The 144,179-nt window shown below is 39.8% G+C and overlaps 2 protein-coding genes and 2 long non-coding RNA genes across 8 annotated transcripts; 1 reads left to right on the top strand and 3 right to left on the bottom strand.

Moving 5' to 3' along the window:
- Window positions 1–34,855: 34,855 nt before the first annotated feature.
- LOC134808157 (uncharacterized) lies at window positions 34,856–44,598 on the bottom strand. The gene is made up of 3 exons (XR_010150556.1): window positions 43,771–44,598; window positions 36,672–36,848; window positions 34,856–35,234 (listed from the first exon to the last, which is right to left on the bottom strand). It is a non-coding gene; the product is annotated as an uncharacterized LOC134808157 (long non-coding RNA).
- Window positions 44,599–91,374: 46,776 nt separating this feature from the next.
- Window positions 91,375–107,083, bottom strand: LOC134808156 (putative methyltransferase-like protein 21E). 3 transcript variants are annotated; one of them, XM_063792308.1, is made up of 5 exons: window positions 107,005–107,083; window positions 106,050–106,129; window positions 95,711–95,877; window positions 94,504–94,621; window positions 91,375–91,875 (listed from the first exon to the last, which is right to left on the bottom strand). In XM_063792308.1, the coding sequence occupies exons 2-5, from the start codon at window positions 106,114–106,116 to the stop codon at window positions 91,472–91,474; spliced, it is 756 nt and encodes a 251-aa protein (XP_063648378.1). In that variant the 5' UTR covers window positions 106,117–106,129; window positions 107,005–107,083; the 3' UTR covers window positions 91,375–91,471. The 3 variants fall into 3 exon arrangements, with proteins under 3 accessions (XP_063648378.1, XP_063648377.1, XP_063648379.1); XM_063792307.1 differs by lacking the exon at window positions 107,005–107,083 and adding an exon at window positions 106,729–106,875; XM_063792309.1 differs by lacking the exon at window positions 107,005–107,083 and adding an exon at window positions 106,729–106,875 and having other exon boundaries at window positions 95,831–95,877.
- Window positions 107,084–111,221: 4,138 nt separating this feature from the next.
- ERCC5 (ERCC excision repair 5, endonuclease) lies at window positions 111,222–141,429 on the bottom strand. Of its 3 annotated transcripts, NM_001427908.1 has the most exon segments (15): window positions 111,222–111,910; window positions 113,869–113,953; window positions 114,812–115,012; window positions 118,954–119,098; window positions 120,382–120,595; window positions 120,846–120,965; window positions 121,316–121,560; window positions 124,128–125,201; window positions 125,517–125,724; window positions 128,817–128,960; window positions 131,151–131,211; window positions 132,888–132,974; window positions 133,391–133,506; window positions 134,969–135,144; window positions 140,919–141,429. In NM_001427908.1, coding segments are annotated over 15 exon segments (3,561 nt in total). In that variant the 5' UTR covers window positions 141,007–141,429; the 3' UTR covers window positions 111,222–111,313.
- LOC129136865 (uncharacterized) lies at window positions 140,715–143,977 on the top strand. The gene is made up of 2 exons (XR_008538885.2): window positions 140,715–141,963; window positions 142,945–143,977. It is a non-coding gene; the product is annotated as an uncharacterized LOC129136865 (long non-coding RNA).
- Window positions 143,978–144,179: the final 202 nt, after the last annotated feature.

Raw genomic sequence — 144,179 nt, 5'->3', positions numbered from 1 at the left:
GCCCACCAAATCCTCTGTGGCTTTCTATCCTCTCAGAATAAAATTCACACTTTTGACCATGACCTACTACAAAGACATATGTGATCCACAGCTGCCTAGAAATCTCCGTCCCTCATATCCAACTACTTGCTTACATTAACTGCAATATTCTTCTCCCAAATATTCACCCAGCTCACCCTCAATTCATCTCAGTCTCCTCTCAAATCCTCCTTCAGAAGGACTTAGCTGGTAACTCTCTTTTAAGTATCCACCTACAACCTCTGTTTCATCACGCTCTCTGACTTACCTAGCTTTAGATATTCTCTAAGCCATTATCACTATTTTACATATAATTGTTACTGTGGTCTGTCTTCCCTGCTAGGATGTTAGTTCCATGAGTGCAGAGTCTTGGCTGTATTCATAGCTGTGGCCCAGCCTCTTGAAATGTACCCAAAACACAGTCTCTACCTAATCAAATGTAGTTGAATGAATTAATGAGAAAGATAATTACAAACAGTTGATGAAATAACTTCAAGCCTTACTGAATTTTATCAACTAAAACCCATTCCACTTAAAAGAATGTGCTTTGGTTTAGAAAGCAATGTAAAAGTAAATATTAAGACACTAAAATGTATATTACATCAATTTCATTACATCATGACCATATATTAGATTTTGTATATCATGCAATTAATATGTACAACATCAATTGCCTTACACTTTTCAATATCCCATAGCTATTCCTTTACTTTTTAAAATATAATGTGTATTTTGGCTCACTTGAGTTAGAAAAATGAATGTTTATTTTTAACACTTTGACATAATGAAATGTTTATCCTTCTTGAATTTGGCATTTCAAATTCTGGGAATTTGCCTTAAGGGAAGGGAAGGGAAGGGAAGCATTCAAAACTTGAGGGAAAATGTAAGTACAATGAAAAAAAAAAGTATGAACAATTTAAAAAGAAAATCTAACTATACCAGAGATTTTAATCTCAATCTTCAATTACCTAAGACCTCCCAGAATATCAAATGTTTAAACTGGTTAGGGCACCCCAACTGCTGAATCAATCCCTTGTAGAACCTGAATCAAAATGTTTTCCAATGGTAAATGTCCATATCTCTTTTCCGTTAAAATGCACATATGCATGTGTTGAATGTGAAATTAAGAAAATGTCAGAGAGAGTGAATATATGAGGAAGGAAAGCTTACAGAGATTTCTTTTTGCTGTTAAGAAGAAAAACAAAAATACAAATCTCTTTAGTGCATATTCCAGATGGACAGTGTCACAAATCTTAGAAACAGTTACTAATTGGTAATGCCTATCTTGGCTAAAGACTAACATACCAAATATCTAAAGTTATCTGATATTAGCCTATCAGTATATGCTGATGGATCAGTGGAACAGAAGTGAGAGTCCAGAAATAGATCCTTATATTTATGGTCAATTGATTTTTGACAAAGGTGCCAAACCAATTCAATGGAAAATGGATAGTCTTTTCAACAAATAGTGCTGGGACAATTAAATATCCATATGCAACATGGTAAATTTAGATCACTACCTCACATCATACACAATAATTCACTCTAAATGGATCATAGACCTACATTTAAAGGCTACAATTAGAAAACTTAAAAAAAAGAATAAAGTCTTTATGACTTGAAAGTGATGGTGAGGTCAAGAATCGAGACCATCCTGGCCAACATGGTGAAACCCTGTCTGCACTAAAAATACAAAAATTAGCCGGGTGTGGTGGCATGTGCCTACAGTCCCAGCTACTCAGGAGGCTGAGGCAGGAGACTCGCTTGAACCTGGGAGGCGGAGTGAGGCGAGATCCCGCCGCTGCACTCCAGCCTGGCGACAGAGCAAGGCTCTGTCTCAAAAAAAAAAAAAAAAAATGTGGGCCGCGCGGTGTCGTGGCTCACGCCTGTAATCCCAGCACTTTGGGAGGCCGAGGCAGGTGGATCACGAGGTCAGGAGATGGTAGCCATCCTGGCTAACATGGTGAAACCCCACGCCACTGCACTCCAGCCTGGTCGACAGAGCAAGACTCCATCTCAAAAAAAAAAAAAAAAAAAAAAAAAAAAAACTTGAAGTGATGGAATAGATACATTAAAGCACTGCCAACTTTCCTATATATGTATGATGGCAATAAAACACACTAATTATGATGATTATCATTTTGTATTCATCAGATATAGTTCAGGTTTTATTTACAAATGAAAACTCATCAGTGATCTGAAATTCTTCATTAGTGGAATTTAACAAGCATAGATGTTTTGAGTGGAGAGATCTCACTGCTCACTACAGTGGCTCCATCAACATTAAATTAGATAGTATTTGCAAGAGCGCTATGATCATGTAAACATGTCATACCGTGCTATTAACCATACTCGCATGATAGACCAATCCCAGTAAGACACTGGGGGACATGGTTTATTGCTAATGCAGCATGGTTTTCTCTATGTAGCTAGGTCATCGATCAGTTCAAAACTTTCTGCAATAGAGAATGTGATACCTGTGGGTATTCCAGACTGCTTATGACAGGGAAACCAACCTAGCTCAAGACTGAATAAACAGCATATAACCATCCTGGTGATCAAATGAGCTGTAACAAGAATATGAGTTCCTGGATCAAAGAAACCCGTAGAATCTCCATAAAATATAGCAAAAATTACAGACTGGTCCCAGAACCTTTCATATCCTAAGCTTCTTCTCTAAGAAGCTCTTTTTCAATGTCTCTCTCTTTTTCCAGAGATGAAGCAGAACACGCTGACATAGACAATTTGACAAAAGCATTTTAATGCTTCTGTGTTAATGCAGTTGCATAAAAATGAACATGACAAAATGTTAAAAGCACAATTTTTTTACTCAATAACGTGAATAACAGAAATCAAGCTCTACTCCATTCCTGAGCCCCTCCTCTACCCTACCCCCGGGGACATATCTAGTAATAGGCTAAGAATCAAGGATAGAGTGGTGATATCTGTTTTTCACATTACTTAGAACATTTTTTTTAAAGCAGAGTATTTTATGAGGTTTTTTAAGGAGGCTAAAAATATCTCCAAAAAGCCACATTCTAATGCTATATAGCTAGCCATAGAACATGACCCACTTCCACTCTATCAGAGACTGAATCTCAGAATTTCAGGATGAGATAGTAAATCAATATTCACCTTGCGACTTTTCTCTAACTTCCTTCCTGGGCAAGGGACAGGACATGAGAATTTGGTGAAAGATCCTGAATCAGCACTGAAGACAACATCATCCGAGTTGAACGCCTTGTGATTGGATGAAACAATATCACCTGCCATAGGCTAAAAAGGCTTATCTGATAAAACACAGGATTCTGATATTGAAAGGTGATTAAGGAAGTCAGAGCATGTTAAATATTAAGCACTTCTTGGAATGTGAACACTGTGCTAGAGGTTGCCGCATCATAGGAAATGAATCTTCAGATGACCTCAAGGTCTTTGGCTCTAACATTGCTGAAGCACAAAAATGTCAAAGTATCTAAATGAGTTCCAGAACCAACACTAAAAGGAAACACGACTGCTTGAGGGCAATCCTCACAAACCCAGATGTTTTCTATTCAGGCTCCAATCCCATTGCCCTCCAACATCATCAGCTCCTGGGGAAACACGGTTAAATCTATCATCTTGACAACCTTCAAATGAAGACCCTCCTTTGACTTTGTATTTGTTCTTATTGGAAAAATTTACACTCCCTCCTCCATAATAGTATCAGATTTCTCTGATTCTTCCTGATGCTGCCACAAATACCTAGTCTATGTATTCTATAAATATTTATTGAGCACCTACTATGTGCCAGCCCTCTTTTGGGCACTAGAGAGGTATATGCAGTGACTAGCAGGCCTTGGCATTCCTTGTCAAACAACTGAAACCATGATTTCAGCAATATTCGACTTTGCTGACTTTAAAGTCCATGGTGTCTCTTCACAATACTGGGATAGTCTTTTTTGCCTGCCACTGGTACTGTGTAACTCATATTCCTCTAGCCTGCAAGAATTTCCACTCCTAGAGCATCTGATTGCCTCTTCTTAAAGAAGAATGGCCAAACTTATTAGTTTCTATTTCAGGAATTTCCACCCTCAACTGTCAGGCAGTATAGCCATCTCCAGTCCTCTGTGTACTACATCCAACTTACTGCCCACCTTTTCAGATACACCCATCCCAATCTTACATCACCATGGTCTCTATTAAAGCATAATAATATATATTGTTATGTTATTATTTACAAATAACCCAAATAACACTACATGCCTGTCCACTTGTGGCTCTGAACATCGAGAAATACTTGTCTTCCACCTTTGCCTCATTCAAATACCCTCCTCATCTTCCTCCTCCTTTTTCTTCTCCTCCTCCTCCTCCTTTTTCTGCTCCTTCCAGGATGTTCTCAAAGCCCAAATCCCTATAAAGATTTTTCAACTACCTCTAGAATTAACGTTTTAAAAACACAATGTTGTTATGACATCAACATACTCCAAAATATAATACTTACATTTTGAAAACCGATTGTGTGTGTTTATACCTGAAAGGTATTCCCATGTTTCTGATAATTGAAGTGCTTATGTTCATTACTCCACTCTATATTAGTGTAGGTAATCTAGGTAATCTCTTCTTCTTTTTTTTTTTTTTTTTTTTTTTGAGACAGGGTCCAAGGCTGGAGTACAGTGGCACAATCTTGGCTCACTGCAACAACATCTGCCTCCTGGGCTCAAGTGATTCTTGTGCCTCAGCCTCCTGAGTAGCTGGGATTACAGGTGCTCTCCACCATGCCCAGTTAATTTCCGTATTTTTAGTAGAGACGGGGTTTCACCATGTTGGCCAGGCAGGTCTCAAACTACTGACCTCAACTGATCCACCTGCCTCAGCCTCCCAAAGTGCTGGGATTGCAGGCGTGAGCCACTGTGCCCAGCCAGTAATTTCTTTTGTGTAAGATTACTTAGCAAATGGTCATTGATATTTGCTATTTGAATTACAATAAGACAATACTGTTCCACCACTTCTACAGAAGCTGATGACTTGGAAGATAAAAGAAAAAGAAATTAACAAGTACAGATTTCTTATCTTGGTTTCATTTGGTATTAGATTGTTAGATTTAGGGAGAGGAGGGCTGGAGGGATTTTTTTGAGAAGCAATGGGTTCTTCTGTGTGTTTTTATTGGACAGAGCACTGGATCCAAAAACAGTATATAAGTCACGGATGTTCTCCTAGGAATTGGCCCTGCACCCTTGAGAAACCACTCCACATCTCTGCAAGACAACTCTTCTCACAGGAAAAATGAAAGAGTTGGGCTAGAAGGTTACTTGATCCCCTCGGAGTACAACTATTATTCATAGTTTCCCAAAAACTGTACAAATTACCTGTAAAATTACCTAGGCAGAAAGGTATGCCTAGATCATAATCCCTTCACCTCCAATTTATATTTACTGATATTCCAGGAGTTGGAAGATATTCCGAGGGCTTCAGGATATTTCACTGATAGTAAGCAGCAACAAAAACGCAATATTAAAAAAAAAGGTACCATTCCATTACTAAACCTTGGTGCACACCCTAAGAACCATCTCAGACATTACCAGAGGCACTACTAAATGGGCAACGAATCACACCGCATTAACTCCTGGGCAACATTAACAATGTAGAGAAACAACCCAATACATTCAGGATCGTAAATATTCACAAAACATCACATTATTATCACTTAAATTTATCCACAGGTAAATTGGATTAATTGGATGCAAATGAACATTGGGGAAATTAAAGGCCACTTAAAGTTTTCATCTAGCCCTTACATAGGGTCAAAAAGGCAGCCCACATAAAGAGGGGAGTGGGCAGGTGCTATACATCCTAATCCTGGCTTTCAACCACAGCTGGGATTTAGAGGTACGAAGAGAAAGAATAAAACACCTGTGTGGAGGATGGGCTAATATAATAAAGGGGACCAGTCTCATCTAAATGGTGCTGTTCGACTGGGAATTTAGTAAGTTCCCTTAATGCACTGGGCATTAAGGGAACCATCCCCCTACCTGCAGTTAAAAGAATGCACGAGATCCTGGCCTACACATTCTGCGAGCTTGCAGTCAAGTTGATGAGAAAATGAACCCATGCTCAACCCACGATTAGGAAAATGGTTACATGCTAAACTCTTACAGACTCATGAATTCATATAAATTCAGAGAGAGAGAGAGAGAGAGAGAGAAAATAAATCCTACAGCCTGGAGTTATCAGATTTCCTACAGAAACAATGGGGAGGTCAAGAAGTCCGTGTTGGAATTCCGACTCTGGCCATGCCCCTGGCTTTTTAGTGGCCTGTGTTGCCAGTATGCCAGGAATGGACAGCTTCACGAAGCCCAGGAAGCTTCTACATTGCAAATGCAAAGACATGAATATACACTGCGAGTAAATGAACACTTTAAGTGCTTGTAGAAGAATAATGTCATTCTCAGTAATGGAGACGTTGAGAACTAAGAAAGGAAAGGGTGGCAATTTTGCCATGAACAATTCCAATTTAGGATGGTTTTATTTGAGCAATAACACCGGGGTCTTCCTACAGTTAAGAGACAGACTCAATTAGGAATGTACCCTGTGGGCATTCTGTGCAATTGCCATCCAAGGGACAAACTGCACTCAATCAGCACAGAAAGGACGGCTGCCGTGCATCAAGCTTACAGCTCAGCTCACCAGCCTAGTAAAAGCTCCATGAGGTGCAGCATCTAAAACACAGGCAGATTCCATTAACAGTTGGGTCAGACACATAAAACTGTATTCATCTTTATAGCTATTTGTATTATGTAGAGTTGGAAAGAAGAAGAGCAGTGTTTGTTTTGAAGCCATTCTCCAACTATCTCTTTCCAGGTCCGTTCCCTGCTGACCACGGTAGCCTCCTCACAGGCCCCCTCTTTTGCTCCTTCCAAATTCCCAAAGCTAGATTCTTCCTGCTGCTTGATTAAGCCCTAAAATACAACTGTGACTATGCCTCCCTCCACCCTGCTTAAAAGCCTTGCACGGTTCTCAGCCCTTCCTCATGGAGTCTAAATCCCTTCTCTCTGTGTTTCCTGTCTTATTTTCCACTATTATCTCAGCCTGAAGCTCTGAAAACTGAATTATCCAGCACATCCTGCACTTATCTCCAAGTGTCGATCTTTGCCATGGCCAGCCCCTCCCCGAAGTTGAATGCTCTTCTCCCATCTTCCCCAGCCCCACTGCAAAGTTCTAGAAACATGTCCATGAATTCTCTGGTATCTTTCTTTTGAGAGATGGGACCTAATTGCCCTCCTCTTGAATGTGGGATGGACTTAGTGGCTCATTTCTAATGAATAGAATGAAGCAGAAGTGAGTAAAATGCCCTCAAACCTAGATGCTGCCTCCTCCGTATTATTTCTGTGCTTGCTGTCATTCTCTTTCTCTTTCTCTCTCTCATTGCTGGCTCTGAGAGAAGCCAGCTGCCAAGTCATGAGGAGGCTCAGGCAAGCCTATGGAGAGGCCCACATGGTTGCCCACAGAGCCCTCTTGGCAAGAGCCAGCAAAGAATTGGGGCCTCCTGCCAGGAGCCATAAGAGCAAGCCATTTGGAAGCAGATCCTCCATCCCCCTTCGGGCCTTCAGATGACCACCGGCCAACAACTTGACTCAGGGCTCTCAGCAACCTCATGAGAGCCCTGAGCAGAACCCCTGGCTGAGCTGTTCCCAAGTTCCTGCCCTATGGAAACTGCAAAATAGTAACTGTTTGTTGTTTTGAGCCAGTGTGTTTGGGAGGTAATTTGTTATGTAGCAATAGATAACTAACAGTAATAATAACTAGATAATAAGTAAATATTACATAAACTGACTCATTTTCAAATGTCTAAATCCTAAGTACAATTTAACTGTTAGATTAAATGTCTCCTCCTCCATGGATCACTCCTAGCTCACCTGAGTAGAAATAGTGTCTAAAATCACATAAAGTTAAACTGTATCTCTCTTGTAGAATTTCATATCTCTATTATAGTGGCATGTATGACTTGCAAAATTTTCTGTCTTATTGAAAGTTAAGCTCCTTGAGGAAGTGGTCCCAAATTTTTTCTCTTGCTATCTCATCAGAGGAGCTAGGTGCATTTTTTTTTAATGTGATAAATATTTATCAAGAGAATGAGCACCCAGATTTCAAATTAAAGTTTATTTCATTGATTGAAATCCTATTTGTGTTTATTGTTATGATATTAGTTAAAAGTTCTATGTGACTGGCCTGGTGCAGTGGCTCACGCCTGTAATCCCAGCACTTTGGGAGGCCAAAGCGAGTGGATCACAAGGTCAGGAGTTCAAGACCATCCTGGCCAGCAGGTGAAACCCCGTCTCTACTAAAAATACAAAAAATTAGCCGGGCATGGTGGCGCACGCCTGTAATCCCAGCTACTTGGGAGGCTGAGGCAGGAGAATTGCTTGAATCTGGGAGGTGGAGATTGCAGTGAGCCAAGATCACACCACTACACTCCAGCCTGGGAGACAGAGCAAGACTCCATCTGAAAAAAAAAAAAAAAAAAAAAAAAAAAAAAGTTCTATGTGATCGCAGAAGCAAAAGACCATATAAAAAGTGTCTTATCCCTTCATAACTTTCACAAAAGGAGAAAACTGCCCAGGGTATAATAACTAATGTATCCAATTTACAAGCTCATTAGGTAAGAGCAATTTAAATATAACCATTCTGGTGTTGGTCCTTGTACAAAGCTGATACAGAATTGAAAGTAGGGGTGTGGAAATCAAGAGATGCCTAGGTCCTAACCAGATAATAAAGTCCTTGCCAAGTTTTCCTCCAGTTGAAAACAGAAACTTTTCTTTTTCACATTGTTTGTGAGCTGACATCATCTCCTAGACCATTTCCACTCTCCTTAGTGAAGCCTTCTCGAATTTGCTTTGTACGATATTAACGAAGCATCAACAGCAACATATGAAAAGTGAATAAGTATTTTTGATTACTTGTATCTAAAGCCCAGGCCTCCCGTTTCCTCTGAGTAATGGAAAATGTGAAAATGGATTATGAAGCGAGCATGAAATGTTCAGAGCATTTTGGCTTTTAAAAATGAAAGCACAAAAATCACTATGTTTTGCTGGAGCTCCCGAGACATAATTGCGTAAAGGGAAGGATCCTTCCTGCCAGCCATTGTCTTTGCCACTGGTAAAAGGAAAGGCTGTCAAAGCCCTTCTCTCTGCTGCCTTTGACATATTTCTAGAATGTCTATTATTACCCAATGTTCAGTGACTGGTGGAGCTCAGATTCAGGCAGGAACAGCCGGAGAAGACAAATCGTACTCAACTCTTACGCTATCACATCTGATCCTTGATCTGAAGCAACCATAATAAATGTATTGAGACATTTTGTACAGGGATAATTGTTTTCATTGTAAATCAGTATTCATTTACAGATTATTAGATACTGTAAAACTTTTATTTATGTGTGGATGGTTATGCATTCTTGATACATAAGACATCAGATCAGCTGGCTCCCTTCCCTTTCCCAAGCAACCAAGACAACAAAAAAACAGTGAGTGCCTGAGTTCCAGTCACTCCCATCTGGCTGTCCAATGTTAAGATAACATCGTTCCGTTCACAATTTTTAAGTACATCCTTAGAATTTTGACTACTATTGTTCCAACTCTCTGCTCCCAAAATGGGGATAACATTTTAAAAGACTGGAAACCCTTTAAGGAATGTTATTCAGACTGTCAGGCATTCGATTATAGAGCACCTCTGCATTATTTTCTACACTAGATAAATGAAATAAAGGTTTAGGCAATAATTCAAAGAATTTAATCAAAGTTAGCCATCAATATAGGTCATTCAAGACAGTATAATTTTAGTCTTTGGTAGTAAATGCTTTCAGCCTGAATTTTCTAGATAAACAACTCTATATTTCTCTTTGTCAGTGTGAAAGAAGCTTTAGGGGGAATAGGGGGAACTTTACCTTCTTTTAAATTAGACATACCTGCCATTCACATTGCCACTCTTAATAGCACACTGTATCCAAACCAAACTAATGGATCGTAATGCAATGTTGCTATGAATTTTTTTATGAGTAGTGAAACTAGGCTCTCCCCACATCTGACATCTTGGTTCGTTTAATCAACATCACCCCAAGCCCTGCTGAATTTTAAATGGCAGAAAGTCATCAACAGCACAGCCATAGATTAAAGCAATGCCTATCCTAATACAACTTCACCCAAATGGAAATGTGGCAAACTAGGACAACAGAAGTCCTAGCTAAGTCAAGAGGGAAGTCAAGAGGGAGAAAAAGACGCAGAGGAAATCCATAGCACTCCATGAGGGAATTCGACCATCCTGTGGTTGTCTAGAAAACACTATAGGAAAGCGCATCTAATATATGGAGGAAGATGCTGACCAGCTGTGATTCTGTAAGGCTGTGTTAAAAAAAAAAAAAGACTTTTCAGTGAACAATTAAAGATAAACCTAAACTATTTTCAGTATAAAAAAAATCCATTCGTCACATTCGTCTTTTGATCACGTCTACAGAAATGACAATCACTACCAAGAAGGTGACTGGACATCCTGGCTGCCAAGGAAAGGGCTGGCTTGTGCCTGCCGTCCTGAATCAATAACAGTGTCACCTTCCACTATCAGAAATATTCCAGTTTGGACAACCAATTGTATGGTCACCGTAATTTTTAGTGTATTATTATTTAGAGGGAAATAACAATGACATAATAAATACATGTATAGCCTTAAAGAAAACCTTCCATCTACTTCCTTCATTCTGATATTCCTCAGTCTTGGTGAGAGTATCCAGTAAGTGTACTGTTATCAGCAACATTCAACTTGACCCTTCTACTCCAGCTGACAGAGAGTTTCTCTCCCTCTCTCTCTCTCTCTATCTATCTCTATCTCTATTTCTATCTCTATCATCACTATCTCTATCTCCACATATACCACAATTTCTTTCTGGTACTGCCTTTACATATTTGCCCAACCATCCCCCAACCAAGAATCTGCTCTTGCTTGCCAGTGTACTTTATCCAATACCAAGACTAAGACTCACTTTCTCACTTTCTCTTATGGATGCGACTTCATTTTACCTCACTGGGCACAGATCCTAGAGATAAAAGTGTATTTTTTAATGTATATTATATTTATTTGCTCAGACGTAACTATTAATATAAATTGGGTGGAATATGGATACAAAGTAACAAAACCTACTGTCCAAGCTTGGGTGCACTTGACGAAACTCTAGCTGCTGACCAGGAGCTCCATTGCCCGCTGACTAGAGAAGCTTGGAGACCACCTCCACCTGGGGGACTCGCAGTACCCCACCCTTCTTCTTAAAGGGCACTGTTCCAGATACTGTCCAGCTGCAAGGAAAAATTGTTGGCCTCATTTTTCTCATTTATTTTTAATTTCCTTTATTTTCTGTAAACTTTTGTAAACCTTCTTCAATCCTTCTGCCTCTAGGTGTGAAACACATGAATATCAAGCATAGCTCTTGCCTACATAGATCATAACATTTTGGAGAATTGGGAAAATAAGAACCATATAGATATAGTACAAAATATGATGTAGTAGTACCATGAGATAGCTACGAAGTGTATTAAGGTTTTAAAAAAGAAAGAAATCACTTCCATTAAGGCAGGTATAAGACAAAGAACTAACAGTGGATAGGATTAAAATTGTGTCCTCTTGAGGTTACAGAATAAGGTTACATACGTGGTAGCAATGTTGAGGGGGAGGGACAGGCAGTCCAGGTGGGAACAGCATAAATAAAATTATGGGGGTTAGAAAATGGAGAGCACAATTGAAATAAAATGGTCATTCTAACTAGCAGAATGACTATTTAGCAGTAAGACATGGCCTGTCTAAAAGGGTAGATTTCTTATTTGCTTAATGTATCTAGGGAGATCAAGTTACGAAAGAAAAATGTATATATTCACAGCATGTGTGCGTATGTGAGTGTACCTATGATTTTATTGAAAAGGTACATGATTATTAAATACTCATTTACAAAATGCACAGATTAAATAGCCTCCTACCACACACATTTCTACAATGTTTTCTTTCTGCTCAGATAAAGGGAAAATCAGCCAGGAGCTCCAAAGAGACCTACTCTATCAAAGATTCAGATTCCACGTATGAGAACCAGGAAACGAAAGAGTCTCAGATCCACACTCCTGTAAAATTTTATAAGGGCATGTTTGGCAGCTCTGATCTGAGGCTCACGCAGCCTGACTCAGATCAAGCTGCATTTGCGAATCCAGTGCTGGAGGAAAGGGGAGTTTGGGAGAAGCAATTACTGGGTTGCATCAGAGACACCACTGTATCTCCTGCATTCAGTGACAGAGTCTCACTTTTCCCCACTGTAAGTCTCAGTCAGTTTGATTGATGCACAGAACTGTTCCTCTCCCTCCTCCCTGGGGAGGGAAGGGAAGATGAAGTGCAATATTGCAGAGAGAAAAGTGGTTTTATACACAGCATCTTAATTCTCAATGATGGAGAAAGAAGAAAAAGAACAGGAATTCTAAGTAGCAGAGAAAGGTTCAAGGTTAATTTGATTGGCAATATATGAAATGCCACTTACCTCAGGCCATTTCAAATTGCCCCTCCTTCTCTCCACAATGAAAGAAATGATTCTTTCCAAAGACAGGGTGATCAACTGATAATGGCTGCTATTACATATTCATATACCACTTTGCATTCTGCAGCTTACTTGGCAGGAATTCTTACAAGTCTCTGTTCGCGGATGCCCTGTCAGGGAGGTGAGGCTGGAATTCAGTGAGCTCTCACAGGCACTTTTCAGTGGACAGAAGGACAGAGACGGGATAGTAGGTGGGGGGTGCCTGGAAGAGACCACACCTGAGGTGCATAGGTGATGTGTGCCTCCACCTTGCCTTCGTTGCTCACCCCATTCAGTCCATACTGGGGGGCTTGCTTTCCAAAGACAGAGTACTTTATTTAAGAACATGCTTTGTAACCGATCGTCTTAACAACAGGTACGTCTCAGTACTAGCATGAGGCTGAAAAAAATTATTTTGTGCTTTAAGAAAAAAATGTGGTACCACCACAAAGAAGATGAGGAAAAGAATATAAAAATAATAATAATGTGGAATAATTATCTTTCTATGTTAAGGATGATTTCCTCATCCTAGAGAAAGTAAGGAGAGGTTTTTATTTTAAGGAATTTTTACAAAGAAAAAGAGGAAAAATTATGAGTTTTTAAGAGTTTTGAGTTTCTGAGTTGTGATGCAACTAACTCACACTTCTTGGAGCATAATCCTAACGCGATGAGGGTAAAATCCATTCAACCAATACTCATTCTCTAACATGCACAAGGAAGAAGGCTGGCAAGTTTTATTCCCATACAAGCCAGTTTAGGTCACAAAACAAAAGACACAGCCAGACACAGGGTTCCTAAATACAGCTGGAGGGAAGTTGGAAAGAAAATATGGATGGATGGCTGAGTGCATGTTCACTGTATCTTGGAAAAAGAACACAAAGCCCAAGGAATCATTAGCTTCATGTTTTTAACTCTCTCTCTCTCTCTGTCTCTCTGTCTCTCTGTCTCTCTGTCTCTCTGTCTCTCTGTCTCTCTGTCTCTCCGTCTCACTCTCTCTCTCTCTTTCTCCTCCCTCTCTCTCCCAGTTATCTTGTGACATGGCCAATTGCTGAGTTGCTATTCATTATTAACTGTCTTCCTTCAAGGTCAGTGATTGCCCTGAGTGTGATGACAGTGCTCAAGGTAACGCACGATTCAGATCAACCTTGAAATGTTGACCCATCATAAGTTCAGTGTAATTAAAAGGTGTGCCTATGCCCAAGCCCGCTGTTTGAAACCTAATGTCTCTGCACTTACCCAGAATATCTGTCTGTGGATTTTCTTCATGGGCAATTTTTACAAAGCACTAAAAATCTGCATGAAATTAATGACTGCAAATTAGCTTGAGCAAATTTCTTAAATTAACTCAGTAACAGTTCTGATTTAAATTTAGGAAGAAAGGGGCTTTTTATTTATTTACAGCCAAAGAATATAAGGTAAATTCAAATAATTTAAGATCAAACTACCGCCCTGTTTGTGAAGTCTGGGGTTTGACATGCAGCGGTGGGTTTTGAAGAATGGTTCCTTCGAGTTATTCTGACCACAGCTGTTTTCAGTGCAATTGATTTTTATTACTAATGGGATTGGTGCTCCTCAACATACAATGCAGAGAGAGAGAAAACACGATAGCGAGAGGGTGGAGGAGAGAGAAAGACATTTCCACTGAAACTACTCTAGGACAGTCTTACCACTCCCCTCTAAACCTCACTCCAGGACGCCAGGATGCATGTTGGCAATTTATGTCTCACAGGGCACTCAAGTCCATCATTTCAGAGACAAGAAGCAAAATCCCTACTCTAAGAGAATAGTTGATTCCTCCAAGTTTAGCAGGAAACCAAACTGAAATGGTTGAACTTGAACAAGGAAACATGCTTAAGAACCAGGAATATGTCTGGATAAACTAACTGCATTTCAATAAACACCTTTCTTGGGGTTTATTCTTTAACATAATCAGAGCATCTAAAATATCTCTGTCACCCTGAATGGCAAAACTAAAAGTAAATGACCAAACAGATCTATGTTATGAAAGAAAAGCTTACCCAAAAATGTGGAACCAACCTAAATGCCCATCGACTAATGAGTGTATAAAGAAAATGTGGTATATACACACCACAGAATACTACTCAGCCTTTAAAAGGAATGAAATAATGTCTTTTGCAGCAACTCAGATGGAGCTGGAGGCCATTATTCTAAGTGAAGTAACGCAGGAATGGAAAACCAAAACCATATGTTCTCACTTAGCTCTCACAAGTGGGAGCTAAGCTATGAGTATGCAGAGACAAACAGAGTGATATTATGGACTTTAGAGACTCAGAAAGGAGAGGGTGGGAGGAGGGCTAGGGATAAAAACTACACATTAGGTACAATGTACACTACTCAAGTGATGAGTGCACTAAAATCTCAGATTTCACCATTATATAATTCATCCATATAATACAAAAAAACACACGGACCCCAAAAGCTATTGAAATAAAACAACAAAAAGAAAAAAAAGAAAAGCTTGCCCAGGTAGTGACTAAGATGGTCTGCAACTTTTTCCATCAGAGCTTGGAGACAACGAAGGAAGCAGAGTAACACTGATCAAATCATTCCATAATCTCCAATGCATGAGCTCAGTTCCAACAATACTGTGACCTTCCAGGCTATTCTCCAAACTTTAAAATACTGCTACTCATCTACAAATGGAGATTCTAATACATACCTTCCAGGATTGTTGTGAGGATTAAATGAACGTGAAGCTTAGCACCAGGGCTGGCAGGCAAGAAAGGCTCAATGGATAAATGTTGCTGTTATTACTGTCGCATCTGTAATTTTTTTACTCTTTAGTACTTAGCAATAAATTGATTTTATGGTAAACATGTATATTTGGCCACAGTCATTTTCTTCCATGCATCCAAAGCATACAAAAATTTATTATTTGGCAAAAAGTAATTAAATAAAGCTTTTATTTATTTATTTATTTTGAGATGGAGTCTCGCTCTGTCTCCCAGGCTGGAGGGTAGTGGCGTAATCTTCACTCACTGCAACCTCCCACTCCAGGGTTCAAGCGATTCTCCTGCTTCAGCCTCCTGAGAAGCTGGGATTACAGGCGCCCACCACCATGCCCAGCTAATTTTTGTGTTTTTAGTGGAGACGATTTCACCATGTTGGCCAGGCTGGTCTCAAACTCCTGACCTTGGGTGATCCGCCCGCCTCAGCCTCCCAAAGTGCTGGGATTACAGGTGTGAGCCACCACACCCAGCCCAAATAAATCTTTTAATTCAGTGACTCTAAATAAGACCTCTCTCAAAGAGTATATGTTGAATGCCTCCAGCAATCCAGGCACTGTGCTAGGCTGAAAGATTAAAATCCCAGGTGATCCGGCCAGGCGCAGTGGCTCACGCCTGTAATCCTAGCACTTTGGGAGGCCGAGGCGGGTGGATCACCTGAGGTCAGGAGATCGAGACCAGCCTGGCCAACATGATGAAACCCTTTCTCTACTAAAAATACAAAAACTAGCTGGGGGTGGTGGGCGCCTGTAATCCCAGCTACTCGGGAGGCTGAGGTAGCAGAATCACTTGAAGCTGGGAGGCGGAAGTTGCAATGACCCGAGATTGCGCCATTGCACTCCAGCCTGGGCGACAGAGCAAGACTCAGTCCCAAAAAAAAAAAAAAAAAAAAAATCCCAGGTTATCCAAGTCAGCATCAGTTGATGCAAGTTTTTCTGTGGCAATAGAAGGATGAATACTGAGTGATTCCACTTATGTGGGGGATCTGAAATAGTCAAACTCATAGAAACAGAAAGTAAAATGGCAGTTGCCAGAAACTACAGGAAAGGGAAACAGAGAGTTACTGTTCCACAAGTGTAAAGTTCCCACAGTTACAAAGGTGAACACCTGCTGCTCAGCAAGTATAAGCTCTAGAGATCTGCTACGCAATATTTCACCTATGTGTCAAGCGGGTCCATCTCATGTTAAGTGCTCTTTCTCACCAAGATGAAATAAGTAAATTGCTCTTAAAGATGACCTGTGGCTAAGGATGTTCTGAGACTGAAGACCAAGCAGCCTAGGCGAAGTCAACTCACAACTTCAGAGGCCTTGCCAGTCCAACTCTAGACAAAAATAAAAAAGTAAATAAATGAAGCTTTCAATTTAGCAAGACTAAGAAGGTCTCTCTCAAAATGATACAGGTGTACTCCAAGTAAATGTAGGCCAAACAGGAATGTAATAAGTCAATCAGGGAGAACCTATCAGCAACTGAAAGTCAAGAAGATAAAAATATAAATTCACATAATGGAAAGAGAGCGTCAGGCAACACTAAGCGATTAGGACTGATGGTTATTCTATTGCCAAAGATCTCAAAAGATAAAAGCATGGTCTAGTCCTCGGTTTCCTCATAGAGGCCCAGATCTACTCACTTTTTTCACCCATGCTGCTCCCAGTGTCTTGCAAAGCACGTTTGGCTCAAACATATACACATTTGCAAGCTTGCCAAGGCCTTTGAGTACACATGGATGTTCTAAATGATAAACCAGTGCCAGTATTAGCTTTAACTAACACTGAACCCTTTGGGAAAAGTAATGCATGACTAGCTTATGTGGTCTTTAATACTGTTTATTGTCTGCCCCTTTTTGACATCATTCCCTAAAAGAGCCCAATTTCATTCACAACAAAAAGTTGCTATGTGCCATACCAGGTTCTCCTTATAATTATTCATAACATTTTAGGATAATTTTTATGGCTTTTATGACTGCACTAGCCTTCTCAACCTCTCACTTTTACATTTTGAACATTGGCACAAATTTTAAATCTATTGAACCACCCATGGCTTCCCACAGCATTGCATTATAAGCATTATATTTTCGCTCTCTATCTTCTTTGTTTGAATCATCATTTGAGTACATAGTATACATTTTTAAATTTCATCCTTTATCTACATTATCACTAACTTTTCATTTAGATCCTGCTTTTGTAAGTACTCAAAAAAATCCACAGTGCTATCACAGCAGGTGCTATTTATGAAATGTAAACATTACCAACAATGCAAAAATGAAATTTAATTGTGAGTTGTATGATTTTGTAAGTACCAGGCCAAAAGCTAGACACTTTACATGTATTATCTCATTTAATCTTTAGTAAAATCTTAAGAGACTCCAGTATCATCATCACACCCACTTTACAGAAGATAAACTGAGCTGGAAGACAGTAAGCAATCTGAGAAGGTCACATAGTGAAGAGGAGACAAAACTCAGAATCCATCTGTCTAGCTCCAAAACCTAGACTCTTAAGCATTGCACCATGTGCAGAAAACATTATGTGCTCTTTTGTGCTTGTGCTTTTGTTCAAAATACTTTTCAATGTTGAAGTAGCCAAATAAAATCCACATACAATGGAATAAAGGCTTTGGCATTTTTAAGAACCTTTAAACTTTCATTTTTTTTTCTTCTAATGTACCCCCTTGCTATTACCTGGTTTATTCAGTCACAGTTAGAATGCAATAAATGGAGTAACAACACAAACAATACTGAAATAGCACACGTAGCCTAGCAAAAATCCATAGGAAAACAGAGCAACGTGAAAGCAAAGTCCGAAGGCCCTCCCCTTGTATGGCCCTGCCTGCCCAGCACTCTGGCTTCCCGGCAATCAGCCACACACCGCAGAACTTTGTGTTTCCACCCACAGTGGAAATTTCCATATCTAAAATGTTATTATGGGCTTCATAGAACAATCTGTGTAAGGTCATATTTGCATAAGTCAAGTGTTCCACAGTCTGTACAGCGTCTTTACCTAATGCAGGATTAAATTGCCATGGTGGGCTCTAATTAACCCTCCAGATTGCCCTAAATGCCAGCCAGCATTCACTTAAAGAAGAGTGGCTGGAATATGGAAGCAGCAAGGCGGGGACCTGCAGTTGAGCTCTCCAGTACTCAAAGCCACCAAAGCTCAGAAACCGAGGGAGAAAGACTCTTTTATTCACCCGTGTCCTTTTACGTAGTAAGTTAGTAGAAGCAGGGGAAAAGTCAGTGGGTGCATTGGTGACAAATGAGGGGACTTCAAAGGACTAAGCATGGAGATATTACCAGATTGTCATCAATGCAGACGCTCTTTAGCCCAAGGGCTTCCAAACTGGATTTCCAGAAGTCCTGATTTCCTGCCTCAAGACTGCTTTAGGAGTGAGAGGGAAAGGCCCAGTTAGCATGGCCAAAGGTCTTCAAGCTTTCCTTCAATCAGTGTGGCTCCCCTTTTTTCTGTCAGGCATGCTGGAATTTCATGCCTGGTTTGTTTGGAAGGAGTATCTAACGCTAAAGATGAAGTCAGAATGCCACTAATTCAGGACAACTTCTACCACTTACCTATATGACGATGGTAAGAACGCCAGGCTCAGTATCTTGCCCAGTGAGTCAAGGCTGGAAAGTGGCAAGCCTAGACTGGAACCTAAGAATTTGGATTTTGGGTCCACAGCCCAATCAGCACACCTGGAGCCTTTGTCCACCATTTCCTTTGCTTCTTTCTACTCCTGCTCTGGAAGTCTATTGTTACTTTTCTCCGATTAGGTAAATGCATAAGTGAAATAAGGTGCACAGGTGACTCTTCCATCAAATCTTTAAAAGCGGGCAGACCTAGAAACTGTGTAAGGCACATGGTCTTTGGAGCAGGGATGCCTTTGATGAACTACCTCTGCTTCCAAATCCCATACGGATGAGTCCTGAGCATGTGCACATGAATCTGTCCGGCCTAATTCCTTCAGTGATTGTATTGTATAGTGCGCTAAGACTTGCCAAGCATATGTACATATTTTGTCTCAGTGTAAAACTTAGCCCCCTGTAAAAGGCTGAGGATGCATCTATCCTACTGGGAATGCAGAATTATAGGGCTTTACAGATCACCCAGCCCAATTTGTAGATGAACTTGTAGTTGATCTACAAGTGAGAAAACTGACACCCAGAAGTGTTCAGTGATATCTTAAGGTCATTAATATCCAAGCCAAGACTGAAGACCAAATCTACTGATTCCTGCACCAGCTCCTGTCCCACTACCCAGCCCAGTTATGTGCAGTCAAGGTTTTAATGCGTCCTGATATTCTTTCAGATGGTGGCCCCACTCAGAGCTGCACACATGACCTCACATACGAATACTTAGAAGCTAAAAGCAAAGTTATTTAGTTAGTTGCTTATTTCCAAGTATCTCTAAGGACATTTGCTCTACATTCTCATGCATCTTCCTGCTTTCCTTCACGGTACTTGTAACAATTTCATGTTATTTACTTTTCTAAAATGCATTTATTTATATAATGCATTTACTTATTTGTTTGTTCAGTTTCCTTCTACATGAAAATATAAGTTCCACGAGAACAGTGGCTGGTTTTCTGTCTTGTCTAACACTGCTATTTCCAGACCCCAACACATTGTCTAGAACATAAGCCAAAGTCGAATGAATGAGCAAATGAGTAATTGAATGAATGAATGAGTGAATCTCACTACCCTAAAAATACTTCTGTGACTATACTTGTTACATAGTATTTAAACCCTGCATTCACACTTCTGTCTCCCTTAATAAACTATAAGTTTCTTGAAAGTATCTGCACTTTGTAGTGTTGGAAATACCTAGTTATGCCTTATTTATACAAAGAAGGAAATTAAAAAATATTTGCCAAGTAAGTAAATTTCATTCATTCATTAATAAAATCCTGGACATATAATAGGCACTCAAAAATATGTATATACTGATTAACTGATTGGTTTGTTGGTTGATTGATGAGTGCTTGATAAAACTTCATGAAAATCAAACATTTCCAGGGTGATATTTTTAGGAAACTATCAACCATCACAAAAACCTAATTTTTTTTTTTTTTTTTTGAGACAGAGTTTCACTAGTTGCCCAGGCTGGAGTCCAACGGCATGATCTTGGCTCACCGCAACCTCCGCCTCCTGGGTTCAAGAGATTCTCCTGCCTCAGCCTCCTGAGTAGCTGGGATTACAGGCATGTGCCACCATGCCTGGCTAATTTTGTATTTTTAGTAGAGATGGGGTTTCTCCATGTTGGTCAGGCTGGTCTTGAATTCCCGACCAAAGGTGATCCGCCCGCCTCGGCCTCCCAAACTGCTGAGATTACAGGCATGAGCCACCGCACCCAGCCATAACCTAATGTTTCTGTACGAATTTTTTAAATGTCTATTTGAGGACACAAAGAAGGGAACAAAAAATACCAGTGCCTACTTGAGGGTAGAAGGTGGGAGGAGGGTGAGAATTGAGAAATTACCTATCGGCTATTATACTGATTACTTGAGTGACAAAATTATCTGTACACCAAACCCCAGCCACATGCAATTTTCCCATGTAAAAAACCTGTACATGTATCCCTTTAACCTACAATAAAAGTTGGAAAGAAAAAGGTTTATATCTATAAAAATATGATTCCTCTGAATTTTATTTTTTTAGCCTCTTTTCTTCTCCACTAGTTAGATCAAAAATATAACTACTTTGTAGAATATGTTTTCAGTTTTGTTCAGGACACTGTGCAAAGGGAAGCCATTTAGGAGCAGGTTAAGGCAGGTTTCCTCTATACATGTCACTTCAAGTTCACTGTTTCATAACTTCAAAAACCAAAAAGGGGTGAAAGTTCAGGGTAACTACTTATGACTGTGAGCATCGCAGCATGTAATAAAATAGTCACAGAGCTTCTGTTTACTGGATTTGAGAAGGTCATTCTGAGTACGGTTCAAGGCTAAGTGCCTAAGTGCATCATGGGCAATGCCTTGGATTTCTCTGTACCTTTTAAGAACATCTTTGCAAAGCAGGTGACAGCTGTGGAAAATAGAATGCACACACAGACACACACACCCATCTTTTCCACTAACATTTTGGCTTACTTTTAAAATTCTACAAGATCTATTCTACAAACTGGAAACATAACAGAGGCACTTTCTCAACAGATATTGAGAAATAAAAAAGCAACAGGTGATCTCCCAGACATATTACAGGTAGAATGAAAAGAACATGTTTTATTTGGGAACTGGTGTGTATGTGGAGATACATGCACATACACTCAATCTGCTGTTAACCTTGTGCTCAGAAGAAAGAAGTCTATGTGTAATTGAAATCTATCACTGATTTCAAACATTTCATTTGATTTAATCCTTTTACTTGCTTCCTTCACCATACACCTTACTAAAATGGTATTTAAGCTGCTTACTAAAATGATATTTAAGCTGCTTTCTGTATCTGCCTCTGCCCTTCTATTGGTAAAGGAGTTCAGCCATGAGGTGGACACCATGGCATGAAATAACAAAGGTAAAATAAGGCCCGAATGATATCTAAACTCTTCCTCAAACCTGGAATTGCCAAAGGTTGTCCATATTGAGCATAGGTAACCTGCTGGACATACATGAAGTGTATGCTCCTACATGAAGTATACAATATCCAGCAAGTTGGAGATGCTGTATATTTGGGGTCCCAGCAGGAGCCTAGGCTGGTAGTCACAAACACCTAGACATGTCCAGTGAATTTGCAGATTGAGCCCATCAGAAGCACATCTGGAAGAGGTGCGAAGGAACTGCTTCTTAGAGACCCCACCAAAAGAAAGAGAATACAGGCAGAATGAGCATGAGCTGGGAGGAAAGCCTCGGTGTCTCAATGTCAGGAGGTTCCCAGCACAAAGGGTTCTATTATTCGGCTTTATCTCCCAATTTAGCCCAAGTAAACACCTGAGTAAGGCCCGTAGAAAGAGAGGGAGAGTATGTGTGAGGGAGCGGGGAGGGGAACCAGAAAAGCTGTTTCACTAAAAACACACAGCTTAGGGAAATACCCCTTTCCCCCCTATCAATATTAAATAATAATAATAACAATAAAGATGGGGGAAGAGGGAGACAGAAGACAGAGAGCAGTTCCTCCCTCTGCTCCACAATAAAATGTCATGCACATCCCATCGCCCCTGGGCTCCAGGGCTTCACCTGCTACCAGAGATGGGAGCGATCTGCAAACACAGCAAAACCCAGAGGCTGCCTTCTTAAAGCTGGGGGACTGTGTTCACATCTGGCAGTGATAGACACACTTCTAAGCACACCTGGGGAATTTCTAAGTATTTAAAGTCCCCTGTGAGCATCGCGGGACAGGTGAAATTTGGATTGTTCCTGTTAAAGCGCCCCATTTGTGTACCCACAATCCAAGGAGGCCTGAGGAGTCTCAAGAGATTATATACATGCCTTTATAATACAAAAAATTTTAAATGACTATCAAATACTTGTGAATTCGGATTTACAACCCTCATGATCAAGTTCAGATTGCATTTTAACAAAATTTATTAGTTGTCTGCTTACATATAGTACACTGTGCTAAGTACTGTATGGAATGATAAAAATGTTTTAAACGTAGTTCTTTTATACACCAAACATGATATATCACTGAATATGTATTTGCATACATTCACATATAACAACTCCTCCCCAGCTTCAACTTAGATCACATGAATTCGATTTCTGGCAACTCTAGACATTCAAGTTATTGCTATCAACCATGTAAATCAGTTAAAAAGGCCTGAAAGCTGCAAAGAAAATTGTCAAGAAGTTAACGCACTTTGCTCTGAAGAAAAAGAAATAGAGTCACCCTTGAGTCAGAGGCCATGAGCTTAGTATGATGTACAAATTTCAGGTTACTGACTTGAAGTTTAGTTAGCTGTATTCTTCTGGTAACCAACAGCATAAGAAGTGACAACTGACAGCAAAGGACAAGATGAAAGAAACAAAACACCACAACAATCCTGTGTCCTTGATTGAGGTGAATGGGCTGAGACACCTCCACGACCCCAAGGGTGCACAAACATCAAAACCTGTCAGTTTAATGTCTGATGTTCAGCCAATGTCTGAGTCATCAAAAGGAGGTAAGCTATGTTCTGTCTCTTACAGTAACCAAGAGACACGTAGATACAACACATTTAAGATTCCCATAATATTTTTTAATATGGCCAATTAACCACTTGAAGGCTAAAACGCTGGAATATTCCTCACAGAATTATAGTTTGGAGACCTAGAATATCTAGCCAGAGTTAAACAGCAAGTTAGAAATAAAACCAAAATGGAGCTCAGCATGGTGGCATGTGCCTGTAATCCCAGCTACTCAGGAGGCTGAGGTGGGAGGATTGCTTGAGCCCAGGAGGTAGAGGCTAGCCTGGGCAATGTCGTGACACCTCATCTTAATAAAAATATTTTTTTAAAAACATGACACTTCAGGTTCTGATATCTGCCTGTAATATTAAAAGGAATGAGAGTTTGAAAACTCGATGGAACCTATACAATATTTTCATCTCCAGCCTCGCGTTTTGCAGGTAAACTCATTGAGATCTAGAGACATAAGTGATTTACTCAAGGTCACAATTCAATGATGAGTAGAATCAAGACAAGAATACAGGTTTCTGACCAGCACTCCTCAAAACCATCAAGGTAATCAAGGACAAGGAAAGTCTAAGAAGCCGTCAGAGATCACAGAAGGCTAAGGAGTCATGATAACTAAATGTAAGTGGTGTTCTGGATGGGGTCCAGGAATGGAGAAAGGACATTTGGGAGAAACTGATGGAATCAGAATATTGTATTGAGCTTCATTAAGAATAATGTACCTACGCTTGTTTCTTACTTGTGACAAATGTATCATGGTGATATAGGATGATTACAACGGGGGACATTGGATGAGAGATATAAGGGAATTCTCCGTACCATTGTTACAACTTTTCTGTATGTCCAAAGCTATTTTAAAATAAAAAGCTGATTTAAAACAAAAAGTTCTACTTCTAAATTTCAAAAAAAAAATACCGTTTTCAAGAATTCTTTCCATCAAAGCAGGTTGTCCCTCTTCTAAGATAGTTGAATGAGACTTCCATTCCACAAACTAAAAACTGCCATTCAGTCTCTGTTCATAATAGCCATGCTATTAATATCTGGAACAGCTCCTCCTCCTGCCTGCCTTCATCAAGTAAAAGTAAAGAAATTAGTCAGATTAACCCTCAATAAGCAAATGTACAGCTTTCAATATCGGCAGCAGATATTTTAAGCAACTGTTGCCACATATGTTTCCATTTGAGAGATACAACGGAGGGAAAGTATATCCCACCCTTAGACGGTGGGAACAAGAGTATCAAAGGGAAATGGAGACAAGCTTGTGCACATCTACCTTTTCAACTTTTCAAACATGTATTAAGAACCTGCTAGCTGTCAGAACTCTGCCCTCACTTCAAGTATACTAAATCCTTAAATGTAAATGGCTCAGACTCTCAAAAGGGTGACCTCGAGTCTTCTAACAGTGCCCATGAAATTTAATAATTGGGAGGCTAACACCAAATCTCATTTATTGCTGCTTTAAATGAAATAGATCACAGTTAGTAAAAAGCCTGCAAATTAAAGTAACCCAGCAGTCTTAACTAGCAATTAAAATGACTCTTTTTTTTTCAATAAAAGGTGAAACCATATGCTACAGCAGATTTTTTGTCACGTACAAGATAAATGAGCAGTTTGGCTCAGCGGGGAATAATTCCAGTTCATATTGAAGGATCAGATTCAGTATCAAAATTTCATTCTCTCAATGTCAGGATCCTTGATACCAATTACCTGAAAACACTTGGGCTCAAGAGCCATCCCTGTGAAAACACAAGCACAAGGTACATGCCCTCCTCATTCCTCCCCACACATCCCAATAGAGAGGGGGGAACTGAGAGTCCAGCATTATCAGGGTTGTATTCAAAGCTTAAATTCCGACAAAACCTAACAGAGTCTCACCCTCCTCACCAGGATTTGTGGGAGTATCCAACCCTGTAACAAACGTATGCAGGGACCAGGAAGCCGACTGGAGAGAAATGTGCATGGCCTCATCTGATCCAGATCGGTGTCATAAGAACATGTTGGAAGAAATAAGATTGGTCCTGGGAAGTGCCAGTCATCTTTTAGGTGGAAAAGGATAGAAGCTCATGAAGCTGGACATAATGTACACATGATATTAACCCGAGAGCATTCAATACCTTGCAAGCTCAGCTGTTTGGAACACTTCTTCCCAAGTTCTTTGACGTCCCTCAATGTCTTCACCTAAGTAGGTGGAAAGGGGAGTGAGTGGAGATACTGGTAGTGGCATACTTGATGGGAAGACAGAAAATCATTACTGATATCAAAAGACAGAAAAACAAGGTAGAAAGAAAGATAAATGCACTAGGTAGGTAGGTAGGTAGGAAGGTAGGTAGGTAGGTAGGTAGGTAGGTAGATGGATGGATTGACTGACTGATATGATTTGGCTCTGTGTCCCCTCCCAAATCTCATGTCGAATTGTAATCCCCAGCGTTGGAGGTGGGGCCTGGTGGGAGGTGATTTGATCATGGGGGTGGATTTCCCCTGAGTGCTGTTCTTGTGATAGTGAGTTATCATGAGATCTAGTTGTTTAAAAGTGTGTGGAATCTCCCTGCCCCACTTCCTCCTGCCCCTGCCATGTAAGAACTGCCTACTTCCCCTTTCCCTTCCACCATGAGTGTAAGTTTCCTGAGGCCTCCCTAGAAGTAGATGCTGCCATGCTTCCTGCACAACCTGCAGAACCGTGAGCCAATTAAATTTCTTTTCCTTATAAATTACCCAATCTCAGGTATTTCTTCACAGCAGTGTGAGAATGGATAGATAGATAGACAGACAGATAGATAGATAGATTTATGCACTATATTTATATCTAAATGGCAGTAGGTGTGGGGTACACAGACGGATGGACCAGTGAATGATCAGAAGGAAAAAAAGTGGCAAAGACACACTTTGTAGATAACTACTTTGCTCTGGTCACTGAAGTTTGAGCTTCCTAGGCATTATCTCATGTAACCCATGTGTAATGGGCATGGCTATTTTGCCAATTTTGTATATAAACTGTTGACACATTATCAGAGTTAGAGTTAAAACCCTTGGGTTTTCCACTACCCTACACTGCTTCTCATTTAAGGTCACAGTTAAAATCTGAAGATGCTCTATTAGAGAATGCAAGCCATACAGACCGTCAGTGTGTAATTATAAACTGTGCCCTCAAATCTACTCAGCCTTTTAACACATGCATTCTACCGAACTCCAGGATAAAAAGGCAAGGGAGAGCAATGGATGCCCCCCCAACCCTTCTCCACTCGATGGTGAGCAGGCAAGAAGCACATTTCTATTCAATATTGTCTCTCACTACCTCTATTCTTCACATCCCCCATAGTTCCCACATTCCCCCTCCCAGCCAGTTTTTTACTCCAGTGATTCTCCCACTTTAATGAACATATAAATTGCCTAGGATTTTGTTAAAAGCAGATTCTGGCTAGAAGTGATGGAATCTGAGAGATTCAGCAGTTCTAACAAGCTCCCAGGTGATGCCAATGATGCTGGTCCCAGGACCACACTCTAGGTAACTAACCTCTATTCTAGACCCCATTGTTGGAGAAAAGCAAATCTTGTTAGACATAAAAAAAAAATAGTATTGTTCTCTGGACACTAAGAACATTTAGTACACATTCTAAGAAGAAATATGATCTGGACATGGGAGATTTGCACTATACATATATTTGAAGAAAGAGCATCTGCAAGTCGTAGAAAAGCCCCCCTGCACACCCCACCACAATTCCTTTCTGAATTACCTAGAGTTTTATGCTAGTAAAAGCAAGGCCGGCACAGTAAAGAATAGATGCCATCCTGATGTTGTTCAAATATATATTTACTTCTTCTTCATGATCTTTCACCCATTTAATTTTCTCTGAGAGATTATTCAGGTCACTTTTTAAATGAGTTTCAATGTTTCTAGGGCTGCAGCTCATTATAAAAATGTTCACAGCAGATAGAATCTTGCTTCAGCACTGCACTATTTTAGAGCTGGCAGACACAGAAATCGGTATGCAGATATTGTACCATAAACATTAATTTATTATGTGGAAGGTTGATTGATTAATAAATACATAAGCCAGGAAGCCTAATTTAACTCTTAATTTTTTTTATTTCACAGAGGGAAAAATTAATCTGCAAGTGTTGATTGATTGAGAGTCTTAGTATGGTCTAGACAGCAATGGAAAATGACTATGAACCTGGGACTTTGCAAACTGCATCATTTGCAAAATAAACCTGATCAACCAGCTTCATCCCACAGTGATTGATGGTCAGAAAGGAAAGGCTGTAGAGATCATGGAGGAGAAGAATACATAATCATCTGAGGAAGGAGTGCACCCTGCGGAGTGGTTAAAGAAGAGAGAATGAGTGAATATTTTTACCTCAGAAATGGACACAAGTGAAAAAAATGCACTTGAAATTTTAAAAATTAATGTTTATTAGAGCACTCCAGTAAACAAGCAAATTAGAACTAGCACATTGCACTCCTAAGAATGTGCAGAATATTAATACATCTTAGCTTTTGTGGTCCCACCGCAAAGATAGTGGGATGTGAAGAACCAGCTTATAGTCTTGCTATGATTAAAAGGTCACATTTAGAACCAAATATTCTGTATCCAGATTTGAATAATGTTGAATGTTTTCCTAAAAGCAAAGGACACATACTCATTGTTCCCTCTTTGAAGAGTAGCAATTAAGCTGAGCAGGGCAATTACTTATAAATTAGACCTGTTTTCCTTTCCAGTTCATATTTACACAATGAGCATTAAGGTCAAGTTTCAAGCCCTAATCCTCAGAAAACTGACATCAGAATCATCAATACTGTTAGTATTTAGTGTGTCCATGGAGGTAAATTGTAGAAGGAAGGTAACATTGGAGGGCCTGCTGTAGTAATAAGAACTGTTAAATATTCCACCAGAGATTCTGACCAAAGGTTTGCTACTAACCCTTTGTTTTATTAATCCCATTTTATACATGAAAAAAAACTCAAGATTAAGGATGTTTGGAAGATTGGCCAGTGCTACAAAAACAACAGCTATTAAGCAGCGGCACCTCATTGATGTTGGACTGCAAAGCAGGATCTTTCTACAGAATGCATGGGAATGACCTGCAGAGCTGGTTAAAACAGATTGCTGAGCCCTGCACTCCAAGTTTCTCATCAGGCAGAATATTAGCTTCCTATTGCTGCTGCAGATAATTACCACAAAGTTAGTGGCTTAAAAACACATAAATTTGTTATCTCCCAGATCTGTAGGCCAGAAGTTCAGGTACAGCACAATTCTGCATGGAGTCTCACAAGGCAGAAATTAAGGTGTCAGAAGTTCTGGGTTCCATTCTTTTTTACTTTTCTTTTTTTTTTTTTGAGACAGGGTCTCACTCTGTTGCCCCAGCTAAAGTGCAGTGGCACAATCACAGCTCACTGCAGCCTTAACCTCCCAGGCTCCAACGATCCTCCCACTTGAGCCTCCCGAGTAGCTGAGACTACAGGTGCATGTCACCACGTCCCACTAATTTTTGTATTTTTTTGTAGAAGCAAAGTTTTGCCATGTTGCCCACGCTGGTCTTGAACTCCTGGATTCAACAATCCTCACACCTCAGCCTCCCAAAGTGCTGGGATTACAAGTGTGAACCACCACACCAAACCTTGTGTTCCATTCTTTATTATTACTTTTTAATAGATACAGGATCTCACTCTGTTGCCCAGGCTGGAGTGCAGCAGCACAATCATAGCTCACCTTAACCTTGAACTCCTGGGCTCCAGCAATCCTCCCACTTCAGCCTCCTGAGTAGCTAGGACTACAGGTGCACACCACGAAGACTGGCTAATTTTTGTATTTTTTGTAGAGATGGGGTTTTGCCATGTGCCCAGGCTGGTCTCAAACTCCTGGCTTCAAGCAATCCTCCCAACTCGACCTCACAAAGTGCTTGGATTACAGGCTTGAGCCACCACATCTGGCCAGGCTGTGTTCCATTCTGAAGACTGTGAGGAGGAACCTGCTTTCAAGGTCATTCAGGTCGTTGCCTGAATTCGGTTCCTTGCAGTTATAGGACTGAGGTCCCCATTCCTTGCTGGCTGCTGGTGAATGGCTGGAGGCTGGAGGCTGTCTCCATTCCTTCTCATGCTCTCCCTGTGGCCTATCCAGCAAGCACGGTTCCACTCACACTTTGAATTTTCTTGACACCTCTGCTGTACCTCTCTGACACCAGTCAGGGAAAGTTCTCCACTTTTAAGGACTTACTGTGATTAGATTGGGCCAACTGAATAACCAGGAATAAACTTTCTATCTTAAAAGTTTAGAAACTTTAATTTTCTGCCAAGTTCGTGTTGCATGTAATATAGTTGCAGAATCCAGGGATTCGGGGGTGGACATCTTTGAGGGGCCATTCCACCTGCTACAGTGATCCTGGGCTGGGACCCACCCGGAAATATGCCTTTCTGACAAGTGTTTTTATGTTAGAAACTTATCTACGATGCTGATGTGATGCTGCTGATCCATCCTTTGAGGATGCCTACAGAAGCTGCTCCTACTGCAAGTGCGGTTCATGGCATCAACCTCACCCGGGAGCTTGTTAGAAATGCAGGACCTTGGGCCTCCTCCCAGACTTACTGGGGTAAGAAGCTGCAGTTTAACAAGATCCCCAGGTAACTTGGTGCACATTAAAGTCTGAGAAATATTGCTCTACAACAGTTAAAAACAGGGAAAAGTAATGGAGTAATTTATGTTTTATTTATTCTAAAAACCTTTTAGATAGACACAGCTCTTTTTTTTGTTCAGTTATTGCCCTTTTGTGTTAAGAGGGTGGAGGGAGGTATCTTACCTGCAAAGTTGGTAAAGAATTTCTGCACTATCTCTTAAGCTGACTTTAATTTACCCACCCCTACATCCAATTTTAATACAAAAGGGGGCAATCTCCCCGTGAACTCAGCCTTGAAAATGTTTGGCATCCTTGAACAATTGCAAGCTGGATTGTGTTATTCACTGGGCTTCCTTGACCAGGACGTCCTGCCTTTGGTCACATCCTAGTTTGATAGATAGGAATAGATTAAAACTGACTCTCAGATGGGTTCTGGAAGGAGCCACAGCCCTGGCCATCCTCCCTGAGAAGAGACAGAGTGAGTCCATCAGCGGCAGGATACTCTGCCTTGACTTCACCGCTAATCATATTTCCCCACATCTGAGAAGAGACTCAGCAGAATCTAAGGGCCCCAGAGGAGAATCAGATATCATTAACCCTTTTATTGGGGATGTTATTGGTTTTCTGTGAGTTACCATTAGAGGAAAGTGACTGCAGTTAGAAGATATTGAAGAAGACTGAAGACTGTGTATTTATCTTGTGACTAAACACACAGCAAATTTCTACCTTTGCCTCAAAAATTCCTAAATGGAATTACTGAAACATAACTGTTACATATACAAAGAAGAGTGGGCTATGTTTCAAGATGTAGACATTAACTGTAAATTAACTATCTCAAACTCTCTCACTTTTCTTAATTTAAGCTGAGAGAAGAAAAAATGAAAATGGAAAGAAGTTTGGAGTGATCATAAGAACATAACGAGTACAGGAAAGTGCCATCAAGTAAATGCTAGGAAAACACAAACCAACAAATAAACCTCTCTGTCTCTGTCTCTCTCTCTGTCTCTCTCTCTCACACACACACACACTCACACTCAGTCTACTCTTTCTTTTTTAGTGCACAGAGCTCCCTCCAGGTGATAAGGTCCATAGTGTCTGCTGAAACCAGCTGATAATTTCTGAAGGAGCACAAAGATTCATGTAAACCATCTTATTCCCAGCACATTCTTGCTATCCTTGCACTTGTTCCTTGATCAGATAAGGAGACAGTGGGACCATTTTCAATCCTTAATCTGATCCTCTAAAACATTACTAAATATTCAATAATAAAAGTGTTGTATATTGACAGGGGATGTCAGCAGCCCAAAAATGTTTAATGAAGTACCTGAAAATACAGATAGATTATACCGGCAGAGTCAATAAGACAACAGCCATTCAGGCAAGACATGGCACAAAAGCCAGAGGTGATAACTGCCCCCAAAACTTAAAGGGAAAAACACTTCCCTGATCAATGCCATTCTCCCACCTCCCTTTCTGAAAACTATTTACTTCAAGAAGTATTTACCAAAAAAAAAATATATTCACTATTTCCTGAAATCTGAATATTGTTTGTCTTCTAAAACCACCTGGTAAAATAGCTTAGCTTTCCACCCATCACTGACGCCCCAGTGTTCTTTTCCCTCTGGGTGTACCGAGGGTGGAGAAATGGGAAAGATCCCAGATCGAGGGTGGGATCTCCCTGGGGTCATTGGGGAAATGCAAGATGACCTCTCACTAAATTGTATGACTGTTGGAAAGTAGACAGGGGTGGCATGGAGAAAATAAAGCTAAAATCATTTTTCCCTATAACTGGGCTCTGGGCAATATTTGAATTCCTTTTGATAACAATTAGACTGTGGTGTAGCTCTTCTTTAGAGCCTAGGAAATATTACTGGCATTTGTTTTGGATATTACTATTCAAAATGCTGCTACCGATTAGTAAGTCTCTCCGAGGTTATAAACGCTGGAAAGAAAACGCTGGAAAATGATCCCAGAATGAAGGAGAACATAGAGATAAGACAACTGAAAGCAAGGTATAATTTGGAATTGGATTGTTTTTTCTCTGGCAGGTGTTATTGAGCCAACAGGAGAGCTGGAGTGGGACCTGAATATTAGATGTTAGTAAGGCATCAATGTTAATTTCTTGACTTTAATGGTTGCATTTGGAAATGATGGGCATTAAATGATACAGAAAGAAGAAAGAGGAAGAGGAGGGAAAGGAGGAAAGGAAGAAGAAAGAGAAGAGGTTCTTTGCACTGTCCTCACAACTTTGCTGAGCTGGGGATTGTTTTAAAAATAAATAAAATTATATAAAAGAAACTCAATAAAATAAATCATTCAAATCTCAATACTTCTCTTCTTTGTGATTTCATGCACTCTCAAATCTGCAAAGTCTGCAACTACTCCATTAACGCAATGGCTTTCTGCATCAATGACTTACTGCTTCATGACAAATCACCCCAAAACATGGTGGCTTAAAATAACAACCATCTATTTAGCTCAGAATTCTATGGGTCAGAAACATTGAATGGGATCAGCTATGCAATTCTGCTAGGCTGGGCTGGGCTTACTCATACATTTGCAGTGAGTTGCCAGTCCCACTGGGAGCCCCTGCTTCTGGGGATTGCCTGGCTGTCAGCTGAGACCACGAAGGAAACTAGGCCATATGTCTGTTATCATCTACCCAGCTAGGCTGAGTTTTTTCCCCTGGCTGCTCAAGGTTCTAAAAGCACATAGATAGTAAACCCCACGCACATCTTCTACATTTTCAACTTTCCGCTCGCCTCACAGGTGCTGCTGTCCCATTAGCAAAGCAAGCCACACAGACAAGCCCAAGGTCAATGTAGGAAGGCCCCATCAAACTGCATCAATATTGGGTGTCATTACAGCAATCTAGCCAGCACACTCCCAAATCTCCATTTCTAACTCTGCTTTCTCATCCTACTTAAACTGCCTGCTAGACATCTCTTCATGGTGTCCTCCCTGAATTTCAAATTTCACTTGTATAAAATTCATCATATTATAGCCAACACAGGACAATGAATAGAACGAGGCTTCTAGTCAGCTCTGGGTTTGAATTCTACTTATTGTGAGATTTTGGTTTAAGCTACTTAAATCTCTGAGAATGGCTTCCATTTTCAACAAAAATAATAATAAATATTTGATAGTTATTATGGGGATTAAACAAGATAGTGTACTGTCAACCCTTAACACACAGTAGGCAATCAATAATTTTTTTTGTATTCTCCACCCATTATCTAGAGAAACCTACTCCCCTTTTCGAATTTCTTTATTGACATGTTCTCACTCATCCAGGCTGATGGAAACACTGTGGCCATTTTCACATTTTCCTTTTCCTTTGCCCATTTGTATTCAACCTGCCCACCTAATGGGTTATCGTGAAGAATTGCACTGAAGCACGTAACAAAGTGCCTATCAAATCATAGTTCTTCTCTGTATATTTTTTTCATTTTTAAAAGGCTTGTTAATAATCAAAATCAGTTCATTGCATTTCTGCAATTTTACTCAACAAACATTGAGTATCAGGGATGAACTCATCACTTTTTGGGTCTCTTACCAAAGCTACACTTCTTCCTCTGTCTTCCGTGTCTGTCCCCTGTCAGCACCAACAACCAGGGCCCTCAGGACATGACCCTGAGAGTCCTCCTTGACGTGGCTCTCATCCACTTCACTCAAATAATTCACCATGAAGTCCTACTGATAGAACTACCTGGCTTCAGTTTCATCACCATCACTGACTCGCTGATTGACATTGGACCAGTCACTTAATCTCTCTGTTTTGGTTTCCTCATCTGTAAAATGGGAGTGATAATAACAGTACAGGATGCACTTAGACTGTGCCCGCTACCTACCCAGTGCTTTGATAGGGTTAGCTATTACTGTTGGCCCCTAAGTCCTTCCTTCTCTCTCCATCTCTGCTTGCTGCTACCTCACTTCAGGCTCTCACCATCCCTCTTGGGTGTGAGTGCCATTCATCACCCTCTAACTTAAATCCAGCGCCTGGTGTCACCTCTTCCAATCCATCCTCCCCGCAGGCACCAGGGAAATCAGTGCAAAAGGACAAGCCCAGGATGCCACTTTCCTTCTGAAAGCCCTTCACCTACTGCTATCTTCTCAGACTATTTGGACTGAAGATCAGTTTGTTTCCTAACCAAGTTTCAGTAACAGAACATACATGTGTAAAACAGTAAAAAGTATTTATTGGAAAAATTTAATACAAAAAAACCTAAACACATACAAAATAAAAGTCTCAAATTTTAATTGTCTCATGTCATGGGCATAAAGAGTCTGTCAAATTGCTGATGGGGTACGGTGGCTCACGCCTGTAATCCCAGCACTTTGGGAGCCTGAGACAGGCAGATCACTTGAGGTCAGGAGTTCGAGACCAACCTGGTCAACATGGTGAAACCCTGTCCTACTAAAAACATAAAAGTTAGCCAGGCATTATGGCACATGCCTGTAATCCCAGCTACTCAGGAGGCTGAGTTAGGAGAATTGCTTGAACCCGGGAGGTGGAGGTTACAGTGAGCCGAGATCATACCACTGCACTCCAGCCTGGGTGATAGAGCAAGACACTGTCTCAAAAAAAAAAAAGAAAAGAGTCTGTCAAATTGCTGCAAAAGTTTCTAAACACACAGTCCCGATTTCTCCACTCATCTCTTCATGGACCCCTGACAAACAGCTACTGGACTGAGAGCTCCCCTTTGAGAAGCACCTAAGTTAGGAGCCCTTCACTACCGATGGTCCAGCTAGTTTTTTGCCTAATCTTATCCTCCAATCCACCCCTTCCCCCACACCCCAACTCTTCCTGCAAAATGTGTATTTATGCATTTGTGCATTCATTCACTTACATATTATTTATTGATTTATTTATTTATTGACTTGGGTTCCCCCAGTGTATAATCCCTCTCTGTTCCTTCCCACAGGCTGCTTCCTCTTCCTCTTCGCATTTTTGTGACCAGAAAACTCCTAAGCAGATGCTGCATGATCTATAGTCTTCCTATCCGCTACTCGGTGTTGCAGCTGCCTGCCAGGCCCTGTTTCATCCCTGATACGATGGTTGGTTGTCATCGCCTTCCTTGACACTGCTGTGTGGCTGCCAGCTCTCTGGTTAGTGTGGTCTCTCCTCGCCTTTAAGAGTTGCAGGCCACTGAGTCCTGCTGCCCCGCAACGCTGCTGCGGCACTGCTGCTTCTATAAGAAAGGAAGATTTCCTCCTTGAATTACTAAAGCCATCTGAGCCTTTTAGTGAAAGCCTGCTTATTCCATTCCTCTCTCCTTTCTCCTTAGGTAACTGGGGAAATGCACTTGAAGACAGCTTCAGACAACAGTTAAAGACACCACCTTGTATCTCATCAACTTTGCTGAACACCTACTCTGTCTTTTATTCAGCTGGCTGCAATAAAAGCAGAAAGAAAAGCGCGTCCCCACCAGAAAAGCAGCACTTAGAGCCACTCAAGAAAGATCAGAATCATGGGATTGTACTGGTGGTTGGGGTAATTGAAGGAAGAGCACTAAGTCGGTGACTAGGATTTTAGTCTTGAGAGACAGTTCTCTGTGGGTCTTTCTCATTTTCACGCGTCTTCTTAGCAGAGGCATGACAGCCTTTTTTCTCTTTTCAAAAATGTACATGAACAGTTGAAAGGTAGGAACAGTGTCTTCTTCTGGAGCAGAGGGAAGAATGTTGTACAGTACAATAAAGATAATGTCTCCAGGCAGGGCGTGGTGGCTCACACTTGTAATCCCAGCACTTTGGGAGGCCGAGGTGGTTGGATTGCCTGAGGTCAGGAGTTCTAGATCAGCCTGGCCAACATGGTGACACCCCAACTCTACTAAAAAAAAATACAAAAATTAGCCACGTATGGTGGAGGGTGCCTGTAATCCCAGCTACTTAAGAAGCTGAGGCAGGAAAATCGCTTGAACTCAGGAGGCAGTGGTTGCAGTGAGCTAAGATCATGCCATTGCACTGCAGCCTGGGTGACAACAGCAAAACTCTGTCTCAAAAAAAAAAAGATGTCTCCCTCCTGGGCAAAACTTAGGTAGGTTTGCTTGCATTTCATTTATTACCAAATATTGGTGTTCCCTAAGCTGAGGGTTTCTCAAATACACGTGCAACATCCAGGGCCCCGAATGAGTTCACATCCTTTACAGGGACATAGATGAAGCTGGAAACCATCATCCTCAGTAAACTAACACAGAAACAGAAAATCAAACACCGCATGTTCTCACTCATAAGTAGGAGTTGAACAAGGAGAACACATGGACACAGGGAGGGAAACATCACACACTGGGGCCTGTCGGTGGGTGAGGGACTAGGGAAGGGAGAGTATTAGGACAAACACCTAATGCATGTGGGGCTTAGAACCTAGATGACGGGTTGATAGATCCAGCAAACCACCATGGCACATGTATACCTAGGTAACAAACCTGTACATTCTGCACATGTATCCCAGAACTTAAAGTAAAATTTAAAAAAAATAAAATAAAATAAAAATACATAAATAAATATAACTAATTAAACATCCAGGACCACTCTGTGTGGCCCCAGTGGGACTTGGGTGAGGAAGGGAACTGACACAAGCATTCATGCCACTTGCTATGCAGGGAGGAACAAAGTCCTTTGTCTCTTACCCAGGAGTGTTGTGTCTTCTATCAGCATCCGTGAATCAGTGGCAGGCTTAAGTGTTAGCTCAAAAGTGGGGTAAAATAACACAGTTCTCGACATTTAGAGGAGGTCAGGGAACTATTTCACAGGTCCCACTTGAGCTGAGACATACAGGCTTTGCGTAAGTTAGCCGTAAGGACATTCTAGAAGACAAAAAGAAAAGCACATAGCAGGGAATGGTGGCATCACCTCATGACACATTTAGGAAAATGCAAGTAGAACAGGACAGCCAGATCATTGCCAAAGATTTCACAGACAGCTGTGAAACTAAACCGATGTGTTCGATTTAGACTTAGCGTTCATTTTGAGTTACATTTTTTAACAGCATTAAGCATAGTCTAAATTAGCTAATGCAGTGCTTCCCAAACTGGTGTCAAAGAAAAACTTTGTAGTTTTCCTTGTAATGTAGCATTAATCCTGTGCCAAGAAAAATAGACTTTCCTTGCACTATTAAGTGAGTTTGTTAACGGCAAGCAAAGTTCGATACTTTTTTTACTGAAGCCCTTCTGGATACTTTAAAATGTCAATCAATATTTTGAATCACCAAATGGGACCTGTAGCATACAGTCTAGCTAGTCCCAGCTAATCTGATCAGATAGCCTTTGTTTGGGGAACCCTGATTAACATTTCCCAGAAGCATTGTTCTGCTCCTCCTAATATGAGTAATGTTCTGTCTAATCCATTTAAAAATCACTATAGCATTATTATAAACAAACAAATAAAATTACAAATGAGTAAAATTAATCTTTAGCTGGATTTGCTTTGAAAATATATCTATGTGGTTAGGATTCTGTGATCCTAGCCTTGATCACCTAAAGAAAGTGAAATTCTATAGAGGCTTGTATGCATCTGTTCTCCGCTCCAATGACCTGCAAAATAATAACTCAATTCATTAATTGCACAGGAACATGTTAACTCATACACCTAACCTCTAGTTGACTAAATTGTTGTAAGAACAATTTACATAATACTGAAATATATATATATATGCATATATATGTGTGTGTGTGTGTGTGTTTGTGTATAGTGCAATAGAACACAGAAGTTTGGAGGTTTACCCTTTATAATTCAGACATTATTTACTTTGCTGAAGAATGCCTTCAGAGTCTTATTACACTCTAGGTCATTGAAAATATAGTATTGCACACATATCATTTTAGTATGGAAATATATATATTATATGTAATAATATGTGTATTATATCTGCATTCATATATATTATATATACACTGAAAATACCTAGACAAGTTTCTCTTAACCCTAAAACAAAAAGAATTAGGAAGCCAAGCAGGGAAAATTTGATAGCCCTTTGATTGTTGGCCATTTTATAGCTGAAAAATGGCTTAATTATTGTTACAAGTACACACTAAAATAAAAAGCAAATATTGTTTCCTTAAAGTTGAAGGGAGGATTGATTGAAAAGCTCCACTGGCCAAAAATATTTGGAAGAGTTTGTCATCATCTGCTTCAGCCTGTTGAATGGCAGAAATTCAATGCGCTGGCTCTCCAATGTTTTGAAAAAAAAGGATTCTAATCTATCATTACCTCACCATTGAATCCCCCCACCACCACCATGTTATCATATAGAAGATATTCGGTCAATGTCTATTAAATCAATAAATGAATGTTTCACCTTATAATTGATTTGATAACTATATTGTACAATTTTGAGGATGTTTGCTGATTTTTATGAAATTCTTTACCACCAATCCTGCTGATTCAGATGACTAAAAAAGTTCATTAGAGAAACAGAGAAAATACAAAAGAAATGTTTAAATGATTTATCAGAAGCAATAACTAAATTACTAAAATCCCAAGGATTATATAGAGTGAAACACTACAGTACAGCAAACATAGATAACATTCTGTTTACACAGATATTACATTAAAGTTGAAAAGCAAACAAAATTATCTTTATAGTTTCTCTTTTGTAAAATCATGGATAGGGTTTTAAAATTTTCATTTATTTCAACTCTGAGTTTCTCATATGAAGTAGTGTTTATTTCATATAATCCTCTGGATTTTAACAAAGGAATACTTTGTTATTTAAAATGTCATGCTGATGAGTGAGAAACATGCTGAAATCAATAAAAGATTTAAACTGCATAGGCCAGTTTTCTTTTCCTATCTCACAATGATTCGGTCTCCCCATGTCCATGGGCTTTGTCCCTCCATTGTTTGTTAGTCTTGGCGCCGCCAGGGTAATCCCCAGCTGCAAATTTCTCTTCCCCGATTTGCATGCATGAGGACTCACTGCCACCCAGAGCCATAAATTATTTGTGCATATTAGCCTCATATCATGACCTTTCATAATGAAAAAAAAATGATTCCCAACCTCGAAGGATTTATTATCTATATGGAGAGAAAGTCAAATGCAAAATTAACTGTTCTGCAAAATGGAATTCATTTCCTCATCCATTCATTAAGTCATTATTGATTCATTCAGCAACATTTATTTACCGCATGTGAAGGTACTGCTTCTGTGGAAGATACTGTGGATATAAAGACAAATAAAATATCTCAGTCTGCTGCCATCCTCCTACTTCCCTGCCTGCCTTTCCAGAATCCTGGCTTTGGCTTATGTCTAGGCTCTATAGTCCCTCAACAACCACGAAAGACCGTTGTCTACAGTTTTCCCCAGGACCCTCCAGCCCTATAAGTAGTTGTCCAATCTTCCTCAAGCATAATTTTTTTCAAGTAACTCCCCTCTTCAAAAGCTTTTAACCCCACAACCTAGGAAATAAATTATAAATTCTCAAATTGACAACAATTGAAGACCCTTGATATGCTGGCCCGTATCTATTTCCAGTCTTAAGAAACTAACATGACAGGAGTGACTTGCATCACCCTAGTCCTTTCACACATATTATTTCAGACACAGTGCCCTATGAATTATTTTCACAGTAACATTGGAGATTCACAGAGCACTGTCATGTGTATCCCAACACAGTTCATTTTCTTCCTGGGCACATCGAAGACTATTTCTAAGCCCCTGACACCTGGGTGGAACCATGGGACTGGTTCTGGTCTATGGAATGTGGACAGACTTAATGTACTTCTACACCTGCTCCCTAAAAGATTGCCCACACTCTTTCCCTCTTTCTTCCCCTCTGGTGGTGAATGTGGAGACCTGTGTGGGAGACAAAAGCATCTCAAGATGAAGCACTTAAAACTCATTCTGCAGCAGAGCTCCCACCCCTAGAAACCAAATTAAACCCTGATGTTAGAAAACATTCTATTTTTATTGTTTTAAGTCCCTGAGATTTCAGTTTGTTTGTTATTGCAGTGTAAGCTAGCTTATTCTAACCATCCAGGCAGAAATTAACTACATCTTTTTAGACACGAGAAAACTAAGGTTCCAAAAGGTAAATGACACCCAAATGCATGTGGTTAATAAGTAGAAGGATTATGTATTAGTCCATTCTCACACTGCTATAAAAATATTACAAGACTGGATAATTTATAAAGGAAAGAGGTTTAATTCACTCGCAGTTCCACATGGCTGTGGGATGCCTCAGGAAACTTATAGTCACGGTGGAAGGCGAAGGACCTTCTTCACATGGCAGCAGGAGAGAGAAGAGTGAGGAGCAAAGGGGAAAGAGCCCCTTATAAAACGATCAGATCTCCTGAGAACTCACTCACTGTCACGAAAACGGAGATTTGGGTGGGGACACAGCCAAACCATATCAGACTATAAACTCAGATCATCACTTTCAGATCACTGAAACTTTCCACTTCATCCTCTTCCTTTTCTGCCATTCATGCAATGATCCCCCTCATGGGACATTTAGCACAGCTACATGGAAATGCTTCCTTAAATGCACAGTGCACTTCCTCATCTCCATCCTTTGTCCAGAGTAGTACTCATGGAGAAGGCTCTTCCCTCATTACATGCTTTGAAACCTGTGCTTCAGGGTCTGACTCAGTCTCCACACGAAGCCTTTCCTGCTGCCCCTGAACAGAGCAATTCCTCTCACCTCTGTGATCACGCAGCATCTCGTCTCTCACTTTCTCATAACTCCTATAATATCATAGATCTGCATATACTGTCTCCCCGTTAAACCAAAGGCTTCTCAAGGACAAAGACCATGATTTATTCCTTTTTGCACAACCCACTTTGTCTAGCCCTGTACCTTGTGCATGAGGTGCTCAATAAATGTTTGAATTTAGTTAAATTCACATTTTAAAGCCTTTAGAAATTTTAATACATTTTCCACTTCTATTAATTATTTTAAATGATCCTGGCCCCAGGACAACATTCAAGGGGTCATGACTTCTCTTTTGAAAGTGCCACTTCAGTAGCAGCATTTCAAAGACAAAAGACAGGCACTATATGTGGTATTCGGTTTCACACCGCTTTGCACATAAGTCACCCAATAATCATGTCAAATGAATAAATGTGGTGGTTTAACTGTTTAATCTATCATTAGTACGTGCATGGACTTACAGTGAATGTCAATGAAAGTCACTTCTGATAATAATACGGAAGGATAATATATGCAAAGGATCTCTGGATATGGTGTCCACTTTGATCTTGTTTTTAAATACAATACGTTAGTTCTGATTTTTAAAGTGTACTTTGAAATCCTCTGATCTTCTCTAATGAGCCACTCGATTATATAAAGGCCTTGCCTTGTGTTTTAGAAATGAATTTGCAGCGTCTCTGTTAGCCAGAGCTGGACTTTGGAAATATGAATAGTGAAACAGATTATTAACAAGCCCTTGCTCTTACTTTACTTTTGTTACCACAAACCAATTTATGTCCGCAATATTTACCTACTAAAAACAAAGTACACAAACTGGAACACGTCTTTAAAAATGAATTGCTTCTAAATAAACTTTACATGCAATTAGAATTATGATACCTTTTATGAAGGGCTGTGTCCCCTTCCATTTGGCACTAGTGACAAAGGTTAAAAATGCCCTTCTATAAAATACCACATCATTAAACAAAGCAACTCTGTAATTACCCACTACACAACTGGATAAATTCCAAGTTTTGTAATTATTTTAACCTACGTATAATCTACTTGTACAAAAAAATAAGTCCAAAGGATAGAAGAATAGATTTTCTCTTCAGCACGATTTAGTTTTGTTCTCACTTGTGGAAATTCGCTCTGCTCCTCTTGTTTGAAAAATTAAAATAACAAATATCAAGAGTTTTCCGCTCTATCTTTCTCTTTAAGTAACGATGCAAGCATATGGCTGTAGAACGTCAGGCTTTCTGCTTTCTGTGTTGCTAAAACCCAGCACTAGGAATGAGACATAAAGTGGCATCTAGCATATTAAAAACTCAAGCCCCACAAGCAACAGGTGCAAGAATAATGCCTAAGGAGAAGCTGAAGAATCTCATTATTATCATCTGATAGAGGCAAAACTCTGTAAAAGGCAAATCCTTGTTTCCCAATAGGATCAAGTTACACCCCACGGAAGCAAAGTCCCACCACTTCTCCAGTGTTGACTTCCAAAGGTTTCCATCCAAACTGCACATCTTTTCAAAGTACCAAGGGGCCAGGCTCTCTCACCAAGGTCCAGATAAATGTCCAGCTACCTCACGGGTTCCCACCACGTCCCCTCTGCCACACTGAGAAGAAGGCTATCACCTGTGGGTAACTCTACAGAAGGAATGCATTCTGCACCATCCACCACACACTGAGATGAAAAAGAGTAAAAACTTTTTTAAAATCATCCTTCAGAATTTCCAGGTCACTGGAATTTAAAATCATGGTGATGACCAAGTACTTTCATCAAATATCCATGAAATACCTTAGGCATTTTTCTTAGTACAAATCCTAATACCTTGGCCAGATTTCCCCTTTGAGTGGGTGCCCTTGTTGACTATTTAGTTATTAACTATGAAAGTGGTGTTCTTGCTGTAGGCTCAGACCACTTCCCCACAGTACATTGAGCAAATACCCCCAAATTCCAGGAAGCTGCATGGACTTTCTATAAACGAAAAATCTAAAAAATAATGACAACTGTTGAAGTTGCATTCAGAGCTTACTATTGGTGCTTGATAACTTTTCCAGAAGATCAGTGCTACCTTCTGGAAAATTGTAAAACAGAACATGTTGACCAGTGAGTTACAGGGTCTAACTCCAATACCCCTCAGGGACTCACCTCCCAGTTTCAATATTCAGACCCGGGAAGAAAGAGGGCTGTGTAATGACTGCTGCAGTTCAGGCAATTCAGCCTGTATTTGTCTCTCAGTCTTCCCCCTTCTGAGTTTTGGAATATAAATATACAATTGAATTATCTTATTTCTACACATATTGAACACTAAATGTAAGTTACTTGGAGCAATTAAGCATATATCTACTTGGCACTTACCATGCCAGACAGCCTGCTACTGTTTTACAGAAATTATCATTTTTAATCCACAGGACAAGCCCACTAATTTTTTTTCACATGAGAAAACTGAGGTTCTAGTAATTTAAGTGACTTCCTCAAGGTCACCCAATAAGGAAGTAATATAACTGGACACCTGTCTTCACAGCCCATGCTTTCTACTACGACATATTACTTCTGTGAATTTTAAGTTCAAAATGCTGACTTTATGTTTCTTAATCTCAAAACCTTGTTTTCTTTGTTGGTAAAGCTGTAACATCCCCAATGTCATGGCTAATAATCGACAGTGGTGGGTACTGAATGCTGGATTTGGGGCTCTTTTTCTATATAACATCTTCAAAAGACATTGGACACGTGGTCTTAATCTGCCAATTTTTTCTACCCTCTAGTCTCCTCCCTCTCAAAACTTGGGGATCACCCTGAAAGCACCTTGCTTCTCCCTGACACATATCCCATCCATTAAAAAGACCTGTTAGTTCTACTTTCAAAATATCATTCAAATTCGTCACTTCTTTCCAGCTCCAACAACAGCTTTAGGGCTAGTTGCCATCATCCCCCCGTGAGGCTGAGTGATATCCCCTCATCCATTCCTTTTCCTTCCAATCCCCCCAGTAGAGAGGAAGCTTTTGGAAATGCAAATCAGTTTATGGTACCCCATTACTTAAAACCCATCAGAGACTTCCTGTTTCATTTGGGATTACCCCGGTCTTTTCTCACCTGCTTTCCCTCATACTTCTTTGAAAATATCAAGTTCCTTCCCCCTTCAAGGGTTTTATACACACTATTCCTTCTATCTGGAGCACGCTTCTTCATTCAGCTTCAAAGATACTTCCTCATGGGAGATTCCTGTCCCTTTACTCCCATTTAAACTGGATCCTCCCCTTGCCCTCTACTATGAACTGAGTTGTGTCCCCCAAACATTCATATATTGAAGGCTTAGCCCCCAGTGTGATGATGTTTGGAGATGGGGGCTTTGGGAGATGATTAGGGTTAGATGAGGTCATGAGGGTGGGGCCCTTATGATGGAATCAGTGCCCTTATAAGAAGAGGCCAGAGTGCTGTCTTGTTCTTGCGCTCTCTCTCTCTCTCTCTCTCTGTATCCCAGTCATGATGTAAGGACACAGCAAGACAGTGGCTGTCTATAAGCCAAAAAGAGAGCCCATACCAGAATCCAACCATGTTGGCATCCTGATCCCAGACTTGCAGCCTCCAGCATTGCAAGACAATAAATTTCTCTGTTTAAACCATCCAATCTATGGTATTTTGTTACAGCAACCTGAGCAAACTAATACACCCTCTTTGGTAGTTTTCCTAGTTAAGATATAGGCTAAACAGCAATAATAAATAGATCAAAAGATACAATGATTTAAATAAGATGAAAATTCATTCTTCTGCCTCATTATAATCCATAGTCCAAGACTATATGGGAAGTTCTGCAGTCTACAACTCATGGTTTCTATCTTGCAGTAGAAGGCTGCAGTTTCAGTTATTATCTTCCAGCCAGCAGGAAGCAGGGAAGGACCAAGAGAATATACATGATTCCTTTTTGAGGCACACTCAGGAAGTGATAATAAAATTAATAATAATAATTCTGTTTATTTACCATTGGCCAGAACTTAGTCACTTGGGCAAGTTGCAAAAGATGCTAGATGCTTGGTCATGTTCCTGGCTGAAACTCAGGCGTTCTCTGACTAAAGATGGACAGAATGGAATTGATGAAAAGCGAACAGTCTCTATATTTTCTCTTCACAAGTTGTAACTCAATTAATAGTTACCTATTTATTTGGTTGATAATTTGTTCAATGACTCTCTTCTCTTTTGAACATATGCTTGATAAGGGGGAAACATTATACATACTTGGATCAGCACAATGTTCCCATGCTGGGCACAGTTGCTAGAATACATTGGATGATTCATAAATATTTGATGATTACATGAATAGGAAATGTGTTCTTTAAGTATCATGCAATCTAATATGTCCACCTTCTGCTAAATAAACTCCTCAGGGGAGAAAGCATATACTCTATATGTGTGGATACAGGCATCTCCAGCCAACCCTGAGGACTCCAATGCTGCTTCCATTCCTTCAGCACCCATTTCTTCCTTAACACCTTCATCTGGGGCTTCTGAACACTCCATTGAAACTTTTTTCTTGGCCAGATCTGTTTCTCAGCCTAGTATTACATCTATTACTACCAATCACTTTCTACTGTTCTTAGAATTCTTTCCACCTTGGTTTTCCCCCTTTTAACAAATGCTACCTTCAAACCCCAAACCAAATAGGCTAGTTACCTTCAAGTTATTTTTTTATCCTTCTTTCATTCCACAATTCATCTTTACTCACTGATTCATCAATTTCTTCTTTCATTCAGCAGCTATTTATATCTGTTCTGTATACTGCGCTAATCAGCAAGAATACAAAATATGTAATATAAGCTTTCCTAAGGAAGCTCAGAGTCTACTTGACTTGAGTATTTTGGAGACAAACTGGAAAATAAACAATTCAAATGCAATGCAATGGGTGCTATAATAGAGATATGTTTAGAAAACTGTGGGAACACAATTATTGAGTAATTACTACTTTTGCCTCATTGGATCTGTTGTTATCCTCAGATCATCCCAACTGTAAAGACAAGGAAACTGAGAATCAGAGTTAAAGAAGATATCCAAGGTTAGACTACCAGGAAGTGAGAAAGCAACTGTTAATTTAATACTATCTAATAACAAACTCACTATCTTTTCCCTCTACAATGCACTAATGTAAATGCTATCCTGCCCTAATGCAAGTTCTCTTAAGATGGCACCTAGTTCTGCCTCTTCTCATCCACAAGCACCTAGCTCAAGCCAGACCCAAATAGCATCCTCAATAGATAAATGTAATGGCTTCCCATGTTCTTTGCTTCAATCTAGAATCCTTGTCAGAACAGCAGACACTACCAGAGGGAAGATAGTGCAGAGGAAAAAAACACCACCTGTGTTTGCTACTTATCCATTTTATATTGCTGCAAACTACTCCAAAACTCTGTGGAATAAAACAATTTATTATCATTCATAGTTCTGAGTGTTGACTGGGCTCAGCTGGGTGGTTCTTGCTCAGGGTCTCTTGTGCAATTGCAGTTGTTTGCTGGCAGGGACTGGAATCATCAGAAGGTTTCTTTATTTACATTTCTGGTGCTGGGGTAAGACACTGGGGATTGGTCAGATGTCTCATATGGTTGGCTTTTGCTACCTCACAGGACAGCAGTTGCAGGGTAGTTAGATTTTGTACATGTCAGCTGGCTATTCTTAGAATAAGCTCAGTTTTCTTAGCCATAAAATGTTGAAAGCAATGTCTAACTCACTGGGTTGCTATGAGAATTACCTGGAATTGAGTGTATAAAATGCCATGTAGCAGGTAGGCTCTCAGTAAGTGTTAGTTCTCTTTCCCCATCATGTTCCACCCTCATTCCCCAGCAGGTGATAGAACAGGATTTTTATAAGTTTGTTAAATGAATGAATGAGTGAAACTACGCAATGCATGGAGCTTCCAAAGTAATCATCCAAGACACTATTCATAATGTCATCCTCCTGCTTAAGAATGCGCAGAACCTTTGAGTTGCTAAACACAGAACTCTGGGTCCACCAAACTCTGCTATCCATTCCCCATGCCTCCTGCAGGCAAACCTCAAGGGCTCTTCTGATGGCTCCCAGCCCTCCCTCTGACACAGACCGTGGTGCCACAACCTAGTGTATGTTTACAACTGCCCCCTGCTGGCACAGGAGCCAACTGAAAGAGCTCCCAATGGCCAGGGCAGAAGCAATTTAGCAACAGGATAAAGTAGTACTGTATCATAACCCAAAGTACAAATTAAATGTCCATGGGTCCATACTGATATAAATAAGTGATTGAGTAAATTAATGAACGAGGGAAAAGAAACAAATCTCGCGTGAAAAATTCCAAGTGATTTATGTAAATATGTTACCCTCAAGGAAGTGGAGTGTCAATCCCTACTCCTTAACTCTGAGCCACCCATAGTGACTTCTTTCCAAAGAGTGCATTATGAAAAAGGGATTTTTTTAAAGTAGCTTTTCAGTGGAGAAACCTGACAAACGCTACCTCAGCCAGGTAATCAAGGTCAACATCACTTATAAATCATTGCCAGGCATGGCAGCCTGCACCTATATTCCCAGCTACTTAAGAGGCTGGGACAGGAGGATTGCTTGATGCCATGAGTTTGAGGCTGCAAGGCACTATGATCATGCCTGTGAATAGCCACTGCACTCCAGTCTAGGCTGCATAGCAAGATAAAATCTCAAAAAAAAACCAAAAAAAACAACTAGTTATGTCACATTTGCAGTGTGCTCCCTTGATATAATGTGATGAGACTTGTACTTTACCTATGTGATCTTTGTCCCAAAAACCTATAAGCCCAGTCTAATCATAAGAAAAGCCTAAGTGAGGGATGGTATTTGACCTGGCATTCTCAAAACTATCAAGGTTGTCAAGAACAGAGAAACTTGGGCCAGGACAATGGCTCACACCTGTAATCTCAGCACTTTGAGAGGCCAAGGCAGGAGGATCACTTGAGCCCTGAAATTCAAGAACAGCCTGGGCAACAAAGTGAGACCCTATCTCCACCAAAAATACAAAAATTATCTGGGCATGGTGGCGTGCACCTGAAATCCCAGCTACTTGAGAGGCTGAGGTGGTGGGAGGATCGCTTGAGCCCAGAAGGTTAAGTCTGCAGTGAGCCAACATCATGCCACTGCACTCCAGCATGGACAACAGAGAGACCCTGTCTCTAAAAGGAAAAAAAAAAAGGAAACTTAGAGAAAGCGTCACAACCAGGAGGATCCTAAGAAAACATGATAACTAAATGTACCGTGGTATCCTAGATGAGATCCTGGCACAGAAAAAAAGGACATTAGGTACAAACTAAGGACATCTTAATAAACTGCAGACTTTAGTTAAAATAATAAATCAAGATTGTTTCATTAATTGTAACAAATTTACCATACTGATCTAAGATGTTAATAATAGAAATTAGATGCATAGTATATAGAAAATTGCTATACTATCTTCACAAGTTTCTGTAAATCTAAAATTGTTCCAAAAAATATGCTTCTATTGTGGAAAAAAAGCCTTCTGAGGCTCTGTCAGTAACGGTGATCATGCTGGGAGAGGCTCAGATGCTGGAAATAGAGGTGTTTCTGTATTTGCGTTGAGTTGGAGTATGGGCTCCACCATTTAGAATCATCTCTCCCTACTAATCCAAACTGCCCCCTGCCTGCATTCCCTTTGTTCATGGAAAAACCATCTCCTAGATCCCTAAGTTCAAGATCTCAGGGTCAGCCCCTTTTTTTGCTGCGTTTTCTAAGCCCAGTTGCTTCTGTCTCTGAATTTTATTTCAAATCCAGCATCTCGATTGCATATTACTGTCTTAGCTCAGGTCCTCTGCATCAGCCATACACATGCCTATGTCATTCCCCTCCCCCAGTCTCTCCCCAGTTTCAATCCATACTCTGAAGCCAACAGAGCTAGCTTCTCCAAGCAGGTATGTGATCATGTCATCCCACTGAGTAAAAGTTCCCGCTCCGTCTACATAGAATGTGTACTTACTTGCACTGATAGAAGATTCTTGCACTGATAGAAGATTCTTCCCACTCTCACCCCAATCCACATTTCCACTTTCCTTCCCTACCCCTCCCTTATGCTGCAGCCACAGCAGGTCACCACTGCACCCCACAAAACCTACCTTGGAGTCTCACGATTCATGCCGTGGGGTGAACCTCCAACAGGAATGCTCTTGTCACCCCCTCCCATCCCTGTGTTTCCTCTCTTGGTGAGCCCCTCGCCCCACGAACCTCATCTCAGAAGTTACCTACACTGGACGCCTTCTCTGACTCCCTCAGGCAGAAATCGCCCCTCTGTAGGACCGCCAACATGTGGATATGCAGATGTCCGCGGGAAGCGTCTCTAATGTGTGAAGACCACATGCCATTCACAAACATCCGCCATGCCTACAGCAATGTGTCTCTCATGGTGGGTACTGAATTAACCTATGCTGAGTGCTTCTGTTCTATAACTCACCATGACCCTTCTAGACCACAACTCCTGGGGACCCCCTACCCCTGCCATGCACCACTGCTTCCCACCCCCATCAGAATCTCCTTTCTCAGATGAACGTCCCTGTCGGCTCAGCTGAGGATCAGCCAGGACGGCCTGCAGCAGGAGTCAGCAGAATTTAAAAAGAATTGGCGCTTTGAGCCTTAGTCACACAGAAGGCCTGACTGGTAGTTGTCTCTCTCCTTTTATGTAAAATACATTTCCTTGTGCCACAGTGATAGCCTCCTAACTCAGGATGAAGCAGCTGCGGCTATCAAGGGGGCAAGAAAGACGGTCTGCTTGTCCTAATAACTACAGTCTCCCATTGCTGCCTTTCTGACTAATGAAAGAGTCCAAGATTCCAACAAGGACGCCAGAGTGCCCCCTGCCTAGCCCTCAAGCCCACAGGCTGCTGTCCCACTAGGCAGACCGGCATGTTAAAGAAACTCACAGCTCTCAGAGTCTGCAAAATGCTGCCCCAAAGCAGATGGATGTACCATCAGGAACACAGATCCAAAAAATAAAAAATGAATCACTTATGAATTAAATTAATAAAATCAGTGAATTATAACATAAGTAGGCCAGGTGTGGTCACTCACACCTGTAATCCCAGCACTTCGGGAGGCCGAGGCAAGAGGATCACTTAAGCCCAGGAATTCAAGTCCAGCCCCAGGCAACATAGCAAGACCTTGTCTCTACAAAAAAAAAAAACTTTAAAAGTTAGCTGGGCATGGTGGTGTGTGCCTGTGGTCCCAGCTACTCGGGAGGCTGAGGCAGAAGGATCACTTGAGCCCAAGAGGTCAAGGCTACACTGAACCCTGATTATGCCACTGCACTCTAGCCTGGGCAACAGAGTGAGGCCCCATCTCTAAACACACACAACCACACATACACACACACACGCACATAAAAGTAAGCTTACTCAAATAAATCAAATAGAATTTCAAACATGTTTATACAAATTAATGTTAAAAAATAAGTTTAAAATTAGATCCCGGACCCCTAAATACCAAATGAATGTCAAAGACTACAGTCACAGATTGTTTTCCAACGTTCTTTGTGAAGCACTATATATTTTATAACAAGAAAGTCATTTCTTTGTTTTTGTAAAATTTGTCTACTAATATGAATTATAAAGCCCTTGAATTTTTCCTCCAGTTTTTATTTGTTCTTTTCTCTTCTCCTAAATGGTCGTTCTTCTAACTTCTAATTCTTCAAAAACACACAAGGCTAATGATTAGGGTGGGGAGGGTGATTGGCCCAAAACTAGTAGAGACTAGTTAGGCCCAACTATACTGCAGTCTTTCAGCACAGTACCACCCTCACTGAGGGGCACTAATTTGTTCCTACTAGGACCCAAACCTGTTCTCCGTGATCCTGATAATATCTGATGTGGTTCTATTCCCAAAGCAGAAATGTAATGAATCTTAAAGATTAGTATTAGTATGTACTGTGATTTTCTTAATAAATCTCTATTAAATTTTGTAAATGAGTATCCCAATGTCAGGAGTAACAAACATATTAATAGGAATCAAAATCAGAAAGACCACAGTTTTTAGTAGGTTCTGTATCTTATCAATAGATGGCAATAATGTAAAAAGTTTCTTTTTGTTGTTCTTGTTCTCCAAACTGATATTTGCATCAGACTTAGCAGCTGATAACAGATTATGAAAATTCTGGCTAAAATTAAAATGCCAAAACTGGATCTTCTGGATAATGAGAAACTGATTGCCTCTATTACTAAAGAGGAAATGAAAGCAGCAATAGAGAAATTTGCAAGTAGCAAGCCTCCTGTGGTGATGAGTGTCGATTGGAATAGGATAAAGCTTTTGAGGGAGAATCAAAAGATCTGTGAAGCAGGATTTAGGAGAACTGTCTACTTATAAGACCCGTGAAAGCCTCAATGTAAGGGCCTTTGTTTTATAAAAAGTACCAACTTTCTTCCTGTTTGCTTAATTAATTGCATTGGAAATCAAAGCCTCCCAAGTAAAAACTGGATAGAATAAATTCAAGTTGAGATCAGTGGTGGTTTCCTGCACGGCTGCACTTACAATGTGTGCAAAATTTCTAATTTACAAGTGCCAGCAAATAGATTTAAACCTCCCTCCTATAGTAATTTATGAATTTGCACAGAAAACCTTTATCGTGTAGAAGAGGAATATTTACAAAGGCTCTTAAAGAAACTGCATTTTCAAGAACTTCAGTAAATGAAACATAAGACACAAATGCCTTTTTGACTGCACCAGTTAGCAATACAGTGCTTCTTTTTTTCTGGAAGAAACATGTAGAATATAGATGTCATTTTGTTTCATTTTGTCTGTTGACAAAAGAAGTTTATGTTCAATTCAATAGAGAAGTGAGTCAAGGTAAAAATTAAAAGCCAACCATCCCTGGAAACAGTGTACTTCACTTTACAGTAATGTGTTCATCCTTTCTCTCAAGGTACTTTTAAAACATCTCCACATCAAAATGCACCAGAATCCCCAAGTAAACACTTAACCTCAGAAAAAGACAAAAACATGTATTAACTTTAACAGCACCTAGCAAGTGGTAAAGAATAAAACCCAAATCTCTTTAGCCAAGGTAACTTCTTGACAGACACTGTTGAAATATTCCTAATATCTTTGCAGTTGATCATTTAATTTTTCTCTTCGGTTTTTCTCAAACTATTGCCCCACACTGCCTGCGCATTAAAGGAAAGAGAATATTTTGGTATTATTTCAACTGCTCCTGAAATCATCCTATGAGACAACACAAATACACATCACCCAAGCACACACCTGAGGACTTCTTTATGTTGATGTCCTAGTTTCTCCCCATTTCTGAGCACTTTTGTTTCTGTTTGACCTGAAACGTACTTGATGTAGACAATGATTTCAAGTGCTGGTTCTACTTAAAGCAAGATTTTCCAGACAGGTAGCTTATTTACCCAAAATATTTATTTCCTTTTCTTTTCTTACAATTATTAAGAAATTTCACTTCCCAGATAAATAAAAGGTAGCTATAGTATATTAAAGAGTCAGGAATTAGTCACATGAGGTGCACCTAAGGGTACCGACTGTAATAAATTTTTTTTCTTTCTTTCTTTCTTTTTTTTTTTTCTGAGATGGAGTCTCATTCTGTCGCCCAGCCTGGAGTGCAATGGTGCCATCTCAGCTCACTGCAATCTCCACCTCCCGAGTACAAGCGGTTCTCCTGCCTCAGCCTCCCGAGTAGCTGGGATTACAGGCATGTGCCATGACGCCAGGCTAATCTTGTTGCATTTTTAGTAGAGACAGTGTTTCACCATGTTGGCCAGGCTGGTTTCAAACTCCTGACCTCAAGTTATCCAACCGCCTCGGCCCCCCAAAGTGCTGGGATTACAGGCGTGAGCCACCGCACCCGGCCAAGATTTTTCTAAAACATTAAAAACCTTGTTGTAATGCACACTTGGCTTATGAACTGATTTTTTCTCACATTTTTTTATCCTCAGTTTGCATGTGAAAATAATATATCTACTTTTCAAATATCAAAACCAGGCTGACTAAAGAACTATTGGAGATTTATGTGATTACAGCAATATATTGTTATTTCAGTTTGCCAAAACTATTACAGATTATAGGAGAAATCCTAACAAGAAATAAATTGCTGAGGAAATTCTTAACTATTCAGCATTTTCAGTTCCTATGGAAATTTAATAACTGTGTATTCATGAGGCTATGATAGGCATATTTAATATGAAATTAATATTCTTTCAATGTAATGTTTTGGTGGAGTGTTGTTTCGCATCTGTTTTTAGCATTTTGGTCAGAGTCTTGTAAATACATATGTCTATAAAAGTTAAACCCATCAGTGCTGCTGCTTGGTTAAAAAAATAGTAAAAAATAAAAGTTAAACTCAATTAGATCTTTCTAGTGTTATATCTGTATTCTGAAGCTCACGTCACAGACAATTTATTATAGTTATGAGAGTCATTTCAACAGATTGGCTGATCCAGTTAAGAAGGAGCATGTCATGCATATAACGATAATAAGCATTGCTCAAAAGGTGGTCAGCTCTTAAAAATTCTATAGGGTTTCATTAAGGAAGAGGGTGGGACTTTGGCCCCACACTCACCACCCAGAATTATCAGGCCCCAGGGCCTATTGAGCCAGGCCCCAAATCCCAGATGCAGTCCAAAAGGATTCAAATCAGGCTGAAAGATGGCATAAGAGGGCCATGATCAAACAGGAAGCACTGGAGTGGTATGGACCAAGCACGTGCTTCAGTCTGCCAGAAGGAGGCAATGGTCAAAAGAGCTATATCTTGAAAAGTCGCTGGAAGAATATCCTATGAATAAAAAGGGAAAAAGTCTCCCATAAGAGTGGAGTAAGGAGAAGTGTAAAGGCACCAAGTTATGAGAAATCTCATCCAGGCATCCACTGTGTCTGGATTGCAAGAAGGGAAGGTGGTGGTGGGATGGAAATGTGTGGGGTTTCTTTGGGGGATGCTGAACCGTGAGGATGCTGATGCATCCTCCAGGACAGGCTTAGAGACACCAGCCAGGGCACGTGAGAGTTTAGGTTCCAGAAGGTAACCTGTATGGATGGTTTAATGGCCGCAGAGACTGTGGCCAAGGACATGGACTCCAGAGCCAATGCCTATGCTCATCCTCTGCTCCTGGTCTACCTTTGTGACCTTGGGCATGTGACTTACTCATTCGTGAAATAGGAAAAGTCAGAGTCTATCTTAGAGTCATTGTGAGGATTAAAGGAGTTAATTATTTCTAAGACATTTTCACGCATCTGGCAAAGAGTCAGCATTATTTAAGCACCTGGTAAATAAAATAGTGGTTAAAGCAATAAAGCGTCATCTCTTTACCAGGAAAGTCTGCTCTGGATTCCAAGCTTGAAGGAAGCCTTAAGAAAAAAAAAAAAAAAGATACACCAAAGATTACTGAGGTCCCTGACTATAGAATCATAATCCAATAACTTGCTTTAAGGAAGAATTCCAGAATTCCAGTCTTGACCCCAGTATTACTGCACTGAGCATTATGTAAGAAGTTAGAGCTTCATCCTAAAGGTGGCAGGTAATGAGCTCTTCCACAGAAACAGAATATGAGTCTGCTCGTTTGCTTTAATAGACAGTTGAGAACAGAGACAGCAGATGGATGAGTCCCAAGCAAAGGCCAAGAGAAGAGATTTCCCCCACTCTGGGCTCTCTGATTATCCTTTGCTGCTCTGAAAAGCAATCATTCCTTTTTATAGGTTCTTCCGAAAGAAATACAAGGTTATTAAGAACATTTTTTAATTCACATAGCCCAGATATTTTGGGGGTAACTGTGTCATAATTACTGAGTTATGCATCAAGATTGTACATAAAATAAGTTGCTGTGTATATATAAACAAATGAAAAATGAACTATAATATTCTTTATAATTGTAGCTACGGTCATGAGGCTGGATCATTTGAAAGTTTACGGGAGTGTGCTGGGTCACACTTTGTCTCCAAGTGAAGTCTTTGTGGTCCGAGGCTCATCAAACCTCACTCATACAAATAGAAAGGCAGAATCATGCTGAACAGTTTGCTTGCTAAATTATGTTGCAAACTACTACTGACTTCTACTCAAAATAAGAAAAATGAGAGTTTTACCAATTGCATCCTAGTAAAATAAATATGTAGATACAGGTGTGTGACCACAAAATGCTGACTTTTAAATTTAGTCATACCAACCAATAGTATCTCAGAAGCAGAGTTTATTAAAAGTTAATTATTGCAGTTAATAATTTTAGAATAAAGATCTCTTTCTGATTGTTACAGCTTACACACTAAGGCTAGTGTCTAGCTTGCCTTTCTTTAAAATGCAAGTTAATTATAATGTCTCAGCATCCGTTTCCCCTGACACACCATTACCCCTCCCTAAATATAACTTTACCTATAAAAATAATGGGCCAGAAAACCTCAATGAAATATTACTTGTATGTAGCTTGTGCTGGATAGAAATCACCATAACAGTCTATTACCTTGTATGTGATTCCTGAAAAACATAAATGCATCCTAAAATGTTTCATCTAATGAAATAATTGATTTTCTTTTGAAAAAAAAGAAAATGTAGTCAGGAAAATGAAAAGAACACTTTCTAAAGAGACTAACAAGAGTCTTCTGATGTCACAAATTATATTGCCTTTCAACGCAACTGTGCTCCCTAGTGGGAAGTTCTAAAAGGTTTAGTTTAAATTTTTTAGAAGTTTGTTTCATGTAAGCATCACCACATATGCCAAATGATCCATTAAGGGTGTTCCATTATAGCTTAAAGAGTTTTGAGTTAAACGCACAGGGCACTGTGGCCTAAGATGCTAAGAAAATACACAGCTCGATTTCCATTTGATGTAACTCGGCAGGAAGATATTATCCACAGAACATTTGCTGCATTAAGGCAAGCAGTTATACAACGACTTCAGAACTCTTTCAACTACTTGGATGCTCCTGACCTCCCTTGACCAAAGTCTACCCGTCTTAGCATATTGGAAAGGTAGTCAATTCCCATCATTCAAACATGAGATCTGCAAGTGTCCAGTGTGCATTGCAAACATGCTAGGAATCTAAGTCATATCCTCGTGGCCAGGCGCAGTGGCTCACGCCTGTAATCCCAGCACTTCGGGAGGCCAAGGCAGGTGGATTACTTGAGGTCAAGAGTTCAAGACCAGCCTGGCCAACATGGTGAAACCTTGTCTCTACAAAAAATACAAAAATTAGCCAGGTGTGGTGGTGGGTGTCTGCAATCCCAGCTACTCAGCAGGCTGAGGCAGGAGAATCCTTTGAACCTGGGAGGCAGAGGTTGCAGTGAGCCAAGATTGTACCACTGCACTCCAGCCTGGTGACAGAGAGAGACTCCATCTCAAAAACAAAAAATAAAAGAAAGCATAAAATAAATCATATCCAGTGTTTTCATGGGGACTTTCTAACACCATGCCAACCCACATTTCCTGGCCCACACCCCGTAGAGCCTTTGTCTTGAGTCCTTCTCAACCTAGCAGTTTCAGTTTAAAATCTGGACCATCCCAACTTTTATCCTAATTGTCCCCCTCTTGTATGGGCCATCGTGTATGTGCTAATTATCCTGCTCCTGTCTGCAGACAAGTGTCCTGGAAATACCCTTGAGGCCAGAATTACATAAGTAGTGTCTGCATGCTTGGAAAGAAAACTGATAGCTGCAAGTCACTGAGAATGTCCCGGACTCAAGACACGGAGTGTGCCCTGAGAATATTCTGCTACGTGAGCCCTCTAAGTGTGTTCAGTCAATGATGCAAAAATATCCCCAGTGGATTTTAAACAAGTGCCACGTTGAGAGAGGAAGATATCTGATACTCAAGAGGGCAAAGTAAGAGATGCATATCTTAAAGGCATTTATCTCTTGGAGGAAGTTTAGACAGCTTACTTCTGGAAAGCATAGTCCTTCCACACAGTCTTTGGTATTAATATTTTGTTTTCTTTTCACTCATTTACTCTTACCAGAGATCACCAAACTCAGTTAGACATTACGGAAAGAAAAGCAAGAACCCAGCTGGTTTCAGAAGGGTCAAGAGTGGAAAAGGGGCTGGGCGCAGTGGCTCATGCCTGTAATCCCAGCACTTTGGGAGGCAGAGGCAGGCGGATCACAAGGTCAGGAGATCGAGACCATCCTGGCTAACACGGTGAAACCCCATCTCTACCAAAAATACAAATATTAGCCAGGCATGGTGGCAGGCGCCTGTAGTCCCAGCTGCTCGGGAGGCTGAGGCAGGAGAATGGCATGAACCCAGGAGGCGGAGCTTGCAGCGAACCAAGATCGCGCCACTGCACTCCGGCCTGAGCAACGGAGAGAGACTTTGTCTCAAAATAAAAAAAAAAAAAAAGAGTGGAAAAGGTAGAATTTGAGCAGTTGTGTTTAAAAATTCACATCAATGGAGAAGAGTGAAGAGGTGTTCTGGATGGGTGATAGTAGTATGGACAAATCCTGAAGACATGAACTGCATGTGTCTTCAAGAAACAGCCAGTACACTTGCTTCACTGAGTCGAGGATTTGCTTTGGGAAGAATGAGGTAGGTTGGGGCCAGATAGTCAAGATCCTTGAATGTCAGCCTAAGGGGTTTGCAATTTATTAACAATAAGAAGTCATTAAAGGCTTTTGATACAATGAAAATTACATTTCAGGAAGCTTTATTTGAAAGTGCAGAAGAGATCTATATGGGCAGGATGAGCTGTGCAAACTGGAAAATGAGAAGTCTATGTTCCTGGGCCAAACCTCTCCCTTTGGTGCCATATGGTGACTTGGTCTCAGAGGGGGAAATCCAAGGAAAGGGAAAAGGAAGAAAACTGCCCTCCACCGATCTCCTCCTCTCCCCACCTCCCAGGGCTAATCCAACCACATCCCCAAGAACAAGCATTCCCCGGAGAAGCCCAAGTCCACAAGGAGGTCGGGCTTTGTGCCCGTCTCCTTCACTTGCATTCCCCCTCTTGTTCACCTACTGAAGAAGCACAGCTAGATGAAGAAACGCCTTTCCTTTTAAGGGAACTGAATTGTCCTTAACTGATGAGAGCCCTTTAAGACCAGTAAGTCTCTACCTGGAGTAGGGCCAATTTAATATATCTGAATTGCCCTAGATAAAATGTCTCATCTGCAGAGATCCTTATCAAAGCCAGTAATTTCTCTGTGTATTCTTCATAGTATGTCCAGCCCTATTGAAATTTTCTCCCACCTGTTGTCAACTTTTAAATCCAGAATTCTGCCTAACACCAGATCAGACATGCCAGTCTCATTCCAAGCACAGCTCACCCAGTCCTTTTTCCAGCTGAACCTGTCTACCTGTGCTGACCTCAGCTTGCTTGATCTTTGCTTGTCTCTAGCAGTGCTGTATCCAGTGGCCACTGTGTTTCTGACTCACATTCTCATAGGGATGTTGCCCCCTAAGGAAGCTGGAGAGGGGGTTACAGCCAGTCACCAGGTGGTGAGGGTCTGAAACACATGAGAACAATGGAAGAAAAAAGGAGGCACTAAATAAAACAGGCCTGATTGCTGCTGCTGTGTCATAGCAAAAGGGCTGCATGGCTAAGTCACTCCAGAAAACAACACAGTACACAGATCATTCCCATGGTGTCCTGAGATAGTCAGAAATGAGTCTGTGAAATTGAACCTTAAAATGTCTTTATGGCACTGGTCCTAAAGCCTAGAAACTGATAGTAATTATTTACACAGGCAAAGAGATGGAATGAAAAACAGACTTCTTTGCCTCTCTTCTTTCAAAGTGATTGACATTGGGTCACTGAAGAAAAACTCAGAATACTGGCTCTCAAGAATTCTTCATGACCAACTCCAGGTTCCATCTTGTTTATTTCCTGGGATATATATTTGAAAGTTCTGTATCATCATCTATTTTATAAAATGTTGACATGCTAAATGAAGATGAGAGAAGGCAAAAAACAGAAACATGGGAATGTTAGTGGAATGCAATAAAAGATAACATAGGTACTGAGGTCATTTGTCCTTTCAGCCCCATATTTAAAATACTACCACATAAAAATAAGATCTCTACAAGCACACTCAACCAAAAGTCTGGAGGCCAAGGTGGGCAGGTAACGAGGTCAGGAGTTCCAGACCAGTCTAGCCAACATAGTGAAACCCCATCTCCACTAAAAATACAAAAAATTAGCCAGGTGTGGTGGTATGCACTTGTAATCCTAGCTACTCAGGAGGCTGAGGAAGGAGAATCGCGTGAACCCAGGAGGCAGAGGTTGCAGTGAGCTGAGATCACGCCATTGGACTCCAGCCCAGGCAACAGTGCAAGACTCTGTCTCAAAAAAACAAACAAACAAAAAGTCCTGAAAACAGAGACATGTTTAATAGTCATATACAAGGATATGTAATGGAAGGTCTGAGTTCTTTTAGCAAACATTAACTAAGCATGTTTCACATATCTGAGACTTACTAAAGCTTAAGGAGACTAAGATTTTTTAAATTTTTTCGACAATAGTAACAATTCAAGAAATAAGTGCAATAGACACAAAATGCTATGGGAACACACAGGAATGATACCTGATGTAGAAACAGAGACAGAGAAGAAAGATTTCCTAGGGCAGTGACCTCAAGTTGGGATGTTAAGGAGGAGGAGGAATGAATCCTGCAGGAAGCCCAGTGCTGCAGGAGGAAATTAAACACATGCAAAGCTCCTCACTGAGATGAGCAGGACACACAGGGAGCTGTACACAGTTCCCATGAGGGTTCCAGGGTTCAAGGAAGGGAGTGATAAGAGGAGAATTGAGAATACAAAGGCAAGGGCCAGATAACAGAAGACTTTGTGTGCCACGTTAAGGATTTCGGATTTCATCTGGAAGGCAAGGGGAAGCTGTTCAGGGGTTTTCCGAGGGAACTGACATTATCAGATTTGTGGGTGAGAACCCTCACCTTGGTGTCCCATCTGGGGAAAAGCTGGAGTAGGGCTGGAATGGAGGCCACGAAGCCAGCCAGGTGGCCAGGGGAATACTCCAGAAGGGAAATGGCAGAGCCCCAAGCAGGATGCTGGGGGTGGAAATACCAAGGAGGGAGTGGAACAGATGAGGAATAGAAGACTCAGCCGAGCTGTGCACCTGATAGGGGAACAGGCAAGCAGAAGTATTCATGGCTTCTGGATCGAGCAAGAGACCAAGAGGATGAGGCAATTGTCCAAGATAAAGAGCCTGGAGTGAGGGAAAGGGGAATCTGAATTTGAGGTTTATCTGTGAGTTATCCACGTAGAAACTTCTTGGTCTTCTCTAGGGTTCGATCTCAAAGGCTTACATACAAACATCTTTATATCTCTTGTGTCAAACTAGGAAGGTATCCACAAAAATATTTTATTTCAGACTTTTAAGATCTACCACTATTTTCAGTAGATTCCAGCTTTCTGGTTAATGTGTTCTGTTAGCATATTCCCCATGTGAAAAGTATTTCCTGTTTCTCTGGAAACGGTCTCTTATCATAGACTTGTGGAATTCACTGAGAATCTTGCGGTTTAGAATTTTCTTAATGAGCCCCCCAACAAAAATTTTACTTATACTACTGGTTTTTTTATTTTCTAAACAATTTCTTACTCAAACACTTACACTTCAATAGCTCATAGTATAAAATATTGTGCAGAACTTTTTGAAAAGTCTAAACATTATCCCCTAGCACCTACACTTCTTCACAATCCTCTAATAAATTACTCAGATGCCATGTTTCTTGATCAAATCCAGGAATCATTCCTTCCACACAGCTCACACAATACAACCAAGATGACTTTCAATTTATGGTACGGATGTTGTATCAATAGCAACTCTTTTATAGGAAGAAAACCCACATTTATAAAAAGCAAGATATGAGTCTTGTGGAGCATAGGCACTGTCATCCGAAAACCTTACAAATTATTACCCATATCAACACTTTTATGGAAGCCTTTCAAAAGATACCTGAGTCTTCAGTTTAAGTTCACAGTTGATCAGGATTAGTCAAAAGCACCATTCACCAGATGCCTCTGACCTGAGCCTGTCCACCTGCTACTGGTCCCCTGCTGCCTGTCCCCTGTCTCTAGCTAACTGCAGTACCTCCTCTGTCTTCCACCATTGCTCACCCCCCATCCACTCCCAGCACAGCAGCCAGAGGAAGTCTTTGAAATCGCTGAGCCAAGTTATATTCCTCCTCTGCACAGAGCCCTCCAGTGGCTTCCTTCTTCCCTCAGAGAAAGAAGCCAAAGTCCTTAAAATGGCCTACAAGACTGGATTGGTCTATTTTCATGCTGCCGATAAAGACATACCGGAGACTGGGTAATTTGTAAAGAAAAAGAGGTTTAATGAACTCAAAGTTCCACGTGGCAAGGGAGGCCTCACAATCATGGCAGAAGGCAAAAGGCCTGTCTTACATGGTGGCAGACAAGAGAGAAAATGAGAATCAAGCAAAAGGGGTTTCCCCATATAAAACCATCAGATCTCATGAGACTTATTCACTACCATGAGAACAGTAGAGAGGAAACTGCCGCCATGATTCAATTATCTTCCCACCTGGTTCCTCCCACAACACGTGGGAATTATGGGAGCTACAATTCAAGATGAGATTTGGGTGGAGACACAGCCAAACCATCAAAGGCCCTCACTACCTCCTTCTAATCCCTCCCTCTTACCCCCTCCTTCTCACCCTTGCCCACCTTGCTCCAGCCCCAGCAGCTGCTGTAGGGCCTCTGCCTTGACTATTCCTGTGCAGGGAATGCTCTTCTCCCAGATGTCTTCACGGCCAACTCACCCCACATCTTCCCTCAAGAGTCGCTTCCTCAGAGGGGCATCTCCTGCCCACTCTATTTAAAATGAAAGCACCCCACTATCACCCAGACCCCCCAAAGCCTCTGACCCAGCTCAATATTTTTCTATAACACATAAATGTTAACATATTTCCCTTCTTGTAGTTATGGATAATTTTTGATCTCCTTACACTAGAATGTAAACTCAATGAGAAGACAGATGTTTCTTCTCGGTTTTGTTCTTGAGTTTTAGTGCCTAAAATAGTGTCTAGAACCTAACAGGCACTCAATAAACTCTTTGGAATGAATGTGAGTGAATGGTAAGCAGGAATTCTTTATTGCTAACAAGAGTTTTCTGTGCTCAGGTCTTACCCAGAAAGAACAATGTCCAGCCAGAGGCAGAGCAGTGAGGTAGACTAGTGGGAACTGTATTTCTGAACTCTTAAGAGAGAGAGCACGTTGGGATTCCCAATCAATGTCAACACAATCAGATCTCCAGCATGCCAAATCTTTAGTTCATTCCTTCTTTCCCTCATTCATGCATATTTATGTGTGCATTTTCAAAAATCTTTGAGAGAAAATTTTTTTTGGTCCAACTTTTCTTTTAGGTTCAGAAGGTACATGCACAGATTTGTTAAATGGGTGAATTGTGTGTTGCTGGTATTTGGTGTACAAATGATTTCATCACTCAGGCAGTGAACATAGTACCCAATACACAGTTTTTCAATCTCCACCTTCCTCCCACCCTCCACCCTCAAGTAAGCCCTGGTGTCTATTGTTCCCTTCTTCATGTCCATGTGTACTCAATGTTGAGCATCCAGTTATAAGTGAGAACATGTTGGATTCGGTTTCCTTTTTCTCTTTGCATGGCATCAGGAGGGGAGGGAAGGGAAGTGCAAGCCTGTATTTGGTTTTCTGTCCCTGCATTAATTCACTTAGGATAATGGCCTCCAGTTGCATTCATGTTGCTGCAAAGGACATGATTTCATTCTTTTTTGTGGCTACATAGTATTCCATGGTGTATACTTACACATTTTCTTTATTCAGTTCACTGTTGATGGACATATAGATTGATTTTTGTCTTTGCTACTATGAAAGTGTTGTGATGACCGTATACCTGCATGTGTCTTTATTGCAGAATGATTTCTATTCCTTTGGGTATACACCCAATGATGGGATTGCTGGGTCAAATGGTAGTTGTAAGTTCTCCAAACTGCTTTCCACAGTGGCTGAACTATTTGCCTTCCCAACAGCAGTGTATAAGTGTTCCCTTTCTTCTGTAACCGCACCAACATCTGTTATTTTTGACTTTTTAATAATAGCCATTCTGACTGGTGTGAGGTGGTATCTCATTGTGGTTTTGATTTGATTTTTCTAATGATTAGTGATGTTGAATATTTTCTTCATAGGCTTGTTTGCTATGTGTATGGCCTCAAAAAGACTTTTAAGAATTACGAACTTTACTGCTAATATTTACTCACACCAAACACGAAAAAATAAAACATATAGAAATTTCCTTTTATGTGAGACACTATGCTCGGTGCTAGAGAGGGTTTTTTTTTTTTTTGAAGACGAAAAGACCCAGTTCTTTTGTGCTCAAGGAGCACACAGTCTAGAGAGGAAGACTAGAAAGTGATTACATCAGACTGGGGTGAGTTAAGAGCTACCTTCCCAAAGGAGGGACGTTAGCTCGTTCTTGAGAATGAGAATGAGTTTGGCAAGCGGAAGATGAGGAGAGAAAATTTCAAATGAAAGAAGAGGAAGAATTAAGACCTGGAGGCATAAAGAGGCTGAAAGCCACATCCAAGCCTTCTCAGCCATCCGTCTGTGTTAATTCCAATGAAGGCAAATGACTTTTCCGAAGTATAGAGAAATGAACAAACGTAAGGACTAGTGTAATTACTTCTGTCCTTTGGAAGCTGCATTTGTATAATATAGATTTCATTCCAGAGATATCAAAAATAGTATAGGGTATTAGGGGCATTTTCCTTTAGCTTAACCATAGAGAAACTTAGTACCTAGGTATTGTTTGTTCCCAAATAAAAAGGATAGAGTTTTGGAAACCTCCCCCCGCTTCTGCTACGTCATCAAGTCATATATAACTCTAACTGGACTTACAGTCCCTAGAGAGAAAAATGGAGAAATGCAAAGGAGAGTGAAATGCAAAAGAGAAATCTAATGATTGCTTAAAGCATGTCTTCCTGTTACTATTCCCTTCTCTCTCCGCAGTGGTTCTGGAGACTTCTGAGAATCAATGAAAGTTGTCGAGTTTCTCTTTAGAAAATATCACATAGGCACTCTTGGTCAAGGTTCAGTGCAGAGAATAGAATCCTCCAGAAACTGTAGCTTTTATCTTTCCACCCATTACGGTATGAGAAGGAGCACTGGAAGGAGGAAAGGAGGTTTGAGTTTAAAAAAAAAAAAAAGGCATAAAAAAGGAGTGAATAAAAACATGTGCAAAAATATCTGCACACATGTAAACCTATCCACAAGCTCCAGGATCAAAACATCTCAGGAGAGGCCAGGCACGATGGCTCATGCCTGTAATCCCAGCACTCTGGGAGGCTAAAGGTGGGCAGATCACTTGAGGTCAGGAGTTCGAGACCAGCCTGGCCAACATGGCAAAACCTCGTCTCTACTAAAAATACAAAAATCAGCCAGACATGGTGGCACATACCTGTGATCCCAGCTACTTGGGAAGCTAAGGCAGGAGAATCGCTTGAACCCAGGAGGCAGAAGTTGCAGTAAACAGAGATCATGCCACTGCACCCGAGCCTGGGTGACAGACAGAGCATGATTCTTTCTCAAAAAAAAAAAAAAAAAAAAAAGCCTCCTGAGAAATAAAGACCTCATAACAGCAAGCCCAGGGCAAGAGATAAGATGGGGAGCAAAGCATCCTGAATTAAGCACCAAAGAAAAACAAAAGTGGCTATTTTTTTCATTTCAACCTTTTCAGCCTGCAACCATCTTGGAAAGTCTAAATTATAAAACCAACAGGATTTGAAGGTCAGAGAATACACTTGTGTGATGTTTTCTTCAATTTTCTCATCTGCAAAATGGGTATAATAATATGTATCCTATTCTATCTACCTCCTGGCATCGCTGTGAAAATAATAATAGCATATGTGGAAGAGCTTGTACGTACTTACAAATGATAGCTTATCATTATTATTATTATTATCTGATTCATGTTATAGATCAGCTTTAAGGAATCAATAGTTACTTCTATAACCCACTTGAAAGGAAAAGCTCTTACCTACTTAAGAGCCCTAATCAATTAATAATAAATAGTGCGTAATAAAATTAGCTGTTCCAACATAAGCCCCCTAAGTATTACCTGATTGATCAAGTAGCATTTCCACTAAGAGTTATCTATTAAATACGGATGAATCAGCAATATTATTTTTGAACACGTGTATATGGAAAGCCAGAGAAGACTATTCAAATGGAACAGCCCGGGGAGCTGATATTCAGCTTTCTCCATAAAATGCACTTTAAACTCAAAAGGTCACCCCCGGACTCATCATCCTCCCCTCTGCCCAAACTTCCTCCTCAATCCTTTTTGTCTCACCGTTTACAGCATCACGATCCAGCCGGCTGGCCTTAATAATTTTCCATTCCACCTTTTCCCTCCTTAACTCCCATATTTAGTAAATAGCAAATCCTGTTACTTTTCCATTTCTTTGCTTTTAACTCATTGCAGTTGTTTTGGTCGAGGCTTACTTCATCTCTTGAAAAAATTACGGCAGAACCCTCCTAAATGTGTATTCTTTCTGTTGGGAGCAGGTTCTGTACAGGTAGAGTAATTGTGTTGCTCAGATCTGCTACAGCCCGACCAATTTTGATTTTGCATCATTTACTGATCACTGACAGATGTGCTAAAAATCTCTCACTACAACAGGGATTTGTCAGTTTTACCTTGTGATGATGACAATTTTGGCTGTTTAAATACAAACTGCATTATTAGGTGACTAAAAGTTCAGAGTTCTTAATTCTTATATTTTCCTCCTGAATTATTCCTTTTATCCAAATGTAGTAACCCTCATCAGCCTTAACAGTGCTTTTTGCCTTAAGGATCTGTTGCAATGAATATGGTTAGACTAGCTTTCTTTGGTTAGTGTTTAGCTGGTATATCTTTTTCTTCCCTTTACTTTTCAATCTTTTTTAGATATGCTCCTTGCAAATTACATCCAGCTGGCTTTGTGTTTTAGTTTTGCCTTTGACTGTAAAGAATTTCTAATCTATTATGATAATCTCTGCATAATAAGTGGTAAGTTTAATGTAATTGTTATTTATTGTGCTTATTCTGCTATTTTATTTTGCACTTTCTCGTCATTTTTTTCTATGCTTTTTTCCTCCTTTTTGGTTTCTATTGATTTCACCAATTTCACCAAGTTTTATTTATTCTTTTTCTTTCCTCTACTTATTTGCAAGCTACAGATCCTACCTCTATTCTTTTACTGTTTAGGGTTTTAGTATTTTGACAAGCTGTCCCTATTTCTAGTCACACAAAAGTGGGGCAATGAGTTTGGGATGATGGGAATGGCACCTGGCAAAGGATGAGGCCACACCTGATGTCTGCACTTCCAAGCCTAGCTGCACATGTCCTCTGCAATCTTCCCCTCTCTCCGCTGTTAGCAGCATGCACAGCAGCTGTGGGTGCATCAAAGACAGTGGCCTCACTAAGTGGAAGAGCCTGGATTGCTAAGTCATCCCTTTAAACAAAGTCACCCTGAAATTCAGATTTTCTTGATTACCTCAGCATAGTCAAAAACATACTCAAAGTCTGAAGATTGTCAACGTCTCTAAGCTTAGATGACTTTAGAGTGATTTCAGTACAGACATCGTCTTCCCATGTGACATATTATGTTGTGCAGCGATCGAGTTCCATCTTGACTTTGCCACCCCTTCACAGTCACCGCCTCCGTGGTTTTAAGTGGATGATGCTTATATACATGGAGCCGCACATTCACCTTCATTCTCACAGCTCACCCCTTCCTTCTGAGTTCAGTTTCCTTCTTCCTGAAGCACCTCTTACACAGGACGTTTTGAATCAAGAACTTTGTTGGTGGCAAACTAACTCAGTCTTTATCTTTAAGTGTCTTTTTTTATTTTGCCTCTTGAAATATAGTTTAAGTATAGAATATTTATTAACCATGATTTTCCCTCAGCACTTTGAAAATATTATTCTATTATATTCTAACATCTATTTTGGCTGATGAGGCTTCTTTTGGTTTAATGGTTATCCTTTTGTAGGAGAGCTATGTCTTTTTCTCTGGTTGCTTATAAGATCTGTTTGCCTGTGGTGTTCTGAAGTTCCATCAAGATGTGTTTAGGTGTGGATTTATTTATTCAGCTCAGGACACGTTGCATTTTTTAATCTGATTTATGAAATTTAGTCAATTTATGCAATATGATTCTACACCTAGAAAACCCTATAGTCTCTATCCAAAAGCTCCTTGACTTGATAAACAACTTCAACAAAGTCTCAGGATACAAAATCAATGTAAAAATATCAGTAGGATTCCTATACACCAATAACATTCAAGCTGAGAGCTGTATCAAGAACACAATCCCATTCACAATAGCCATAAAAAAAATACCTAGGAATACAACTAATCAGGGAAGTGAAAGGATCTTTACAATGAAAATTACCAAACCCTGCTCAAAGAAATCAGAGATGACACAAACAATGGAAAAACATTCCATGCTCATGGATAGGAATAATCAATATTGTTAAAATGGCCATACGGCCCAAAGCAATTTACAGATTCAATGCTATTCCTATCAAACTACCAATGGCATTCTTCACAGAAGTAGAAGAAAACTATCTTAAAATTCCTATGGAACCAAAAAAGAGCTCAAATAGCCATAGTAATCCTAAGCAAAAAGAACAAAGCTGGAGGTATCACATTCCCCAACTTCAAACTATACTTCAAGGCTACACAATCAAAATAGCATGATACTTGTACAAAAACAAACACATAGACCAATGGAGCAGAATAGAAAGCCCAGAAATAATGCTGCACACCTACAACCATCTGATCTTTGACAAAGGTGACAAAAACAAGCAATGGAGAAAGGACTCTCTATTCAATAAATGGTGCTGGCATAAATGGTTAGCTATATGCAAAAGATTGAAATTAGACCCCTTCCTCACGCCATATACAAAAATCAACTCAAGATGGATTAAAGACTTAAATGCAAAATTTAAAACTATAAAAACTCTAGAAGATAATCTAGGAAATACTATTCCGGACATAAGCTCTGGCAAAGATTTCATGATGAAGCCTCCAAAAGCAATTGCAAAACAAACATAAAAACTGAAACTGGGACTTAATTATACTAAAGAGCTTCTACACAGCCAAAAGAAACTATCAAGATAGTACACAGACAACCTACAGAATGGGAGAAATTTTTGCAATCTACCCATCTGACAAAGGCCTGATATCCAGCATCTACAAAGAACTTAAACAAAATTACAAGAAAAAAGCAACCCCATTAAAAAGTGAGCAAAGGACATGAACAGATACTTCTGAAAAGAAGACATACACAGTCAGCAAGCATATGAAAAAATACTCAGCATCACTAATTATTAGAGAAATGCACACTAAAACCACAATGAGATACCATGTCACACCAGTCATAATGGCTATTACTAAAAAGTCAAAAGATAACAGATGCTGGTGGGGTTGTGGTGAAAAGGGAATGCTCATATACTGCTGGTGGGAGTGTAAATTAGTTCAGCCACTGTGGAAAGCAGTTTGATGATATATCAAAGAACTCAAAGCAGAATTACCACTTGACCCAGCAATCCCATTATTAAGTATATTCCCAAAGGAATATAAATCATTCTACCATAAAGACACATACATGCAAATTCATTGCAGTACTAATCACAATAGCAAAGGTATGGAATCATCCCAAATGTCCATCGATGGTAGACTAGATACAGAAAATGTGGTTCATATACAGTATGGAATACTATGTAGCCATAAAAAAGAATGAGATCATGTCCTTTGCAGTAACATGAATGGAGCTAGAGGTCATTATCCTAAGCAAACTATCACAGGAACAGAAAACAAAATACTGCATATTTGTTGTAAGTGGGAGCTAAACATTGAGTACATAGAGATACAAAACAGGGAACAGCAGACACCAGGGCTTACTTGAGGGTAAAGGGTGGGAGGAGGGTGAGGATTGAAAAACTACCTATTAGGTGCTATGCTTATTACATGGGTGATGAAATATTTGTACACCAAACCCTCACAATATGCAATCTGCCTATATAACAAACCTGTGCATGTACCCCTGAACCTAACATAGAATTTTTTTAAAAAAAGAAAGAAATTTAGTCAATTTATGGCTTTAATCAATTTTCTGAAACTTTTAGCCATCAACTCTTTAACTATTGGCCTTTACCTTCTTTCTCTTCTTTCACCTAGAATTTCTACTAGAAATATATCGGGCCTTCCAATTCTGTTGTCCACATCTCTAAACTTCTCTTTAATATATTTCCATCACTTAATCTTTCTGTGCTGTAATCTTGATAATTTCCTAAGATCAGTCATCTAGTTCACGAATTCTCTCTTCATCTGTTTACTACTCTCTTTAAATCTAGCTAGACTTTATCTAATCCACTGAGATTTGTATTTCAATTACTATTTTTTTCTTTCTAGAAATTCTATGTGGTTCTTTGTTAGATACATCTGGACTATTCTGATAGTCTTGTTCACATTTTGGTAACTTGTTTTATGTCTTTAGTCATGCTGTTATCTCTGCCTGATACTTCTATTGCCAGACACGCTTGGAGTCTAGTCCCATTGTTTGTCTTTGTTGATTCCTTCAGGATGGACTATGTCATACTAGGTTGAGTCCCGGTTCCACAATGCAACAGTCATGTTATCTTGGGTATATTACTTATCTTGACTAAATTTGTTTCTTACTCTGTAAAATGAAATTAGAGACTAAAGCACTTGTCTCAGAATACTGTTGTAAGTACTAAATGAGATAATATGTAAAAGCCCTTGATATAGAGCCTGAGCTCTCAGAACATAACTTTTCTTGCTAGCATTCAGCACTGGATTATCTCTAGTGTCCATCACAATGCCTGGCACTTAGTTACTGTTCAGTAACTGTTTGGTAAGTGAAAAAACTAATTTATGATAAATTTTACCATTACAAATTATCCAAATGCTAGTAATCTGTGGATGTACCATACTTGTACTATAAATGCCTAACTTACAAATATCTCAAACATCCATTTATTCATTCTCTATACAAGAACAGCCATGGTCCTGATGATGAGATAAATAACAATGAACTTTAAAAAAAAAAAATCCTGCTCTCATGCTGTTTACATTCCAGCGGAGATAAACTGATAATACATAGATCATATATTAGATAAGTAAATAGGAAGATGAAGGAAGGAAGGAAGGAAGGAAGGAAGGAAGGCAGGAAGGAAGGAAGGAAGGAAAGGAGGGAAGGAAGGAAGGAAGGAAAGGAGGGAAGGAAGGAAGGGAAGGGAAGGAGGGAAGAAAGGAGGGAGAGAGGGAGGGAGGGAGGAAAGTGAAAGAAAGAAAGAGGAAGAGAAAGGAAGGGAGGGAGGGAGGAAAGGAGAAAAGGAAAAGAGAAAAGAAGGGGAAAGAAAGTAAGGGAAGGAAGAAAGAAATCACGATTAAGGCTTAGTCAGAAAACTAAAGTGATAGATTGGAGAGCAGCTGAGTTAATGCTTTGGATTGGATGGCTTTACTCTACATGGATGTTGAGCTGAGGGCTGAAGGATAAGATCTGAGCCATTTGGTGATATGAATAAGAGCATCTGAGGCAAATGAGACAATTAATGCACAAGCTCTGAAGGAGCTTTGCCCCTTCAAGAAATACAAAAAGGTTCTGTACATGTATCCCAGAACTTAAAGTAAATAAATAAATAGAAATACGAAAAGGCTGTGCGGCTGGAGTAAGATTAACGGGGGGACGGCCGGGCGCGGTGGCTCACGCCTGTCATCCCAGCACCTCAGGAGTCTGAGTCAGGCGGATCACCTGAGGTCAGGAATTCCAGACCAGCCTGGTCAACATGGTGAAACCCTGTCCCCACTAAAAATACACAAATGAGTCGGGTGTGGAGGCACATGCCTGTAGTCCTAGCGACTCGGGAGGCTGAAGCAGGAGAATCGCTTGAGCCCGGGAGGTGGAGGTTGCAGTGAGCCGAGATCGCGCCACTGCACTCCAGCCTGGCGACAGAGCGAGAGTCCGTCTTAAAAAAAGATTAGAGGAAGAGTGGGCCGCAATAAGGTCAGAACAGTAGCTATGTACCAGATCATGTAGGGCCTTGTAAACCAGAGTAAGGAGTCTGGAATTTATTCTACACATACTGAGAAACCATTCGAGAGTTTTGAGCAAGAAAATGTGATCATCCAAGTTCCATTTTTAAAATGTCACACTAACTGGTGAATGTTTGAGATGGAGAACTGTTGGCGGAGATGCAGCCAACGTGAAGGCTGGGCGGTTGCTGCTTTCTGCCTGAGTCCCAACCCATCCTGAAACCATAGTTACTGCCACCACCGCTACCACTACCACCGCCAGCATCTACACGAAAAGCTCTGGTCTCATAGGGCCATCTGGTGGCCGTAGTAGGAACTGTTTGATTCCATGGGCTCTGGAAACATCCAAGTCTTTTCAGACTACCACCAAGATCTGTCTCTAATCAAATTATTTTAAGTCCCACTTTCAAAAGTTTCTGTTATTCAATTTATTTATTTTCTCTTGTTTTTATGATTATGATAACAATAGGATTTTTTTTACTTTTCATTATAAGTAAAAAGAAGTCTGGACTACACTCTAATGGACTAGGTTACAATCTTATGAGTGAAATTTACTATTTGTCATAAGAGGTTTCACGGAAACAATGAGGATCAAATTCTCTCTCCCCTTAAAAACTACTTACCAACACTTCTGGAACATAACAAAGGGACAAATAAGATAATTTATGATGTTACTTTAGTGAAGAAGTTGGAAGTCAAGCTCATGTATATATTTTTAGTTCGGAACGTGGCCCTAGATGTGGAATCATAACATCTGGAACAGCTGGCGAGTGCTGAAAGAATCTCAGGGTTTTTCTTTTTCCTTAAGAAAGAAGCAATTTGAAAGATGAGGCTTTGTTTCATAGAGGAAAGCTATTTATAACTGGTAGCTGGCAATTGTTGAAGCTAGCTCCGGCTACTTTAGATATGAAATGAACTACCTTTTTCAAGAGTACAATGGTCAAATCAGAAAACTCTCAACTTTTCCTTGGCTAATGCAAAGCACCTCTTTTATATTAATTTAAATGTGTGATGCCAGGACCACTGATCCTCCTTGGAGAGGATTTTCCAGATGCAATAATGTGGCTAATTGCAATAAGCAGCCCTGCTTCTCTCTACGTGGATATTTTCTTGTCCATCACATTGAAAGATCTTAAAAGCCATGCTTACTCGCTCAACTTTATTCAGGAAACTTTGACACATTATAGCAAGTCTGTTAAAAATTTATTTCACTGGGCATAAAGATCTCTGGCTGCTTTGCTAGGCAGAAGTGAAGCAGTGAATTTGTACTCCAGATATAATTAGATTGACTCTTACTTTGGGGATACTTTTGGATCCCTCCACATCAAAGTAAGATCTGGAGGAGCAATGGCAAAATTCCTCTTTCTGGAAAAATTAACTGTGGTTTTCAGTAGCTGTTAGTGGACTGTAGCAAGACAGGCCTGTGCTCTTGCCAAGGATCTTTCTTTCCCGCCCATCCACACTGTTGTACTATCCCAAAGTACCTGGTCTCATGGGCATGCTCTACATGAAATGAGTTAGGGGTCAGCCCTGTTCTCAGCAGAGACTTGTCACAGACTCTTTCACCACCATCGGCAGCAATTAGCACTAATTGGTACCCTGGGCACCCGCAGAACAGCAAGAGCAGTGATGGAGTGAACAGGCAGGACAAATTACCCTTTCGCCTCTGGGAAGTGAACTTATTGGTTCTGTGCGAAGCTGCTCTGTTCCCACTACCCCAGCTGGGCCTGGGAGGTGGATTAAGGAGGAATTTATTCCCTGAGGCTGTCAAACAAAAGGATTGAAGAAGGTCAGTTCACTGAGTGGGCAAAACAAAGCAGCTGAGTTATGACCACGAAACAGCCATAAATAGGTCTCCACGTCCTCACTCCGTATTGCCTCACCCTTCCTATCTCTCCCTCTCGCTTTCCATTTCTCCCTATAATATTATAAATCCAATCAAAGCAAGTGCTCTATCAGCATTTTTCTCTCCTTAGCCTCAGAGTGCCTGCTGTTTATACTCATTACTGTGCAAGCCGGGTCACCCCGTGGCTGGGAAGAGATGTGGTCATTTGTCTTTGCTTTGCTACTCTATCAATTCATCCTATCCACTTCACCAGAGATATGGGAGTGACGTGAAAACAAGTAAAATGGGACCTGTGCAAACCTTTGGTCTTTGCAGAATATTAATTCTACTACGTGCCCTTGGGTTTGTCATTCTAATAACTCTACCATAGCTACTTTAAGTCAAGAGGTTAAAGAATCCTTGAGCGAATTATCAGAGAACAATTAATAATCCTTTCCTCTGCTACAAGTAGCCACCAGATGACTTGGCATCACTCACAAGACAACAGAAGGCAAAGGGATGTTGGCATTCTGCCACCTTAGAAAACTCGCTCCTCCCTTTTGCTTAAGTCAGATGCCAGCACTCTTCTGAAGGCTGAGCAGAGAGGAATAGAAAAGGGAGTGGGCGTTTAATTAGCAAATTCACAACAAATAAACGACAGCACCAGGATATCATCAGCGCTCTTCTGTCTTCCTAAGATGAGGAATCGGTTTGAAACTAAACAAAAGCCATTCACTTTCCACCTTGCATTACTTAAAAAAATACTTCTTATCTGAGTTTTTAACCATTCATCTGGGAGGAGGGAACCTCAAAATGGTTGACCTAGAAATAATTCAGCTTTGCAGAGGTGTCTGAGCCCAGACATTACCAAAGCCAGGAGGGACCTTTTAGAAGCATTTATAACTAGATCGATATGTCAACTTGTCCTGCCCTCAGCTCACTCGAGTTTTTGCTGAAACTGAAAGAAGAGCTAGAAACAAACTGCCAGAAGGCTCACAGTTGTCACAGATCGTGTAAGGAGGCAAGTCTAGTTTTTGTAGCTCCTTTCCCTTCCTAGAAGGGCTCCAAGACAAGCTGATGTGATATCTGGCCTAGATATCTTTTCATTCTCAATGGCTAGTAAAACACCTGATAGAAAATGCTCAACAACTGTGCGTTACATGAAAGAATGGATAAATGAATCATCACTGAAAGGCTAGACGAGGTATAGACTTTATAGCAACTAATTGAGTTCATTCCACTCAGCTCAATGGATGCTCTTTTCTGGAGACCTAAAGCAAAATGAAAAATATATGACATTAGCCAGAAAAGTGACACACTTTCATTTATTCAATTGACAAACATTTATTGACACCTGTGACATGCCAGGCCCAATGCAAGGCAATTGTACACAAAAAGAAAAACATAGACTCTGCCTCATAAAGTTTAGTTTAGTTGAAAAGGCAGAGATCAGAACACATAAAGAAAGACAAAGAGATGTGAAATAGCCATCCTAGACTACATCATGGAGAGTACAGAGCAGGAGGCTGCCTGCTCTGGGAATTTATAGAGGAGGAACATTTGAGCTGGGTCTTTGTAGATAAGCAGGGAACCAAAATGGGAAAGAGATGGGTATTCCAGGCTCAGAGAGTGATGGCAAAGCAGAGAATGGCTGTGATGAAGAATGGGCTTGAGGGAGAGGAAGTCACTGAGCATCAGGTTGATAGGGAAATGGGATGGGGTGGAGAAGAAAGGAGGTAGAGAGGGTGGAAGGAGAAGGAAAGAAAAAGGATGGAGACTAAGAGAGCTTGGCCTGTGATCATTTGGCCAAGGGCCTGTGTTCTACCTGGAATACAGGTTTGGACTCTAACCTAAGGCAACAGGGCACCACAAACAAGTTTTAACCAGGACAGTGGCAAGCTCAGATTGTCTAGGAAGACAATGTAATTAACCTGGTCCACAAAGCAGTGTCCCTTTCGTTCCCCATTCATTCCTTGAGTGTGCTTCTGGAAGCTTTGCCTAAATGAATGTTTCCAAATGATACTAAAAGACTTAAAAAAAGTTAAAAAGACAGTGTATGGAAGTTGTTGGTCAAGGGATGAAAAATTTCAGTTAGGAGGAATAAGTTCAAGAGACCTATTGTACAACATGGTGACTGTAGCTAATAGTGTATTGTATCCTTGAAAATTGCTGAGGGAGTAGATTTTAAGTGTTCTCAACACAATAACTTGATAAGTATGTGCGGGAATGCATATGTTAATTATCTTGATTTAGCTGTTCCACAAGTATACATATTTCAAAACATGCTATACATGATAAACATACACTTTGTCAATTAAATATATGTATATATATAATTTTTTAAATAACACTGTGAGAAATGGGTTGGAGCAGAAGAAAAATAAAGTCAGGAGACTGTTTGATAGCTATTGTAAGGGCAAAGTTTAGGAGGTAAAATTGATAACCCTTGATGATGAAATAATTCAAAAGCTAAAAGGAAACATGGACTTGATAATAATGGAGGTGTTTCCAGCCAGGACATCTGAGTGGTTGAAATGCTTCTTGAAAGACTAGAACCTCTACTTTTAACTCCAGAAAAGAGACACTTGGCCATCAAAATAGTCTCAAAATTGTCATCACTATGTTGAACTATTGTATCTTAAAGGCAGGAACAAATGGCATGTTTCCGATCTGTGTCAGAAAATAGCAAAAAATACTTTAATACAGAGGAGCCTCACAGAGATCAAGGAAACTATGACCTTAAAATATTATCATTTCTCAAAGGTCTAGTTTGTGTTTTCGGTGCCTTTGGTGAACGAGAAAGCAAAGGCTACCTTGGAATTAAGGATGAAAAATCATTTCAGTGATAAAGCTCCACATTCATTCACGCCTAACTTCCAGGTTTTAAATGCAATCTTGATTTTATCTCACCTAAGAACAAGAGTGTGCATTTGGTGTTCTTATTAAAGTTTGACTCAAAAAGCTGTGCAACTACTCAAGGTCCAGAGACAATGAACAGTGATGGAAAGGTGAAGCACACTTCACAGGGATGTGAGATGGCAGGTCTGAGCTAGCAGCGGCCCCTCCCTCCGCCTCGGCCTTGCAGATATTTGCCTCCTCTGCCGCAGGCCTCGGGGATCCAGGCCTGTACATTATTCATTTTGCCTTTGGCACCTGGAGCACGCCTTTCAACCGCATGGACAGATGGATGGACATAGCTATGCTAGTAGTCACTTCCCCACTGCAAAATGCACCTGAAAACCACATCTTCCCAAGCTTTCCCTCAGGCATTTTAAATACTCAAAACCTGGTAAATTTTTCAATTTTACACCGAAGTGAACAAGTACCCTACTGTGCAGGAGTTTTACTCAACTCCAAAAAGAGAAAGTATTTTTTAAAAGTTATAAGCAGCTTAAATACGGTTTTGCACAATAAGCTGTTTCATTTGGTTTTTTATCTGTATCAAAACTAGACAGTAAAATGTTTACTGCTTCCTAACTAGATCTGGCAAAGGTTTTATTCTATGTCCTTAATTTGTATTTTCTCTCAGAAATCTCAGGAAATTAAGGATAAAATGAGTATTAACAATGTTTATGTTACAAATGTAAACACAGGAAAGTCAAGAAGCCTTTTAAACATTCCTCGTTTTTTTCTTTTTTTTTTTTTGAGACAGGGTCCTATTCTGTCACCCAGGCTGCTATGCAGTGGCATGATCATAGCTCACTGTTGCCTCGACCTCCTGGGCTCAAGCCATCCTCCCGCCTCAGCCTCCCAATAGTTGGGACTACAGGCATGCACTACCACATGCAGCTAATATTTTAAAATTTTTTGTAAAGACAGGGTCTCACTGTGTTGCCCAGGCTGGTCCTGAAGCGCCTCGGCTCAGGTGATCCTCCCACGTTGGCCTCCTAGATTGCTGGGATTACAGACATGAGCAACCGTGCTGGCCTAGGAAGCATTTTAAAAAGGAAACATTTAATAGTCATTTTATTATCTATGCTGTTCTCAAGTAAAAGCTATATATTCTTGTCCTGTTTTCCAAATATTCCTCTGCTGAGGAATTGATATGTCAGAATAAACACACTTACAAAAGAATCTTTATTTTGCTTTTGTTGACTTGAGTTTGTAACTCAAATAAACTGAATTGCTCAATTGTTTCACATGTATCATAAACACAGTGAGGCGTTTAATTTTTCTTACTATATTTCTTGGTAATACCTGTCAAGTCAGCTAATCAAATAGATATCATCATCTACTCTGCTATGTTCTTTTTTCTCTTCTACTTATTATCTGAAACACACCAAAGGCAATGGGAGGCATGAGTGAATTTAAATCCCTTATAAATTATCCCTAGCAATGGTATTTTGCCTTTACCTTCAAGAAGGGCTTTTATAATGAACTCTCTTATAGGGACTTTGAAGAAAACAGAAGAGAGGCACGAAACTGAGCACCCTGTGGAGAGCCTTTCTGAACAGAAGGCCAGGCCATCTTCCCGCTCAGTTCTGCCTGGACAGCATTTGTTAGGGGCAAACAATTTTCTCTTCCTGAGCCCTGTACAAAACATTTTCAGGATCTAACTCCCAACACAGCAGATTTCTTGACATCTAATCACAGCTGCCTGGTTTTATTGCTAATAATGGTCTATTAAAATTCCAAATCAGCTTATTAGTATCTTTATGTATTTCTTCAGTGAATAAAACAAGAATTCCAACAGAACTCTCTTTTTAAGTCAGTAACAAAGCATCAAAGTGATAAGGGACAAAAACCCAGAGAATTCATCTTTAAATTGCTATCAAGGGAAATGAAAACAAAAAAAAATGGGGGTCATTCACTGTAGCAACAACCTCTCTCCTGATAAAAAATAAAATGCCATGCATGCAGATATTGGCCAAGACAAAGGAGAGAAGTTATTTCTGTTAAAGATCTTTCATGTAAGTGGCCATTTTCATTTGATGATATTTATGGTACTGTGAGAAAATTAAGTAAATTAAAAGTTTAACATTTGCATGCATCTATTTACACAAAAGACTTAAGTTTAAAACAAGATAATATGGTAAGATGATGTAGAAAGAGAAATAATTTCTCTGAAAGTAATTAAAGTTAAAAAATAAGAATCTTAGGCCAGGTGCGGTGGCTCACACCTGTAATCCCAGCACTTTGGGAGGCCAAGGTGGGCGGATCACCTGAGTGAGGAGTTTGAAACCAGCCTGGCCAATATGGCAAAACCCCATCTCTACTAAAAATACAAAAATTAGCTGGGCACGGTGGTGAGCACCTGTAATCCCAGATTTTCAGGAGGCTCAGGCAGGAGAATTGCTTGAACCCAGGAGGCAGAAGTTGCAGTGAGCCAAGATCGTACCGTTGCACTCCAGCCTGGGGGACAGAGTGAGACTCCATCTCAAATAAAGAAATAAATAAATAAGAATCTTTTTAAAAAATAAAAAATCTTTTTCTAGAGATATGGGAGCCTATGCTCTGCTTGGAAACTACATTGTCAGTAGAAATATGGCTATGATCAGTAACTACAGGGGCTAGGCACTGAACACAGGCCCTGTGAACAAGGATGAGGGCTCCTATGGTTCCCAACCAGAGTGGGTGATCTCTGTTGTCCATAGGGAGAATCAGTGCCCTACACATAGCCAAAGAGCATTGCCTGCATGATAGTAACAGTATCAACTGCCCTGGATGAAGACTCCTCCATCATTTTTTTTTTCAAGACCAAGCAAGCGTCTAAAGTTCTTGAACAATTCGAAGAGTAGAGCCCTAATAAGACCAACGTAATATTCTTCTGCTAACCAGGCAGACTGAAGCATACCAATTTTTTCTTAATCTTTTAAAAAATGTGAGAAGTATAATATTATTACACCAGTATTATAGTTTATGTATGTTTCAACAGCAAAACGTAAACAGACCTAGGAAATTCAACTCAAATAAAAAGTGGACACAGATATGCCAACTCTAAAGGTCAATACGGTTGTCTTTGTCTCTGTGCTATTTTGAAATGATCAGTCTGTTGAAGGCTAAGATCTTTTTTAAAAGGCAAGTTCCAAAGCACATTTATTGTTATGACTTTACTTGAGCTTTCTGAAGAAAACATAATGGCTTTAAGAAAATATTGAATGTGGCTTTCAAAATCCCTAAATGAATCTACATATACATAAAAAATGCCTAATGCCACATATAAAGGTCATATACCTTCTTGGCCCTTCATCCAGGAGCCAAATTCAGGTGGGTACCGACAACTTCTCAGCTACTGGTAGATGACCACTCCCTCTTACCTGTTACTCAGCCCGTGCATAGATTTGAGTAATTTCATCAGTTACCAAAAGTGAAGCATTGGACTCTGATCTTGCAAAGAAAATAACTCTTTGGGTTTACAAAGGGCAAAAATTTCCATGGGAAATCCCACATATTATAATCACCCTGGGTGGATCCACATTGGTACACCAATGTGTTCCAATACTATATTTCCTATGAACCAACTAAAGTCAGATTCCTGGAAGGAACACTTCTTGGTTCCTACCATATCTATGAAATGCCTACATCCCATTACTGACGTATTAAGAATGTTCAGAAAGCATGCTTCCCGTCTTGGTCAGATCACGTCTACACCATTGCCTCAAGCTTTGGAGACCACAATTTAAGAGGCAATATTGAGTAATTGGAGTATGTCCAAAGAGTGTAATCAAGACTGTGAAAGTAACTTCAAATGACAAATGATTGAAAAAGAACTGGTGATGTTTAGCCTGAAAAAAAAAAAAGACTGTCTTATACTCTTCTCATTGCAATTTCATAGAAAAGGTTCGTTTTGCATGGAAAAAGGCTTATTTTTTGTTGGTTATAAGAGGTAAGCAGATTTCAGCTCCATATAAGGAAGTACTTTCTCATAATTAGAATACACTGTTTTGTCAAAGAGAAGGGTCATTTTCCTGAAAGAATTCCCATTCACTATCTGCTACCAATACTTTTGTACTAAATAAGAGATTGGACTCCTAACCTTTAAGGTAGCTTTAAATTCTAGGTTCCTAATAGTCTGTATATTTGGTTAACTCATAACATACTATACTTAAACACATTTTTTGCATGAGAATTTTGAGTCATTCTGGAACCAAGAGTTTCTTCTAAAGCAACTGGTTAAGTCAGAAACACTTGAGTTGATGCCAGCAGATATGATCCCCATTACCTTACAGATTGCTAAAACTGCGAAAGCATAAACTTCAATGTTAGGCTTAGGTTCAAATCCCTCCTCTACCATTTAAAACCTGATGCAACCTATGCAAGTCCCTTAACCTCAGTAAGCTTTAATTTCTTCATCAGTAAAATGGGATAATAGTGTTTAGCTCATAAGACTGTTGTAAGGATTTTTTTTCACATTCATACAAGCCATGTATTTAAAGTGTACAATTCAGTGGTTTTCAGTATATTCATAGCATTGCACAACCAATACCACTAATTCCAAAACATTTTCATCACTCTGCACAAAAACTCTGTACCCAGCAGCAGTCATTCCCCATTTCTCCCCAATCCCTATCCTCAGGATAATAAACATAAAGAACTAGGCAAAGTTCCTGGCTCAAAGAAACCCCTTAATATAGGGCAGTTGTTATCAGACATCATGCCTACCACATCCCTACAACATGAGGTTGGAATGTGCTTATTCCCTGTACTGTTTGAATACTTTCCACATGCCCCAAGACGTACTAGAAATATACGCATAGAGGAAGATGGATGGGGAAGGGGAGGGACACAAAAGTTTTTTATGCATAGTCCATAAGCAAATACATAAATACATCTGAACACACAACTCTTTTTTTAAATGTTTTGAGATAGTAGTAGATTCACGTGCTGTTATAAGAAATAATACAGAGAGACACATGTACTCTTTACACATACCTATGTAATCCAGCTATTTTTATGTAATCTATCTATTTTCTTATGTTGTGAGGCTTTATTGTTAGTTTTCTGTCCTCCATCCAATTTACCGCTGCGGACTAAGAGTGGAAATAATAAATGTGGCTGAGTGGACCCGGCCATGACAGCACTGAGAACCTGGGAGTATTCTCCCTGGAGATCTATGCAGTCACTCTCAGCTTTTCACTTTAGCTTGAGACACTGTCACTCCCTGCTAAGACTTCCTTTCTAGAGAACCCCTGAACACTGCTTGGTGAAAAGCAGAGCCCTTTTCTGTGAGGCTGAACTATTCGGATTCTTGGAAAATGGCGGTGTTGTGGTTCATTGGGCAAAGGGTGTAGTTTGTGTTTAACATTGGAATATTCCAATTTCTATTGATTAGATCAATTAATATTCTAGTGCTGAGGTGAGGTAGTATGTTTTCTTTCCTCCAAAAGCAATTACTCTGTATTGACTGAGCTCTAGGGGAAATGTTTCCTAGGACATAGCTGAGGTTGGTTTCAATACAGTTGGAGTCTTTCATGTGGAAAATTCTCTACTTAGCAATTACGTGCAATGAGAAAACTTGAATTCATAAGTGGTTCAGTAAATCACAAGCCATGAAGAGTACAGGAAGAGCCAAAGAGAGAAAGTCTGGGCATTTAGCCAAATTCACCTCACCAATATTTCCCAAAAAAATGGCCAACAAAATCCTGTGGAGAGCATTTTAAAAACACAGATTTCTGCACCAAAATACACCCATCCCCACTCCTGATGGTTCTAAATTCAACGGATTAAGGCAGAACCAGAGAAACAGAATTTCCATAAAGCTTCCCACGAGGGTCCAGTCGGGAGCCAAGGTTGGGAACCACTGCTTCAGGCTGGTATATTTCACTGTGATGACCATCCCTTCATAGTAGGAAAGAGTAAATGAACACCTCCCTTCACTTTCACTGTCAAAATTCTTAACTTATTTTATTTTAAAATTTTTTTTACAATGATAATAATGAATTTCAGTTTTTTAAATTACTTAATGGAGATTATCTAGTTGGAGGTATTATGATGCCAGTTTCATGGAAGAATATGCCCTGAATTCATCCCAAATTTGAAGAGAAAAAATACTATACCCCACTGCTGCCAGAATATTTCATTTGTGACCAAAAAAAAAAAAAAAAAAAAGAAAAACTCACCAAGCAAGGCTGGGTATAGTGGACCATGTCTGTAATCCCAGCACTTTGGGAGGCCAAGGTGGGTGGATTGCCTGAACCCAGGAGTTCGAGACCAGCCTGGGCAACATAGTGAAAGTCCATCTCTACAAAAAAAATACAAAAAAATAGCCAGGTGTAGTGGCACGCACCTGTAGTCCCAACTACTGGGGTGGCTGAGGTGGAAGGATCACTTGACCTGGGAGGTCAAGGCTGTAGGAGTGAGACCCCATCTCAAAAAAAAAAAAAAAATCTCACCAATGCCAATCATCTTCTAGCTTATCCGGCAAGTGGTGAAGGTGGGTGAAAACAAGGTGCATGCCCAGGTACACCCCTACAATGATGAAATCAAAAACTCTGACTGAGCTTCCCCCACCATGCTCCCCCATCCCTTACAAACTCCTCTGTACCCCATAAATCCCACACTCAACATTGTCACTGTTCGTGTATATCAGAATCATACCTCTGAAGACCATATAAAGGTTGGGAATCCAATCTCTGGTACTAGGAGCACATTTTTAATTAAGAGCCTGTCTGAATTTGGAGCTATTACATACTGTAGCAATAAAATTAAACACTGTCACTCTCTGTTCTTTAATAGCTGACACACGTCTCATATTCAAAGTCCCCAAACTATAATTTTAAGAAATATCCCCTTAGTCTCTGGCTGTCAAATAAGCTCTGCACAATTTTTCTCACTTCGTCTTCACTTCATAGACTGTAACTATGCTTAAAGTGTTAGACTCAAATGGGCATACGTGGCACATAAAGAATATTAAGTGCATGCAAAAATGGTAGCCTGTATCATGCAATCTTGCAAGAACTTGGGAAGGATGGAGCCTAGAGGAATTTGCCCAGGTGGTTCATAGAAGGCCTCTTGGGGAGGTGTTCTTTCCAGAAAGAGGTGCATTTTAGAGATGTGAATCATCAGACACAGCAGATGAAATGAGTGGAGGACACAGTGGAGCAGGTAGGTGGAAGCATCTCCCGTTCGTACCAACGTGCCCCAGTCTCAAATGATGATCTCTGAAGATGGAGACGTAGTGTACAGCCACATAGTGTGTCTCAAAGTCTGGTTCTCAGACCAGGAGCATCAGCATCACCAGGAACTTAGAAACACAAATCTTTGGGCCGCATTCCAAATCACTGAATCAGAAACTCTGGGGTTGGGGTTCAGCAACCTGTGTTTTGACAAAACCTCCAGGTGATTCAGATGCACCCTCAGGTTTGAGAACCACTAGATTACAAGAAATGGAAATCTGACAAGTCCGATCAGACATTTCCTCTTAGGCTGTAAGAAGCAAAACCTCTCTTCCCACCCCAGTGTCCTCTCTGCTTGCTCCCTGTCTTCATTCCCTTACACTGGCATCCTCTTCCCTCTCCTCCCTCGTCACCCCTTCCACCTCACCACACACCAACGAACACCTGTGCGGCGTTCAAAGAACTAGAAACCAGCCCCCATTTCTCCTCTACTTGGAGAATGTATTTTATAACATGTGCATAGTGCGCAGGCAAGGGGCGGAATTTAAACAATGCCTAATTAAAGAAGACAACACCACACGTTTATCACATTACATTGTTGTGTATTTACCCCTTGCCGCTTTTGATGCATTTGCATATCATCTTTTATAATTCAATTCACTTGCTTAAATCATTTCTTTTGTTTTCACTTATTTATCCAGAAGGAAAAGTTCATTTTGCAGATCACTGGGGCCTCCCAGTGGCGATCATCTGTAATTTCATACTCGAATTTTATTCTGGGATCTGTAGGGTAATGGTATCTAAATCCTTAGAATTTCACCTGCTTGGTAGGAGCATGAAATAGAAGCAAAGCAAGCATTTCGTCTAAGAGAGATTGCATCAGCATCCCAGCTGAAATTTCTTCAGATGTTGGCTTTGACTTCTTGCATTTATCAAACTCCGTATTCAGTCATCTGCTTCGTAGAGACGACAATCGGCAGGCTTCAGACTCTGCTGGTCAGCTCAAAATTCAACCAGGAATGAGGACAATAAAGAGACGATCAGAGAAAAACATCTTGTGACTCCTTTCCTCAATAACCTTGGAGTCTCTCCCTCGGGTTTCCATTTCTACCATCCTGCTTTTGAAGTTGTGCCTGTGCCGGGTAGCCATTTCCCACAAGAAGTTTTAAACACAACGTTTTCCCTCCTCTCCATTCTGGAACATTCAGTGGCTGCCTTGCCTCTGCTCTCCTGTGGCAGTCAGCACCGTCCTCTGCACCTCGTGCTCACAGGACAGCCTCTGACATCGTGGCAGCTCTCCGAGCCACCCCCCACCACCACCCCTCACCCACCACCCTGCTCCTGCATCAGCTTACATCCTGTCACCTGTCGGAGGGCTCCAGCCAGGGCTTGCAGCTTACTCTGCAATATCGCCCTCCAGGGACAGAGGTGCCTGGCCAACCTCAGGCTAACGGGCACCAAAGGCCATTTCCACTTAGATAAGCACTTTGCTGCCAAAGATATTGGTGTCCTTCCATTCTCCCACTAGGTCCCTACGGCCTGGTCTTTGGCATTGGAAGGCTGTGCTGCCTGAGTCCATGCGGGCCCTCCCGTTGAAAGATTGCTGAAAGGTGGTTTCCAAGAACTGGTGTTCTCACATCACCCCATGGCTTAACTCTGCTGATTCAGGGAGAGTTCCCGCCTAGTAACAGACCTATAAACATCAGCACCGTTCACAGAATATGGCCACAAACAGATCAGATGAGGTTTTAAAGTTCATCCCCACCCCCTTGGCCTTCTCTGCTGAAAAGTCACCAGAGGGCAGCCCGCATTTCCTTCATTTCATTCTTCCTGAGCCGTTGCCCAAGCAAAAGAACAGCATTTGCTTCCACCTCAGCATCTCCTTTATATAATACGGTCTTTCGCTTCCCACATTAGTGTTTTAAGATCAACATACACCTTTAAATTAATCGCTCTAATACGTGCTCAATATTCCTTGCAAAGAAAAACTTAGTGAAGTCTTTGCTGGGTATGTATGTGGATTCATAAAATTCTACTCTTGGAGACATATTATGAACAGGAGTACATTTCTGCAGGCTCATCTCAAGAGTAGCCCACTTAAGCTAATTTGTGCTCAGGTGGCAAACGAAGACAAGGTTTATGAAACTGGATAGCTCCAAATTAGCTAGAATAAAATTAAAATTCGAGATTTCCTTGCAGGGCTCAGAGTGGAAAACTGACACAAGGCCATACTCTGTAAACAGCACAAGCTTTGGTGCCGTAGAGACAGAGGTTCCCATCCCAACAACTGTCACCCATGTGTAACCTGGGAGGAGGCTTATTTCTGCGGAGCTGCAATATCTTCATATATAAATTGGGTTAATGCCGCTAGGGTTGTCAGGATGATTCAGTGAGATATTGGAAATCTCTAAAAACAGTCCTGAAAGCAGTGAGTATTCCACTAATAATGGTTATTACTTCAGCAAAGGTTCGTAGAAGCTACAGTCTTTCCAGCGAGTCATCGGAACAAGTCACTCCTATTTGCCCCCAAAGCTTAGCACACACACTTCCTTCTGCCTAGGACATGTCCCATCTCTCCTCTCTGCCCTCACCTCCATCTCCTTCACCCAGCTAAACCTTCCCCCAGAAGCCCTCACTGTGCCCTGGTTGTGGGTTAAGCTCCCCCTGCCAGGACACCTAGCACTGATTGGTTTTCATGTATTCCCCCTACCAGGCCATCCCCAGTTCTGCCTCTGCCCATCTGCACTGGGCTCATGGCCTCCGTGAGGACTGGCTCTGTCTGTCTATTCACTATTGAGTCTGCAGCCCCTGCTTGGCACACTGTGGGTTTTCAGTAAATACTGAATAAATAAATGAATGAATGACAACCATTAGAGGCTTCCAAAAGAAGAAAAACTAAAATTCAAGGAAAGTAAAAGGTAGTTGCATTAATTATTCTTTATTCAACTATTTATTATGCATTAATTAATAGTTGCATTCTTATAATTCCCTTTAAGCCTCCTTGAATTATTTCTTTAAAAAAATGAAATCTGTTTCCAAGAGTTCTAGTACTTTGTTCCCCTGACCCCTTGAATGTTGCACAAAATGTTTCCTTAATTTCTTTCCAATACGTGATTACAAAATGTGTTTATTATGTTTTACATCTTCTAATTCTTAAATTGACTATCTATTAATCACAGAGATACTAAGGAATAAGGAAATCCTTGGTAGAAAAGTGTTAATAATTTACCAGTTGCCAACTGTACTTTTACCTCTGCATGCCAGGTAGGTAGAAGCATTACTCATGTTTTTTAATCTAAGAATTTCTTACATTTTTATGGCCTGTCCTTTGGGCTTATTTATGACGGTTTGTGACAAAGAGACAACCTTTGCCATTATGATTTATACTCTACTAACAAAGAAAACACAGAAGTAGATAAGAAGCCCAAATTAAATCATGGCACTAGATAAGAACACCCAAATTAAATCATGACACTAAAAATAAAAAAAAAAATCCAGTGGAGGTAATTTAAAATTAAAACAAAGAGTATAGGCATTACAGACTATGGACAATGAGAATATAGAAACTTTCAAAACCTAAACTACAAAATCTAGCATTTGCCAAATAAGTCACTTTAAAAATTTTATACTTATATTTGTAGCATCATGAAATAATGCCCGGCTATTAAAATATTTTTAATGGCATATTTTAATCTTATTCTGTTTGTGCTTTTGTTTGAAACACCAAGCAATATTTTTTGGTTTGATAAAGTGTTCGTGGTTGGCAGAAGATATTCAATATTTTTCTATGTTTTTTCCATTAATACCATTTATCACAAAACTGACCTGGATATCTATTATTGCTTTTAGTAATCCCTTGAAATTGCTTGATGGTAAATGCCAATTCTAAAACTTGATTGGATTTCAGGAAAAGACAATTGCCTTAGAAACAAACAAACAAACAAAGAACAGAGAGGAAAAATCCTGCCTTTGAGCAGGATTTTTGAGAGTAAAAGCATTGCTTATGATAGAGACCAAAGGTTAGTTCAATAGAATAAGCAGTCAACAGTGTATGCCCAGCAATCTAAGTACTACACAGCCATATGCGACCTGAGTAAACACGAATGTCTAGCTCAGGAATCCTTCAAAAAGGAGTTAATATGACCGCAGAACTAATTGATGCTAACCAAGGCACCTAAGACACAACTATCCCGTTAATACTACAGTATAATTATACAGAACGCTGTCTGATTTTGTGTGGAACTTGAAAGCAAAGCAAATATTGACACTGGACTTGCAGGTAATATCCTAGACTTAATTTCACATCACAAACTCAAACACGGTGATACCTGGGTGTGGAACTCATTCACAAACCACTTCCAGGCTTCATAAGGAAGACAGAAGGAACTGTGTCCACACACATGCACACTAACACAAATGTCTATAATTTTTAAATTTTGCTGTGCCTGTATTCCTATTAACACTTCTACAAATTATTCACTTGCTCCATTCCCAATTTTATTTCCTATTATTGCCTTATAATTTATATATGACTTAAAAAAACATATTTTTGACCATTTTTATTTTCTTCACCTACAGATTTCCATGAAAACTAAATTAAAATGAAGTAGGAAGAAGCACAGTATATTAAATTTATTTTAGTCTTATCCATAAGCTTACTTGTCTGATTTACTTAGGGTTGACTTTAATTCTTTTATATCTACAACCCAAGGTCACCAGCTAGTTTTCCAATTTAATACCTGCAAATCTCTTCTTGTATCAAAATTCTACTCAGTGGATGTGTTTCACTTCCAAATGATATTTAGAAATTATTTGTCTGCTCATGTGCAAATGGTGCTACCTAAACAAATGAGACATGGTCTCTGTCTATATAGACCAGGCTTTCACTGAGAAGGCCAAGCTCCTAGACTCTGAGGCCTTAATGAAGAAAAGGAACAGTCCATTCTGTTATGCTTCATCTCTTCCACAATATAATGAGCATCCTATTTGGCTGCAGATATGTTAGGAAGTTACCCAATGTCACCAATTCTTTATCCAAAAGAAAGGGAACAGAGTATGAATACGGAATGAAAAAAACTTTTTTTTATAAATTCTGGTAGACAAAAATTGGTACAAATAAAAGAGGATATATCATTACATTCCAAGATAGAAGGTTTTGGTGCAGTACTTAGTTTCCAAAGACAGTCGATACGGTCTAGGGAACAGAACTCTCAAGGTTACCTGTGTGTAATTTTAAGCTGCAGAGAATCTCCTGCAGGTTGGGGTGTCTTCTGTGGAGTGATAGCTATTCTGCATTAACCTATATTAAAACCTTGACAATCAGTTAAGTTCATTCTATTGGAAATCCAGAAAGTTACTGAAAGAATTGGACCAAGGTTTTTAATAACATAGTCTAACTTGTCAAAAAGCCAGATAAAAAGGTGCGAAAATTCACAGTATAACTCCCTTGGATGGAAGTTAACAAATCAATTCCCAGTCCAAAAAAAAAGAAAAAAGTAAGGTAGAAAAGGCCTACTCTAATTACATCTTTTGAAATTAAATTATTGTAAAATTGGATCTAAAAAGTATGGAGAAACTGCAGCAAAAAGACAAAAGAATAAAAGAATGAAGAGGATAATCGAATGAAGTGGGAAAGAGGGACATGATGTGTGTGGCTAGGTGTTAAACTTTGGGTGTGAATGCTATAAACAGAATAAAACAATGAATCTGGAACACTGCGTTTGACAGATTGGCACATAGAGAAAGAGGAACTTCATAGAATTGTATGGTTGGTTTGGTCCTAATGCTGTCTTTGAAAGGACACCTTACATATTCTACCTAAAAATAACTTAGTAATGATATTCAGATATTTTCTTAGCAGAGGAGTCATTTTTTCATTTGTTACCCCAAGGTTCCTGCTGCATTTACAACTCTCAGGCTCCTAGAAGCCTCTAGAGGCAGCTTTTGGGAACCTTGGAACTCTACTGACCAGTTCAAAAACCACTGCGGTATTAAATTCATGTTGTTCAGAGTCAACAGATACTCTTATAACTGGAGTGGGGGAGAGTGTGCAGAACCTTCAAAATCATCTCAGTATACACACCCATATGTGATCTCTTAAGGACTCGGGGCCTAGTCCTTGTTTTACTCTCTGTCTAGTCTTTTTGTTGCCTGAGGGAGCTTCACAAACTATCTCTAAGCTGTTGACTCTAAATGTATGCACAGTGGCTCAGCCCTGACTCTTTCTCCCACACACTCTACACTCTACATGGTGGGAAGGTCTGTTGGCTCTGGCAGCCAAACACGTCTAGAACTGGCCACTTCTTGTCACTCCAATGCAGGCTGCCACATCAGATTGCGGCAGCCTCTCCCTGGTCTCATCTCTCCCCATTCTAGTCTCAAAATGCCAGGCACAGTGGTCCTCACATGAGGAAAGTTTATTTCACTCCTCTACTCACAAAACCATTCAGAGATTCTCCATTCCACCAGAAGAAAAGCCAGAGCTCTTTCTGGGGCCTAAAGATCATGCTGCACCCTATGATAAGCCACCCAGATCCTCTTGAGGGTGACCTAACCCCAGCTGCTGGAGCTGGTGGCAGGCAGCCCACAGCTGTCAACATGTTCAGGACTGCCTCAGCTGAAGTCACCTCATCCAAGGTCACAGAGTCTTCCCAGGGCAGCCCATATCCAATGACTGGGCCACACGGGGTCATAAAGGCCCAGACATATCTCCCCAATCAGGACAACTCCAGAGGCCACTCTCAGGACAGTGCTCCATGTGGGGGTTACCTCAAACTGTTACCGGGCCTGCATTGCAGCTCGACCTGTTTCTGTCCTACTTCCTTCCACTCCCTTCCATAGGTCTTCCTTTCAACAGCACTCCCTAAAAAATGACCTGCTCACCCAATTCCCTCTCAGAGTCTGTTTCTAGAGAACCCAGCCTGCACACAGTCCTACGTGATCTAGCTCCCCGTAGCCTCTCTGAATTCCTGCTCACTCTGCGCCAGCCTCTCCTGCTCACTCTGTGCCAAGCACACTGGCCTTTGATATTTCCAGAGGATTGGCTGGCTCCTGCCTCCAGATCCCTGTGTGGTTGTTCCTTCTGCCTGCAACACCCTTCCCCAGACACCTACACTGCTACCTCCTGTCAGCTTCACCTAAATATTGCCTTCGAAACAAGCCTACCCTGACCTACTCATATAGGAAATAAAAGTTTTAAAATGGAACAGTTCTCATTTTTTTAATGCATTTGCTTATCTTTCTGGATATTTATTATATTTTGAAGAAATGACTTCATCTGTTTTTAAAAGCTTGAAAATTCTTGTTTTAAATAAAGACAGTACAGTGGTTAAATACAGCTTTGGGCTCATACAGACCTGGACTTGAATGTCCTAGCACTGCCACTCTGCAGATGTGTGTAGCCAGGGGACATCTCAGCCTCAGTTTCTTTATCCATGAAGCAGGGATAGCAGAGCTTCTACCTCTTAGAATGGTTGTGAGGATTAAATGACTTTATGTAAGTAACAGACTGTGAAAATGACAAAGATCCATGTAAATATTGGGAATTATTGAGAGATGGTCCCATGAACCACGTGTACTAAAAAAATAAAATAAAATACACTGGAGTATATTTGTATCATGACTTATGATCAGAGTCCTAGAAAATATTATTTTCATCTATACTCAACCTGGAGTAGACAGAAAACTTTCAGCAAAGCAGAAAGGACTAATTCTAGGAAGGAAAGTATCACCCCGAGGGCACAGCAACAGCCTAAAAAATGTTACTGGGGACACAGCAGAGTTATTGCCAACCAGTGTCATCTAGGCAGTTACATAGTACAAAATCCTAATTCTTTGCTCTTTTTGCACTGACTTGAATTACTACAGACTTTATTCTAGTCTCTAAGGAAAGCATATGTGAAAAAGTCACATAATATTTCAAGTATCTAGATGTATATATGTTCATCAGAAGAGCTTTAAACTTTAAAACCAGCTATGTGTCTGATTATCTGAGATTAGAGGCCTAAATCTTTTCATATGTATTTTTAACCCAAAGCATTTGTATTTATTTCTGTTTTTGTGAAACAAAATAATGATAGTTGGCTTAAAACAAAACAGTAACTTCTCCAATGTCTCAACAATTTTTGCTTGCATTCACTCACTTTTCATTTAGCAGAATAAAATGTCCTCATCCGTGACCTCAAATCCACAAGCTTGACTGATTTCATCGGAGGTTACATCAGAGGTCTACTCTGCCAGGCAGAGATGACAGACCACCTATAAGCTGGCACTAATGAAAACCACACAAGTCGGAGATTTACCATTGCATTATGTATCTGCCTGTTCAGATTTATTTGCAGATCCCACTGTAGTCAATTTCATTATTTCTAAAGAGAGAATCATCTACACTTATGTTTAAAAGAATAACAAGTTTCACTGAAGAGATATTATTAAAAACTATCATTTTGTTATTATACATTAAAAATAATAATTGCACCATTATTAAAATAATAATAAATGATGATATAAGGCAAAAGGAGAGCAGACAACAACAGCACAGTGTGACTTTGCCAAGAGCTTCTATTACCGCATGAGTAGAAGGCAGGCCCAGGGCCTGGGTGCTGATAGAGACAAACTAGGAACAAGTTACCCCAATCCTACAGACTCACATGCAGTATCTGGAAAAATTACTGCCTGGGGTGAGGCAAATTTGGGAAACTATCTTCTATTCTTGTAGTAGGGGGTTTTGTGTGTGTGTGTGTGTGTGTGTGTGTGTGTGTGTGTGTGTGTGCATCTGTGTGTGTATTTCCCCTTGGGAAACTCAGTGGCACATAAAGTTATTCAGGGTTTTCTTTAAAGTGATTATTTGCTAAAAATTGCCTTAGCATTTCCACGTCCTCATTGAGGATGTCATACGCTCCTCCGGTTTTTCTTCACAGCTTTATACAACTTAATATTCAGGCTAGGGAAACTGGAAATTTCCTCCAGGTCAAACAACTCCTTAAATCTATCTACGAATTTATTTTCCTTCTCCAACCTGAATTTCATGGCCCACAGGATGATGGTGGTTTCTTTGCACAGATGGTCAAAGGTAATGAGGAGCTCTTCCAAGAAAGGATGAGCGTAGACCACGTCCGCTGCCAAAATATAGTCAAAATTATTAGAAGACCTGGGGAAGTTTGTATCTAAAGCTACTCCCCAGGAGAGTTCTTTAACCTGAGGCAAATGCTTGCTTTTCATTTTGGTGTTTCGGGAAATATTATATTGCAGGTTTCCAAGTAATTCGGGTAAATCTGTGGCCGTCACGTGAGCACCTGTGAAGCAAAGGACAGTAGAGAAAGTAACCCTCATGAGATAAGGTAGAACAATCAAAAGTTTCAAGCCAGGATGCACTTTGCAATTCTGCACAATTCTTCATCCCCCCCTAAAAAAAGACTCAGCAGTACCTCTACACAGAAAGGGAATCCCATTCAAATGGATGCAAAGCAGCTATATGCCTCTGCTTAAAGAAAAAAAAAAAAGAGAGAGAGACCCATGGTACTTTTGCGCACCATTGCATTTTTTATGTTCTCCTCGTTTTTGTTCTGGTATGTTTTGCTGTTACTATTGTTTTTGTTTGCTATTTATCTGCTACATACCAGGAGAAAAATAATCACGAAAAAGAGAAAGTCAAAATATTTGGCACCCTCATTGGACCAATGAGAAGTCATTGATGGAAGAATAGGTACCTCCCTAAAAGAATTCTGAGCTTCAGTCATGTGACACCAAATGAGTGTATGTAACATCAGACATCCTATAGTTGAACAGAAGTGCTCATGTGAGAAGTGGAGGGAAGAAAGAAGACAAGAAGACCTTTCAATGGCATTCACTGAAAAGTATTATGATATACATGCTATGCCCAGGTTTTCAACTTGGCCCATCACAAGTATAAATCTTCCCACCAAAACATGCTAAAAGTCTAGTCACAACGTGTGTATAGTGCTCATAAAGCTACCACTCATAGATGAAGATGTAAACAATTTCCAAGATAGAAGTGAATAGTGATGGGTTTTTGAGGAAGAAATATGGCAGGAGCAAATTTGTAGAAATTTGGTCACTAAAGTAAACTTTGAGCAGTAGCAAAGGCTAAAAATAATCTGCAAATAAATCTAAGACTGTCCAATTCTACAGCATCAGAAAAGCACAGACCAGGTAAAGAACAAGAAAGCAGAAATGGAAGAGAAGTCTAGTTCAGCTCAGACCAAATCAGAAGCTACTCCTCAGATGCAATATCACGAGTCTCTTGTCATCAACTGTATTTTGTGAAAATATTAAAATGGGAGGGGAATATGCCTATCATTGGTACACTCACAGAGATATAAGCCTTTACATTCTACTATCGGTGGGTCGATCATTTTCAACAAATCTTTCTTAAATCTCAGAGTAAGGAATACACCTTTGCCCATATTGAATGTAAACTCTCCCTTATACTTAATATCTTTGTGCCTAGAGAGATAAACACTACCACTTTCAGAATACAGACTAAACAAAGTTTCTATCTTTTAATATTTGTTTCAAGTTAGACAAGCGGACTCAAGGGACCAATTCTTTTTAATAAAACAAATGACTCCCCAAAGCACAAATTCTGCTCCTAAGTCAGGCTTTCAGGTATAAATCGAATAGTGACTCTGACTTATCCTTACTAAATGGAATAGTGACTTTGGAAAACAATATCAGGACACAGCAACTTTTAAAAAATATTATTTGGGAAGACTCCAAGAGTCTTATAAATCTCTAGTATTTGAAAGTTGTAAATTGCTAAATGTTCAATTCCTCTCAAGATTTTAAAGTGGCAGGTGTGCATTTCTGAAGATCAAGGAAATCAGGATGGATCTGGGTAGCACACATCAGAGAAAGAGCTAAACTAAGGCAATGAGATAGATAACAGTAACAAAAAGACTGAACTGAAACAGGCTCTTTTAATGTTAAAAACTATCACATGCTCAGTTGGAAAAGATGCTGGTGAGAGAACTCAGGGTCGCAATAAAAAAGAATGGAGATAGGCCAGGCGCAGTGGCTCATGCCTGTAATCCCAGCACTTTGGGATGCCCAGGCGGGCGGATCACCTGTGCTCAGGGGTTCGAAACCAGCCTGGCCAACATGGCGAAACCCTGTCTCTACTAAAAATACAAAAAATTAGCTGGGCATGGTGGTGGGCATCTGTAGTCCCAGCTACTCGGGGAGGCTGAGGCAGGAGAACCACCTGAACCCAGGAGGCGGAGGTTTCAGTGAGCGGAGATCGCGCCACTGCACTCCAGCCTGGGCGACAGAGAAAAAAAAAAAAAAAAAAAGAATTGAATGAACTGAGAAAACAAATTCAAGGACAAACACCTAAAAATAGAAGCAGACGTGTGATTTTTATGTGATTTCTAATATTATCTCCCTATTCTGATACGTGCTTTTTCATAAAAGCATAGCACTTCAAAACTCAAAAGGAATCTACAGCTACATGGGAACACTGAAATGGCGCTAAAATCTAAAGTGCATCTGAATCAGCAGCAATAGAATCTGCCTCTGCCTGGTATTTCACATTTCTCCTCTCGCAACCAGAATGCTTCCATGCAACTCTTATTTAGAACACTTCATCTGAGGCTTGTGACAGTATTCCACAAGAAGAATTAACACAACTTAATGCAGAAAACTATGAAAGAGACCGGAATTAACACAACTTAATGCAGAAAACTATGAAAGAGACCGGAATTAACACAACTTAATGCAGAAAACTATGAAAGAGACTGGTAAGGAGACTTTAAAATCTGTAGTTTCTAGATGAAGCCCATTCAAACAGTTAAGGAGTCACAGATAGGCGCAGGTCATAGTACACTGGATAGTAAAACAACTAATGATATTTGATCATTAAATTCTCTGACACTCCCTCTATTCAATCAAAAATATCTGCTTACCAAGTAAACTTGCCACAATGGAGACTAGCCCTGTTCCAGCTCCAATTTCAATCACGTTTTTGTCAACCATATTATACTGCTTTGCATTTGTTTCCAGGAAATAGCATAGAACAAGGGCCTATAAAAGTTAGAAAAAAGAAAAAAGGGACGCTTGGCAAGTAATAACAGAAAGTAAAATTAAACTTTATTGGATAAATATGCTGCTAATGTTATGCTATGTATGCGTGCTCATATGAGTACATGAGAGTACTCATGTGTGTACCTGTACATCACTCCAAAAAATATGAACAAAAGTGCATCCTCTGAGAGGTTCAACATTTCTGCTAGAAAAATTCCTTGGGGATTATTGAGAGGAAAAGAGAAATAACTAAAAATGTGGAGTTCAATTGCTTAGGTTTGATCATTTTTAAAGGAAGCAACTTCTGATAATACTAGTCATTTCCAAGTGGTGTGTGGGATTGGGGCAGGTGGGGTGGTGGGTCCATTACTCTTCATGGGACAGTTGGTAAAGGATTGAGAGTCTTTGAGGACATTCTACATGTGAGACTCATATAGATTTCAATGTAATTGTTTAACTCAAATGGAGCTAATAAAAGGGGAAATAAAAATGCTTACTGCTCTAAACTCTTATTTTAAAAACTGAAGAAGTAAACAACACCCTGTATTAATCCTATAAATTTCAATAAAGTCAGAAATAAAATTAATTGAGGCCCAGCGTGGTAGCTTATGCCTGTAATCCCAGCACCTTGGGAGGTGGAGGTGGATGGATCACTTGAGGCAAGGAGTTCAAAACCAGCCTGGCCAACATGGTTGAAACCCCATTCCTACCAAAATTACAAAAATTAGCTTGGTGTGGTGGTGCATGCCTGTAGTCCCAGCTACTCAGGAGGCTGCAGCAGGAGAATCATTTAAACCCAGGAGGCAGAGGTTGCAGTGAGCTGAGATCAAGCCACAGCACTCCAGCCCGGGTGACAGAGCAAGACTCTGTCTCAAAAGAAAAGAAAAGAAAAGAAAAGAAAAGAAATAGAATTACAGAATTAATTGGGAGAAATAATTTCCTAGTCACATGATTTCTAAAACATAGTACTATTTGAGGTCACAAAGAAGGAATATGGAACCTGTTTTCTTCTTCCAAATAGAACAGAATAATGAACAAAACTGGCTGGAAAAATAATTGGAATGTGACAAATTCTGTATGAAATTATACCGATGGCCAAACAACAGCACCATAACAATCCATGGCCTCAGTAATTCGAATCTCATGACCAATAAAATGAAAACTTTCCCAGGAAGTAGTTGTTATTAGAGTCGGAATAAAACATCTTGCCATGATCTCTGTGACCACCTGCTTGTCATCATAGGCTTCTCTGGTGTCTGAAAGGAAAAGAAAAAGGTAATGGTTGTATAAGTAAATCCATGAAAAGAGAAAAGAACTTGATGGAAATACAGCATTTCTGCTTAGTCTAAGGAGCTTTTGAATATTCAGTGACTTTAGGTGAGAAATAATAAGGTAAACTATTTGAAAATGACTCTCAATGTAAGCTAATATTTCCATTCATCAGGGTGGCAACATCTTTCTTATTTTCATGGGAGTTCAAATCACCATTATCCCCTTCTGCAATGCTACACACAACAAATAATAATTGATGTACTTTTTTAAAGCAATATATTTTAAGAGCCACCAATCAGTTCATATAGAATAAGAGAGAGATTGGTGATGGAATATAAGAACCCACCTCTTCATATTGGCATCCCAGCGCAATTCTAGCTGTTCTGTGTCCCAGGCACAGTGCTGGGTGATGGAGTATAGTAGCTAGCCAAATAGACATGGTCCCTGCCCTTGGAAAAATCGGAAATCCATAGACACAAACATGTGGTATCTCATGGCATACCTATAAAGAATTGTTGGATTGGAAGAAAGTGCTTTTCCACAGTACTCCCAAGGCTCTTGGCTTTGGTGCCCACCTGGATAGACATTTCTAATAAATGGTGTGTTCTCAGCTTTGCCTTGATGAACAGTTTTGTCAATGGTTTGACTAACTGATGACATTACAAGTATTATAAAATTTTCAGAATATATAAATGGGATGGGGACAACAAGTATAACAGAAAACTAAATGTGAAGGAAAATGTCTTCAGTTGTAAAAATGGATTGGTCTTAACAATGTGAAATTTAATAAAGATAAGTCTAAAGTCTGTATTCAGCCTGAGTTTAGCAGCACTGTGTAGGGGGTGGGGACAGACAGATACATTTACTTGGCCACAAGCTCAATATGAGTCAAAAGTTTAATATGACCATCAAAAAATCGCTGCACCTAGCCCACATTAAAAATATAATTTCCAAAATCATGGAGGTAGAGGCTTTCTTTTACACCAGTCAGATTATACTTGTACATCCAGTTAGGGAAGGCCCACTTTAGAGGGCCACTGAGAAACTGTAGCAACTGGGAGGTGAGAAATCTTGAAACTCGGCCTTATAAGGACAGTTTTGGGGAGTTCAACATGTTCAACAAAAAGAAGAAAAGACCTGAGTGAACACAAGAGTTTTCAAAATTTGAAGGACTAGAAAATAGAAGGTTGGGGTGCATGCGTGTGTGTGTGTGTCTGTGTGTGTGTGTGTGTGTGTGCCCTGCTTAGAATACAAACAGAATCATGTACTCCTCAAAAGAACTCCAATTTAACCACATCCACAGGAAGGGCCCAGCCTACCACCCACCTCTACCACTACTGCAAACATTGACCCTTGACAGAGATGCAGGGGAAACAAAGAAATAGAAATTTGGTATTTTTCAGCAAGAGCCATCTCTTCTAATATTTTTCACTGTACTTCACCTTAAACAACAGTATGCATTCACATTCAGGAAGAGCTCTAAGAACCAAATAATATTGGAAACGTGTTTTATTTGAACTTTAACTTCCATTTCACTATATGCACTTGCCTTGGTAAGACTGGGGGTGCAGGGGGAGGGCAACATTTGCTGTGGAAGTTCTTTAGGGAAAAGTAGAGAACGTTAATTGCTTCCTTGACCTTTAACTGAATTTGTCCTCTTGGGCCTCCTTGCATACTACTTGTAAATGTAGCACTTCTATGACAAGTCACCTAAGGTACCAGGGATTAATAGATGTTAGAGTACACTAAGTCCCAGGAGCATCTTCGAAAGTTCCAGTCTTTGATATAAAAACTTTGCCGGTGAATATTTACTGGTACAACCTGACATCTTTGACTTTGCATGTTCTTTTAAAGGTTAGTTGGCCAGATTAGTGCTCCTGTCCTAACAACTACAGAGGGATAACAAATGAATTCCTAGCTTTTGACTGCGTCCTTCTGAATAGAGTTATTTCATTCTAAGAATGACCCCATCTTTACCTTCATATGGAAATGAGATTTAAAAATATATGAATATATTATAATGAAAATTACTTACACTCCTAAAACAAAGGACCTTCAAAGAGATTTCACGAAATGAATATAACCACTACTAATTGCATACACACTTTAAAAAGAACACAACTATATCACTCATAAATGGTAATGCAAAATTAGTTATACACCTACGATGATCATGTATCACAGAAAACATTATCAGGTTGAATAAAATTTAATTGATAATGCTTTATATTAATATTCTCTTTTGCATTTAAATATTATATGAATACTACAAGCATCCAACAAGAAATCACCTTCATAAATTAGCATAATTTATAGCATGAAACCCAAATAAACTAAACTTGGCTGCCTAAAATAATCTGTCTAAAGGGGGATATGCTCTTTGTAAGTATCATGCTGATAAAATCATAAAAATTCTTTTAGAGGAATGAGGATTAAAATGAAATTTCTTTATGACACGGAAAAAAATAATAATTTGTCTAAAAGTGTAAAATTTTAAAAGCAAACATATACACATAAACAGACAATTATTTCCATCTTAAAACATTGGTTGCTGTTTTCCAGTGTGAACTTCTATTTAAAGATTTTGAGGTAATAGTTTGTTTTTTTGTTGTTGTTTTGTTTTTTGAGGGTTTTGTTTTTTTTGTTTGTTTTGTTTTGTTTTGACAGAGTCTGGCTCTGTCACCCAGGCTGAAGTGCAGTGGCACAATCCCGGCTCACTGCAACCTCCGCCTCCTGGGTTCAAGCGATTCTCGTGCCTCAGCCTCCTGAGTGGCTGAGTCTACAGCCATGCGCCACCACGCCTGGCTAATTTTTGTATTTTTTTAGTAAAGACGGGGTTTCACCATGTTGCCCAGGCTGGTCTCCAACTCCTGAGCTCAACTGATTCACCCACCTCAGCCTCCCAAAGTGCTGGGATTACAGACATGAGCCACTGCGCCTGGCCTTGAGGTGATAGTTTTAATGGTAATTATTTATGTAAATCAAGACATGTTTAATATTAAGCTCCAACAATAACACCACCCATTTCAAGGTTGATAATAAGAATCTCTAAACAAGAATCTAATGGAAAGAGCTGCCCTATTATAAAGGCATCCCTACAGCAGCCTTGTTGTAATAAAAAGGAAAAAAATCTATGCTCCAAATAATTTACAAAGAACATGCCCCTTAAACTGCATGCTTATTTAGTTGTTGAATATGAGTCGAATATTGAGAAGATTGGTGAATTAGTAGATAGTCTGGTTTTTAAGATTTGAAGAGCAATTCCTACAAAAATTAATAGCATTGCCATACAATGGAATTTTAATATACATTTCTGAAGAATAATTTTTCCACATATATTCTTTCCTCATTATCTAGCACTTAGCCCCCAGGACAAATAACAAAAACCAGATAATATTTATTACACAAGATTCTGTACATCGGCTTCCCTATATGAAAAGCAGCAAACTTCTGATAACTGTACCTTCAGATAAAAGCTATCTACTATAGTTTTAGAACATTATTTTATTGGTGAATTTAATATTAAAACACAAATATTAAAATAGATTTTAAATAAAACATAGTCAAGACAGAGTATTACAATTACGTTGCTATCTTGGGCTTATCTATTTTAATGCTTTTGATACAAAAAAAGTCAACACCATTTTCCTGCTATTCATTCTTTGCTGATAGTAAATAAAATCTACCAGGTGCTCTTGTTTTCCTGAGAATTAAAGGGATTTCAAGTATAAAGTGAAAAGTAGCAAGATTCTGCCACATTATGATGACGATTTTAAGAGGAAAATTCAACAGTGAATTGACTTCAATGCTGGATTACAACAAGCCTTCAAAAATGGAGGCTTTTGTCTATATTCTTCTCTTCTATACTTGTAAGGTCAATAATAGCAATAATAAGTGGAAGGACCAGATCACAGAAATGCATCCCCCACCAAAAAAAACAAAAAAAAACAAAAACAAAAAAACAACAACAACAACTCTTTAATAGCTGTGACAAGTGAATTCAAGCTTCCATTTGAGGGCTGTCATGAAAACCTGTCAGCAAAATTTAAAGTAAAATCCCCTCTACTAAATGAAAGAAACTGTCATTCAAATGAATCTTCTATTCAAAGCTGAATGTCATGTGCTTCTTAGAAATGCCTACAGATTAAAAAAAAGAAGTTAAAGATATTTTCAGATTAGTAAATAGTCACAGGCTTAACTTAAAAGATAGAATTCTGAAAACCTCAGCAATGCCAAGGTCTTGGACCCTTATGTTGAAACCAATTCCTGAGAAGATTCTACAGATATCCTCTGTCTGCTGGTCTTCTTAGTTTCAAGAATGTACAGAGGTTGTAACTCTAATCAAGTAGACCAAACAATGCTACATTTTGTGTTTACAAAAGAAAGAAAATGCATCTTTTATTGAGGTTGCTCAGGATGCAAGTGGAAAAATAAAGAACCTAAATTAGTTGTACTACAAGTTTGCTACTGCGATCACGGAAGGGGCAGACAACTAAACAAATGTCAATACCTTGATAAATGCTATAAAACAGGTCTTTCTAAAATGCTATGGGAAGCACCACTGGTTGGTTGAATCAGGAGAAGCATCATAAAAGAGGAGATATTTAAGCCCAGGAGCTGTTAGAAGATCTATGGAGCGAGGGTACAAGGCTAGGGGTTTGGGCCAGAATCCCAAAAGACAGTTTCTGATGCCATAATCCCCAGTGTTGAATCCTGAAAGATCAAAACCCCAAATACATAATTCTGATAAAAATAATTCTAAAAGTTCTTTAAAACATATTTACATTTTTAAAAGAGTTTAGAAACATAAAAACACAACAGAACACTTTGTGGGCTACTTTATACAATAAAATTGGCAATAATAATATACATAATTTTGCAATGATAAGCACTCAGGTTTGCTACCCACAGTTACACAGGCATAACAGTTATGAGCAGAAAAATTGTATTCATAAAGAAATCACTTATATAGTTTGGTCACTTGAAATATCCTGATGAAACCTAAGTCTTTTGATGAAACTGATCCAAACCTACAGTGGAGCTGGATGCAGTGGCTCACGCCTGTAGTCCCCGCTACTCAGGAAGCTGAGGTGGAAGGATCGTTAGAGCCCAGCCTGGGCAACATAGTGAGACGCCCCTTGCTAAAAAAATTAAAATTAAATACCAACAATGGGTCACCACCACATATACAGTCATATATAGTTGCCTAAAGAGCTGAGATCTTGAAAAATGTTATCTTTCACAAATGCAGATGCAGAAAAAGGATATCCCTTTATTTATTGAAGAAGTTTTAAGGTTTTTACATATATATGCACAATGCTTACACACAAAGTCAGTGTTATTAAAATGCACTTCCATGGAGTCAGATTTGCAAAAAAAAAAAAGTGCATAAAACAAATTAGAACTCTCTAAAAGCTCATACAATTTATGCCTCTAGTTTTGGAAATGTAAAGATGAAACATGTAGCATACCATAGTGAGTTGTAAAAAATAATGCTGATGATTTAAAATGGTGAGGAAAAAAACTTCAAAAAAGGAAAAAGAAAAACAAAACCTTCCCAAAGAAACTAAAAAGAAAATTCAACATATGAAAAAGTGTATTACAGGGATAAATTATGGGCAACTGCACGGAGGTAGCCCATAAGAGCTGGCCGACTTCCACAATCATTAACTCTATTCTGAAGACTTGCGTGGAGATGAGTAACTGTTTCTTTTCTTTTAGGACATGGCTCTTCTTGAAGAATACATTCACATTGATTTTCTACATGATGCTGCTCTTTTTGAAATTCTAGTTTTATTCAATATACACTGACATGAGCATTTTCTATTAAATTTCCTATCTTCTGTGTCATGCTTCTATGTTGTTTTGGGTACATGGAAATCCTTTGCTCATGCACTCATATACAGACCACAGATTTGGCTGAAACAATACTGGTGATCGAACAGCAACATCATTGTGTGCTTTCTTATCCTACCATGCACATAGTTATTTTACAGTCAGTAACTTTGCTGGCTTCATCAGGCAAATTCAGCTTTAACTCATTAAGACCTCCTAGAATTTCATCAGCTAGAAGGAATGCCAATGCAGACAAATAATGCGTTATAAACTGAAGGTTTCCATGTTACTATATTCTACAGGCAATCCATTCATCTGAATTTTCCGGCAAATGTATTGGGCTGAATGGAAAAAGAAACTGTTGCTAACACCTTGAAATCCACCTTTAGAAGTTTTGATGGCACCTAATTCCAAATCTATCATTGTGGTTTGGGAATTCAATTAGATGTAAGGGCGTTTGTTCTTTGGGGATTTCAACATTCAGGATCATGGCATTTTGGATTGTGTCTTTAGGGATTATAATGAATATTACACAAGGTGCATGGAGGGGAACTATAGAAAATAAGCCTGAAGAAGTAGGTTGGGATTAAATTTATGTGCAACATTGACCTTTGTTCTATAAGGTGAGGAGGAGCTAATAAAGATTATTAGAACAGGAATTGACATGATCAGATTTGATATTTAAGAACTACATCTGACAGCAGGAGCTGAAAAACTGGTGACCTTACAAGCTAATTAGAAGATTATTGGAACAATCTAGATGAAAAATGACAAGAGTCTAAATGAAGGCCTTGGGTCAAGGAGCCAAGTATGAACTTGTGTGCTTTCAAAGTGGTGGTATGCCTCCCCTAGGGGTGACAATTGACATTCAAACTTGACATTCAAATCTGAGTTTTGAAGACATCTGAAGTAGACTGGTATATTCAAGAGTTATTTTTATTCAACATGTAGAAAATTTATTAGTCTTATCTGGAAGATAATTATTCATGTTACTTGTAAAATGTTTAAAATGTGTTAATAAATTATTCTCACTTTAGTAATTATATGTGCTATAGTACTCCAACTAGTATATTAAATATATTGCCTCAGACTGTAGTTTGATAGGTTTCTTAAAACAGTGGTAGAATTATATAAATTTCCATATATATTAATGCAATACTGTTTATAAAAACCATATTACCCATTAATCCAATTCTGCAAAGATTTATGAAGATGCTCCTGAAAATTTTTAATGTGATGCCTTGAGGAGAACATTATATTAGGTCCTGAAGGGAGTCAACTGACTTATGATCAGAAATACAAGATCATCACTCATGAGCAAATTTAAGTCAGCCAATACGGTTATGTTATAGCTAATTCATTCATTCATTCATTCACTCACTTATTAAGTACCTGGGCACTATGAATTAGAAGGCAGATCAAGTGCTATATAAGAGAGGTTCAGTAAAAGTGCTATAACAGAGACTTCAGTAGGCAATGCAAAAATAGAAAGTTCCACCTCTCAGAGAGCTCAGGAAAGAATTATCTGAGCCTTCCTAATTATGAGTTTGTCAAATAGGAGAAGGGAAGACCTGCCATACACAGGAAATGACATGTGCAAAAGCCCACTGGCAAAAAGTCTCCTGACCAACTTTGGAAACCCTGAGAACCAGAATATAGGATAAATGAGGATAGTAGCACAAGGTAAAACACATTACACCATACTAAGAAGCCTTGATTTTATCCTGTAAGAAATAATGAGGCACTGAAGAATTTTAAGCAGAAGACAAATGTGACAAGATTTGGATTTTTAAAAGATCATGCAGTGCAGGTTACAGTGTGGGAAAAGAACTAGAGAGGGTAAAGAAAGGGAGTTGGCCCAGAGCGAGACAGCCAATTAGAAGGCGGTTAACAGCAGTCAGGAGCAGAGATAATGAAGAATCAAGGTAAGTGATGGTGGAAATGGAACAAGGGGTAGGGAAACATATCAGGAATGTAAAATCAATGAGATGTAATGATGAAGGGTGTGAAGGAAAGGGAGAAAATCAGGATGATTCCAGGTTTCTGGGTAGCCTGGGGAGTGATGTTGCCATTGAGTGAGATCGAAAATATAGGTGGAAGGGCAAACCTGTAAAGGAAAATTATTTTAAATACATATTACCCTGGTGTGCCACTCAGATTAAGAGAACCTGCCACAAGGAGCAGAGTTGCCCAACACTGCCCATTGCTGCACCTGTGGCTCCTGGGAGACCATGTTCCTCCTGGGGCTGCCTACTCAAGCCAGCCAGTTCCTGTTCCATATAGGACACTCCTCTAGTGGGCAACTCCTGCTCAGGGATTTTCATCAGCCCACCTGAGACTGTCTCAGAATTGTGTTGCAATTGGAGACTCTTCCCATCCAATCTGTCTTCTGTCTCCTCTCACGGGCACTGGACCCACGTTGGGCTCTGAAGGCTCCCCTTGCCTACTTCTGTTTTCTTCCTTATCCTCCACAAACATTTCCCCCAGTAAATCCCTTACATGCTTAGCCCGATTTTGGCATCTATGTCTTGAAGGCCCTAAACTGACAAGAGGTACTAAGTAGGATGTCAAGTAAGCAGCTGACGTGACAGACTCGAGGGTCATTGAGAGCCAGAATCACTGAGCCTTGGGCAAGGATGAATCTGCCCCAAGGCTGCAGGTCCTCCAGTGACCCTACTGTTCTATAACAGATTGCTACGTGTACTAACAGCTGGAGAGAGGCTGCTGGCATGAGGCAGGCAACATAGGATATTTAGAAAAGTTAATGTGGGTAAGGTTTTAGACACCTTAGGTTATAATATAGCCTTAGAAACACATACAGAAGAATTTTTTAGCACCCACCATAGCCCTAATTTTAATCTGTGTATAAATAAGTGACATCCTATAGTTCTTGGATCTTCATGCCAGTGTTGAAATATGAGCACTGAGCTATGGGTTTGCTCCATCCTTTCCAAGCACAGGATTCTAAGTATAAAAGAGGGCAGGAAAAGTCAGTATCCTTCAGTACTTGAGAACTGAGTGTTCCTCTACTTGGTGATGCCTTTCCAACTAAATGCCACCTGATCTGCTCCAAGGGCACATCCCTAATTCCCTTAGCTCTGTGTGTGTGAACACATTTTTAAAGCTTCATTTGGCTATATAGATGATTACAGAGTGTGTTTGTTTGTGTTGTAAAACATTGTAATGCTAGTTCCGTCTCAACCTTACCTTGAACTTCTTCCACTTCCTTTGTAATTTGCCAAATTATCTTCTACACAGTTGAAACCAAGAATTGTTACTAATGGTAATGATAATGATATAAACCACACAGAAATTGCATCTTCAATCAAATCATCTAAATGGCTGGGTTCTCTAAGTGATCAACTTAAATGGTTAGGTTTGCAAGAATCGCTTGGTAAAACTATTTGTGTTTAAGCCAGGTAGGCTGCCAACACTGGGCATACACCCAGCTTTCTTGGCCTAAAGATGTGTTCTCCTAGGTAGAAGCCACCTGGAATGGCCAAAAACAGAAAAACCAGAACTATAGTGTTCAGAAAACATCTACAGTGTGTGCAGATAAGGAGAGAACAAAAGAAATCAAGATATTTAGATTTGTATTACAACTGCTCTACAAAAATATGGTAATTTTTCTAGTCTGTCAAGAGTGTATGTCTGTACTTTTGATCTCAAGACAATGGGGACAGTTATATTACATAACCCATGCAAAGTCACGCTTGATACTTAAGACTATATAAAAATGATGGTTCAATTTCAAATAACCACACTGATAGTAGAATTCAAACTTAATCTCTTTACATCCAGAGGTCAAATTACATTATGTATTTGCCTCTAATAAATAGTTAGAGGAACCATAAACTCAGGCTACAGATGTTTGTATAGCCTAAATTCACCTTTCATCCAACTACCAGTAAAAACTTATAGTTTTCACATAAAACTATTTTTATCTTTCTTGCAAGCTTCTTATCTGAAATAAAATTTGCTTAGAAATCACATCATACATTTAGTGTACAGCGCTTGAGAAAAAAATGTATTCCTTATTTGAAGATCAAAAACCCTGTACATGCTTAGTAAGTCTATATATTTAATTTAATCTGTCAAAAGTATCTTTAACATATCATCAAGATCATGGTATAGTAATAGACTTAAACATGATTCAAGATGTTTGCAGGCTCACAAATATAAACCAAGACATAATATGCCATTGATAAAAGTCCCAGCTCCATTTAAGACATTAATGAATATTGCAAAGGTGACACTTTATATTCTATTAGTTATTTGTCTTCTTAGAAATGCTAAGCTACATAAACATAAAATGACTTACCTTCTTGAGCTTCTGAATCCATCAAGTAATGAAATGATGGTAGGTGATATATTGATGTTTTCTTCATTATTTCTTGAAAACTAGATAGATAATACATTAAAATATCAAATGGTAATAATTCAAAATATGTATGGAGTGCTTTTATATTTTCTTAATAAAGTTTAACTTCAAATACAGCAGACAAAATTATATTAAAATATCATATATTAACGAAGCGTGACTTAAGAAAGACCATCTAAACACTATCTAGAACAAATTAAAATGAGAACAAAGGCTTCTGAGTCAGAAATTTTAAAAAGCTACTACAGAAAGAAAACATATTCTTCACCAGAGACTACCTCAGTTGTAACAAAGAAAGGCATCATCTTCATATTGACTAGTAAGACTGCAATCCTAAAATTTAAGAGGCGATTAAAACATTGAAAGTTCACTTGTTACCATCAATGCATCATTAGCACCTATGCAATGTCAAACAGCCTCATTGCCAGATAATCTTTCGAGCAGCATCTACCTTAAGGAGTCCATACCATCACAGCCGATATATTTAAAACTGAAGAAACTATTTATGCCTCTTGAATAGAGCAGATTATCTGAATAAATTTAACAGTTATTCAAACTTTAGAAAATAACGATTTGATATTTTACTTCTCAATCTGGGGTAAAGTAACAATTGCAGTACCATGAATTAATATAGCACTCCTTTCTTCCGAGAATCCCAAAGCACATTTTACAGCCACCACATTTTCTTTTACAGCATACTTCAGCAAGTTAGAAGACATTATTTTCCCTACAGTTTGCAAATCAGGAAAACCAAGGTTAAATTATGTCATTGAGGCTACACAGCTAAAACGATAGCAAAAGTGGTCACATGTTTTGCTCCCAATTTAGATCTCTTCCATTAAAGAAAGACGTGTCTGCCTTAAGGCTGATATTTAAATGGAAAGCCTGGACATACCTAAAGGAGTTAGCTGAGTTTCTAGAAGGTTAAAATGTATCATCCACAATTTTTGTTTTTGCTGCTGGGACCTCTGGTAGTGACTGAAAGGCTAGCATCGCAGCACAGTTTACTACTATACACACTCGCTACCACTGGTAACGAGTCCAGGCAGAAGGGATTAGGATTCTGACAGCTGCAGCTCCCACGCCTCTGGTTATACAGCAGTGAGATGGCAATGCCCGTAACTAAGGGGGCAGAAGGCTAGGAATATCCCACATGAGTGTCTCGTGAACAGAGCTAAAGGTGAATACAACCCACTCCCGGAAGTGAGTGAAGACTTTTTGGAGGAAGTGATCCAGCTTTTAACTTGGATGCCAAGAGTTATTCTAAGACTCCGTGGCTATGACATTCTAGGAAACGAATGCTACATATTTTTCATGTCACCTATCTGCAAGGGAACACTGTCTTTAGACTCCAACAACCATACTAGAATGTCTGTAGCATTGCTCTGCACCCAGAAATCAAACTACCATGATTCCTTTATATTCAGACTGAATGGGCAGGCTCCGAACATAGATCCATCTGTGCACCTGCCCAAGTGCATGTACATGTGCCTCTCAGAGGACATACACATTTCCCATGCCACTGGAAAGATCCCTGATAGAAAGTTACAGAGTTAAGATAAAGCAATATTGGAAAGTTAAACTTAGGAGTGTGACTACAGGTCCACAATGTATACACAGATGAATCAAGATCACTTTAATGTATTGGAAAGGGCTAGGAGTTGGGAAGCCTGATTTTAGTTATTCCTGCCTATAATTAGATTGTGATTTTAAGCCATTTACTTAGTATGTTTCTTGGTTTCATCATCTATAGAACAAGTATATATCGGCAGGGTGCCTTAGCCTTTGGGAGGCCAAGGCAGGAGGACCACTCAGCCCAGGAAATGGAGGCTGCAGTGAGCCGTGGTCACACCACCAAACTCCCGCCTGGGTAGCAGAGCAAGACCCTGTCTCAAAAAAATATGTCTTTTAAAAATGATACAAAAGTCATATAACATATATTTGTGGGGTGAATATTATAGGTAAAAACATTCTGGAAAGTTCAAAATCCTAAGCAATGTGAACTATTATTCATAGGCAGTTAACTTGGGGCAGAGGATACTCTTTCTTTGGGGCTTTTTTAAAAACAAAATAAATGACGAATAAAAACCATTGTCTTTTTTAAGGATTTTTTTGAAAGATCATGCAATCCTCACTGTTAGATCTCTTAAGAGGCAGAAGCCCTCAATCAAGCATCTTAACCAACATGACTGTTTAACAAATACATACAGACTTCTGCCTCCAGCTGTAAGTAGCTTATAGCAAACCTCAGCTTCTATTAAGAATGAGAAAAACAGATTTTTAAACACACACACACCCCACACAAACATGCCTCTGTTATAAAGTATCAGAGAGCTGTCAAGGCAGCCAAGAATTCCAGGCATTGCTGTTTCCTGAGGAAGCCAAAGAGAAGACCGCATGTAAGGATAGCAGCGGAGCATCAGGCAATCTCACAGAACTGTGGAGACAAAAGAAGAGTGTTTGTGGCTGCCAAGACAGTCAGATTTGTGGGCCCAAGATCCCAGAAAAAAGGGAGAGAGAAGCCTGACACTTAGTGCTGACCATTCAGTCGAAGAATTGACTGATTAAGCTGTTTAGGGCAAGAGGCTAATTTTTGAAGCATTCAGTGGCAAAAGCAGATCCAAGCGCAAAAGAAGAAACATCAGGGCACTCCTGGAAAGTGACTTTCCTGGAATACAGGTGAAACTAGAAGCTGGAGTCTTACAGAAAAACCTGCAAACTAGCCTTCAATCTACTTTGTCCTCGCTGGCTGCACTGAGGTGATCTTCCCCTCTGCTGCCTGTCCAAATACATTCTGGAATCCTCTCTAGAGGAAGATACAGGGTACCTATAATTTTTCCCATAGACTGTCCAACATTCAGTTAAAATTTACCCATGCATACCAAGAAACAGACAATAGAAATAAACTCATAGGTGACTTAGATATTGGAGTTATTCGACAGACTTTAAAGTAACTGTGATTAAGATACTCAAAAACAGATGACAAGAAGTACACCAGGGAACTGGAATCTATAAAAATGAGTCAAATTGAAAAAAAAAAGAGTCAAATAAAACTGAAAAATAACAATCAATGAAATAAAATACTCAATATATGGGTTTAACAGCAAGTATAGATAAAGCTAAACAAAATATTAATGAGCTGGAAGATAATCGAAAAGGCATATGATGGTCATCATCCTAAATAAGCTCTAGGTACACCAACTTGATGTGAATAATAAAGAATTTGTTCAGCTGCTGATTATTTTAAACAGGCAACCTCTTTCATAGGTAAAATAGCACCCTGGAATTTTGAGTTAGAAGATTTTGGTTCAGGTGAGAAGTTTTACCTACTACATGGGTGAATTTGGCAAAACTGGTTAATGTCTCTAAACGTGTTTCTCCCCTTGTAAAAGCATTATGTCTTGGTCACAGGGTTAAGAGAAAAAGAAGATACAATATCAAACTCTCATATAAATAGTGTTACAGAACAGGTTTCTCATGGTCCTGACCATCCATTTCCCCTTCTGCTTGCCCTGGACTTTGGTTCTTTCCCCTTCTGGCAGGATGCAATGCAGATGAAGTAATCACCCAGTATAGACCACTCAGGCAAGATAGCACCCTAGGGGTTGGCTGAACACAGGACTGAATGACTTCATGGTGCACAACTGCTTCATCAGCTCAGACTGGCCAGACTGTTGAGTAAGAGAGAAGTAATGTTTTAGCTTATTCAGACCATTGTATATGAGCATCTTTTGTTACAGTAGCTTATCCTTTCCCAAAGCTAACGCAGTGAAAAACAAATGTAAATATCTACTAAAGGCATCAAATTAAATTTGTTAGCAAGACGGTTATTCTACCTGCAAATATATATGCAGAAAACTCCCAGTGACAAGTAATTCTGAGAAATGAGAAAAACACGAAAAAGTTAATTTTCCCCTCCCCTTGCCTCCAAAAATGTTCTGCTCCAAGTACCTCCAGAGAAAAGAAGCATGAAGAAAAGATTTGAGTTTATGTGGAAATCATTGTTGACTTTAGAAGGAGCTGCTAGAGAAGAATGATGGATGCAGAAGACGTATTTGAAATTAGGAAAAAATAGTGTGCAAAGAAAAGCAGCTGCTGTAGTCCAAGTACTGGAGAAGTTTGGCTGGCCAAGTCAATATAAATGAGAGCCTAAAAAACAACATATCTAGGAGTCGTTCAAAGACTGCTGGAGATTATCTACTTGGATTTTGTTTTCATTGGTGAAGATTTTCAATTTGAAGGCTGAAGGAAAAAGTCAGGAAAGATGGAAATACTAAAGATGCCAAAAGGACACAGACTTGGGAAGGTAGCTCTGAAGGCAGAGGACCCACGCTCAAAGTAATTGGTAGTACTCTCCTCCAATCATTCTTAACTCGAAGCAAATAGGAGCTTGGGGGTTGTTCTTGGGAGAGGTCTCCACAGGAGCAGTCTTAAAATAACCTTCTTTGTCCACTCTGAACAAACACTGTGTCAACAACAATCATCCCCTGCAGGCCACTCCTAAAGCTGACCCAACTACACCAGTTCAACTCCAGCCCCGAGCCTCCAAATCCATTTACACAGAAGTCAGCTTCTGACAAGTGAAGTCTGGTTTAAAAGCCAAACATAACGGTACAGAGGTTCCCATACACTTACTGTTCACAGGTAGAATGATGCACCCCATTTAGGTTTCCTAATTGTTTGCTAAAACCACAGCAAACATATTCAAATATGTTCCAGCAGTGAGGCTCCCTCCTGCTATGCTTTTAAGTGGAACCTGAGGGAAAATGCAAAGCCGTGGGCAGCAGGGCTAAACAGTTGTGTAAAACTGCCACTATTGTGGAATTAGAAACATGCACGTATTTCTTCTCAGCTACGTCTGAATGTCAGAGGGAATGCCTATTGAGAGTGAGTGCTGATCAATAGAAATCTTTTTCGTTTTTTTAACATGTGGCCAGGAAGGATCAGACATTGTAAGATAATGAAAACATGAAAAGACAAAGCCTGTGAATACAAGATAATATGCAATGATACTTGAAATATTCAGCTAAAAAATACTAGAAAAGTAAAGCATTAAAAAACAAATGTCACATTTAGCATTTGTGTTTTTAGGAACCACACCCTAAATACAAAGACCGTGCAAACAGTTCATTTTATTAAGTCTTCGTGACAAATTCATTACAAATGGCTGTCATAACTAATTATAGAGGATACATATTTTTTAATTAGGTTTTCCTTTTTCTTCCCCTCGCACGTCTTAGTTTCCTTCTTTTCTTCCCAAACACAGATCTGGCGGTCACGAGGACCATCTTCTCTTTCCCTCCATCGTCATCACTATCACTAGAGCTGCTGGTGGTCGCACCTCCATTCTTCACGGGAGCTTCCTTCACTGAGTTCTGCGAATCTGAAGCACTGGTTTTTGGCTCTTTCACAGCTGTTCTCCTTTGTACATTCATTAAAGATGAACTTTCAGCATCTTCACTTGAAGATCCATCAGATGATTCTGAGAGGCAGGTCTCCCCCAAAAATCCACCGCATGTATTCTTTCCTTTAGAATCTGAAAGCCTCTTTCTTTTCAGGCTTGATGACTCTTCTAATGTATTTGTTATGCCTCTCTTCTGGGTTTTTCCTTTTGCCTTATCAAGTAGCTCAAATTCTTTCTCCATGGCAACAGAAACTGCTTCTATTTCGCTGGCTGCTGCTTCTTTCTCTTTCCTTAGCATACATGTCACAGCTCTGTTTAGTCTCTGGCTCTTAATACGTTTAGCATCTTCTTTCTCCTGTTGTGCTAATCTAAAGAAGGAATCGATTCGGAGCTGTGTCTAAAAAAATAACAAAAGAATAATAATAATAAATCAGACAAGTAAGTCAAGTTTCTAAACCAAATCAACAAGCTCAACCTTGATCACTCACATTGGATTACTATGTCAGAGAATATTAATTCATTATCTCCCAAAACCCAGTTCTCTCCCAGTGAATTACTGACAGTAATTTTCACTTTCTAAATCATACCTAAAGCAGTACTTGTACCATCTCTGTCAACTAAGTCTTTAGTCCACATCTCAAATGAGAAATCTCTTCCTAAGATATTCAAAGAGCGTTAAATATTTTTCTGTAGCTAAACATTTCATCTTCCTCAGGAGCAACACGACCTCGTGGGGCCTGTTTCTAAGTCCTACTATATCTTTCTTTTAAAAACATTATCATCATACAATACCTTTGAGAGGCAAGTTCACAGTATATATTAGCAACTGTAAGAAATATTCATGCCTTTTATTCAGCAAATTCACTTTTAAGAAGATATTCTTTGGCCGGGCATGGTGGCTCACGCCTGTAACCCCAGCACTCTGGGAGGCCGAGGTGGGTGGATCACGAGGTCAGATCGAGACCATTCTGGCTAACACGGTGAAACCCCGTCTCTACTAAAAAATTACAAAACATTAGCCAGGCGTGGTGGCGGGCGCCTGTAGTCCCAGCTACTCGGGAGGCTGAGGCAGGAGAATGGCGTGAACCCGGGAGGCGGAGCTTGCAGTGAGCCGAGATCGCACCACTGCACTCCAGCCTGGGGAACAGAGAGAGACTCCGTCTCAGAAAAAAAAAATATGGGTGAAGCTATATGCCTAATGTTCATCACAGCATTACTATAAAAAACTTGAAAATTAAAGGTCCAACAAGTAAACTGAACTAATTATTTAAATCTCTTTCATGAAATATAATCTAGTCATCTGGAATTAAGAAAACCACACAATACATAGAAGAAAATATGCTAATAAGTTGGGGGGAGGATTAGATCTATTAAGTTACATTTAGTATGGTCACAAATAAATGCAAGAAAATTTTTTAACCTAAATGTTAACAACTGTATTAGAGGAGGTAACTAATGAGTAGTTTTAATTCATTTTCTTCATTTTCTAATTTTGGAAAAATAAACACATTAAGTTTTAGAATGAAAAGGGAGATAAATATTACAACAAAATTTATCTGAAATTAAGAAATCACCAGACACTAAGCCAAATAGCTTTCCTTTTTGGTTGGTTTATAATGTTTCCAGTAGATAGTCATCCAAAAAACAAAGAGAAACTCATAGAAATGCTGTCTTAGTTTTGTTCATGTTTTTCAAAATTATCCAAGCCTAATGAAAATGGGTTTAATTTCAATATATTATCACAAAAGCTACACTCTCATTTCTGCTAAGTGGTTTATTTGTATGTATGTTTTGTGGGTTGTTTCTAGTGTGGGCGAAAGCTTGTTTTGTGAGTCAGAACATACTCACAGATAAAGCAAGAAGTAGGTACCTAGAGGAACTAAAGGTCATACAAAAGGGCTCCTTCCCCACAAAAACCTCTCCTACTGATACACAATAATGACTGAACTTCTACCTTTCAAGATTCATTTATAGAATTTAAAAATATTAGTACTTATAAAAACTTAAATGATCAGAATTGCTTTGAAGTCTTCCTTTCATTAAAAAATGAAAGTAACTTCCAAGGGGTAATGTATTTAGTCAGAAACACCTTAGTGTGAAATCAGTTATTAGACTGGTTTTTTCGAAGAAAAAAATGAATATGAAAGGACTCCAAAGTTCAGCCCTAAGAGTGATCATAGAAAATGAAGCCAAAGTCTAACTTTTTCTATTTTCTTCTCATCGCTCATCTAAATTATCCTAATTTCAAAATGTCTGCTCTATGCCCCAAAATAAAAGAGTTAACTGGTCTTTAACAGCTGTCAACCACAGCCTACCCTTCATCCTGAACTTAGGAGAAGGGTCCACCATGATTACCTGCTGGGCATCGAGTTGCTTTAATACAGGAAACAGAGATTCATCTGTCTTCGTTCTGTTCCAGCCAAAATACCGCTGACAAAATATGCATGCAGTTAAGACTTATAAATATTTTGAAAGATATTTAAACAAGTGACAAATAAAAAGGTCCAAAGAACCCATTCTTGATTCCATTCCCCGTATCTCCTAAGATTTTCCTATTTATAAAGATTAGAGTGCTAAAAGAAATTACTAACAAAATAAATGACTCCAGCATAATCATCTGGCACTATGTTCTTTTCAATTCCATAAAATAAAACATATTTAGCTCTCACTTTAGGACATCAAAGACTTGTGACTATGAAAAAAGGTTAACTGGAATAAAAACAAGCTTCAGATATCTTGCCTATTTCATTAAGAGAAAAAAATCAAACGTAGTTGGATTAATTCTAGTGCAAGTTTTGAAACATCTATCCGAATGATTACTTAAATATACACGGAAAGGACAACCAGTAATAAAAACGACAAGATTAGTCATCTTTCTTTCTTTCAGAATCAATAATATTTAAGTATGTGGTTATATCTATGAATGCTTATCACTGCTTATTCAAACAAAGACCCTCTTTAAAACTAAGGAGAGGGGCCAGATGCAGTGGCTTGTGCTACTTAGGAGGCTGAGGCAGAAGGATCCCTTGAGCCCAGGAAGTGGTGGCTGCAGTGAGCTATGATTGCACCACTGCACTCCAGGCTGGGTGACAGAGTGATACACTGTTCCTTTAAAACAAACAAACAAACAAAAAACAACAACTGAGGAGAGGGAAGAAAGAGTGAAAAGGAGAGCGGGATATTAAGAAAATGGGATTAACGGGATATAAGAAAAAAATGATCCAAGTTTCTCTTCCATAAGTTTTAAACCAAACACATATTTGACAAGGTGTTTCCTTCTCTTTTAAGCAAAGGATATTCTCTAATTTTGTCGAGATCAGGTTTCCCCCACAGAAAGGATCCCTTCGAGTCATCCACCACGGGTTTGAGGTAGGCCTCGGCAACAGCTGGGTTAGGAAAGCCAGGGGTGAGTTGCAATGTCCGTAATTTTTTTTTCACTTTGGTGTCATGAGGATTAGGTCTTATCTTTGGATTTTTTTGAGCTTCATGCCACCATTCTCTGTAAAATAAAGGAAACAATTACTTACACAGCAATAAGACACTATAGTTCATACACTAAGGATGAAGAACTAAACTTAGAACATGTAAACTCAAGTTCTAACTCAAATTGTATGCTATATAGAATATTTCATTAATTTTAGTACTATTAGCCACAATGTATAATGATGGCAAACATTTATGGAAGTCTTCCTCTGTGCTTGGCACTGTGTTAAATATTTCACATGCCCCATCATCACACAAGCCATGCCCTATCGTTACCCTCACCTCACAGAGGAGGGAACTGAACTCAAAAATAAGTAACTGGCTCAAGATTTCACAGCTGGAATTGGTACAGTCTTCCTCTAGAGCCCACACTCATAATTATACCACAGAAGTTACAACTTCTCTGGGTCTCTTTCTCAGCAGTAAAATGGAAGTAATGTATCTGTATTATTTACCTCAAATCAAATACAATAATGGATTGAAGAATATTTAATAAAATGTAAATATGCCTAGAAAATGTTAAATTTGTTTTAAAAATCTGTAAAAACAGATACATGTATCTGTTTTTAAAATTTAACATTTTATATATATAAATACATATGTATGTAAAACAAATAAATATATACAAAAACAGAGATAATAGAACTCTACTTAAAGTACGATTCCAGTTTTGGAAAAAACACATATATGAGAAAAGTAAACAGATATTTAAAATAAATAACACTAACAACTATTATTTCGCTGTGTGCTAGGCAATATTCTACGTGAGAACACAGTCATTCATTTTCTTCTTTATATTTTATTCATTTTTCAATGTTTTCCATTCTAAGCCTAAATCGGCCGGATAAAGACAGCGACACACTCTTGGACCCTCCTCCCATCACGAAGGGGGTCCCTGTGGCCTCCTCTTGAGCAGGGCGGCCATGGCTGACCAGTGTGACTCAAGCCGTGCCAGGCCTAGGGGCCCTCGCCACTTCCTGTCCCCTGGACCTCCTGCTCTTGGCTCCAACATGCTACGAGGAAGCCAAGCTCACCAAGTGTCCATCCGGGCCCCGAGGCCGAAGCCACCTCATCAGCCCCGCGAGCCATCTTAAGGGGTCCTAGCCCAGCTGAGCTGTCCTAGCCGACATGGAACAGAGACAAGACACCCCCACCAGGCCTGAGCGAGCTTCAGAGGCATGAGCAAAATCAGTGACTACTGCTGTGTGAAGCCACTAAGGCTGAAGGTAGTTAGTAATGCAGTGACGGCTGACCAGAAACATTTACACAATTAGGAAAAAATAAATGCCATCAAAGTTACTAACATAATCCTCACCAATCCATGTACTCAATGGAACCTGAAAAAACGCCCGCAGCTCAGGCTCCCCCGCTTCACAAGCTTGCTAGTGCAGCATTAGGAACCCACTCAGACCGGCTGTCAGGGCCAGGGTCCGCCTCACCGATGCAGGAGTGCCATCTAGCGTTGGAAATTACTAATTGCGGTCTTCAAAGTATTATAGCAACAAAATGCAAAAAGGAAAAAATAATTTTTCTTCATTACTTTTACAACATTCTTTCCAGGAGTGCACTGAGAGAATACCGATAATTCTCCTCTACTTTACTTGCAGATTTTCGTTTTTGAAACTGTAATCATGACTGCCCGTTAGAATCAGTGCACTTGTGAGCTCATCAAGCCAAAGCTATGGTTACTCCTTCAAGCAGGAGGGCCTGGCACTTCACATAAAGATGAAAGGAGGAAGGTGTCTGTCAATCAGCTGAGCTGGGGGAGTGGAGGCAACTGTGATGAAACTGAAGGATTCATGCCCAGTCCAAGGCCTTGGGGTAGGGGAGGGGAACTGCTGTTGCTCCATGCCAGCTATTTTGGGGCTATCCAGAAATTTAGGCCCAGTATTTTCAGATCTCCTTTTTCCCCCAACAGAATCCATAATTTTGTGTAAAATCTCCCAAAGTTAAATGTTGGTAGCCAATTGAAAATTAAAGCTCAAGAGAAGAATACACCGTGTAGTCCAAACCAAATGTGAGTACAGCTGAATTCAACCTGCAGGCCCAATGCAGCCCCACTCTAAGAATGATTCACCAGCCAGGGTGCCCTCAGAAGAGGAGAACAGAAAACAAAGTGAGGCCACATTCTGATTTTACTGGTTTCCCACCATCCTTCCTGCTCTTTACTCTGTATTCATCCTAAATGTCCTGAGCCAGGCAGAGCGAAGGCTGCTCCTATCTGGCATCAACGAGCTGGAGGACCAAAGGCAGAAACTGCTCTAATATGAAAATGATTCAGCAGGCAACAAACGAGCAAAAACTGCTGAACAAAGAAAAGTGGAACAGCATAAACAGGTCATTCACTAAATCAGAAACACAAACCATCTATGAACATAAAAAATTCACCCTCAATAGTTATCAAGAAACCAAATGGAAAAGTCAGATACTATTTCACTTATTCTAAAATAATCATTAGATAAGAACCCGAAGATTAAGGACACTCAAATCAATGTCTGTTAATACCTTTCTAAAAATAGAAATAACAAAAGACACTTGATTAAACTAGCCCGGATAGACGCAAAAAGAGACTACCTGTAGCCATTAAAAACAATATAAATCTATATCATCGTTGATAATAGGTCTTGTTCTAATACCAAATGGGTTACAGGTAAAATAAAAAGTATATAGCATCATCCCATTCTTGTAAAAAAATATCATACACACACTCAAATGAGTATACATATATATGCAATGGATATGCATATATATGTGTGAAGAGAAGTCTAAAATTACATAAACAAATTGTAAACTGTAATCATCTTTTTAATACATATTTATAATTTTCTATGATGTATTTACTTTATTTGTATAATAAAGTTATTTGTAGGTTTTCAAGTTATTTACCTACCATGATGTATGTCTACCTCATAACTCATTCCCAGTATATAAATTTCCTCAACAATAAGAAAATCAGAAAAAGATAAATGAAGAAAGTATAAAATACAACACATTGGTGAGTGTGCTATGACTGGAAGACTGCAATCACTACAACAGTTTCGCTGTTCATTTCAGTGATTCCAGTCACTGACTCTTCAGGTCAGAGCATCCTAGCATCTTTCAAACACAGGATATGTAACTGGAGAGAACACTCAAGGATCATTAAATCAGCCACCACCAAACAGCATCTCACGACATAGTCATGGTTAAAAGATGCCACCACAATCTTGTGAATACACTAAAAACCAATGAACTGTACACTTTAAATCGGTGAACTCTGTGGTATGTGACTATATTTCAATTTTTCAAAAAGATGCCATCAAGGACAAAGAAAAAACTACTTTCCCAGACATACTCATAACTCCTACCATCTCAGAATCTTCAAAATGATAAATGTACCCCGAGTATAGCACAACTCTGGGTTCTGGATGGAGCAAGACTTCACCACTGAACACGTCACGGGATTCACATGGTGAGAAACAGGACAGGAGTGCTGGATGTAACATTCCTGGCATTATATTTCCAAGTCGCTTCCTGGCTGACCTCTCTCAGGACACCAAACACACAGACAAGTACAATTTGCTTTGCTTCTCCATCACCTCCAAGTATATGGGGGGAGTCCTTGAGGGTATGGCCTATGCCTTACTCATCTCTCCTTTCCCCAGGGCCAGCACAGTGTCTGACACATCATAGCTGCTATATAAGTATGTCAATGAATGAAAAGGCAACTTCTACATTCCTGTGAAATCCACAGGACTGGCTTTGTACCCTTGAACTAGGATAAGCCCAGCACCACTAAGAACTGACTCTGATTTCATCATCTCTAGAAAATGGAAAACAACCAATACTTTCTGCTGCTTTCTCAGTGAACCATTGTTCACATGTTACAGCATGACAGTTCATGCTGTAAATAATAGTTCTATTTGCTTATTTGGGTATTTACACAATTATCCAAATTAAAGAAATAAAAGACCTTACGAGAATTTTAGGAGAGGTTCCAGGCCATGCCCAGGGAATTCATTGAGAATTTCCATGGCGGTTACACAACCCACAGTTGGTATTCCTTCGGTATAATCACTTCCAAGCAAATAAGCCAAATTTATTAACTTATTCCGGTCCAATCCTAAAGAGTAACAATATTTTTTAATTTTTATCAAGATTTCTTATATGACATTTATAAACATTTTATTATATAAATCATGTTTGTGTGTATATATCTATATCCAACCACCAAAAATATCTTATTATTTGAAAATAAATTATTTTATTCAACGGCATTCTGTTAATATTTTTAAAGTTTCATCCATTCTCATAGCTTTAAATACCCTCTATACGCTGACCCCCAAAGTTAGCTATCTAGCCTGGGTCTCTCTGAACCACAGTCACATATATTCAACTATCAACTCAACACCTCCACTGGGTATCCAATGAGCATCCCCAATTTATCATATCCAAACCTGAACACTTCGTTTCTCCTCCTCCACTGTGCTCCCTCCTTGTCTTACTGAAGGCAGGTCCACTCGACCAGCTGCTCAGTATCTGGAATCCTCCTCGACTTCATTCTTCTCCCACCCCACATTCAATCTGCCTGCATACCCTAGCACACCAGACCCTGGTGGGTTTCAGCTTCTTCCTATTCTCTAAGATTAACCCTTGCCATTTCCTCCCTCCTCCTCTCACACTGGCCTCCTTGCTTCCCTAGAACACAGCCCACAAGCTTCTGCCTCAGCCCCTTTCACTCACTAGTCCCGAGGTATCTATCTACAGTGCTTGCTTCCTATTTCCTGCACGTCCCTGCCTTGAAGTTACATGAGTAAAGCCTTTCCCAACAACTCTCTGAAACAGCACCTGCACTCTCGATGCCTGAAGCGCACTCTCGATGCCTGAAGCTCACTCTCTCCTCTCCTTTACTGTTACATTTTTCTATATGGCACTTACCACCAACTGTCAAATTATGATTTATGTATCTGCTTATCATCTGTTTCTCCTACTATTTTACTCTCTGTTCTTTCCCTCTTGTTAAGAACAACTGGCATATAGGAGTCACCAAACATACATTTGTTGGATGAACAGAAGACGATCAGTGCCAGAAACCCGAATACAGGCCCAGGCGCGGCCTGCTTCCCCTCTCCACCACCTTTTGTTCACTGTGGAGATCTCGGGTAACTAGTCAAAGTTTAACTAAGTCAGTTGATTAACTACCTAAACATACTAGGACTTTAATTCCTTAATTCAAATGTTTAAAATCCTATTCCTCTATATAAGCCAAAGATCACTCGTATGAAAATTTGCATAGACCTGCAATTTCCATCAGTGCATCAAACTAGTTCCTTGGAAAGAAAACTTCCTAGGACAAACTCTGAAGGTAAGTGTCAGAAAGTAATCAAAAAGACTCTGAAGTCTTACCCAATTGATTGTGAAAGTCCACATATTGATAATATTCTACAAACTTGTTTTTATTAAAAAAGTTTCTATAGACATGCCGTGCTCCAAACAGCCAGATATCACTATCATCAGTGATGGTTCCGGAAGTCTGATCAGTCAGGTCCAGGATGGCGCACTGCGCCTCTGCTTCCATGGGAGCCTGGATGTAGGGAATGCCGAACAGGCGCAGGAGTTCCTGCAGAGTGAGGGGTACACAGTGACGCCCAGGGAAGGGCACCGCCAGGCCCTGAGCACAGGGGGAGCAGTGCCTACCACTTCATGTAATGCATTCATTCCTGCAGAGTTAGGGACACACAGTGACCCCCAGGGAAGGGCATCACCAGGCCCTGAGCACCAGGGGGCACAGTGCATACCCCCTTCATGCAGTGCATTCCCCCAGGGGTCTGAGGAAGGTGGTAAAGGAAACCCAAGCTGCCGGCACCCACCTGGCTTTCCAGGAACATCTGTCCGGTGACAGTAGCAGCGATCCGTTCTTGCTGCTGTTTTTGAGCTTTCAGTGAATTCTGCTGTGCTAAGAGGTTGCTCTCCAGAGTTTCCAACTCCTCCTATAAAATGTTTTTTCATTTATAGATTTATATTAATAATCCAAATGAGTTTTGTTTACAAAAAGCCTGCATTTAGTCTGACTGAAATTACCAATAAGCTCTTTCTCCTTAGGAAGTACTCCACTGGATGTCTAACCAAGACTCTGTAATATCTTTAGAGATTCATCACTAAACCACATGGAAAACGGAGTCTATCCCAGCCAGTAACCTACACAAAAATGAAGCCATCAGCAACCACAAGATGTACTGCAAATAGCTACTAAATACTCATCCACCAACTCCTTAAAACTCAAAACCTACTTAACCTGGCTTCCTCAGCAAGAAGTCGAAACACAATGTTACGGTATTACCAAATTAATATCTTGCCATTCATGGAGTGAATCTTCTGCATCTTCCTCAGCTTCCTGTGGCTCACCATCCACGTCGTCCCTCTCAGAGTTGTCCCTCAGGAGGCTCTCGGACTCAGCAGGGGCTTCTCCCTCCCTAGTTCCTACCAGTTCCTCTTCGCCTTGTTCTGAGGGAGGTTTGGAAGTTTCAGGGAATTCTGCTTGAAGTTCCTCATCACTAATCACACTTTGCACTTCAATGAAACTTCCTGTACCAAAATTAAAAGGTCACTTCATCTACAACCAAAACATTAAAATGATCCTGCAATCATCAAGAGCTTTCTGGAGGAACCTGAAAAATGCTACATCCTAAAAAGGAAAGATATGACTATAACAGAATACATGTAACAGTAGCGTTATTAATAAATAAATGTAATCACAAACGCCTGTAACTTCAAAACAAGCCTTTTCAATTAGGTAAACTGGCACTGTCTTTGAAAGTAGGAAACTCTCTTAAGATTTGTATATTCGCTTTATATAAATATGTTCTAAGTTAACTGACATTGTTTTAAAAATTCAAAAAGGAGAATTATCAAAGTATATAAACAATCATGGAAGTTGCTCAGTATGTTTTTATGCTATTCACACAGCACAGAATAAAGCTGTGACTAAGAAACAGTTCTTCCTCTTCCACTTCCCTTCTCTCCTCTCTTACTGTCTTTCCTTCTCCTTAAAATATATTTAATGGTTGCCTTCCTTCCCTGTAGGTGGAGAGGGCTGGCAAGGCCTGTCCAGCTGGGTTTAAGGAGACAATCGGAACAGAGGAGGGGGCTCTCAGGGACTGGGAGCTGGCACCAAGGACACAGCTGAAGCAAAGAAGAGAGCAGGGCCAAGGAGGAGGCCAGTGGGAAGGGGAGATGGTTACATATCCAGGGAGAATAAGCAGATGTAAATGTATTGAGGATAAGGGGAGCAATGTTTCTCATTGTTAGGGAAACTATAAAGAAGCAGGAGGCTAGACTGAACCCCATGGAATTGCAGATGTCAGTATAAACTCATGCATTTTAGTACAGATAGACATAGAAATAAATATAGATGTGTGTGTGCATGTATATGTATACATAAATATACTTCCTGGCACTGTTGCTGAAAGGGCCTGAGACAGTTATACCTCAGGATCCATAAGCACACTCACATCCAGCTTGTGGTGTCTAAACCCCATGCTCCACTGAAAGGAACCAGAGCTCCCTGGTGAAATGGCTGGTTCCAGGACCAGGGCAGAGAAAGTACAACATATGCCTGAAACAGCTTGGCCAGAAAGCAAGGAAAAGCTCAAAATATAATGAAAAAACTGCTGAAAGCCATTAGAAGGAGCCCCAATGGCCAAAGCTGTGATAATTTGAGTAACAAAGTAAATTATGACAGTATTGGATTATAACTCACTAAATAGGAATACAGGAGTCTACACTGATTAAAAATAATAAAAATAAATGGGGAGAAGGAAAAGATCTTCCTCATAGGAGGATGTCAAGTAATAATATATAAGGAATGATGGAGTTAGAAAAACCATCATTTGGCAACCAACGTAGTAACAAATTATTCAGGTAAACATCAATGGATGCTAACAAGTGGGTGGAAGTTTGTTCAGGAACAGCATATTTATATAGCTCCAAAAATTCCTTTTCCACAAAATACTTATTAATTACAAAAGGGAAACAGTAACATTTGAATGAAGAAAACTAGCAGATACCAGGAACAAATTGTGTGTGTGTGTGTGTGTGTGTGTGTGTGTGTGTGTGTGTGTGTGTGTGTGGTTGATTCTCTTATTCAAAGTGGCCATCATGTATGAAGTCTCTGTGAACACTAAATTAGCCAATACCGAGTCATTGCTCCTAAACATATCTATGTGCATATACACACATATGCATATATAACATATATATGAACACATTTCATATATATTATCTTAAATCCTAAAAAACCACCATCTTAATAGATTCCATTTATTTTATAAACAAGAAACAAAGTTCAAGAAACAAATTAGTGACCTGTGTGAAGCTGCCACGCTAACAGGTGCCAGAATAGGGATTCAAATCTGGTCCAACTGGCCTGGGGCCGGAGCTTCTTGCTCTCTCTCCATTGCATAATCCCCTACTGTCCCCACCCTCTGGTCATCTCTCTCAGAACACGGGAACCAGGCAGAGTGTCACCTTGCTTAACCTCAGCAGGGGACAGTGTGGCAACTCAAGCTTTTCCCCAACTCTGCAAATGTCCACAAATGACCACAAAGACATTGCGGTGAGTACTGATTTTGGAGTTATAAATAAATTTTAGTGATCAGGCAATTTTGCAAATATGGAATCTACAAATAATGAGGATCAACGGTATACATATGTATACAGATTTGGAGATATATGATATACATATAGAGGGCCACAGAGAGACCAAGAGAAATTCTAAGCTAATGTGGTAACATGCTAGCCACTGAGGTACTGGATGAAGGAACCAGTGTTTTATAATATTCTTCCAACTTTTTAAAGTTCATAATTATTTCAAAATAAAAAGTTTTTAAAAACTAGAGGGAAACTCAACTTTACCTTCCCCAAATAGGGCACTTCATGCCTTTAAAAATGATAACAAAAAGCAGAGCAACACAGGGAAGGTCAAGATTCCATGACCAGCTCTGACTCCCTGGGAAAGTCATTTCATCTTTCTTTCTACGTCTCTCGTTCCTTATCTGTAAAAAGTTAAAACGGGACTACATTAACCGATCTCTGAATTCCTACAGAGGGGAAATCCTACCGTTCCAGATTTCTACAAAAGCACAGACACGTACCATCAGATTCACTTTCTTCCGAGTCAATTTCCATTGGTTCCACGGCCTTTGGAATGGAAATTAAATCCTGGCCTGCAGATTCAGTGGTCTGCTGTTCTTGGATGGTTTCCAGAAAATTCTCATGCTCTTTAGCATTAAATGACACCACATTTTCCACATTATCTACTGCCTCTGAAGGGACACTTACTATGCTACTTGTTTCTTGCAAACTGACAGGGCCAATGACTTCAGAAGCAGAATTCGGTTTATATTTTGTTTCATCATCACTTGAAAGAAGAGAAGAATCGAATTTACTCTCATATGGGCAAAGTTCGTTCTGCTGCTCAAGCACTTCAGCATGTGTTTCATTCTTTGACACTGAATTTGTACAAGTTGGAGATGCCGGTGTCAGTTCCCTTCCATTCGGGAGCCCAGGTGCGTCACTATGTCTAACCACTGCACTCTCCAGAGGCAGCCGATCTTTTCTGTCCTTAATCATAGACTCATCACTTATCGGAAAGGCTTCAGTCCCCACGTGAACAAGTGACATTTGTTCTTTTGGAACTGAGTCTGTGGGCTCTCTCCCCTCATTAGTGCTGGCTACATGCTCCTCTGCAGAGTTCACACTAGATGACGCAAGTGTTGCAGTAAACGGTATTCCTTTTCCATCTCTCACTTTAAGTCCTTCATCACTGTTCTCGGTGGAGCTGTTTATACGCATTTCTTCTGCTCCTGGCCCTCCCGTCTGCACATCATCCCCAGCACACACTTTTACATCTTCGTCATCATCAAGAGCTCTCTGAATGGCTGAAAGAGTCCGGGGTGATATGGAGCCTTCGTCTACAGCAGCAGGTGCGTTCCTCCCACGGGCCTGCCTTCGATTTTCACTCTCCAGCTCCTCTTCTGAGCTACTTCCCAGCAGGGCAGCTTGCATAGCTAGTAAAGTTCTTGGAGAAGGAGGGGAAGCATCAGGCTCTTTCTCTGTCTTCAGTTTTTCACATGGAGATGACTTCACGTCAAAAGACATGCCGTGCATTTTGCTGGAAGAAGGAAGAGACTCTGAATCCACTTCTGCAACTGTCTTAGCTTGAATACCTTAAGAAGAATTAAAACACTTCTCACCATGCAGTTTTACAGTGTGACAATACGCTTCTAGTAAGATGGATAAGAGAACACTGGTTCTCATAAATAAGTATATACATTTTCATTTAATCGGCAACTAGGAGTTAATTCATTAGCTAATTTTAAAGTGGTTTGGCACTATAGTAGTTAATCCATTAATAGCAGTATACAGTTATTACATAAATAGAATTTCATTAATATTATCCAGGGGTGCTAGTTTATAGAATTCAGAGTCATGATATATCTTTGATTTTTTAATGTAAATATATAAATGATGGTGCCTGATACCTTTTATCAAGATGTAATGTGAAGTGTCTTCAGAGACCACTCTCCTTGACTCTACCTCCTTCAGAAAGCCCCCTTCATCTTCATACTGCCTTCGGATGTGTCCTGAATGTTGCTGATTCATTTCCTTCTGGACATGTTCTATGTGCTGGTTCAGATAGTTCTTTTTAAGCAAGCCTTTGAGTTGGTACTGTGAAAAGTCATCGGACTCCTAAAGGCAAAATAAACAAACAAAATTACTGTTTTATATTAAATACAGATAATATTACCATATTTCCACCCTTTCCCCAACAGGGAACAAAGAACAATTGGCTTTTTTCATTGATGGTAGTTTCATATTATAAAAGGTGAATAACAAGAAAAACTACAGCTTCCTTTTAAAAAAATAATCTTCGAAAGAGTTGGGCAAAAAAAAATCATGAATACTATGGCCAGGTGCGGTGGCTCATGCCTGTAATCCTAGCACTTTGGGAGGCCGAGATGGGTGGATTACCGGAGGTCAGGAGTTCGAGACCAGCCTGGCCAACGTGGTGAAACCCTGTCTCTACTAAAAATACAAAAATTAGCCGGGTGTAGTGGCAGGCGCCTGTAATCCCAGCTACCCAGGAGACTGAGGCAGGAGAATCACTTGAACCGGGGAGGCAGAGGTTGCAGTGAGCCGAGATTGTGCCATTGCACTCCAGCCTGAGGGATAAGAGCGAGACTTCCTCTCAAAAAAAAAAAAAATCATGAATACTGTTTATGATTTAATCATTATTCAATAAACATGTATTGAGCATGTAATGCATAGCAGTCACTATGACATCTGATTATGGCTTAACAATCTTCTAGAATGTAGGTAAATATGCAAGTGAAGTGTCCTGCACAACCTTATCCCATAAAAGACACAATAAATCACAGTAATCACAGTTATTAACAGTAATACTTAACATTATAAGGCATTTCCCATGGAGGGCATTTTTCTAAGTGCTTTTACATATAATACCTCATTTTATTCTCACAATCATCCTATGAAACAGATATCACCTCCATTTTATAAATGAAGAAATTGGGACTTAAAATAGGTTAGGTAACCTCCCTAGAGTCACAGGGCTAATAAGTGGTAGAGCTGGGATCAAAAGCATGTCAATTTACTATAATTGATTCTATTAACATAGTAGACAGCCCCCTCATCCTTGGGGTATGTTCCAAGACCCCCAGAGGACGCCTGAAACTGCAGAAGTACCAAACCTGATTGTCATCAATCAGAACATGTTTCTCTTCATGTCTTCCACCCCAAAATGTAATGGCTTTTCCATCTTAACTGAGCACTTATCCCACGCTGAGGTCATGACTTTTGCAGTTTATGGTACGGCAGCAAAACTAGCACCAATTTCTTTTTGCTTCTTCACAATTTCACAGATAGAAAAGTCATTTTTATGCAGATCTAAGCAACCTCAGCCAGCATACGATTTTTTTTCTTTCCTTATTAATTCAAGAACTTTCACCTTTTCATTTAAAGGAGGCACTTTACAGCTTCTCTTTGGCATATTCAAATTGCCAGCATCATACTCTTGCACTGTTGTGCCATCATTAAGTCAAATAAGAGTGACTTGAGGAGAAGCACTGCAATATCGCGACAGTCGATCTGATCACCGCGACAGCTACTCAGTGATTAACAGGCAGGAAGCATCTACAGCATGGAGATGCTAGACAAAGGGAGGATTCACGTTCCAGGCAAGATGGAGCAGGAGGGTGTGAGATTTCATCACTCTACTCAGAATGGTGTGCAACTTAAAACTTATGAATTGTTTATTTCTGAAAGTTTCCATTTAATATTTTCAGACCACAGTTTACCACAGGTCACTGAAAACTGCAGAAACCAAAACCCTGAGTAAAGTGGAACTATGGTATTATGATTATTACTACTGCTATTATTACCTACCATCACTACTATTATCAATATTACATTTGCACAACATACAGATGACACAAAGGCCCAACATGGATGACTTAGAACATCTCTATCAAAATTACAGATCCAGTAAGCTGCTACTCCACACCACCCTACAGTCCACCACTTCCAGAGACTTCATGGTTGCAGAAAGAAAATAAAGAACAGTAAATCATTAGGGACTATCTCTCTTTCTCCCATTTCCTCCTGTTATTGTTTACACAACCAAAATTCTACTTCCTCAACTGCCAACCAGAGATCCTTTCATACTCAAGAAATAAAATGCCTGATAGACAGACTGAGCCTGGATTTTTCTCCTGAAATAAAAATCAATTTACTTCTGTCCTTTGTATATCCAAAGACCCAAGAATGTCACTTCTGTGCACCTTAGTGTGTGCTACTGCACATTCTTTGTGGAAAAAACAGGGAGTGATGAGAAAAGAAATTTACCCTTCCTTTTTCATATTTCTGCTATCAATTTAAGCAATATTCAAAAATTGTAGAAAATAAAAAAACACTCCATCTATGCACTAAGGTCGATGATGCTGCAAAATTTCTATTCTGTCCTATAGTGGGTGAAAGGAGAACTACGGTAGAAATAACAGGTAGTAGCAACAGAAAGAGAAAAAGAACTCACTCACTGGCAACTAAGACAGGGAGTCATCAATAGTAACATGAATTAAGTATCAATGGTAGCATGATCAGGAGACATATTTGCTAGCACCCAACTGCACATACCACCTCCACTCTAGCTTTCTGGGCCTGCCAAGCTACAAGATGTTCCAAGGTGAAGAAGCCCCATTCACACTGTCCGGGAAGAGGACAAGGGAATGTGGAGAGCCAATGGCATCTCTAGGGCTGCAGCAGAGGAAGATATACCGGAATTTCAATTTAGAACTTATTTTTCCATTGTGATTAGATTCTATATTACTATTAGTTTTTATAGACAATGTATATTATAGGTTACAATAACTTTTATGACCTAACCTAAGAATTGAGTCAGTAAGCATCTACTGGACACATACCATGTGAAAAATACTGAGCTAGGCACTGAAAATACAGAGGTGAGCAAGATAAGCGTGTTTTGGAACTAAGAACTATAAAGTGATATTACAGGGTGCTATGAGAACAAAGACCAGGAGAAAAGACCTAGTCTTGGGTCAAAAGTCAAGAAAAACTTCTTAGAGTAAATGTCTATAGGCTCAAACGTATAAATATACGATGCTTCTTAGAATCTGAGATATAGAAATGCTGTTTACTGTTAACTGAGATATTGTATAAGTATTGCTTATCAATTTTCTCTTCTTTCTAATAAAAAGTTTTGCTGAAGTTCTTAATTCTAAGCATGAATGTACTGTTGCATATTTCACCTCTGGCATTGCTTCAAATAATGTTCTTCTGCGCTTGGTGAACTCTTTCATATCAGTCAAGATTTCATGCTTTACTTCAGGGGGCAGGCTGCTGAAGTCCTCAGACTCAATATCTATCGCTTGAGGATTATGAAAGAACTCTTCCTGTAAAGATAAAAACACAGCACCATGAAATTTACATTTCGTACACTTAGTTCTATTCACCATTAAGGATATGTATTATGTTTATATAATAAACACAGTTCTACATAATCAACAATTGGCGAAACACAGTTGCATATAATCTGTGACAGGCAACAAAGTGAGTAGGCAAATTAGGGAATGTAGCCATTCACTCTTTAATTCATTCAAAAGAAAAAAATACTTAGCAGGTACCTCTAAGGCACCAGGCACTGTTCTAGGTGCTACGGTACTGTGAGATCGGATAAGGTGCCAGATAAGGTCCCTGCTCTTAGGAGTAGAGGAGAGAAGACAATAAATAAACAAATAAATGAACAAGATAATGGTAAAGTAAAGCAGATTTATCTGATATGAGAGTGATTACATGAACAGAACGTGGAAAAAAAGATTTATTTGATAGATAAAGAAGACCCCACTAAAAAGAGGATGTGTGAGCAGGGACTTGGGAGATATCAAAGAGCCTCACTGAGGATAGAGCATTTCAGGCTGAGAGAACAGAAAATGCAAGAACCCAAGACAGAATGAGCCTTAGGAATTCAAGCAATATATATCATTCCCATAATTAAGTTAGTTTTATTTTGCTCATAACATAAGAAATGAAATTAAAAGTAAGAAATTCACAGAAGACATGGAAAAGTGTAAAACTTTTCTCAACTTTAACTCATTACCAAAAGTACTTTAAAATCCTTCATTAGTAAAAAAGATAAGCTAATACAACCTGCTGTCCTGCATGTCTGTATGTTACATGTGTACGTACCAACCAGCAAACACGTAGGACAGACCTGTCACTGCGCTCAGCATTTCCTGTGCTTTCCCTCACTAATGCTCCCATCACCCCTATCAGGAAGGCATTGATATCAATTTCGTTTTACAAAAAAAAATAAAGCCTTGGAGAATTTAATCTGTGTAAGATCACACAGCTAGTGAACAGTGGAGCCTGGACTGAAACGCAGGTCTTTTTGACCACAAGGCCCATGGTCTTAACTAAGATTGCTCTCACTAGCTGCATTAATAGCACAGCACCTCCACTACCTGAAGGATCTCGAGGTTTTAGCTCAAAAGTTTCTACCTGATAGAACAAAACCATATGAACAAACAAGAAACAGTGAATTTGGGAATCAAAAAATGCTATCTGTGACACTAAGAAACTTGAAAAATGTTTATGAAAAAAATGTATATATACAGCATAATCTCAATTTGTAAAAATGTTATTCATGAAAATATGTGTGGGACATTCTTCTTGTCTAACTCTCTGCCCCTTCCATAGGGCAGTAACTAGCTTCTGAGGAACAGGATGTGGTGGGAAGGATGCTGCACAACTTCCAAAGCTAGGTCAGAAAGGCAACAGGGCTTCTGCTTAGAACTTTCTCTTGGGATGCCCACACTGGGAATACAGTCATCATGCTGGGAAAAAGCCCAGGCCACGTGGAGAGGCCACAAGTAGGTGCTCTGGTGCTGGCCGCATGGAAGACTGGCTGACAGCCAGCATCAACCACCGCCCATGGCAGCAAGGAAGCCTCGTTAATCACTCCAGCCCCAGCTACAGACTGGCTGCATCTACACAAGAGACCCCAGAGAGAACTGCCTGGCTGAGCTCATCAACCCCTGGAACCCAGACAGATGACGATAACAAATGATGTTTCAACCACTAAGTTACACAGCGACAGATAACTAGAACATACACACATATGTGTACACATATATATGTACACATGCACATTTGATACATATATACAAATACAGACACAGGTATTCAACTATATGGGGCAGGCAAAGAATGGATGAAAATATATCGAACTGTTATTACAAGTTATTTATGAATGATATGTTTTCTATATTTTCTATGTAAGCACATATTACTATTGGTTGGTTGGTTGGTTGGTTGTAAAAGAAAAATAGCTTATTTTGAATATATAGATGTGCATAATGGCAAATTCCATATATATATATATATATATATATATACACACACGTGTGTAGGTGAGTGTGTTTTAAATACATACATGTACACATATATATGCACAACCAAAAAGTCATCTGTCTTTACTTTTTATCAGGAACTTTCACAGTTTGATATACCTCATTAATATTCATTTTCATGTCATTCACTTCAAATAACAGAATACATTCTGAATTCAAAAATGATCTAAATACCTGTAATGCTTGTTTTTGATTCATTCTTTCTTGCCATTCTTTTTCATCTTCCTCTTCTGAACTGAAAGTCAAACATACTTTTACGATATCTATGATTTTTAAGGACCCCTTACAAAAATACTTGTATGCAAGGCGCTGCTCGTTATACGGGCTACAGTGGTGAATAAAACAGCAAGATCTGTGCCACTACTGGTCTCACGGTCTGGTGGGGGACACGTGTAAGTAAGCAATTAGAGTGGGATCTAATAACTTCCACCACAAGGGAAGGGCAGGTCACTAGAGATGCAATAGGGAGTCACCTCACCCAATTTAGGAGTCACAAAAGCTTTCCAGGATCTCCTGCAATTACACTGGTTGGAGTTAGCCACGAATTAATGAGTGTAGTTGTAGGGAGTGGGAAGGTTCATGGAGAAGAGTGTTCCAGGCAAAAGAACTAAGTTGTATAACCATATAGAAACAAGGAAAAGAAAGCCTGCCTGTGGATGATGTGAAGAAAGGCAGGGATAAGACTGGAAAGTGTAATTAAGGAGTTAAAGTTTTATCCTAAAGAAATGAGAAGCTAAGCTGCGTTTGTGGCTCACGCCTGCAATCCCAGCACTTTGGGAGGCCGAGGCAGGTGGATCACTTGAGGTCAGGAGTTCGAGACCAGCCTGGACAACATGGTGAAACCTCGTCTCTACTAAAAATACAAAAAATTAGCCAGGTGTGGTGGCAGGTGCCTGTAATCCCAGCTACTCCGGAGGCTGAGGCAGGAGAATCGCTTAAACCCAGGAGGCAGGGGTTGCAGTGAGCTGAGATTGTGCCACTGCACTCCAGTCTGGGCAACAGAGACTCCATCTCAAAAAAAAAAAAAAAGAAAGAAATGAGCAGGAGAAGCTAGAAAGTGTTTTAAGTAAGGAAATGACAATATCAGATTTGGATTTTAAACAGACTATAACACAAAACAGAGACTGGGCTTGGTGGGAGGAGCTATTACTAAAAGGGTATGATCAAAGACAAAGACAGAAAGAAGTTTAAAAGCTAATAATGTAACCTGGAGAAAAAACGACAGTGGTAGCAATGGAGACAAATAGAAGTGAGCTGATACAAAAGCTAAGTTGTCTCTTGGGAACTCCTGGGAAAGGAAGAGGTGGAGGGAAGGACAGGGGACAAAGGCAAACTGCCAAGCTTCCGGTTCTCCACCTTCACTTCAAACACAGAAACCACCAACCATTAAGACAGAGACAGAGGAAGTGGAGTCCACAGAGAGGCTGAGCAGAAAGCGCCAGAGAGATGCCGGGGGAGCGGGGCAGTGTGGCATGGTGTTTAGCGCAGAGAAGTCGAGCACACTAAGACGTGCAAAGCGTCTGCTAGATATACAACAAGAATGTCATGGGTTGTGGTATTTTAGCATCATGGTGAGAGAGACCATATTGGATTGAAAAGCAGCTAGAGACAGCATGTGTAAGCAAAGTGTAAGCAAAACTAAAATTCATGCCTTGGAGAATTTAGAATCCACAGCCCTGGCAGAGGTTCTTTAGAATGAAGAGGAATAAGAATCATGAATCACCAAAACACAAAGATTAGTAAATAAAAAATTTAGTCTTTGAAAAATATTCTGAAAGGTATAGAGCATGCCTATTTCAGATGCATTAAGAAATGTTCACATGCCTTATCGTGTAGATAACACATCAAGGTTTAAATGTGTCTGAATGTAGCAATGACTAAAATAATATTCTTAAATAGTTAAACATTTACCTGTGTTTTTCTTCCTCTTGTAAAGGAGGCAAAACATAGATGTCGTTTTCTCTTCGAACTTGCGTAAGACTGGGTAGTGCTTCATCTCTGGAAAGTACACAAATCTTTAAACAGATTATGCAGACCCTGCTCAGGATGGTGAACAGGGACCTGACCTGGCTGCTCTCAGGCCACTGCTGTGGAAAATAAATGCAGCCGAGAGAAAGGAAGGAACCGTGGCGGGGCTGCTCACCTAGAGTCAAGAAGAGCATAATCAAAGTAAAAAGTGTACACGACGCAACACGACAGCTTTTTTTTCTCATTAGCAAAGTTGATTCTCACAGAACGGAGAATTGCCACAACTCCAAATTACCAGGTCAAATGGCAGCCTACTTGTCTCATTTCACTCTCTATTTTCTGTTGAGAGTCAAAATTAGATAGGGAAAGAGAATCGCAGGAAATCAAGACAAAAATCACACTTTTTTAAAACTTCATCTCTAACACGACTATAATTTTCCTCTTGCCTTTTGCTTCTGAAGGCAGTTTTGATGGCTTGTCTTTTCAAAAATGTTTTCAGAAGCTTCTCTGTCGTTTTCCTGGAGTCACTGGACGCTAAGTCCTTTCTCTGCCTTCTCTTCACCTATGAGAAGAAAGGATGTAAGATCTCACTTCAGGATATTAGACCACTGGAAACATTGCTGTGATTTATTTTCCAGAGAATTTGGTTTGTCTGAGTTTTCAGACTATGGCTGCTTTAGCATTTCCTCCTAATTGCCATATCAGTGTATATCTTCAGGTTGCTGCTACGTAAAGGACACCCAGAGTTTCCGTCTATTACTTAATGGGCTACTACACAATATATTTGGGAAACTTAATTTACTTTCAGTTTCTTTTAAATGTCTTTTAATATGCCCAAGAAGTGGAAAGCTTAAATGCTTCCCAAAAGAAATTATTTGTTTATTCTATAAAATGTCACAGTGACACCAAAAACAATTTCTAATATTGCTTTTTATAAACATGCATTACTTACATGTAATTCTGCTCTTCAATATTCAAGATTATATATCATAAGAAATTCTAAAATGTATAGAAATATCTTGTAAGAAATGTTCAAGTAGTGACAAATGGATAGTCCCTGTGCTTATGGCTGAACATCGGATAAAAATAACCAAGATATTCTCTTTTCCTCTCTAATCCTTCCACAAAGTACCTGATTTACAGTATGCCTTGGGCAACTGAAAACTGCAACATTCAAGACTAGACACTCTTACTGAGGCAACAAAGGTCCCCCAGCATTTATAAATGCTTTTTATTTTTATCCTATATCCTTACTTTTATCCTATATCCTCACTTAGAGAGTATCTGGTATGATTACAAAGTCATCATTTCATTACTTTGGTATTTTCAACAAATAAAAGTCATATATCCAAATGGGTGCTGTCATTTGGACTGTTTAAACATTATTTTATGTCATTTTTTTAGAGATGGGGTCTCCCTGTGTTGCCCAGGCTGGACTTGGGCTCAAGCAATCCTCCTGCCCCCGGCCTTCCAAAAGCATTTTTTAAAACTACTTCCAGAACAATAAAGCAGCAACTCATTCTGACTCTTCTATATCATGGTCAATTTCCTTCCTAGATAATCCACTTTAGTCACCACTTGGCACCACATAACATTGCTTACTCCTAAAATCCAATTCCCCTTAAAAGAAGGCTTGCTATCACAGAGGATACTTGATCTCAGATTCAGGGAGGCACTTCCCAAAGAGGGTTTCCACAGTGTTCTGAGTGATGGCCGCATCCTTGAAATAAATATAGAACACCTAACAAGATCCTCTAAAGGGAAAACTCTCAATAGCAAGGTTTTTAGTAGTGAGTTTTATTTAAAAGTTAAATTTTATCATTGTATCCATGATGAACTCTCATAAAACTTTTTAAAAGAAAAATTAATTGTTCAAGATAAAAAAGTAGATGTAATTAAGTATGTGTCAAAATAAGTCTGTTTCTAAAATTCTAAAGAGAAAACAAAAATTTTATGTGAATTTTTCTAAGAATGCAGAAAGAAAAAAATTATTTGACACTTACTAAAAACTATATGACACTTACCAAAGTCTGTTTCTTCAATAGTGGAGCATCCCCATCAAACACAAAAATAGGACGAATTCGAAAAAATAAGAGTTTGCAGAGCCGATGAAACAAAGTGAGAAGATGAGGATTTTCTATTGAGTTCCCGTGGCGATCCCGGACTCCTTTAAGTGCTTGGTTTAACCAAATGCTAATATCTGGGAGAATTGTTAATGGAAAAAACTCCGGGATTTTTCTCTTCATCCTCACAACTTCAATTTCCTAATAACTGATATTATCCAAACGTTGAACACTAAATACTTATCACTATTCATTTAAAATCGAAAAACATTTAGCTCTCATGGGATCTACCTAAAGTCAGTTAACTTTTAGTTGAGCTCTTGTTACCCCTATTCACATATTGCATTTTAAAATCATACAAAGACAGACATATCCTTTTAAGAAGTCTCATTGCAAAGAATTGCTTCTTTAAAAAAAAATAAGTGATTGCTAAAGAATTTTCATGAATTAGCACAAATTTTCTGGAGGACAATTTGACAATTCATAGTGAAAAAAACTTTTTAAAACTTTGCAGTCTATTTTACCACTTCCAGACATTGATCCTCAGAAAATCATCATGGATACATAATGAGAGTTATTTACAGAATGCTTGTTTATAATCATGAAAATATAAAAATCAACTTAAAAGTTTTCCAGCAGGTCTTTTTAAAAAACTAATCATAGGCCGGGTGCGGTGGCTCACACCTGTAATCCCAGCACTTTGGGAGGCCGAGGCAGGTGGATCACGAGATCAAGAGATCGAGACCATCCTGGCCAACATGGTGAAACCCCATCTCTACTAAAAATACAAAAATTGGCTGGGCATGGTGGTGCGCAACTGTAGTCCCAGCTACTCAGGAGGCTGAGGCAGGAGAATCGCTTGAACCCAGGAGGCAGAGGTTGCAGTGAGCCGAGATCGCGCCACTGCACTCCAGCCTGGTGACAGAGCAAGACTCCGTCTCAAAAAAGAAAAACTAATTATGGCAGACCTATTTGCTGGAATACCAAAAAGCCCTTAAAAATGGAAGTTGCAGGAGCATGTGTGATAAGGAAGATAGTCATTAAATATTATTAAAGATAGTAAAACAGGCTATAAAACCATATAAAGTATAACTCCATTTTCTGATACAGTATATATGTTAAATATAAAAAACTAGAAGTTTCACACACCAAAATATTAAAGTAGATATTATGTCTGCTGAGATTAAAGAAAATTTATATTTTCATCTTGAAGTTTTCTTATATTTTTAAATTTTTCTAAAAAGTGCTTCTCAAAAAATGTTATATTTGTCCAAAAGAAAGAGTGACACCGCACTCTGCTGGTTTTCCTGCTCTCAGACTCTTTGCCAGCTCCTGTAACACTGTTAAAGTATTCACTTCATCAGTGATCTTTCTCAGGCCCTCTTCTTTCCTCCTGTCTGAACTATCAACCTCCACTCCCCTCCACATACACCACGCCCTGACTCCATGTATATGTCTGCCCAGAGCACGCTCCTGACCCCAGAACAGAGAGCCCAGATGACATCTCTACCCCATACCTCCTAGACATTTCAAACTTAACATGATCAAAACTGAACTCCATGTCTTCTCCACTCAGCTGCTCATGCCCCCATCTCAGGGAATGTCCCTGCCATTCACCCGAGCCAGAATGCTGGGCATCACCACCTATAGCTATTACCAGGTCTATCAATTCTACCTTCTAATGTATCTTGAAGGTATATACTAGATTTCACCAACGTGTCTTTGGTGAAAACCCTCCAAAGCTTCCCACTGCCTTCAAGATACTATCTAAAACTTCTTCTCCTGGTCTAGGAAGCCTTGAATGATCTGGCCTCTGCTCACTTCCTGCTACTGGGCTTTCCTCAAACCCGGAAATCACTAAGCTCCTTCCTGCCTCCAGGTTCTTCTCACATGCTGCTTCCTCTGCCTGAAACAGTTTCTCCCTCTCTCCGCCTAGTTCTCTCCTACTCTAAGGTCTCAGTCCAGGGGTCCCCTCCTCAGTCCAGATGGAGACCTCCTCCTTGTATACATTCCTATTTTAAAAATATATTGAGGCCGAGCGCGGTAGCTCACACTTGTAATCCCAGCACTTTCGGAGGCCAAGGCGGGCAGACCACCTGAGGTCAGGAGATCGAGACCATCCTGGCCAAAATGGTGAAATCCTGTCTCTACTAAAAATACAAAAATTAGCCAGGCATGGTGGCGTGTGCCTATAAGGCTGAGGCAGGAGAATCGACTGAACCCGGGAGGCGAAGGTTGCAGTGAGCCAAGATCACGCCACTGCACTCGAGCCTGCGTGACAGAGGGAGACTCTGTCTCAAAAAAAACAAAAAGAAAAAAAAAAAAAAAACAGAGAGAAACCTGGACTGATGCTAATATTTGCAGGTAAATTTCTAACACAGGGAAAGAACATTGAAGGGGCCACCTATCACGTTATTTCTGTTTTTATTATATGGCAGCAATTTTTCTATGCACTGGCATATCCAGTGCACTGAACAAAACACAGTATTGGCCCTATGGAGTTTATAATCTAGCAGGGAAAAAACCCAGCCTGTGTGCTCCATGGCTTGCCCAGGCAATTTGTGCACTGCACTCCCTTTCACAGGGACTCTTATACACAATAAATATCTGCTATTAAATAAGTTGAACAGTTTACTATTTAAATGAATGTACACTGCCTAACTTTTACTAACATAAAAAAAATGTAGGTCCATCAACAATTAACTTACAAAACACTATGTAACAAAATACCTAGTGGAAAGCAAGCTACTGCTATGCTTATTTCTATAATATTTAGCAATACCATGGGCCAGGCATATCCAAGACCCTAGGGATATGCACCAAACAATTCAGCCATGAACAAAACAGAGACGGTCCCTATCTCCAGGAAGCCAGTGCAGCAGGACAAAAGGAATGGCAAGAGGTGATACGACCACTGGGAAGTTTCTAGAACATGATTTAAGGATAACTTTGATGAACATGTGAAGAACAGATTATAAGGAAACCAGTTCTAAAATGAGTTACAATAGCCCGAGTTAACGCAGACAGTAGTGGTGGAGACCATGAGAAGAGATCGGATAAAAGATACATTTCAGAGGTAGAACTTGGTGTTGATGTGCATCTGTCTTGTATTACATCGATGTTTCTGCTTGCTACAAGTATAGTCTGGAAAAGCCATGAAGCTCACTATTACATAGGATTAAATTAGTTTCTACTTGGCCCACTACTTTAAACTTTAACTTCAGTGAGGAAATCTAGTTTCAGATCAGTGGCTCTCATCCCTGCTATCCATTAGAATAGGATATGAAGCTTCTGAAACATATGGATTATTAAACCCCATGGGCCTAAAATTCTAAATCATAGAGACTGAGGTAGGTCTTCTTTTATTTTTTATTTTTCAATTAACTACAGGTAGTGCCAATTCTCAGCTAGGGTTGAGAATTTTGGCTTGAATTCTTAGAGATGAAATATGTAAAATTAGATGACCTGAAAATATTCACATAAATTGTTAGACAAGAAATATGAAAAATGAGACAATCTGAAAATATTTGTATAATTTGACTTGTCTAATTTCAGTAAGTTTATATACGCAAAATTAAAGTTCTGCGGACAGAAAAGTTAAAATCTGCAGCAAAGCCAAAAATCACTTCAGGTATAAGACCCAAAGACCAATAACATTTCAATACAAAAAATAAGTTTCTTTAGTTCTTTAGTTAGGTGACTTAAAAATCTCCATTAGTATACATAGCCTAAAGAGATGGTAATATCTTGCTAATACACTTAAACGCATATTACAAACATTAAAATCTGTAAGAGACAAAAGTTTAACTTAATTCTGCATTATTTGACACAGATATTTAGACTGTATAAATAAGACACTAAGCTATATAGATGGTTTAAAGACCAAACAATTTAGTATAGAGATACAAGAGTAAATTATGAAACTAGTATAATAACGGGTAAGTTTGTCATTAACAAACAATACAATAAAATCTAAATAATTTCAGGTGTCTGAATTCCCGTGAAAATGAAATAAAGCAAAACCGAGTGTAGAACAAGTAATCAGATATACTCCTTTGACATAAACGAGGTTATTATAAATATATGAGGTTGTCATTATGACTAGAATGTCTTTCACAGTCCTCTTTATTTATTTATTCAGAGACAGACATGAACACGGCTCATTGCAGCCTTGACCGCCTGGGCCCAAGCAATCTTCCTGCCTCAGCCTTCCGTGTAGCTGGGACCAAAGGTGCAGGCCACCACGTCCAGCTAATTTTTTGACTGTGTGTAGAGACAGGGGTTCACTATGTTGCCCAGGCTGGTCTTGAACCCCTGGGCTCAAATGATCCTCCTGCCTTGACCTCCCAAAGTGCTGGGATGACAGGCGTAAGCCACTGAGCCTGGCCACAGTCCTCTTTAGTAATTCTTCACAAGGGCTGCTACATAAAATGATCTAAATCTTTGCTGAAGTTTTAAGGGTTCTTGTCACTGAAAACTAACCTTTACCCTTTATTTCTGAGAAAATCTTTAGACTGCAATGATAATAACGAACAGCTTGAGGGCAGCAACAGCGCATGTGCTCTAAAAAACAAAAAACAAAACAAAACAAAAATCCTTTGGCTTTCCCCAATTCAAAGTACCCTGTATAAAAACTTTTAAGCCAAAAATCAATTACAGATGTATTTAAAGATTATTCACTTGCAAAAAATGATAACAATCTGATTATGTTTTAAAACTTATCAACGTCGTTTTATTTATAAGTTTTGTACCTATTGAAGAATTAGGGCTCCACAGTCAGGGATTCCTTTGCTGAACGCCCACACATTCTTGCACTCCATTTCCCGTCCCCAATCCCCCCGCAATCATTTACAGGACTCTTTCTTTCCACAAGCCCACAAGCCCCTAGACTCATAGATCCCCATTTAGGAAATTGGTGTAAGGTATCACCAGATTCTGAGCCAGAATAGATACTCAAAAAAAAAAAAAAAAAAATGACTACATAACAAAGAAAAAGATAAAAATTTCAAAAGCAATATCACGTTTTGCTAATGAAAAAAGAATTTAATTCCAATGACAAACAAAACCAGCCAAACATGTATAGAAACAATAGTCCTTAAAAAGTCAATTTAAAAAATGGGTAAAACACCTGTCCACACTATCCTTCCTCTAAGAAACACAAATGGGGCAAGACTCAAGCAAAACTAATCGTCGAAGTCTACTCTTCTCTCCTTACTGACCTCCCGGACAGGATAATAACTTTAAGATTTACTGTATTAATCGCGCTAAACTTCTCTCATGTAGGTAATTTCTTTATTCCTCATTCCAATCCTGTGTGTAGATACTATCACCACCTCTACTTTGCAGATGAGAGAACTAAAGCAGAGAGGAACGTAAAGCACTGCCACAAAGTGACAAACCAGGATGCACAGGCCGCTAAGACTGCAAAGCTGGGGAAAGCAGACAGGGCGGCCCGCCTCATCACCCGATTCCGCACTCAACCTACCACGGATCAAAAATATTTGCGATGGAAAAAAATAAATAAATAAAACATACCAATAAAAACTACAAAAAATTTTAAAATACAGTATAACAACTATTTACAGATCACTTACATTGCATTCGGCATTGCAAGTAAGCTAGAAACGATTTAAAAGATTACGGAAGTGGGTAGTTTATATGCAAATACCACGCCATTATATAAGGGAGTTGAAGGAACTTGAACATCGTGGTATACGGAGGAGGGGCTGGAACCAAAGCCCCGGGGATACCGAGGGACGACTGTACTTAAAAAACCTAGTGACAGAGATTCTATAGCGACCCCGACCCAAGACCATCATCCTGCAGATGCCACTGTGCCCAAGGCAGAGCCCCGCGAGGAATCCAGCCCCGAATCCCTGCACCCCAAGTCCCAACGCGGCGTTAAGGATACCAACAGCCAGGATCTTCCCTTCCAGCGCCTCGGGGCTGACCTGCCGCCCGGAGCACTCCAGCAGCTTCCAGAGCCCCTGGACCCCCATGAGGCGGCTGCGTCCTAAGAGCAGACCCCGACAACTTCTACTCTAATTCTTCCACGACGGGCTGCACCGCCGCCTAGGACCCCGGGAGGAAGCCCTCCCTGCTCCTACACAACAAAGATGGCAAATAATACAGAAGCCACGGTTTTCCAGTGGGGGACGGCACTAATGGGAGCGCATTAAAGCGGAGAGACTCCGGCTGCAACACGTCTCAGCAGCTGTCACCGCCTCCCGGAAGAAAGACAGGTCCAGAGAATGGCCGTTGGCGGGGGCAGGGCGTCGCCTCGCCCAGCGCTTAGGCCCAAACGTCTTCGCCGCTAATGGAAGACCGGGGTGCAAGGGCCACGCAGGCGACGGAAACAGCCAGAAGATGTCCCTGCGACACCTCTCGCCTTCGCTGGTGGGTCCGCAAACCCACGAAAAATGGGCCCGCTCGGTTTCCGTCTAATACGACGCTCAGGGCGGAAGCCCCGCCTCCGCACATGACGTATATTTTCTGCGCTTGCAGCACTCCGGAAGTGAGAAGTTTAGCCCCAGTGTTGATCCCTTGGTGGTTACTTGCTTCCGCCACGCTGGCATCCTGAAGGCGTTAAGCATTAAAACAATGTGCAAAAGTGCCTTCTTGGAGGGGTAACGGGCTTTTGTTTTTGTTTGAGACAGGGTCTCACGCTGTCGCCCATACTGGAGTCTAGTGGCGCGTTCGTAGCTCACTGCAGCCTGGAACTCCTGCTGTCCGAGCTCAAGCGACTCTCCCATCTCAGCCTCTCAAGTAGCTGGGACCGCAGGTGCGCACCACTATGCTTGGCGAATTATTTTTTTAGAAATGAGGTGTCCCTGTGTTGCCCAGGCTGGGAGCTATTTTCTGCACGCTTTTTTAGTATCGGTTTCTACCTTTGCGCCGCCATGTGTGAAGATACTTAACACGAAGTGTTGTTTTACACGTGAAGAGACAACCAAAAGGTGGATGCCTTCTTGGTTTTGTACTATTTATTTATATGCTAGCACGTAGTAACTAAAGAATAATAAAATTTAAAGCCTGTGAAGATGTTGGGGTCCCAAAATTACTAAGCAAAAGGGAAAAGTCAAGCTGGGAACTGCTCAGGGCAAAACCTGCCTCCCATTTTAGTCAGTCATCCTTCTGCTCGCTGAGATAGATGCATATTCTGATTGTCTCCTTTGGAAAGGCTTATCAGAAACTCGTATGCAGCCATTTGTCTCTCATCTACCTGTGACCTAGAAGCCCTTCGTGCTTCCGAGTTGTCCCCACCTTTCTGGAAGGAACCAGTGTACTTACATATGTTGATTGATGTCTCCTGTCTCCCTAAAATGTATAAAACCAATCTGTGCCCCGACCACCTTGGGCACATGTCATCTGGACTTCCTGGGGCTGTGTCACAGGTGCGCCTCCTTAACGTTGGCAAAATAAACTTTCTAAATTAACTGAGACCTGTCCCAAATTTTGGGGGTTCACAAGCCTTAATCCTTGACATACAGTTTAGTTTTCTTCAGCATCTAAAATTTATAATGCCGCGGCTTGTAGATCAGAAAGGACTAGAAATCAATTAACAGAGTAACCCCAGAAAAGGCCACAGCTCTGGAACCCTCAGGCCAAGATTCAAATCCCCGCATCGTGCCTCACTATGGTGTTTAGCATTCCTGAAGTCACATTTGTTCAGAATTTGTGTCTCCATCAGTAATCAGGGCATAAAACCAACCTTGCAGACTTTAGTAAGTATTCAAGGTGTTACATGCAACGCACTTAGCACTAGTAACTACTCAATAAAGGATAGTATTAGCATCCATATTTGTTCAAATTGGAACTAAATTTAAACTCAGTGAAAAGGCTGACTTAAGGGAGCAGGCAATTTTTTAAAGACTTCTTTATAACAGAAGTGTATGGGAAATTGATTTTTATTTTTTTACTTTTTATTTTTTTGACAGGGTCTCAATCTGTCGCCCAGGCTGGAGTGCAGTAGTGCAGTCTCAGTTTACTGCAACTTCCACCTCTCAGGCTCAAGTGATGCTCCTGCCTCAGCCTCCCGAGTAGTTGAGATTACAGGCCCCCATCACCACGCCCTGATTTTTTTTTTTTTTTGAGACAGGGTCTTGCTTTGTTGCCCAAACTGGTCTCAAACAATCCTCCTGCCTCAGTCTCCCAAAGTGCTGGAGTTAGAGACATGAGCCACCGTGCTCCGTGGAGAAATCCATTTTTAGCAAAACCACTTCAATGCTCAATAAGATGGTTCACAGTGGCCATGTTTGGTTGACCTAGTCACAACTAATTTGCTACAGGAATAATCCTGACAAAGTGTTTTTTGCATTTCCTCCATATGTTAAGTAATCCCCAGAAACTGTTCCCAGTTGTTATTTTACTGATAGTAATATAACTGCCTGTTCAGTATTTGTCTCTTCCCCATGGTAAACTGGAAACTTACTGAAACGAAGAACGGTTTTGTTGACTGCTATATCCCCCGATCCTGGCACTTAGCAGTTCTGTAAATATTGCCTAAATGACCTCTTAAGCCTCTAGTCTAAAGCTCTCCAGTGCACCTTGCAGTCTGCTGAAAGAATCTGCTTGGAGGTTAGGCTGATAATTCATTCAGATCTCATCTGAGCCATATGTTGCCTTGTGTTATGGTCTGAATTCTGTCCTCCAAAATTCATCTGTGGAAGCCTGAGTACCTCAGAATGTGACTCTCTGAAGACACAGCATTTAAAAATGATTAAATTGAAATGAGGCCATTAGGATAGGCCCTAAATCCAGTTTGACTGGTGTCTTTGTAGAAAGACGAAATTGGGCCACAGGGAGAGACTCCAGGGATGATAGGCACAGAGGAAAGGCCTTGTGAGGACACAGTGAGAAGGCGGCCCTCTGCAGGTGAAGGAGACAGGCCTCAGAAGAAACCAAACCTGCCTGCTCCTGGACTTCTAGTTTCCAGAACCATGAGAAAATAAATATCTGTTGTTTATGCCACCCTGTCTGTGGTGTTTTGTTACGGTATCCCTCAGAAACTAAGACACTGTGATCCTAGGCAGGTTTCTTCACCAGTGAAAGCCTCAGTTTCTGCCAGTAAAATTAGAATGCCACCAACATCTTGTTCTTGTTGTTGCTGAGCTATTTAAGAACTGACCTGGTAATGGTGTATAATTTAGTTTGTTGAGTGAATCGCTGGTAC

This window comes from Pan troglodytes, chromosome 14 (genome assembly GCF_028858775.2).
Source record: "Pan troglodytes isolate AG18354 chromosome 14, NHGRI_mPanTro3-v2.0_pri, whole genome shotgun sequence".
Classification (NCBI taxonomy): Eukaryota; Metazoa; Chordata; class Mammalia; order Primates; family Hominidae; genus Pan; species Pan troglodytes.
Note: the sequence above shows the minus strand (reverse complement) of the source record. Positions and strands in the feature narration are given on the sequence as shown.

Excerpts from the sequence above, each read along its gene's own strand:
- ERCC5 (XM_063791811.1), bottom strand. The coding sequence starts at position 128,867 with ATGAAAGAGTTCACCAAGCGCAGAAGAACATTATTTGAAGCAATGCCA. Across the intron at positions 121,561-124,127 it reads GGAAGAAAGTGAATCTGATG|GAAGTTTCATTGAAGTGCAA; the intron begins GTACGTGTCTGT and ends ATTTTGGTACAG. Across the intron at positions 113,954-114,811 it reads GATCTCGACAAAATTAGAGA|ATTTTGTCAGCGGTATTTTG; the intron begins ATATCCTTTGCT and ends AACTGCATGCAT.
- LOC134808156 (XM_063792307.1), bottom strand. The coding sequence starts at position 106,775 with ATGTGCTTTGGGATTCTCGGAAGAAAGGAGTGCTATATTAATTCATG. Across the intron at positions 106,130-106,728 it reads GAGTGCTATATTAATTCATG|TTTTCAAGAAATAATGAAGA; the intron begins GTACTGCAATTG and ends TTATCTATCTAG. Across the intron at positions 95,878-106,049 it reads GGATTCAGAAGCTCAAGAAG|ACACCAGAGAAGCCTATGAT; the intron begins GTAAGTCATTTT and ends TTTTCCTTTCAG.